Source organism: Crassostrea angulata, chromosome 9, assembly GCF_025612915.1.
Source record: "Crassostrea angulata isolate pt1a10 chromosome 9, ASM2561291v2, whole genome shotgun sequence".
Lineage (NCBI taxonomy): Eukaryota > Metazoa > Mollusca > Bivalvia > Ostreida > Ostreidae > Magallana > Magallana angulata.
The window spans coordinates 5725111-5863312 of record NC_069119.1 but is presented as its reverse complement, the minus strand read 5'-3'; the positions used below and the strand labels follow the sequence as shown (position 1 = coordinate 5863312).

The window sequence follows — 138202 nt, the reverse complement described above, 5'->3', positions numbered from 1 at the left end:
TACGCACTACTATGTATTCCTCATCCATATCCATACCGCCATATAAGTTTTCGATTTCTATTGGTACGCTCATCGCTACAAACCCCCTATATCACCGCGTTAAAGTATTTCATTCTTCTCAGCAGGTTACATTTAACGCAAAGAAACAACCAGTGCAACTGACGAAATACATTTTGTTTGGTTTTTTTTAATAATTTTTTTTTGGGGGGGGGGGATGGTGTGAAAATCTCTAGGAAAGACAACACTTTCTTGGTTTCTTAACGCTTTACTTACTACATGTAATGTTGGAGGTAGTGCTCGGATATACTATAACATGCACACATTATGTACACACGTGTTCGATGTGCACGCTAAGTGGGACAGTCGGACAAGCGGAAAGCAACGTTTCCCCGAGCTCTGCCGGAAAGATCAGAGAAGTTACGATAGGGATCAACCCTTATGTCAACAAGGGAAGGACGCCTTTTCTTTTCTTTTTGCTACTAAACATATGGGCGTCCCGAGATAAATCCTGTGGTTTTCGTCGTTTCTTGTTGTGGAAACCCTTCATGGACCATTCAAATAAAAGACAGAAACGGACCGACAAAGTTGCATGCCCTAAATCTATAAGGGCAACCGTGAAATCAATGTAATGGTTGTTCTCCAAAGATGCGATTACCAGACACAAACGTTGATTTCTTTTTGAATTGTTATTTTTGTTCGTTTTGCGGGCTTATCTTTGGAATTAAAACAAGAGGTTCCCAACACCGCACCAATTGTGGAATCATTAGGATTCGTGATGGCTCAATTTTTCGTGGTATTCGTGGGTATCCCTCGCCCACGAATTTACACCCTCAACGAAATAAATTTAGAAATATTTATCTTTGTTACTGAAACTGAACACGGATGCATCCACGGAATTACATCCCCACGAATGATCAAAAAACCCACAATCCACGAAATTTGGCCCCGCGAATTTAAATGATTCCACAGTATACGATCCATCCTCAGTACAAACGACTCGATTCTACATCAGATGTTTCAAATTTGTTTTCCAAACATACAAGATGACAAATCTAATTTTAAATTACTTTATTTCTATAGCTTTATTCCATAGATACTCTTGCATCAAATCAACTTCCCACACAGTTAAAAATAATCAGAAAATTGATAAGAGAAAAATATTACTCCACACAAGATTTTTTCTCCGATGCATATCTAACAATTTGATTTACATTTTTAAAAAAAACACGTTGCTTCCAATACTGTGAAATTATAATTCGTGGTGGCTCAATTTTCGTGGTATTCGTGGGTAGCCCTCCCCCTCGAATTTAAATTCTCAACGAAAACAAATTTATATAGAGTTATTTGTGTTACTGAAACAGTAACCGACGCATCCACGAAATTACATCCCCTCAAATGAGCAAAAAAGTCATGATCCACGAAAATTGGCCCCCACGAATTTAAATGATTCCACAGTAATCAGACAGAAATATCAATGCTAACCTACTGTCTGTATTCCGTTTACTTTTACTGGTACTTACTTTTCTGACGTTTTAGCAAGTAATATTTTTTTAATTTAAATCTCATTATAAAATGTAACTGTTTTTGCAATATCTTCAGAAAATAAAAATAAGAATTCTTAATTACAATATGTCAGATCTGCCTTAAAATTTCCAGCATGATTTTTATGGCAATTAACTGTAAGTTAGAAAAAGAAAGATCTGGATATTTTAGCTTTGAATATCTTTATTAAATCTATATACACAGCTCTTCTTTATAGGATATTAGCACAGTCTAAAATTGACAACCCATCCCTCTTAATTGTACAAACAGTAGGTTTGCTGAATGACCCCATCTCACTAACAATTGGAATGATAGATACAGAAATATACCCAGCTTGTTTGGCCCACGTTCTGAATTTTCTTTAAACAATGGTTGCGCCTGTGCATGGAATGTCAGGGGAGACAACCCTAGTGTGAAAAAAAAATCTGCATGCACAAATATATTAATTTCTATAGTTTATATGACATAACCTTTTCTGTGCTCCCTTGGTTATCCATACCTATGGCAAGATATTTTTAAATAAATAACATTTGTATAAATAATCAGTTTTACACTTTTGGTACATAAAAAAATGAAGTAAAGCATCGTCTTTTCATTTTATCCCTAACGCTCTCATTCTCAAAAGAGTTATTCCCCTTCATAATTAAAGAAATTAAAATCCGTCCAAAAGGAAAGGAAAAATTTGCAATGCTTAGCAACTTTCAATGACATATAGAATTCGACTGCACTGGAAACTGCGTGTTAATTAAATATATGCTCTCTATATTCACATTGCTATCTGAAAAAACACTGCAAAGTTTAATCACATAACAGCATTTTAAAACTAAACGCTTCTTCTTTCATACCAATCTAGAATAGTTTATACATTTTGAATATCATATTACAAGCACTACATAGATGTCGCATACTCATGTCCCATTTCACAAAAAATATCTTTAATTAAAGCCAACCATTTAGCACACAATTAATACATGTTAAGTCATTTCTACCGAAAACAGTCTCTTCGTCTCATACCTCACTATCTATAATTTGTTGTAAAATTAAATCTAATGGATCAACTCCTAAGTGAATAAAATATTTATACATGTTCAAATTTCTTTCATATAACAAAAGGTTCACAGTTTTCAATTCCCTAATATTTTGAATGCTGTAGCAATAATGGAATAGTTTTGAACAGATGTCTGAAAAATTAAGATTTGGACAGCTCTAGAACAACAGTGGTCAGAGATGAATTAAAAAACAATACATGAATGAAAAAAAATATAAAAATCTGTATACTATAAATTATAAAATGTTGATGTTTTAAACAGAACATTTTTGTAAAAAAAAAATAAGGGAACTGATTTGGACTAGAAAGTATATGTGAACATGAGGTTTGAGAACAAGTAAGAATACTCAATATTTGTCGAGTTACTGCAAGGTTTTGAATACATAAAACAAAAAAATTAGAAAAAATAGGATTGGAACACGAGTTCTGTGTGCCTGTCAAAAATTGAATAGGGTTGTCTATTCATATACATGTGTGTAAATCAAATGAATGGTAATAAAAGAACAATAACAAAATCTGCATCCTACTGATATTGGGATAAACATTACAAATTACTTGGCTGTTAAAAATCAACAAAATTCAATTTTAATCATCAGAAAATGCCCCCAAAACCTTGTTTCAGTTTTAGATTAAAAAGAAGTGTTAAGGTGTGCAAAGCACTTTAGGAGACCAATTTATCTCAACCAAACATCACCAAGCACTGTCTGATTAATTAGTCTTTCTGATGCTCGTTTATTTGTCAATTAAATGCTGCATGCTGCTGATATATCTAGTCTTATTTGGAGTTCACCCTATCTATTTATTCTTACAGGGTTTTTAAGAATCAAAAACTAAAATATTGACAATTTTTGCTGATACTTATCATTATATGATTCCAGTCAGCAACAAAAAAATCCCTTAAGATTTGTGAGCATTTTTTTTCTGATTAATTCATAAAATAATACACAGACATTTTGCATAGTATACATGCACATTAATTATCATACCTACGTACGTTCAAAAACAAATTTCAAAAATTGCACCTTTTGCATCTTTTTCCATTAAAATCAAATCAGAGTAAATAATTGAATAGTAAAGAGTTATCATATTTTAAACACTAAAATTGAAAATTTCATTTTTTAGATTGCTTCAACTATCAAAAGTTTTGTTTCATCAATCAAGTGTTTTATCTATCATCTAACTTAAGTTGGTTTTAAGGGTGGGAAAAAGATCTTTTTTTTTAAAGTAATGGATTAAAATTACACTGAAAAGCAGTTGTCAGTTTACACAGAAATTTTGAATCATATCCAAAAAGAATAACACAAGAGATTTTAATCTTTACCGACTGAAAATTCAACTAATGAAGAAAGATTGGCAACAATATGTTTGAGCAGATTGAATCCACAAAATTGAACAAATCCAATCTCAAATAGATACTTGATACACAGAATTAGATATATAACTGTTAAAGAAAAGATAAAATACTTTCACACCAACATCTAGATGGTTAAATTACAAAAACAAAACAGTCTATCACTTTTTCTCTAATCTCCCATTGCGATGCATCATCACCAGTGTTAAAGCTTTCAGACATCTTGACAAATAACATTGGAGTATCAATCATTCTTCATATAGCAAAACTTCTCCACAGATGCTTACCAATAACAAAAATTGTACACGAAAACAAGATACAACACACCCAAACAGGAAGCTTCTTTTTAAACCTTAGAAGCCATATTGCAGTATACTTAATGCATATACACACATACCATACACAGATATACTTATATTGAGATATAATTCAATAATCGGAACCTTTTAATTTCACTAATCGTAAAAACCCACTAGATTAAATGTGACCAATTAAAGATGAGAATTATTCTCTGTGTGAGACCAAATTTAAGGGGATACGTAAACAAAGATACATGATGTAAGATTAATACTATCAATATTACACTTCAAAAATACCATCAATTTGTACCACAGTCAACAGAGAATGTGGATTGCAATAAATTAAAAACGAATGACATTAAATCTGAATAATTTTCAATGCAAAAACACAACCAGAAGTTGCGTACTCCGTACATGACCATTACAATATACACTGTATATAAATAAATTACCAAACAAAAAACTGCTTGACATTAAAAATCTACATCTGAATGGCCTTGCAAACATCTACTAAACTCTACATCCATCTTTTAAACCATTTATGTATAAATTAGAGTCTGTTTTAAAATCTAGACAGTATTAGTAACAAAAAATATATTCAATATTCAACAATAAGTTCTAGTCCCTTCAAGACAAACACATTCAACTCTGAACTACCTCTCACTGCCTCTTCATCCAAGCACTCACTTCTATCTACTCTACTTCTCATTTCCAAATAGGTCAAGGACAGGTCAGTCAAATGACCTTGACCCACTTAAGATCCAATGACTAGAAATCCAAGCACCAATCTGGATATGCGTATACTTTCTGCGGATCACTCGGTTAAACGACTCAGAGTTTGAGTTCTTGACCTCTTGACCCCCGCTGAATAAGATTGGTTTCGAGCCATAGACTCACAATTATCACATGACACTAGAATTCATCATGACTACCATTTCATGTCAGTTAGAACCCACTTTTGCCGAACACTGCCATCACAAGGCCCTGAAAAGATGTACAGATTAAATCATGATATACATGTATCTCATTTCATTTCTTACAAATTTAAAGAGTTCATCAAATCCCATCCATATTCTCTTTTAACCAAAGCAGGATAAAAATTTGTAACTTATTAAGTAAATAAATATCAAACATTGACACATTTACTATAGACATCCAAAAATCTTAATGAAATGGATAAAATAGACATAAAATAGATTTCCATCTCCTTTTAAATAATGACTTAAAGAAAGAACAAATTTAAACTTGATAGTGGAAGTATAGCTGTCTGTCATTCTCCCCCGAATCACATACTCACACTCACAAACCAATTGACAGTGAGATTGCCTCCCTTCACACCCACCCACACACTTACCAATGGATGGTGCATCCTTGTCGTTAGGACCCGCCGCCCCCTTCACACCCACCCACACACTTACCAATGGATGGAGCATCCTTGTCGTCAGGACCCGCCGCCCCCTTCACACCCACCCACTTACCAATGGATGGTGCATCCTTGTCGTTAGGACCCGCCGCCCCCTTCACACCCACCCACACACTTACCAATGGATGGTGCATCCTTGTCGTTAGGACCCGCCCCCCCCTTCACACCCACCCACACACTTACCAATGGATGGTGCCTCCTTGTCGTTGGGACCCGCCGCCCCCTTCACACCCACCCACACACTTACCAATGGATGGTGCATCCTTGTCGTTAGGACCCGCCGCCCCTAGACACTGCTTACTGTTTACATGTTTCAACTCCAGCGTCTGAAAAAGGTAAGGTTCATTTGTAAATTGAAGAGTTTTCTTCCATTTTCAAAAAAAGCATCAAATAAAAAAAAATTAAATAATGCAAATCTGATAAAGCCTATAATTAGTCAAATGTCAAAGATAAAATATGATGACCAATGCACACAAACAAATAAAAAATTACATTGCTCACTACCCACCCCCCCCCCCCCCCCTAAAAAATTGGGTCCATCTTTGTAGTTTTTTTAAGCTTATAGAATAACTTCCTATTTTTGTACATGTACCATTTATTTCTACTTTAAGGAATGGGGAGGGGGGGGGAACAAATTTTGTGCAATTTTTTTTTTTTTAATTTTGGAGGGAAAATTTTTTGGACCTATCATTGCTTCTGACAATTTACAACAATAAATAATGTATATGTGAAACTGATATAAAAAGTGAGCTTGTCCAAGTTCTTGGGAGTCTGATTCTACTGCTAGGAATATGGATTCTATATGTAGCACACAGAGATGGGTCTAGACTTATGCATGATATTGTTATAATGGGAGACAGCATCACTAAAAGCTTTAGGTGTTTCAATGAAAGTTAAAAATCTGACCCCGAGTACCATAAAATAAAGATGAGCTCTTTTTTTGCTTTCATTCTGACTTTAACAAAGGAATAAAAAAAAAATAAGAAAAAGAAAACAAGGGATACATGTAGTTTGTTTTAAATCAACGGATTGCTAGGGAAACTTCTTTGAATCACTTTATGCCAAGTTTAATTTGTGTAAATTTTACCAAATAATTCTGAGGTAAAAAACGACAGAGGACTTGTAAATATTGATCAGAAAAGCTTGCTTGAGTCTTCTTCTTGGTTACAAATAAGCTATGTTGAATAAACAAAAATGATTTGCAAGATATGATAAAGCATTTTGTTTATTTTCTCCATCAAAGTAATTAAGAAAGTTGAGAATTTATTGTCAAAATCTCTATTTCCCTTCACCTCCAGAATATATACAGTACTTAATATTGTACACATTTTACAAAGATAGTGCTGTATAAAAAAAATACAGTCAAACTTCGTTATCTCGAACTAGATGGGACTGTATAAAAACTTTGAGATATTCGAGTATTTGAGATATCGCGGGTAAAATACTTAAAAAATAAGTAGTTGGGAGCTTCAAATCACTTTGAAATATCAATTGTATTCAAGATATCAGTTTTCGAGATATCAAAGTTTAACTGTTAGTGGCTTTTCCATATTACAGATACATCTTGTAATAAAATACAGTCCTGACAAGTAAAATCCCAAACCCATCAAGCACAAGCACACAAAATCAACCTCCTTTCATCAAAGAGTTGATGCCTAGACTAACAAACAGAAACTAAATAAATGTTCTTCATATCTTTAAATTATGGCAACCCCATATATTCTAAACATAATTCTCTTTTTTCTCTCAAAAATCTCATTCTGCAACCAGAGATATCAATTCTTTTCCTAGATTTAAAAATTGGAAATAGTAATTAATCAGTTGCAGATACTTATTAAAGAAATAAAATTTTGCTAAGAAAAATTCATGAAAATGGATTTTTTTCTAATCTTAAGAGCATTAGTAAAATTATTTTTTTTAGAATACGAATGACTGTTTGAGAAGAAATATTTCAAAACACTTTAGAGAAATGTTTTCTAATATTGTTGAGTTTATTTAATTTTCTTTTGTTCAATTACTTAAAATATCTTAGTTTCTTAGATGTTAGATAAGACCTATCCCACTATGACAAAATTAAAAAAAAGGTCACGAACAAAGCAAATGCAAGGTCTGGTTATCTAATTATAGACACTCAGGAGAGACAGACAAACACACAAACAAAGCAACAAAAAAGAGAAGTGATAACCTACTAATCAGAATAAATCAAGAGTATTGGAGAGGCATTCCTGGCTTCAAATATCATACTACAGGACAATTAATCTTAATCACTAGACAGGTGTACAACTTCCTTGAATACAATGCCAAAAAACCTATTTTTTCTCCAAAAATATCAATAATTTATCTAACTATTTCCTTAAATTTTTGCAACAAGAATTTGTATCAAAAATTATAATTTTAATTAATTCTCAGATTAGCATTTAATTACATGTATCACAAAATTAGATACTTTTTTGTAACAGATTATCTCTCTTTCAATATTTTTTTTCATATTTTCATAGAAATTCTATTCCATTGTGAGTAAACATGCAGTTACACTATTTATTCTAAGCCACAAGCCTCTTTTTCCCATCATGCAACGTAACTCCTTTCTTTCCGAGCCATCTACTAAACCATGTCCTATCCAATGCCAATCCTATTTCTTTCCAATTTTATAAAACATACGTAAAAGCAATGGCGGATAATGGCAATAATGTAAAAGCCGAGCGGCGTGGGGGAAAAGACAGATTAATGTTTAGTAAATTCTACCTCTTTAACATAATCCCATTGTCCCTTGCCCGAATCACAGCGTGTAAATACGGGAGAGTTGTAGGTCGCGTCAACACACAGATTGTCATCCGTGGCTAGTTGTTTGGATCCCGTGTATGCAAAAACCTACGTAAGTCATGCAGAGGGAGACATTAAAGAGAGGCTACCACTACTAACAGTAGTCTAAGACCCGTCGTACCGACGCTTAACTAACTAAACCAATGTCCCTCTCTCAACTGCAGGACAGCCTGATTCTCTTTGAAACTCTTTCCTATCTACCTGTATAATTATCTTACTTTTATCTTTAAGCCAGACATAATAGTCAAGAGGGGTTAGGGTTTCAATGTTATCAAACTGATTATCAATGTGCACTTAGGAGAATATCATAATTTCCTCAATAGTTTTCACTGGTATGTAGCATATAACCCAACATCCCAAGAAATATATATATGTTGAAGGGAAAGGTTGAATGGTCAAGCTTGTGCAGTGAGAGAGAAACAGGCCATGCTGGGGAAATTTGGTCCACTGGGCTGAAACACTAAAAATATCAGACTGAAACAAAAAATAAAGATTAGAAATAAAAACTGAATTCTCCAACTATTCTCATTCAAGGTAAATCTAATTCCTCAAATATCTTTCTTTCTCACTTCCCCAACCCCAACCCCCTCCCCAAGCCCCTTAAAAAAAGATACACAAACTACTACACAAACAAAAACAGCCATGCTACAAAATATTAATCAGAGAAACAAATTGGAAAGTTCAGCTTTTAAGAAATACACAGATAGTGTGGAGTTATCCCCCCTACAATGCACTCTTCAGCACCAGGAGATATGTTTACCTGACGATCATACTCCCATTTTTGATTTCCCCCTAAACCATGACACTGGAATAATTTAACTGGTCCGTGAAGCGAGGAAACATCTAAGCAGACATCGTCGGTTTGTAAAGCTTGCTTTTTTGTGTATGAGAAAATCTGCAACACAAGTCTCGGTTAATGCTCATAGAACTTCATTTTTATTTCTGCCATATGGTAAATTGCATATATGTATAAACTTTCATCACTTCCTTGGTAATAACTACTTTGTTTTTCACATTTGGACATAAATTCCATTTTAATGATATAAAATCTAATCTGTAACTTGCCATTTTGAATCTATAATGCATTGGTTAAGGATTAACATTGCATATCTGTTTAGAAAACTAAAATGATTCAATTTGTTTTATCATATTGATTCATAAATGATTACAATATTGTTTATGCAACGGTTTCATCATTATAAAGGTTTCCTGCCAAGTCAAAAAATGAAATATTCCAAGGTTAGAGAACCAGATTTTTATTCCTTTTGTATTTTGTTACCAAGAATGTGATAAAACTACCACATACCTTTCTACATATCGCAACTTTTAATGCACTTAAGACATCAATATAGACCTAGAAGGTCCATGACCTTACCGAGGGCTGGTATTGATGCGACAGCTTAATATCGGGTGTGATACAAAGAAAGGTAGGTACAGTCATCTAAATTACCACTGTGCACCCACATTCATAAATAAGAATCATCAATACACTTTTAGTTGTAACTTAGTCTTAACTAATACATGAAATATTCATAAAGTCAGTACTTCACTTCTTTGTAAAAATTTCAGAGAAAAACAAATCAAAGTGAATATGATTTAAAATTCAGTCAATTCCAAACTACTTCTTCTTGAAATGATTTTTGTACAGTGCATATCAAACAGAACTTTTTTTTATATATAAAATGATGCTTGATTCTTAGTATAATTTTTCAATAAATCAAAAAAAAATTAAAGGTGAAACCATAATTCTAATTTATTTCTTATACTTTTAAAATAATGATTTTGACGAGCCATCTTGTTCAAATATTGACAAGAAATCGATAAAATTATTGATGGAAATTTCTGAAAGTTAATGAAAATAATGGTATATTAAATCCAAGTAAATATATAAGAAATCTTTTAACAGATCAATTAGATGTATCGTGATTATTATTTCAAGCAATTAATTTCTCAATCCCTAATCCAGCACAAAGAAGGAACAATCTTTTCTTTTTCTTTCTTTCAATATCTATAAATTCATCAATGTGACAGATATAAACGCCCTCTCCTTTGATTTTACAGTCAATTAACATATACTACTGCTATGACTCTATATATGTTTTAATAGACTGGTTCTTGTACTGACCTGGTTGCCGCCCATTCCGTGACACTGCACCATGCCCACCTTCTCCCCACTCTTGCGGCCCATGCTGTCTATACACTGCCCTGTGGCCTTGTTCCTGATCTACAAACACATTCAACAATAAGGACATTGCTATCTGTACTGCAACAGTTTTTGATTTTATCATTATACAGGCAGAAAAACAAGATGAAAAGCTGCAATGCAATTTTTCTTATAATTGTTAGGGGAGATAATCAGAATGAAATTTACTAATGACAGGTAAAATGCAGGGAAAAATACGAACTAATCTGTTTATGATAAACAATATGTTTATAAACTCATGGGGAAAGAAAATCACTTCACTACAAGTGTCAATTTGTTATAAGCATTTTTGCTAGAAGCGTGTTTTACTGTAGTACTACACACATCAACACAAATCGGCCATTACCTCTCCGAGGGCGTGATACTCCACCGGCATCTGTGACTCTGGGTACACATTCTGTAGGTACCACTTAAAGCTTTTACAATGCAGCTTCTCTCTCAGGGCCTTCCTCTCCGACACATCACCATAGCTCGTACTCCTCACACCTACAGGGGAAACAAGAAAATATGCAAATTATTGTTATACTTAGCCACTTCTAACAGCATTTCAATAACTTTCGGAATCAGATACATTATCTTTAGGCCAGACACAATTCAAAAGATTTATAGTTTATAGTACAGTCGCAATTCTCTTACCTGGATTGATTTTATAGAAGAAGTCTTTGTATTCGTCCATCCAGACCTCCACGATTCGCTGCGTGTTGTGGTTGATGATGCGAGCCACGCCCCCCGGCCAAGAGTAGGGCGAGGTCTTCCTGAACACATGACCCACGCGGGAACAGGTCACTATGTAAACCTTGCCCCCGCACATCCAAACCTACAACAAAAAATTAGGTCAGTGAGGTTACTATCATCACCACACATCCAAATCTACAAGGATAAGTGAGGTCACTGTACACTTTACCCCCCTCCCCCACTCCCACCCACAGCTACAAAGATAAATATCAAAAGTCATTATTTACACTTTAACTCCAAACATACACACCTACAAAGCAAAATTAGATCAATTTTGACAATCGGCACAATTAGCAATCACCTTTTTGTACTTTCCACCTTAACCACCCCACCAACAAAAATAGATTTTAACAATAGCCTTCAGTATAAATTAAAATTCCCATTTGATGTTTCAGAATAACACTTTTGAAAGCTAATGTTTTATAATCTTAAATAGCAGCCTAGCAAAAACACACAAAATTGAATAAAGTATTTTGTGAAATATGAAACCTTTTTTTTACATTCAAGTTACTTTTTGTTAATTTCTAGTAATTAACTCATTAAAAAAGTACAGACCCTGAAGGACATTTCAAGGTTTTCTCCTCCCCAGATGTCCATTCCCTCGTCATAGGAACCGACCTCATAAAAGTAGTCCCTGTCTATAGAAAACAATCCCCCGGCCATGGTCGGTGTCCTATGAGAAAAAGAGAGAGATCATTCGTAACCTTACAAAACAATACAATACTGAGAAATTTAATGTAAACATTGTACATATTTAGAATGAAAACATGTATCCTTAAAACAGTGATTTTTACTTAATATACGAAAGTTGATGCCTACATACTCCCACAACCGTGATTTTCTACTTCTTCAGAGTTGTCTCTCATACACTTTATCTATAAGCTAACCCCCAGACACCCCCTTCTTTTTTTTCTTCTACTTCAATTTTATGAGACAACCCTCTAAATCCACCAAAATTGATGCCTACAATTATAAATGAGACCTCAGTCTACAGCCACTCACTTTGTGGGGTTGCTCCTGTCGCCTCCTCTCCTGTCTAGTTCCCTCTGGGGCACAGGGTACCAGCGGAAATTCAGCTTCCAGTTGAAGCCTCCCCAGGTCATGTCCGAGCCAGTGATGTATTCGAACGAGTCGTCCCCAATGACGTCAATGATTGGACACACCACAGCAGTTCTGTTTTAATCAGACAAAACATCATCAGTCAATTCAGTATCAAATTATGCTTACTGGCTGAAAATTCAATGTCCATAAAATGTTGTATACATTTATGGTAGTGCGTTTACAGAAGTTTCTCTGGCCAAAATTTCCTACTGTAAACAGGGTTATTTTCGCCCAGTGTAATTTTCGCCCTTCTACTATTGCAAACAGTTTCGCCCCGTCTTAAGAAGCAATTGATTTTAAAAAGAGATAGTTAGAAACATTTGAATTGGCCCAGTCTTAAATTCGCCCGCTGACAACAAGGGCGAATGGGGCAAAAATTAAATGGGAGCAAATATTTCCCCGTATACAGTAATCTAATGGGGTTTTTATATACATTTGATGAACTATCAATGTTTTGTACCTGTCTTTATGGATTTCATACAACAAGGGTTCCAGCCAGCCCTCAGTACACTCACAGTGAGCGTCCAGGAAAGTGATCACCTTCCCTCTAGCTTGTTTGGCACCTGAAAAACAAAATCAAAGATTGCAATGAAATCATTACAAGACACATTACTTAAGAGTTCATTAAAGGGTTTCTTTCTGTACATGAGGTACTGTAGTGTTATGACATGTCAACCCAAAGAGCCTAATTAAGCTACAGATCAGCAGCAAGTCAAATACAATGTATTGGATGCCTATCTCTCTGATTGTAGGATTATCCTTTCCAAGTATTACACATAGTTCTTTATTGGAGTCTGCACTGAATTCACTTTCTTTTCTTGGATTTTGTTGTTTCAATTTATAGAGTGGAGTGCAAAGTCATTGAAAATGATTATCACTTGACATTACATCACAAATATGTATGACATGTTTGTTCATCACTATATTAGGATGACTTGGTATTGAAAAATCACAAACATCACTGATCTGATCTATTTTGTCATGAATTAGATGAATGACCTTGAACTCTAGCAGTCATTCACATCTGATCTTTATATCAAGAAGGAAGTTATGTATTAAAGATTTGATAAAAGGAAATTGTGGTCGGAAAGAGATTGAGAAAGTTCAAATATGTTTCAAGGTTAATCTTTGATCTTAAACAGCTGTATGATTTTGATAAATAGGAACAAATATTATAAAATTCTTTTAAATCAAACTTTTTAGAGACCTAAAAAAATTTCTTTTGTGTTGAAACTACTACCTTTAAAATGGTTTGTTTACACAACCCTGATGTGTTAACCTAATTTTTCATATCTGGATTTCAATATATGACCTTGACATTTGCACATGACCCTGACCTTTTAACCTGGCTCTGATGAGCCCTGTCCTCTCCTCGGACCTGATGACACGAGTTGAGACAGGTAAGCGAGCAATGTAGTCCTCCAACTTCTTCCCTAGCTCCTCTGTAAAACAATCACAGAAAGAGTGTCACTGGTTAAGTACGTTATAACTTGACAAAAAAGATTTAAGACAACAAATAAAAAACAATTTATTGCTGCATACTGAGAAATGAAAAATTGTGTATACTACAATGAACTATTCTGAATTCTCAATATAGCTTTAGGATATCTCTTACATAAAAGCTGTTTTTCTTTTCTTTTTCAGTTCAAACATTAAAAACAAGATGAATGTGGATATGGATTATTTTAGGGGGAAAAATAAATACATATTTAGTGAATACAGATGTTATTCTAGCCCTGAAGAGACTCAATTTATAGTAGTATTGATTTAGATAAATGGGAAATCTGTATAAAGCAATAATGTGAAATTCAATCTCAGGCTCCCAAAACTCAATCTTTTAGTTGTAAAAGTGCGTTTCCACAAATAAAATACCAAGTATTATGACCACAAAGCCAATAGAGAGTACAAATAAATCCTAACACGTGAATCAGCTAATCCCTCTATAATACCTCTCTCACTGGCATCATCAACTAATAGGATTTCGTTAAGTAGCTCCCGTGGTGAGCGGTTTATAATACTATGAACGGTCCTGAGGAGAGTGGACCAGGCCTCGTTATGGAATACAATCACCACGCTGGTGTCAGGAAGCTCAGAGTTGGGGGGATAGGACTTCCTCTTGCACCTGAAAGAAAGCAGACAAAAGTGATTACCCTGTAACGTAAGGTACACAAGTTACAGCTGAAGTGATTACCTTGTAACTTAATGTACACTAGTTACAGCAGAAGTGATAATACTTTGTAACTTAAAGTACAAAAGTTACAGTGGAAGTGATGACCTTATAACTTAAAGTACACAAATTACAGTGGAGGATCTTGTGTGACAGTACGGGGAATTGTGATTATTCTGAATTCAATTATTGTGAAAAAATCAATAAACAAAGAGAACTGTCTTTAGTGACATTATGACAAGAATATTTTTGTTTATATCATTAAGACATTTTACACTGTACGTATAAATACAATGAAAAATATTCCAATTCTGCTACACCACTGTATTCAGCAAACCACACCCCCATCCCCTTCCAGATAAGATCTACAAGACTAAGAAGAAAGTGTCCTTACGCATCCATTCGGTAGTCAGGAAGTGAGCGGTTGAGCGATATCATGTCGCTGGCCACCAGATTAAACTGGTTAATTTTGAATTTCTCCTTGGACTCAGCCTGTCTGTCCAAGGGGATCACTACAGGTTTCCCCATTTCTCCTGGCCCTGTAGGGACCCTCTGTATAATACCTGAAAGTAAAATTGGCAACTACTAACAAATATATCATTCCTTAATTTCATGTATCAGCATTCCTACTTTACCTGTCTGATACTCTCTGCATTATACATGTACCAGCAAGTAATAATTGGCGATTATTTTCAACATATTGTCATTCCTTATTTTCAAGTATCAGCTAACTTGCTTTATTAGTTTGCTGTGAGATCATCTTAATTTGTGAAATAGTATCCACAAAATCAATACACAGTAATTAAGCAGGGTAATAGCAAACATGCTTATAATGAATCAACGCTTGGTGCGAAGTGATTTTCATTCCCCGTGACTTAATTACGGTATCATTTATGTGTTGTAAACTTGACAGATATCATTACTTATAACAAAGCAAAATCGTCCGTCCCTTGCACTTTGTTATAAGCAAGTTTTACTGTACACTATGCCACTAAAAATGAAGATGATTCCACTGTTATAGTAATTTTTTTGTCAGCTGTGACATTAAATTTTGTCAACAAAGAATTTGGTGCAAAATGACTCTGACTTCAATCTTTGGTAAAGGAATTTTCTTTAAAGTCAGACAGATTTTTGGAGTACAGGAATTCATACATTCAATTTAAACCGTAATGGACAGTGATACAGATTACAAGTTTTCATTTGGGCAGGTTTTTCTGTGCTGGTGTACGTAATTTTTCAGATATAATGAAGGCTGCAAAATATTTGTTCATATTGGTATAGAAACTTATAGAAGTTCAGCAACAACTATGGATAATTCTTATTTCATATTTAATGTACCGGTACAAGTAAACATGTAAATGACATCAGTGTAATTACAAATACATGTATTGTTAGAAATAGAATATTCTTCCTGTACCTGATCATCTCCACCCCACCCCACCCCACCCCCTACCCAAATATTTCTGAATATCTCATGCTGCAAGAAGCTATTCAGATTGCATCTTAATTTTCTTACATTCAAAACAGAACATATAGTATACTACACATTTTTCAGTGTAATTCAGAATTGAAAATAGTGAGACTTCATCTCCATTAAAAATTGCTTGATCGTGGAGTCTTGTAGTCTCAAAACAAACAGCAATAGTTTTAACTATGTTATAAATGGTTAATCTACCACACCTTGTTATTATTAACCAACTGGCACTGTATAACATTCCCTTCTGTGTTAAATTCATTCTACACATAACTACCTTCAGTATTGCTTCTTTTTGCGTGCGCACGCAAATGAGATACTGTAAAATAAAACAAGGGAAAAATAACCCTTAAAGCAACAGCCATTTTTATTAATTTGAAAATCTTGCCATTTTGCTGCCCTTTAAAGGTAAACAAAGGAAAATTGTAAAAGGAATCTAGCACCCATACACCACAATTTAAAAGAATAAAAATAAAGTGAAAGTGAAATTAAGGGTAAAGCCCATCCACCAAAGAAAATGGGGTCAAGGTCAACTCATTCAAGAATGTTCATCCACCATCGGGCAGGGTTTTCATCGGGCATTGCAAAAATAAATTCATATCCTCAAACCTTCATTTTTGACATCCACTTGCGGGGTCTTATGCTTTGGTTTGAGTTTGGGGACATACATAATGTCCAGGCCTGGTTTGACAATTTTGTCATGGTCCTTAGACTTGGCTTCGTCTGTAATTATTGACATTTTAGAATGAATTTATACATTATTAGTGAACACCTGGTTCTAAAGTTGATCAGACAATGTGGTGGGGTTTTTTTTTGGCCAACTGATGCTAAATGAATACAGACCACCTTGTCAAGTGCATATAATCCTGACAATTAGTATTCGTTTCAAAAACTGCATTATCAAATAGACGAGACCATAATTTAGGCCTACATACAGGTGTATGATACAATGAAGAAAAACTAAATTTTATCTTTGAAAATCAGTTATTTCAATATAAAATGCTATTTGTACATCCCAAGCTACATGTGTCTGTCAGAGAATGACAATGAGAATAAAAAGATGTCTTTTTTTAAAGAAAAAAGTTCTGAAGATAAAATACCAAACTCAGAATATATTATTGAACGTGCCGTTGTTTGACAAGGCTGATTAACAGTGATTGGATATTGTTTGATTGATTGACAGTTCATTATTACGTGGGTGGAGTGGCATACCTATAGATTTTCAACAGGTGTATACCCCTGTGGGAAATATTACCAGACATTGGCCTGTTAATGTATAAATCTGATCATCTGTCCTAACATATGCACCTCTCACAACACAAAACAAATATTGCCTCTTGGGGAAAGTGATGCAATGAAATCTACATTATCAATCAGTTGATGGATAAAGTAATGCATTACTACTAAGTAACTCTGTAATATTATATCAAATCATATTTTCATACCTCAATAGTATTTTGTTACTATAATATTATCACATCCTTATGAAACTTAATCAGAATGCATGATGCTATTATATTTTTATATCCATTGAAAAAAAAAATGATCAGACGTGTCATGTTTTTAGGATTGGTCTTTTTTTGTGTTGATGTTATAGTCCTTTTTAGAACATTCAACTCATTTGGTTGCAAAATGAAAGGCTTGAAAGCAGTAAATATACTCAAAATTGAGAAAAAAATAAAATACCATTGCAAAATAAAACTAGAGCAAAGCTCGTTGCAAAGCAACGAGTGGGTCTTCCGTTAATGGCGGAAGTAAAGCTGGAAGTTCCTGTAAGAAGCAGAGCTCTTGAACCAATAACAAGAGTAACTAAAATAAAAAGATGAAAAAATCGAATTATTCCTGGTACGACTTAACAAAATCCGTATGATTTTAAGAACGACTTAACAAAACCCTTCTTGATTTCAAGAGCGACTTAACAAAAAAAATCCGAATGTGTTCAAGTACGACTTAACAATTATTTTTGGTACGAGTTAACTTTACTTTGAACATTACACTATTTTTTAAACCAAGGACGCGGAAACAAAATTTCCGGAAAAATCAATTTTTAAACCCCGATATCTCTTTAATGCATTGTCCGATTTTAAAATGGATTTCAGTGTTAGATTCAGCTTGATAAGCTCTATAAAACACATATTCATTTTTGATTTGATCAGAAAATTCATTTTTTCGAAAAATTTGTTTCACTTCCGGTTTCGACCGGAAGTGACGGATTTTTATTTCCAGCCTTATTGCACATGTAAATTGCCAAATTTATAACCACAGAAAATTTCAAGACTCTATCTTAAAGCGTTTTTGAGAAATGTCGCGGACAAAATTACTTTTTTTAAAGTTTAAAAATGACGTAACGTCAAAACGGAAGTGACGTTGTTATGGAAACCTTAAGATCTTTGAGGCACTATAATTGCACATAATCCCTGAAAGTTTCCTTTAAATAAGTTGAAAACTTTTTGAGTTATGAAGCCGAAAAGGAGTCAGAAAAAAAAGAAAAAGAAAAAAAACTAGAGCAAAGCTCGTTGCAAAGCAACGAGTGGGTCTTCCGGTGGTGTCGAGAGTAAAGATAGAAGCTCCTGTAAGAAGCAGAGTTCTAAAACCAACTACAAAGAAAATTAAAAAAAAATTAAAAAAAAAAATCGAATAATTCTTAGTACGACTTTACAATGTCTGAATGATTTCAAGAACGAATTAACAAAAACCTTTACAATTTCTAGAACGACTTAATAAAAAAGTTCCGAATGTCTTCAAGTACGAATTAACAATTTCCTAATTATTTTTTGTATGAGTTAATTTAACTTTTAAAATAACACTATTTTCTTAACCAAGAACGTGGAAACAAAATTTCCGGAAAACTCAATTTTTAAATCCCAATATTTTTGTAATGCATCGTCCGATTTTAAAACGGATTTCAGTTTTAAATTAAACTTAATAAAAGCTCCTTTGTTGCTTTATGATTTTTATCAAATTGTTGGTCAGAAAAAAGTTATTATAAAAAGACTTAATAGCCCTTCTGGTTCCAAATTTGAGGGGTCAGCCCTTTTTTTTAATATCAAATAAAAGGTCTCGCTAATATAAACATATTTTGTTCTACAAATGTTAACGAATGGTTAACCGTTATCGAGATATCTAAACAACTGTATTTTAGGGGCCGACCCTTTAACTCTTTACCGGGGCCACTAATAACAACATTTATGGTATCATATTGTTCAGAACATTATTTTGTTCTACATTGCTTTAAAAAATATTTCTGCTTTTTCAGATATTTCAAAATGATCAAAGTTTTGAACTTCTGGCCCCTTGAAACCCCTAATTACGTAATATATGACTAAGGTATGATACTGTATAGATAAACAATTGTACAATGAAATTTTTGCTTCTATAATTAATAACAAATTATTGTTCAGTAAACAGTTCTTGTAAGAAGATTTAAGACCCCTCTTGACCCCTAATTGGAGGGGCCAGCCCCTTTTTCTTGATATCAAATGAAAGGTCTTGCAAATATAAACATATTTTGTTCAACAAGTGTTCACGAAATGTTAACCCTTCTTATAATATATCTTTACAAATGTGTTTTAGGGGCCGGCCCTTTATCTCCTAAATGGGGTCATGAACAAAAAAATTTAAGGAAGCATATTGTTCAGAACATTATTTTAAGCAACTTTTGTTCTACAATGCTTTTCAAAATATTTCTCCTTTTTCAGATATTAATGATCGAAATTTTGAAATTCTGGCCCCTTGGAACCCCTTATTACGTAACATATGACTTAGGTATGGTACTGTATAGATAAACAGCCGAACAATGAACATTTTTGCTTCTATAATTAATAACAAATTATTATTCAGTAAAGAGTTATTGTAAGAAGACTTTACAGCCCTCTTGGCCCCTAATTTGAGTGGCCAGTCCCTATTTCTTGATACCAAACGAAAGCCCGTGTAATTTGAAACAACTTTTGCATTACATCTTATAACAAAATATTTATACATCAAAAGATATCACAGAAAATGTGCAAAAATTTCGTGAAAAAATTTGGTGCCAATTTTCAGGTTCAGGCGAGCTTGGAGGCCTTTTGCAATTTTCATCATTGGAAGCATGGGGGTACATCTACATACATTCATCTACAATCCCTGAAAATTTCAAGCTTCTATCTTGATTAGTTTCGGAAAAGATGCGTGGACAAAATGACCCTAAAAAATTTACAAAATCGTCAATATCTGAAACCGGAAGTGAAGTCATCATTTAAAAATTTTATTAAATGTAGCGCCGATCATGCTTTATCCATCCTGAAAATTTTGTGCGAATCGGTTGGATAGTTTTTGAGAAATAGCGCTCCAAAAAAGTCAGAAAAAGAAAAAAAAGAATAATAAAGAAAAAGAAACCGTAGAATAACAAGAGGGTCTTCCGTTGGAAACGGAAGACCCTAATAATAATAAAAAGAAACCGAAGAATAACAAGAGGGTCTTCCGTTGGAAACGGAAGACCCTAATGATATGTGTAAAACTAAACTATAAAGCAAAAGAGCTCTGGTGTAACATATCACTTCCCATTGATCTTTATCCTGCAATTACATATGTACACTGTGACAAAATCTGCCATAAAGATCTCTCTCTCTCTCTTCTCTCTCTTGTTAAGGTCTTCCGTTTTCCAACGGAAGACCTTATTGTTTTCGTTCGGTTTCTTTTTCCCTATTATTACGGTCTTCCGTTTCCAACGGAAGACCCTCTTGTTATTCTACGGTTTCTTTTTCTTTATTAGGGTTTTCCGTTTTCAACGGAAAACCCTTTTGTTATTCTACGGTTTCTTTTTCTTTATTATTAGGGTCTTCCGTTTCCAACGGAAGACCCTCTTGTTATTCTACGGTTTCTTTTTCTTTATTAGGGTCTTCCGTTTCCAGCGGAAGACCCTTTTGTTTTTCTTCGGATTCTTTTTCATTATTATTATTCTTCCTCTGACTTTTCTTGTGGCTTATAACTCAAAAACTATACAACCGATTTCCACGAAATTTTTAGAACTTGTTTGGTATCGTAAATACTCAAAGTTATTAAAATTTGAACTTATGACGTCACTTCCGGTTTCAGAAATTGACGATTTTGTAAATTTTTAAGGGTCATTTTGTCCACGCATCTCCTCCGAAACCAATCAAGATAGAAGCTTGAAATTTTCAGGGATTGTAGATAAATGTATGTAGATGTACCCCATTACCTTCACTTATGAAAATTGTGCAAGCTTCGAAACTCGCATGAACCTGAAAATAAGCACCAAATTTTTCCACAATTTTTTTTAACATTTTCTGAAATATCTTTTGATGTATACATATTTTGTTAAATAATGTAAAGCAAAAGATGTTTATTTTTGCAAGGCCTTTAATTTGATATCAAGGAAAAGGGGCTGGCCCCTCAAATTAGGGGCCAAGAGGGCTCTAAAGTCTTCTTACAATAACCTTTTACTGAACAATAATTTATTATCAATCATAGAAGCAAAAATGTTTATTGTACAACTGTTTATCTATACAGTACCATAGCTAAGTCATATATTACGTAATTAGGGGCTTCAAGGGGCCAGAAGTTCAAAACTTTGATCATTTATATCGAAAAAAGGAGAAACATTTTGAAAATCAATGTAGAACAAAAGTTGCTCAAAATAATGTTCTGTACAATGTGCCACCTTCAAATTTTTTGTTGATGGCCCCATTAAGGTGTTTAAGGGTCAGCCCCTAAAACACATTTGTACAGATATCTCGAGAACGGTTAACACTTTGTGAACACTTGTTGAACAAAATCTGTTTATATTTGCAAGACCTTTAATTTGATATCAAGGAAAAGGGGCTGACCCCTCAAATTAGGGGCCAAGAGGGCTCTTAAATCTTCTTATAATAACTCTTTACTGAACAAAAATTTGTTATTAATTATAGAAGCGAAAATGTTCACTGTACAACTGTTTATCTTTACAGTACCATGCCTAAGTGATATATTACGTAATTAGGGGTTTCAAGGGGCCAGAAGTTCAAAACTTTGATCATGAATATCTGAAAAAGGAGAAATATTTTGAAAAGCAATGTAGAACAAAAAATGTTAAGAATAATGTTCTTAACAATATGGCAACTAAAAATTTTTTGCTGGTGGCCCCGATAAGGAGTTAAAGGGTCGGCCCCAAAAACACAGCTGTTCAGATAACTCGAAAACGTTTAACAATTCGTGAATACATGTGAACAAAATATGTTTACATTTGCGAGACCTTTTATTTGATATAAAGAAAAAAGGGCTGGTCCCTCAAATTAGGGGCTAAAAAGGCTAGTAAGTCTTTTTATGATAACTTTTTTCTAAGCGATAATTTGATATTTTTCATTTAAAAAAAAAAGAACTTTTTAAGCTTAACCTAAAGCTGAAATTCGTTTTAAAATCGGACCATGAACTACAGAGAAAATGGGGTTAAAAATTTGATTTTTCCGGAAATTTTGATTCCGCGTTCTTGGTTTAAAAAATAGCGTGAAGTTAAATGTAAAATTACTTCGTACCAAAAATAATCGTGTCAAGTCGTACATGAACACATTCGGGTTTATTTTGTTAAGACATTCTTGAAAGCGGAAAGGTTTTTGTTAAGTCGTACTTAAAATCATTCGGATTTTGTTAAATCGTACCAAGAATTATTCGATTTTTTTCTTATTGTTTTAGTTACTCTTGTTCTTGGCTTAAGAACTCTGCTTCTTTCAGGTACTTCTAGCATTTGTCTCGACATTAACGGAAGACCCACTCGTTGCTTTGCAACGAGCTTTGCTCTAGTTATTCTTTTTTTTCTTTTTCTGACTTTTTTGAAGCGCAATTTCTCAAAAACTATCCAACCGATTCGCACAAAATTTTCAGGACGCATAAAGCATGATCAGCGCTACATATAATAAAATTTTCAAATGATGACGTCACTTCCGGTTTCAGATATTGACGATTTTGTAAATATTTAAGGGTCATTTTGTCCACGCATCTCCTCGGAAACTAATCAAGATAGAAGCTTGAAATTTTCAGGGATTGTAGATGAATGTATGTAGATGTACCCCCATGCTTCCAATGATGAAAAATGCTTTAGGCATCAAAGCTCGCCTGAACCTGAAAATTGGCACCAAATTTTTTCACGAAATTTTTGCACATTTTCTGTGATATCTTTTGATGTATAAATATTTTGTTAAAACATGTAATGCAAAAGATGTTTCAAATGACACGGGCTTTCGTTTAATATCAAGAAAAAGGGGCTGGCCCCTCCAATTAGGGGCCAAGTGGGCTGTAAAGTCTTCTTACAATAACTCTTTACTGAATAATAATTTGTTATTAATTATAGAAGCAAAAATGTTCATTGTTGGGCTGTTTATCTATGCAGTACCATACTTAAGTCATATGTTACGTAATTAGGGGTTTCAAGGGGCCAGAAATTCAAAATTTCGATCATTAATATATGAAAAAGGAGAAATATTTTGAAAAGCATTGTAGAACAAAAGTTGCGTAAAATAATGTTCTGTACAATATGCCACCTTACATTTTGCTGTTCATGACCCCATTTAGGAGATAAAGGACCGGCCCCTAAAACACATTTGTAAAGATATCCTTAGAACGGTTAGCATTTCGTGAACACTTGTTGAACAAAATATGTTTATATTTGCAAGACCTTTCATTTGATATCAAGAAAAAGGGGCTGGCCCCTCCAATAAGGGGTCAAGAGGGGTCTTAAATCTTCTTACAAGAACTCTTTACTGAACAATAATTTGTTATTAATTATAGAAGCAAAAATGTTCATTGTACAACTGTTTATCTATACAGTATCATACTTAAGTCATATATTACGTAATTAGGGGTTTCAAGGGGCCAGAATTCAAAACTTTGATCATTAATATCTGAAAAAGGAGAACTTTTTTAAAAGCAATGTAGAACAAAAGTTGTACAAAATAATTTTCTGAACAATATGATACCATAAATTTTGTTGTTAGTGGCCCCGGTAAAGAGTTAAAGGGTCGGCCCCTAAAATACAGTTGTTTAGATATATCGATAACGGTTAACCATTCGTGAACATTTGTAGAACAAAATATGCTTATATTAGCGAGACCTTTTATTTGATATCAAGAAAAAGAGGCTAACCCCTCAAATTAAGGGCCAGAAGGGCTATAAGGTCTTTTTATAATAACTCTCTTCTGACCAATAATTTGAGTTAAATCATAAAGCAACAAAGGAGCTTTTATTAAGCTTAATTTAAAACTGAAATCCGTTTTAAATCGGACGATGCATTACAAAAATATTGGGATTTCAAAATTGAGTTTTCCGGAAATTGTGATTCCACATACTTGGTTAAGAAAATAGTGTTATGTTTGAAGTTGAATTAACTCGTACCTAAAATAATTCGGAAATTGTTAATTCGTACTTGAAGACATTCGGGAATTTTTTTTTAATTAAGTCGTTCTAGAAATTGTAAAGGTATTTGTTAATTCGTTCTTGAAATCATTCAAACATTGTTAAGTCGTACTAAGAACTATTCGATTTTTTAAAAATATCTTTTTTATTTTCTTTGTAGTTGGTTTGTACTCTGCTTCTTACAGGAACTTCTATCTTTACTTTCGACACCACCGGAAGACCCACTCGTTGCTTTGCAACGAGCTTTGCTCTAGTTATACTTTTTTTTCTTTTTCTGACTTTTTTGGAGCGTTATTTCTCAGAAACTATTCAACCGATTTACACCAAATTTTTAGGAGTTATAAAGCATCAATGTCGCTACTGATTATTAAAATTTCAAATGATTACGTCACTTCCGGTTTCAGATATTGACGATTTTGTAAATTTTTAAGGGTCATTTTGTCCACGCATCTCCTCCGAAACTAATCAAGATAGAAGCTTGAAATTTTCAGGGATTGTAGATGAATGTATGTAGATGTACCCCCATGCTTCCAATGATGAAAATTTGTAAAGGCCTCAAAGCTCGCCTGAACCTGAAAATTGGCACCAAATTTTTCCACGAAATTTTTGCACATTTTCTGTGATATCTTTTGATGTATAAATATTTTGTTAAAACATGTAATGCAAAAGTTGTTTCAAATTACACGGGCTTTTGTTTAATATCAAGAAAAAGGGGCTGGCCCTTCAAATTAGGGGCCAAGAGGGCTGTTAAATCTTCTTAAAATAACTCTTTACTGAATAATAATTTGTTATTAATTATAGAAGCAAAAATGTTCATTGTTGGGCTGTTTATCTATACAAAATCATACTTAAGTCATATGTTACGTAATTAGGGGTTTCAAGGGGCCAGAAATTCAAAATTTCGATCATTAATATCTGAAAAAGGAGAAATATTTTGAAAAGCATTGTAGAACAAAAGTTGCTTAAAATAATGTTCTGTACAATATGCCAACTTAAATTTTTTTGTTCATGACCCCATTTAGGAGATAAAAGGCCAGCCCCTAAAACAAATTTGTAAAGATATCCTAAGAACGGTTAACATTTTGTGAACACTTGTTGAACAAAATATGTTTATATTTGCAAGACCTTTCATTTGATATCAAGAAAAAGGGGCTGGCCCCTCCAATTAGGGGTCAAGAGGGGTCTTAAATCTTCTTACAATAACTTTTACTGAACAATAATTTGTTATTGATTATAGAAGCAAAAATGTTCATTGTACAGCTGTTTATCAATACAGTACCATAACTAAGTCATTTATTACGTAATTAGGGGTTTCAAGGGGCCAGAACTCAAAACTTTGATCATTAATAACTGAAAAAGGAGAAATATTTTTTAAAGCAATGTAGAACAAAAGTTCTTCAAAATAATGTTCCTAACCATATGATTCCAAAAATTTTGTTGTCAGTGGCCCCGGTAAGGGGTTAAAGGGTCGGCCCCTAAAACGCATTTGTACAGATATCTCGAGAACGGTTTACAATTCATGAACACTTGTAGAACAAAATATGTTTATATTAGCGAGACCTTTTATTTGATATCAAGAAAAAGGGACTGACCCCTTAGGGGCCAGAAGGGCTACTTAGTATTTTCATAATAACTCTTTTCTGACCAATAATTTGATATTAATCATAAAGCAGCAAAGAAGCTTTTATTAAGCTTAATTTAAAACCGAAACCCGTTTTAAAATCAGACGATGCATTACAGAGATATCGAGGTTTAAAAATTGATTTTTCCGGAAATTTTGATTCCGCGTCCTTGGTTAAAAAATAGCGTTATGTTTAAAGTAAAATTAACTCGTACCAAAAATAATTGTTAAGTCGTACTTGAACAAATTCGGATTTTTTTTCTTAAGTCGTTCTTGAAATCTGATAGGTGTTTGTTAAGTCGTACTTAAAATCATTCGTATTTTGTTAAGTCGTACCAGGAATATTTCGATTTTTTTCATCTTTTATATTTTAGTTACTCTTGTTATTGGTTTAAGAGCTCTGCTTCTTACAGGAACTTCCAGCTTTACTTCCGACATTAACGGAAGACCCACTCGTTGCTTTGCAACGAGCTTTGCTCTAGTTCTTATTATTCTTTTTTTTCTTTTTCTGACTTTTTTGGAGCGTTATTTCTCAACAACTACTCAACCGATTTGCACGAAATTTGTAGGAGTGATAGAACATCATCGTCGCTACATATTATTAAATTTTTGCATGATGACGTCACTTCCGGTTTCAGATATAGACGATTTGGTAAATTTTTAAGGGTTATTTTGTCCACGCATCTCCTCCGAAACTAATCAAGATAGAAGCTTAAAATTTTCATGGGTTGTAGATGAATGTCTGTAGATGTACCCCCATGCTTCCAATTATGAAAATTGCTCAAGGCCTCGAAGCTCGCCTGAACCTGAAAATTAGCACCAAAATTTTCCACGAAATTTTTGCACATTTTCTGTAATACCTTTCGATGTGCACATAATTTGTTAAAACATGTAATGCAAAAGTTGTTTCAATGTTCACGAGCTTTCCTTTGATATCAAGAAAAAGGGGCTGACCCCTCAAATTAGGGGCCAAGGGGGCTCTAAAGTCTTCTTACAATAACTCTTTACTGAACAATAATTTGTTATTAATTATATAAGCAAAAATGTTCATTGTACAGCTGTTAATCTATACTTTAATCATACTTAAGTCATATGTTACGTAATTAGGGGTTTCAAGGGGCCAGAAGTTCAAAACTTTGATCATTAATATCTGAAAAAGGAGAAATATTTTTAAAAGCAATCTAGAACAAAAGTTGCTTAAAATGGTGTTCTTTTCAATATGCTACCTTAAATGTTTTTGTTTATGACCCCATTAAGGAGTTAAAGGGTCGGCCCCTAAAACCCATTCGTACAGATATCTCAAGAACGGTTAACATTTCATGAACACTTGTTGAACAATATATGTTTAAATATGCAAGACCTTAAATTTAATATTAAGAAAAAGGGGCTGGCCTGTCAAATTAGGGGCCAAAAGGGCTCTAATGTCTTTTTACAATAACTCTTTACTGAACAATATTTTGTTATTAATTATAGAAGCAAAAATGTTCATTGTACAGCTGTTCAACTATACAGTACCATACCTAAGTCATATATTACGTAATTAGGGGTTTCAAGGGGCCAGAACTTAAAACTATGATCATTAATATCTGAAAAAGGAGAAATATTTTAAAAAGTAATGTAGAACAAAAATTCTTCAAAATAATGTTCTGAACAATATTAAACCACAAAATTTGTTGTTAGTGGCCCCGGTAAGGAGTTAAAGGGTCGGCCCCTAAAACACATTTGTACATATATCTCGAGAACGGTTTACAATTCATGAACACTTGTAGAACAAAATATGTTTATATTAGCGAGACCTTTAATTTGATATCAAGAAAAAGGGGCTGGCCCCACAAATTAGGGGGTACAAGGGCTACTAAGTCTTTTTATGATAACTCTTTTCTGACCAATAATTTGATATTTATTATAAAGCAACAAAGCAGCTTTTATTAAGCTTAATTTAAAACTGAAATCCGTTTTAAAATCAGACGATGCATAACAGAGATATCGGGTTTTAAATATTGATTTTTCCGGAAATTTTGTTTCCGCGTCCTTGGTTTAAAAAATAGCGTAATGTTCATAGTAGAATTAACTCGTACCAAAAATAATTGTTAAGTCATACTTAAACACATTCGGATTTTTTGTTAAGTCGTTCTTGAAATCAAAAAGGTTTTTGTTAAATTGTACTTAAAATCATTCGGGTTTGTTAAGTCGTAGCAGGAATGAATCGATTTTTTTCATCTTTTTATTTTAGTTACTCTTGTTATTGGTTAAAGAGCTCTGCTTCTTACAGGAACTTCCAGCTTTACTTCCAACATTAACGGAAGACCCACTCGTTGCTTTGCAACGAGCTTTGCTCTAGTTAGGGTCTTCCGTTTCCAACGGAAGACCCTCTTGTTATTCTATTGTTTCTTTTTATTATTATTATTATTAGGGTCTTCCGTTTCCAACGGAAGACCCTCTTGTTATTCTTCGGTTTCTTTTTATTATTATTATTATTATTCTTTTTCTTTTCTTCTGACTCCTTTTTTGCCTCATAACTCAAAAGGTTTTTAACCGATTTTAATGAAATTTTCAGAGATTTTTGCAAGTTGGCGTCCCTCAAAAATGTAAAAGTTTTAAAGAGAACGTCACCTCCGTTTTGACGTGACGTCATTTTTAAAAATTTCAAAAAGTCATTTTGTCCCGGACTTTTCTCAAAAACGCTTTAAGATAGAGGCTTGAAATTTTCAATGGTTATGATTAGGTCGATTTACATCTGTAATAAGGCTGGAAATTAAAATCTGTCACTTCTGGTCGAAACCGGAAGTAAAACAAATTTTTCGAAAAAATGAATTTTCTGATTTAATCAAAAATGTATATGTGTTTTATAAAGCTTATTAAGCTGAATCTAACCCTGAAAACCGTTTTAAAATCAGACGATGCATTACAGAGATATCGGGGTTTAAAAATTGATTTTTCCGGAAATTTTGATTCCGCGTCCTTGGTTTAAAAAATAGCGTAATATTTAAAGTCAAATTAACTCGTACCAAAAATAATTGCTAAGTCGTACTTAAACACATTCGGATTTTTTTTATTAAGTCGTTCTTAAAATCGGAAAGGATTTTGTTAAGTCGTACTCAAAATCATTCGTATTTTGTTAAGTCGTACCAGGAATATTCGATTTTTTTTTATCTTTTTATTTTAGTTACTCTTGTTATTGGTTTAAGAGCTCTGCTTCTAACAGGAACTTCCAGCTTTACTTCCGACATTAACGGAAGACCCACTCGTTGCTTTGCAACGAGCTTTGCTCTAGTTCTTTTTCTTTTCTTCTGACTCCTTTTTTGCTTCATAACTCAAAAAGATTTTAACCGATTTTGATGAAATTTTCAGAGATGTTTGCAAGTTGGCGTCCCTCAAAAATGTAAAAGTTTTAAAGAGAACGTCACCTCGGTTTTGACGTGACGTCATTTTTAAAAATTTCAAAAAGTCATTTTGTCCCGGACTTTTCTCAAAAACGCTTTAACATAGAGGCTTGAAATTTTCAATGGTTATGATTTGGGCGATTTACCTCTGTAATAAGGCTCGAAATGAAAATCGGTCATTTCCGGTCGAAACCGGAAGTGAAACAAATTTTTCGAAAAAATGAATTTTCTGATCAAATCAAAAATGAATATGTATTTTGTAGAGCTTATGAAGCTGAATCTAACACTGAAAGCCGTTTTAAAATCGGACGATGCATTACAGAGATATCAGGGTTTAAAAATTGATTTTTCCGGAAATTTTGATTCCGCGTCCTTGGTTTAAAAAATAGCATAATGTTAATCGTAAAGTTAACTCGTACCAAAAATAATTGTTAAGTCGTACTTAAACACATTCGGATTTTTTTTGTTAAGTCGTTCTTAAAATCAAAAAGGTTTTTGTTAATTCGTACTTAAAATCATTCGGATTTTGTTAAGTCGTACCAGGAATAATTCGATTTTTTTCATCTTTTTCTTTTTATTACTCTTGTTATTGGTTTAAGAGCTCTGCTTCTTACAGGAACTTCCAGCTTTACTTCTGACATTAACGGAAGACCCACTCGTTGCTTTGCAACGAGCTTTGCTCTAGTTTCTTATTCTTATTAGGGTCTTCCGTTTTCAACGGAAGACCCTCTTGTTATTTTTCGGTTTCTTTTTAGGGTCTTCCGTTTTCAACGGAAGACCCTCTTGTTATTCTATTGATTCTTTCTATTATTATTATTATTCTTTTTATTTTTTTTTCTGACTCCTTTTCGGCTTTATAACTCAAAAAGTTTACAACCGATTTTGATGAAATTTTCAGAGGTTGTGTGCAACTATAATACCTCAAAGTTTGTGAAGTTTCTTTATAAACGTCACTTCCGTTTTTACGTTACGTCATTTTTAAAATTTTCAAAAAGTCATTTTGTCCGCGGCGTTTCTCAAAAACGCTTTAAGATAGAGGCTTGAAATTTTCAATGGTTATGATTTAATCGATTTACCTCTGTAATAAGGCTGGAAATGAAAATCTGTCACTTCCGGTCGAAACCGGAAGGGAATCAAATTTTTCGAAAAAATGAATTTTCTGATCAAATCAAAAATGAATATGTGTTTTATAGAGCTTATTAAGCTTAATCTAACACTGAAAACCGTTTTAAAATCGGACGATGCATTACAGAGATGTACGAGTTCAAAAAATGATTTTTCCGGAAAATTTGATTCCGCGTTTTTGGTTAAGAAATTAGTATCAAGTTCTTGGTTAAATTAACTTGTACCTAAAAATTAATTGTTAAGTCGTACTGTAACACATTCGGATTTTTTTTGTTAAGTCGTTTTTGAAATCGGAAAGGTTTTTGTTAAGTCGTACGTAAAATTATTCGGTTTTTGTTAAGTCGTACCAGGAATAATTCGATTTTTTCATCTTTTTATTTAAGGTACTCTTGTTATTGGTTTAAGAGCTCTGCTTCTTACAGGAACTTCCAGCTTTACTTCCGACATTAACGGAAGACCCACTCGTTGCTTTGCAACGAGCTTTGCTCTAGTTATTATTATTTTTTTTCTTACAAAATTTGTGCAGGCGATTTCTCGGATATGGCTGAACCGATTTTTATGAAACTTTCATATCTAATAGATATTAATCCAAACTTAATATACATTTTTTTATTTTGATGACGTCATTTCCGTTCTTGAGAAAATGAAGTTTTAGCGATTTTCAGAGGGTCGGCTTGTCCAGGGATCTCCTCCTAAACGGTTAAAGATATTGAGTTCAAACTTTCAGGGATTGTAGACAAGAGATTGTAGATGTGCAATTTGGTATTCATATTTGTCATGCTCAAAAGGCGTTAAAGCTCGCCTGGTCCCGAAAATTGAGACTAAAAAAACGTCGTAATTTTTCATGGTTTTCTTAGTTTATCTCTTTTCTGAAAAATATTTTGTTAACACATGTAATGCAAAAAAAGTTTATATTTACAAGTCCTTTCATTTGATTTAAAAAAAAAGGGGGCTGGCCCCTAAAATTAGGGGACCAAAGGGCTCTAAAGTCTTTCATCTGTAGCCCTTTACTGAGGGATATTTTGTGAAAAGTTATAGAAGCAAATATGTTTATCTTACAGTTATGTATCCAAGCAATGTAATGATAATATCATGTATTATGTAATTAGGGGTTTTTAGGGGCCAAAAGTCCAGAATTTTGATCACCAATATCTCAAAAAGGAAAAATATTTTGAAATGCAGTATAGAAGAAAAGATGCTCAGAATGATGAATTAAATCAAATCCAATTCTCAAAATTTCGTTAAACGGCCCCTACAAGGATTTAAGGGATCGGCCCCTAAAATGTTTTTTATCATATATCTCAAGAACGGTAACGAATTTCTAAACAGTTGTTGAACAAAATGGGTTGAGATTTAAATGACCTTTTATTTGATATCAAGAAAAAGGGGCTGGCCTCTAAAATTAGGGGACCAAAGGGCTCTAAAGTCTTTTATCTGTAGTCCTTTACTGGGGGATATTTTGTGAACGGTTATAGAGGCAAATATGTTTATCTTACAGTTATGTATCCAAGCAATGTAATGATTTTATCATGTGTTACAAAATAACGATTTTTTAGGAGCCAAAATTCCAGAATTTTGATCACCAATATCTCAGAAAGGAAAAATATTTTGAAATGCATTATAGAAGAAAAGATACTCAGAATGATGTACTTAATAATATGCAATTTTCAAAATTTCGTTAAAAGGCCCCTATAAGGAGTTAAAGGTTAAAGGTTTGATATCAAGAAAAAGGGCTAGCCCTGCAAATTAGGGAACTAAAGGGCTCTAAAAATGTTCATCTGTAGATCTTTGCCGAGGGAAATTTTTGAAAGGCTATATAGAAGCAAATATGTTTATCTTTCAGTTATGTATCCAAGTAATATAATGATTTATTCATGTGTTATGTAATAAGGATTTTTTAGGGGTCAAGAGTCCATAAACTATGACCACCTATATCTCAAAAAGGAAAATATTTTTGAAATGCAGTATAGAAAATAAGGTGCTTAAAATGATGTACTTTACAAAATGCAACCTTCAAAATTTGGTTCAGCAGCTCCAATAAGGAGATAAGGGACTGGCCCCTAAAACGTTTTTTTTTTCTCAGATATCTCAAGAACGGTGACGAATTTCTAAACACTTGTTGAAGAAAGCTCTTATCCCTGAAACAAAATAGTATCTGGCCCTTAGAATGTAGAGCCTGTTTTTCTATTCTAGATCATGTTTAGCTGTTAAATAGCAAAATCAAGATCGAAGATATATCTCAATTATTAAAATCAGACGGAAGACCTCCTCGTTGCTCGCAACGAGATCGTGTCTAGTTTTTTCTTTTCTTTCTGTTCTTTCCTCACTTCCCTCTCTGTCTCTCTCTCTATCTCCTTCTCAGAGGTGGATCTGTATAACTTTGAGTTAAGAGTTTGACGTTAAGAATCCAACACTGTGACACACAATGCATTATTAAGACATCTGTCTTACTATATATCTCCCTACACCTACATACGAGTTCTACAGGACTCTTTCTCTCTTCCCCCTCTCTTTCTCTCTCTCTCTGTAAGTTTCTTTAGGGAGAGTACCAGAGGAATTTCTCTCTCTCTAATTTTATCTAATAGAACTTTCTTTTTTCTCCCTCTCTTTACCTTTAGGTAACAGTTTCTCCAGGAAGCCGCCGCTGTCCTGCTGCTTCTTTGACTCCTCATGGTGGTCCTGTTTACAGTTGGTGTTGACGCTGTTCGCCGCACAGTCCGTGAAGTACATCAGTATAAACACATCCAAAAGGAACCACACCAGCGAGGTGGCTAGGATTATTTTGCAGTAATGGAGTCGCACCCGGCTGACCATTTTGATTTTTGTTTGAAATGTCAAAACAAACTTCTCTTTACCATTCACATCCTGAAATGCAAAAAAATGGAGTAATTTTCATTCGAAAGAAAAATTTTACTGATAGTTATCATGTGGTATATTATATCCCTTGTGTGTTTTTACTATTATTCAGCTTACTTTTTTAGCAAGAGGAAAAAAGAGAAAGATCTCATATATACTTGATATGTATATAAATGTATATGAAACTTAGGGGCTATTTATTTGTATTAGACTGCCTATGCACTTATGCATGAATGTTTAAGTATTTCATCAAGTTAACAATAGAAAATTGATGCAATAATGTAACCCTGTAATGAATAGATTATTTCATTTTAGAAGAAATTTCTCAATGTTTCTCACATATGAGATAATGTAACATACATAAATGTGAGATAAGGAAACATGTTATCATAGTATTCAGCTGACAACCTAAGAAAACACATGTTGAGATTAAAACTGCACAATGGTACATATGAAAGTATTCATTTCTTTAAGTTTAACTACATCTTATCTCTTTGTTAATTCAACACTCAATCTCAATTAAGCTTGCACAATAATACAGCTCAGAATAGATGACTTAAATTCAGGAGTGTTTTTTTTCTTAGTTATTTGGTTATAATCTGACATAGGACATATTGGTTTCCTGGATTTAGCACCAGCTAACCTCATGTCCAGCTCTAGAAATAACATCTCTCATAAAAAAAATACCATAACAGTCAACAGGTCAAGATTTTATCTGCTTTAAACAGATAAAGATATTTCAATTCTATCAGGTTATTTTACAATCAACAGGCCAACTATATTCAACTGTTGAGTTTTCTTCTACTCAACAAAGCCAAATATTGAACTTGAATAGTGAATTTTCAACACCACAGGAAAAATTTCGTCGAATCGAATGCGATTCTATTTCCTTCCTGTTTCTTATTCTGAAAATACAAATACATTGCACACAGTAAAGAATTCCTATATGAATGGGGGATAAAACTCACATTTTATAAAGAATTTCCATTCACTCTTCCATGTCTGTTTTTTATCGCTTACGACCATTAATGACAACACGCGTGCATTCTTACGCGACACGCTTGTCACTTAAGACAATCAGCCGAAATTTATGTCAAATTGGCCCGGTCGGGGATGATCGATAAAAATGAGCAAACTTGCAGAATATATGTGTTAAGCTCGTATTCTAGAAACCTTTTACAGAACTTCACTTTCCGCGGGAAAATTTACACCTGTAATCAATATGCAACAGCTGTAATCCACACAGAAATTAAATAAAGTTATGGTACTGTTCATCCACGTCTCACAATTTGGTGACACCGGAAGTGACGACAAATGTCTAGATAATACGATCTTAGTTATTTCGTAAAGTTCATTATGCCCAATATTGCATAACTACACGAATTGAAGGAAACATGTAATTCTTATATAAGTAAAACTTTGTGTCTTCTTTTATACTGATCCAGGGGTCGATTTCCATCTAGCCCAACAATAAACCCAAATAATTCTGTTCTTGTAAACTTCCATTTCCTCTTTTCATACATAGGCCGAAATATTTAAAGAAGTGTAACATATTCATATTTCTTACCAATGTGCAATAAATAGATGTGTGAATTACTTCAATGTACCTTTTTATCTAGAAAAATATATAAAAAGTTTAAATTTATAAGAATTTTTATAATATCAAACATCCAATATTTGATATTCGATTAAAAACGAATACCCAACGATTATTTATATAGCTATCAGTAAAATTAATACGCTGCCTCTATCAATTCAACAGTAATGTTATGTATAGGTATAAGAGTAAAGAACTTGCATTCTAATAATACCAAGGTTTAAAAATATATATATGGGTTCAAATATTACAGTGCAGATTAAAATGTGCATATTGAATTCAGTGGTAGATCTACGCGAACCTTTATTCAAGTGTTCTTCTGTTGGTTAAGAAGAAAAAATAGCAATATGTGATTAATTAATGTACATCACATGTACATCACAGATAGACGTAATCTTAAGCGCATTAAAGTGATATTGAACATAAATAAATATTCAGAGATATGTATATGAATTCAATTTCAATTAGATTTGCTCAGATATTAATGAAACCCGAGCATGCATGGATCTAGATATAGGGGGTGCCGGGCGGGTCATGCAGGGAGATCCGGACCCACCTCCCTTGGAAAATTCAAATTTTTAAACTCACATTGTAAAACTATTGAAAATAGGCCTCGGGCGGTAACCCACCCCCCCCCCCACACACCCCAATGGCAAAAAAACAAATTTGCAGTGATCCGCTCACAGGGAGATATAAATAGGTTAAATTATATTTAAACATATGTAAATTTCTTGTTCTTTAATATTATTACTTGATAATATATCAGAGAGCAGTTACATTAAATTATTCACCGCATCTTTTTATACTTGTGTTAACGAAGCAAACAGTATACCTTGAGCGATCTTTAATTATATAATTGGTGTAAAATAACAAACCACGAAATGTCAGCTACTCCATCGCGTTTTGTTTAAATTTCCCCGTGTGGTCAGGTGCCCTTCATCTAATTCATAAAAAATACACACGGGACGTGATTAACACACACGATTGTCTAATTAATGAAGTGACTGAGAGATTTCATCAGTTTCCCAGTGTCATTGATTATTTTTTTCAGTGAAGAAGAAACTCATTAATTTGAATAAAGGTTTTCACTATGATTATCTTACAAAGCCGACGTACTTCATATTTTGAATATCCTCAATATTGATCAATTATTTCTGTTTATATATCATTGAACATGAAATATTGAGTAATATTATCATAAATCACTATAATATGTTATGCACACACGCGTGCTTTTTGTAATTAAATTATAAAAGATAAAGATCAAAAGATCCACGGGCAAAATCACTGACCTGAACAATAATTCAGTCTTGTGAGTTCAAAATTATACACTTCTCTCTTGAAAATTTCGTACATCAAATCCATCGTCTCGCTAGCTGTAGAGACGGCCACATGGTATAGTATCCCTCTAAATAAGAGACCAAGCTCGTTGCGTAACAAGAACTCGCCGGTGATGAGTTTCATTATACACGTACTAGTCGCGCGAGACCATGCAACTATTATTACTAAAACCGATTTGGTTTGACTTTTCCGATCGCGTCGCGTTCAACTTTTTCAGCTACGTCATACATAAACAATACCCGCACCTTAACCACAGTTTTTTTATTGGTGGATTCAGCTTACCGCTGATTGGCTGCTGGTTAACTAAGACTAATATTCGCTGCAACTTTATTTTAACAGAGATAAACTGGTTCGCGAAGACTATTTTTTGCCATCAAGCCTTGTTCAACATTGAATTGTCTTTATACCCAAACATCAAAAACTAGGTTGCGGCGAGAATAATTCGCGACTACGAGGCTCATCTTTCTCGCACGCAAAAAAAGTTTATTCATTGTATTTTATCATATTTGGCCTTAGAAGAAATGAGGAAAATGTCTAAACACAAAATAATGTAAAAGACCAAATATTTTAAAGTTCTCTGAACTCTTTTCAAATCATAATTCTAAATCTATGAGAAAATTGCGTGAATTTATGTCAAAGATTTTTGATGCTGTCTGTTCCTCTTTGATGTTTACCTGATCTGACCCGTTATACCAAAATCCTACATAAATACATGTATTGGTTCTGTTAGTAAAAGTCCATTCTTGATTTTATCTTTTTCTTTATCTATTATAAGTATACCTCTGACAATTTGTATTTATATTTACTACGTTTATATATAGAGCCGGTTTATTGCTTTATCTTTTGCTCTATTTCACTGATTCCAACTCCATGTAAACGATACAAATTTAAAATGAAAATGTCTTTGTGAATGATTCACTTATAACTTCATATTCCTAAATTTTCCAAACATGTGTAGGTATTGTTGATATAATATCTGTTGATTTTTTATCTTTGTTGTAAAATGGTATCTACTTAAACAAGTTTGGGTGAAATTATGATGATCCGGGAGAAATTTAAACAGTTTAAAACATGCGATTCTTTATTTATTAAACGTTCCAAAAATTACATATAGTTGTTGTGCGCCATGAATGTTTTCACAAAACTGGCTTAGAAGTTCTAGAGTAGAATTTAGGACAATTTGATGAAAGAACAGCCAAACAGGTGGAATAAGGTAACCACCATCGATTCCAAATATGCGAGGAGCGCGAAATAACGTCACATTAAGACTTCGAATCAATCCATGCTCGACCTACTTTGATATTTAAATTTTCCGTTACCACAAATAGAAAATGGCGTTCCGACCGCATGACAAGAGACACAGAGAGATGCAAGAAGATGTTAAGCCTCCAAACAGTCGATTATTTATCTTATGCGGCAAAGGAATAAGAGAGGATACATTTAGGGATGCCTTTGGAAAGTTTGGAACCGTGGAAGATATATGGATTGTCAAAGACCGCAGGACAATGGAAGAGAAGGGTTGGAAATTTCTATTTTCGTTTTCAATTACTGTACATTGATTATGTTTTTATTTCTTGATACCGCAAAAAGATAACTTAATGATGAAATTGTAAGTAAAAACTATTGCCTGAGAATCTCACAACAAAGTTACTTCACATTTTAGCTTCATATATTTATTTGTCAAATGTTTTGTATTCCATCATAAACAGGGGTCGTTTACATCAAATTCTCCAAGGCATCAGAGGCAGCTCTAGCTATGGAGGAAATGAATATGAAGACTTTGCCTGGTCACCCCAAACCACTCAAAGTAAGTGTTAAATATAAAGGGGCTAGAGGATGCCGTTGTTTAACAACTCTATAGGTTTTTAGGTGTCAGATTTCTTCTCTTCTTCCTTTGCCGCAGAAGATAAATGATCAACTGTTTAGCAACTCTACTGGCGTGCGACCAGCTCTCGCTGAGTACCATTTCTCGCCAGTACATGGTGACGTCATTTTATCAACACATAAAATTATAGACGAAATATGACGTCACAATGTACTGGCGAGAAATGGTACTCAGTGAGAACTGGTCGCACGCCAGTATAGGTTCTTAGATCAAGTAAGATGTCGGATTACTTCACAATTTACAGCACATAGTTATTGTTTGTAGGTACTGATTGCCAGTAGTAAGAGAGAGGGTGCAGTCAGGGACCCCAGGGAGGATGAGAAAAACCTCCGTCTGTTTGTCATCTGTCCCAAATCTTACAGCAAAGAGGACCTCAAAAAGGAGTTTGAGGTAAGAGCAGTAGCAGTGTTAATATAATTCATTTAAAGTGCAACTGCATTTAGGTGTACATGTACATTATTATGACTTACGAGTTATCAGATGATGATTAAGCCTTTAGCTGACTATAATGTCAAGATTTGCACATTTTAGAGTTAAGCCAAATGTACAGATTTCATCCTCATAATCGAAGCAACTACCTTTAAGTTCTTTATTTTTTACAGAAATTTGGGGACATTGATTCTGTAATGGTGGTATCAGACAAACACTCGGGAGAGAGGAAGGGGTTCGGCTACGTCCGTTTTCACCGACCCTATCATGCAGCTCTTGCATTTGAAAACTGCGACCCATGTAAGTTTTATCATTGTCTAAATTAGGACTTGTGGGAGGAGCTAAGAATTTGTAAAGAAAAATATATAAACTTTTTTGAGCTTCTAGCATCTCATTACATTAAAAGAAGATGTATGTACATGTATTTATGAATTATTATTGCTAATAACAAAGTCAGTATATATCATTTATTGGGGTAATGATGCTCAGACTCAATTCATTTTACATGTCAAACATACATTTGATTGTAAATGTGGTTCATTCTTATTTCAGCATTCAAGCCCAAATTTGCAGATCCTAAGAATTCTGAACGCGGGCGGGAACGAGATCGTGATTTTGACCTGGGAAGTGGGGGAGGATATGGTGGAGGGGGCTATGATCGGGAGACAAACCGATTCGGGGGTGGCTACAATGACTTCAACGACTATGACTCCCGAGACAGAGGTCAGTATTCAGTAAAGCACCCTTATAACAAAGTGCCAGGGACTTCGATATAAGTGTAATTCGTTATATCCCTCAAGTTTACAACTTGTAATAAAGTCTCAAGGAATCAAAATCACTTCGCTGTAAGGGTCAACTCATTATAAGCGTGTTTTCTATAACCTTGTTTTACTGTAATACTCATTTGCAACATAGTCAAACCTTGGATTCTTGAACTTGATTGGGCAAGTGTGAGATATCTCGAGATTTGAGATATAAGACACCAAAGTTAAATTGTACATGTACTTGCACTAGGGTGTGTTTTTCTTTACGCAACATTTGTTTGAGCATTATTTTGATATAATCCTGTTTAGATCAGCCCCCGATGGATCAGAGGTTAAAAAATTGAGTATTAATCTCCAACTGGATGACTTATACAGGCTTTAATGAGAATGATGTCCCAAAAAAAATTTTAGAACATAATTTTGTGTCTAATTTCCATTCATATTTGCATGTGACTGCATTGATTACATTTTATTCCACACATTTGTTTTGAAAATGAGAGTATTGTTAAATTGTCTGATAGAATTATAAAAAGATAAAGCCTGCTTTATTTGTAGTTCTTATTTTGTAGGTTCAAAGAGACAGTATGAGTCGATAAGAGGCCCTCCACGGGATATTTATGATGCCTACATGCATGAAGGTGCAAATTCTGGACCTCCTGGTGATTACACTCCAACCTGCAACACAAAACCCTTCAGCAAATCAAATATTCAAACCTCACATCTTACTGCAATTCTCAAGATACTAATTTATTTGTTTTTGTCCGTCAATTGTACTGGACCCCAATACGAAGTTTTTGTCAAGAGCACTTTAACATTGTGTACAAATATTTTGAAGTTATTGGCTCCTTTGTTGCTCCCCTATAATGTCTCTATTTTGACACTTGTTGCACACTTAGATTGTTTTCTGTGTTGTTCATGTTTTGATTCCTTTGTTAAACCCAAATATTGTTCATGTTTTTCATAAGTTGCCCCTGCAGTCCCAGTGAACCTTAGAGGCCTGAGCCCAGGATCACTGATCCGAGATTTAGGTGAAAATTTTAGTCATTCAGCAAATATTTATTAATCATAGATTGACACTTAAAATATTTAGATAGCAACGAGAAAGGAAACCAAAGAATTTGAATTTAGTTTGCATGTATAAACTGTACAAAATTATTGTCAAAAAAGCTTCATGATCCTGAGGCCAGGCTCATAGAGACATCCTATTGTCCTACAACTTGTTTTTGCTACTTTGCTGTGTTATCTAATTGCTCCTGTTGTGCTGGTGTATCATGTAGGTTAGGCTCATACAGACATCCTACATTCCTACAACTTGTTTTGCTCCTTTGTTTTTACCCCACTATTTTCTCTGTTTTTGTTTAGTTTCTCCTGCTGTGCCGGTGAACCGTGGAGGACAAACTCCTATGGATATCCTACAGTCTTACAACACCTCCACAATGAGTACGCGGCTACAGATCACCGCCCCCATCGGCCTGACCCAGGGCTACCTCACGCGTCTCTTCAGCCTCATTCCTGGCCTGGAGTACTGTGACCTGAATGAAACAACAGGTAAGCTCCTCTACGATTTGTATCCTTGGATATTCATACTAAATGAGAGACATTCTGTAGAGAGCCTTTCTCTTTACAGCTGATGTACTGTAATCATATACAGTAAAACACGGTTATAACGAAGCGCCAGGGATGGGCGATTTTGCTTCGTTATAAGCGTAATTCGTTATATCCGTCAAGTTTACAACATGTTATATAGTCACGGGGAATAAATATCACTTCGCTGGAAGCGTCAATTCATTATAAACGTGTTTGCTTTAACCGTGTTTTACTGTAACATTTAGGAGTAACCATATTACAGCACCTTTTGTGCTGCATCCTGTCCTCTTAATAGGGATACCTGTAGATGGTTTTGCCCATTTTTTGGCTATAATAACCTCCTTTAGATGGAGAGCGCTGTATAAATATATAGGAAAATATTTAAGTTTAAAATTAAAATGCTTGCAAATTGGTGTTTGCATTACTTAGTGTTAGTGTATGGCAAAAAGCACATATAAAAATCTAATGTAGATATGGATCTCTATAGGAAAATGTTCAAATTCTAAAGCAAAAATATTTAGATTTTTTTCTTAACTGAATAATACTGCATGGCCAGAAATATCATAATTTGAAGTTGAAGGCAGATCTGATGGTTAATTGGTTGTTGACCATCTAGCATCCTTAATCAAGTACATTCTCATTCAAGTGGAATTTAAACAAAGAAGCTTGGCTTTAAATGCTGTTTTTCATGATTATGCATATCATGTGAACGACAATATTGCACTTCACTTTGAGTGTGCAAAATCTTGTACATTTACATTAAAACACATGAATTTTCAGGTGTGGCGTATGCGCGTTACATAAGTCCCCAGTGTGCAAACTACGCCCGAGATAAGCTGAATGGTTTTGAGTACCCCATTGGTAGCCGCCTGTTGGTCAGGTTTGCTGATGAGCAGAGACCAATGGAGGGGCCCCCAATGGGGACTCCAAACATGATGGACACGTAAGTACCAAAGGGGGGCACCTGTTAAAATAAGCTTTTAAATTGACATGTAGATTCATGCATGCATAATGAGGTGTTCTTTGTGTTCCTAGGGTATAATATTTACATGTTAAAAAAATAGATACCGGAAAAAAATTGCATACTAAGTTATCACATTCATGATTTTGAAATACTTTGAGATGACATGTAACTAGAAAGAAAAAAAATTGAAAAAAAATGTGTTAACTATTATATATGTACTTTTATATACAGAAGTTATGGTGGGTACCCTGGTCCCAGAGGAGGGGGAGGAGGAGGAGGAGGGCCACCCCCAGACAACCAGAACGAGACTCTCAGACGGGTAAGTTCGGAGGCTGGAATCATAGAGAGAATATGGGGACCTTCTGTCATTAAGAAAGCCCCTTGTTTGCCAAACTGTGTTATTTACGTGTTTTGTTATATTTGGACAATCTAGAGCTCTTCTTTCCAAAGTTGTATTAGTTTCTTTGATACCAATTGCTAGTTCAGTTGTTGTGTTTTGTTTTGAAGAAGTGTAATATATTTTTGCATTATGATAATCATCGAATTTGTTTGAAAAGAAAGCTCTTTTCGTCAGCTTCAATTTTTCCATTTATCTTCTCTTTCTTGTGACTGAATTTGGTCTCAAAAATACAGCATGGAGAGAGAGAAAGAGAGATATTTTGGAACAAATATGAATGGCAAATGACAAGATGTTCACCTTTGGATCATTCACTAGTGCATCAAGTCATTATTTTTGTGCCTCCTTGTTTTACAGGCTGCGGCAGTGTTAGAGAAGGCGGGTCTGAATCCCGACACAATCCTTAACACATCCTACAACTTTGAGCGCGTGCCATACTGTTCCATTCCCCTCCCCCCACCCAAACAGATGATGCCTGAGGACACAGAGGTGGCTCAGAGGCTGTTCATTGTGTGCCAGCCCTCGGGGATCCCGGAGAAAGTTCTGAGGGACGCCTTCTGTAGGATGGGGAACCTCATTGATGTGTATTTACTGCCAGGTAAGGGTGGGGAGGGGAGAATAAGTGTTCCTTAATAATCTGAGGGGAAGGGTGTAATCTAGATATGTTGAGGATGATTCCAGGTACTCCCCTATACTGTAGATTCCTTATTTTACGCGAGTACTTAATTCTGTGATTCAATCGTTTTCCATCAAATTGTGAGAACATAAAATAGCAAATGCCAAATGTTTATTACAGTTTATTAAAGTTTCATGTAGTTTACATATGTCCAAAAAATAAAAGCAAGATTTTAAAATTCGCAAGATGTGCTTCTAACATATTTACACAAATATTAATTCCTTGCGTTTGATTAGGAATCTACAGTAATATGTAGAGAAGGGGCAGCTATAAGGTATCGACTAATTTCTATATTTCTTGTTTATCTGTCAACTGAAAAAATCGATGTTTTATGTAAGTGTGGGTTTTGTCCATCTTTGTCAAGAAAGCATGATAATATATCATTGATAAGGTAAAACCTTTATCACGAAATGTGTAACTATAACTAATCCTACACATTGTTATTCCATTCACAGCTCGTAACTATGGTTATGCCAAGTTTGCCACCAAGGAATGTGCAATGAAGGCAATCCAGACATTACACGGCCAAAACCTGGCAGGAAACAGGCTGAAAGTTCTGGAGGCCGAACCACCGCGGGGACCAGAGGAGGAGGAACCCTCTAAAAAACCAAGGATGTAACAGGTAAGAATGATATATTTAAAAGTTAACCATGCATATCCTTACTAGAAGACTTTAGAGTCATTTATAATTGAAACAGTTTGACTCTCTAAGTCTGAAGTTTATTCATTATAATTATAATTTCTGTATACACTTGTGTATTTATAAAAGAATTTTAAACTAATATCGTAAAGTTTATTATTTCACTTTGAACTCTATTAATTCACAGTTTTAGACATTAAGGAAGAAAAAAATAGTGACAAGAGAGACAACTTAGAACACTGCTCACACTATGTGTATGGTGTAATTCCCAGAAACCTTTGTCTCAAAGAATGCATTAAGTTTCATTTTTTTTCAAAGCGAAATGATCATACATGTATTTTAATATTTGACATACCAAGTTTTGAAAGCTCGTATGAAAATTTTTGGCAAGGTCTTAAAAATAATGTATTGGTTCTTAAACAAACAGTTTGAAAATATAATGTGACAGGCAGATATTTTATTTTATTGCATGATTTGCAAAGACAGATAATCAATTTTAAATTATTTTTGTTCTCTTTTCAATTTGGCAAAAAATAAATCAAAGCAGTAGCATTCAACTTTTTGCAGTGATGCCAGAAAACCGACACATTTATATATTGTTTTTGGCGCAAAATTTATTACCTTTAAGCGTTTTATATGATGCTTATGTTTACAGAAGATTTTCCATTGACCTGCAGAAAATTACGACTGACGACATTGAACAGAATAAAAGGAATACCAAAGAACGACAACTCTGGATGACTCGAGATGACAATGGGAAATAACTCTTGACAAAACTGGACGACAGAGAGGAAAGATTCTCTACTCTTGACAAAAAATTATTTTGACTTACAATTACTGTGAAAAAAAAAAAAAACCAGGGTTACAATACATGACAGAGAACGTTTTCAAAACATAAAATTGACTTGGATCAACATCATTCATCTAAATTAATTAAAAGCAGTTATATTTCATCATGATTTTTCTCTGTTTTCTGTATTTCTGAGCTGCATTTTACAAAAGAACTTACAACAAATTGGAAAATCCTTAATGTGGATATATTTTGAAATCCATTTCTTCGGAACTATTTTAATAGCCATAAAAATATTTCACTGGTGTTTACTTCAAACTTTTTGTAGCGAATGATAAATTTGGTCAGGGGTCTTCGGAGGCTGGGTAATCTTTAAAATTGTAGAGATGATTTATTTAACCTTAAAGTATTACTTAGTAAAGAAAAAATTCCATTTTAGCTTTAAAATATGAATAATTTTCTCTATCTTTATACAGAGTTCTTCTTTTAAAGGAGATAGATACAGTTTAAAAATGGCCATGACTATCAAGCCCTCTTAACCAAGTTCTTTTCTTAATGCAGCCCTGAACGTTATTGCTGTTGTTGCTTGATATGATTGTATCTGTTAGTTGATCACGTTTCATTTTATGGTAATAAATTTACTGCATATTGTGAATATTGAACTTTTCATTCTGCCATCCAAAACGTTATGTATGCCACAGTATGTAGAATATTGCCCATCACCTTTTTTTTCGAGAAACACCATAAATTACTTGATGAAGTAGAAGAAGAATGTAAGAAAGGGGATCAATTTCTTCATTTTCTTTTTGTAAAATGGTGTGGTACAAAATGGTGATGCTAGCAGAAAGTCCTGTTAAATTGATTCTGAAAAATTTATTCAGAGGAACAAAAAAAAATTTTTTATTTTTTTTTTTGGGGGGGGGGGGGTACTCTGTTTGGTACTTGTATCTTTTTCCACGTTATATATGATAGCCATAATCCAGCAAATACTTTTTTTTAAAAAGTTTTATAGATTTGCAATGTGCTGTGAAAAGTTGCTGAGTATGTCAAGGATTTGAGACCTTTACATGGAAGAGACAGTTAACCTCCATATTTAATTGCAGGCTACATGATTTAACACCAGTCAGTTATACTGTGTAGGATGAAAATGCTGCATGTAACATGCAGATTTGTTGGAGTTTTCAATACAAATTACAGTGTCTGCATTCCAACTGCCTCATTACTTTATTTGCCAGTTGCATTTATAATTCTATGAATGCAGTCACTCTCTGTAAGAATTAAAGTTTTAAAAATTTTATCAAACATAACACAATGAACTGCAGTTCCTTTGCTGGTATAATTTGTACCTTGATGTTGACACACACCTTTGAATATTTAGATTTGCAGAAGATAATAAATTAAAGAATACAACAATTGTGTTGGTCCTTACGTCACGTATCGAAAAAATTAGCTGATTTCAAATATTCTAAATGGTTACTAAATATTTTTTGGCACAATAATAGGAAAAGGCCAAACATATATCACATCCATTGTCTATGATTTTCTTATTCATCTGGATTAATATCGGTTGTCAGTATCTTCTTTTACGACTCTTTGACATTGTCAGAAGACCACCAGTTAAAGACTCATTGACAGACATGAGAGAACCAGTAAAGGTAACACTGACCAGGTAAAAAACTTAAGTTGGGGCAAAAATACTGATGACATTACAAATTATGAAAAAAATGACAGTTTTAAAAGAACACCCCATTTGACTGTGTTTGAAGCATCTGTAGGTAAATTGATATGATTAATTACTATGGTGTTTTGCTTAAATGAGCAAAAAGCAAATCAAATACTATTGTGAATTTGAATTTCAAACTGTTTATATAATCAATGTAAAGAATTATAAGTTAATACCTCATTTGAAAGATGTTTGAAACTGTAAAAGTGGAAAAAGTAGTTATGCTGGATTAAATTATTCTGCTAATTACCAAGTAAACAAATTAATGATGGTATATTGATATTGAGACCCATTGAATTGTTAAACCTTGGGTTTGCCTGTATTTCAATCTTTGTATGCATGTGGGTTTTTTTTAAAGAGTAAACACTTATTATACTACTATAAATATATTATTTTTACGTGCCGTCATGTGATTGCAGATGGAGAGAGTAACCCTGGAGTATTCTGTTGCTGATCTCTGCCAAGTGTTACTGTATGTGACATATTGACTGACCGCGACCATACTTGTTGTGTGGATAAAGGGTAAAGGAAAATTTCGTAATCTTTGACTAAAAACTAATTGATTTAATTCTTTAAACAATGTTGATGATATTTTAATAGAAATATGGTTTGAAGATGCTTTTTTCGGATTATAATTCATTTATAAATCTTGTCAGATTTGATTATAATTTTATTTTAACTTGTTTCAGACCTGAAGTTGAAGATGAGTCCTTGCATTTTAAAATCATTTCTATGGTATGTTGATTTGAGATTTTTTATGCTAAAAAAATTAGATTGATTAAAAGGAAGACTTTGGAACAAAAATATATGTACCAGCATGTAATTGTAAAAGAATCCAATTATGAAATGCATACCTGATGGATTAGCTCTGTACATACTTGCTGTTAACTGTAAATGTATTAAGGTGGAATAACACACCTGGAAAAAGTCATTCAAATTAACAGTAAATTATTTGATTATGAAAGATATTATGATAAATAAACTGTACATATGTCAAATAAGTGAAAAATTTGCAGTTTGGGGATAAAAAATGAATATCTAAAAAATTCAGTTCAGTAAGTAACAGCAAAAGCCCCCAATAGATTCAAACTCGGGATGTATGGATCACAAGTCCAACACTTTAACCACCTGGCTATGTCAGGCTGCGACTTAAATATTCTTTGTTTGAAAAATGAAAGTAATGAATTTAGTTTGGTTTTGATAAAGTATTAGAAATTAGTTCTGCTTTCTAGTTTAATAAACATAACAACTGGATTTTAAGTCATTTTCTTAAAAAAGACATACTAATAACGCAAACAAAAAAATCCACCTTGCGAACTTCAGTTTGGAAGGAGAGGGCAACCAGCAATTTTAAAAGGACATTGTCTCATTTATTACGCACTCCAAATGAGGGGGGTTTATAATATGTGTATATAGAGAATAAGGTTTTGATATTTCTATTGGCATATGACAAATTCTCCGCAAGGACCATTTCTTGCCAGTCCTTTATTGCATCATTTATCAGTTTATTGACATTTATATGCAAAAATGACATAATAATGCACTGGCAAGAAATGGATCCTTGGCAAGAAATGGTCACTTGCCAGTAGGCATGGGTATTGATGAAAGTAAAGGTAAACCATTACTGCTGTTTAGAACATTGGTTACAATTGTTTTGCTAATGTATTGCCTTTGGTGTTTTGTTTAAGACCAATCAGAAGAATGGACAAGTGGTAAAATGTCTCCGTAAAAAGAAATGAGCATATGATGCAGAAGGATCCAACTTTCTGAACAACAAAAAACTGTAAAGAAAAGTGACTATGAGGAACTGGAAAAAGGATTTGTGTTATATCTGGTCTAATTGTTTGATGTAATATTAGTTCATTTTTTATCAATATTCAGTTGATCTAATGAGAAGATGCTTGACATTTAAGTTTCCCATAAGAAAATGGATTTTATATAATAAAAAAAATGAAATGACAGCGTTACTTTGTTGTTTTTTCTAAAATAGAGTTTGCAACTATTTACATGGTATTTAAGGATATGTATTTAGTTGATCTTCCAGATTTGTGACATTGATATCAACACAAATTTCAACAAACACCTTGCTATCAGGCCTTCACCACATGGCCTAAATCTGAATCTGGCACTAATTCACAAAGAAAATCTAATGTAAGACCAGTAACAAAAGTAAATCGTGTCTAAAAGTTGAATTGTTAAGAGAATGAAAGGTTCTCAAGGAGGAAGGAGTGCTTGCGGTTTTTATCTCTGTCTTAAAAGATGAGTTTAGAAAAGTGTGTTTGCCACTAAACTGTGACAGCTGAAACTACAGCCTGGCCCAAGGAGTCATTATTTTGGTATGGATTGCTTGCAGTCTTTTTTGGTCAACTGAGTCTTTCAAGTGATGTCATTGGTCTTTATCCGTTTTCATGTCACTGACGGCATATAAAGAATGGAAATAAAGCCTAGATTTCATGTCTCCCTTTGTAGGGGTTTGGAACAAAACACTCATATAGTGTGTAGGGTAGAGGTTAAGGTTCTTAATGCAGGATGTGGCCAAAATGGTCTTTTAATGTTGTTGTACATGTATATAATGTTAAAAAAGTTTACTGACACGGAATAAAAACTTTATTATATTTATTGCATATTTAGATAGAAAAAATATTAAGCTGTCATCTTTCATTATATTTCATGTCACCTTCATGTAAGGCAAAGGTTATAACTGAGAGGTATAATTATATTTGTCTTGTTTTATTCTGTTTCATAGTCCTTGGTATAACATTTTTGAATAAGTTTTCTTGTTATGTCACAAATGGGATAATTTTATTACTATGCCCTGAAAATTGCTGAATCACACCGGAAATAGTTATATTGCCCTCCCAGAAACAGTTATATTTCACATGAAATGGTTATATTGCCCTCTCGAAACTGTTATATCACCCTCGCGTGCAGTTATTCTGCACATTATCATATTACGTCGGGTTTGAATATTTAACTAAGCAAACGTAAACAGTTTCTCGAAAATAAAAATTTCAGGATCGACAGCGTCTGCTATTCTGAGAAACTTACTTCAATCGGTTAATTTGAAAATTATCTACTTATTAAAGTTACATTTTACAAAACATTGATTCGTAAGATATGAAGATGCAATAATAATTAAAATACACTTGTTTATGATATGTTCTTAAACTGATTTTGATTTTTAAAAATGTTATACATAACGAATTGTTACATGCGCGTAAATTTTGCGCGTACGGTTCGTCTCAAAGTTCACGCCATTTCTATATAAAAACAGTAAAAATTTCTTTAAATTAAGACATTCAGTAGGATAAATTAAATAGAGCCTGTTTGGGAGGATAACAGTTGAAACTGATACCCCTCGAAAACCATTGTCAACCTCCGCTTCGCGTCGGGTTGACTCTTGGCCTTTGACCAAATGATATAAAATAGGTTAATGATCAACATATGCAATAGCTATAAATTTCACCTGTACTTTTGCTGTATAATTATCATAAGGGCCAAGCTTTGCGGGCGCCCTATAGTGATTAGTCTTTCCGTCCGTCTGTTCATCCGAGATAGCTTGTCCGGAGCATATCTTCTCTCCCCTTGGCCAAGTCTGGTTCACACTTCACCCACAGAGTGCCATTGGTTAAGAGTGTGCAGTGATCTTGAACCATGTTTCTAGGTCTAAAGTTAAGGTCATAGCTGAATTATCAGTAAAATCCTTGTCCTTCTCTCCCTTCGGCCCAATCTAGCTCATACTTCACTCACATATAGTGTCTATGGTCATAGGGTCTGCAGTGATCTTGAATAAAGTTTGTAGGTCAAGGTCATATCGGACAGTGCAAAAATTCTTTTTTCAGAGCTTATATACTTTCCACTTAGCCATATTTGGCTCATATTTCAAATAAACAGCCTATGAAGAACGGATTTGTAGTGACCTTGAACAAATTTTTAAGGTCAAAAGTGAAGGTCATAGCAAAATTATATGAAAAATCCTTGTCCGGAGGATATCTTCTTTCCCCTTTCTATAATCTGGCGCGTATTTTACTCACATAGTGCCTTTGATTAAAGTGTATGCAGTGACTTTGTATGATGTTTGTAGATTAAGTGTAAAGGTCATATCAGATCAAACAAAAATCCTTTTTAAATGCATATATTTACTCTATACTTAGTCCTTTTTGGCCAATATTTTACTTAAACAGAGGTTTTTGGTTAATGGCGTGCAGTGACCTTGAACCAAGTCAATGTGAAGGCCATAGCAGATCTCGTTTTAATCAATTTTAGACCATAGATTATTTCCCATATAGTTAATCTGTTCTGATTGAACAAATATGACTATAAATATATGTATATAAGTGGTAATGAGATTGGATTAGGCGTTCTATGCCAGGTGGAAAATTTCAAATTTATAGGTCAAGGTCAAAGCAAAATTTTCCGAAATTTGTTGTCTAGTTAAACAGTGTTATAAAAACTCAAAACAGTGTAATAACTCAATGTTGTCTAGTTATTCTTTCATTTCTTTTGAATAATAAAAAAAATACACACTGTATTCATTTTGTTAATTTTTTTCATCATTTATTATAACAGAAATCTTCCATGGAAAATAAGCGTCAGGGTATGAGCTATATAACATTAAATATGCATATATTTATTATTCGTCACACCCCCACTCCCTTTTCTTAATTACACATCATCATGTGCAATTTAATAGAAAGAAATTTATATTTTTACAACAATTTTAAAAGTTGATGTAATTTTTAGTCAAAACGTTATGCTTTTTGAAATGAATTGCAGATTGTTCGAGCTTATCTAAATAATACCGAAACATCTTAATGTCCTTGTGACACTCAATTTGACTGGTTTCTTTTAGACAGATTTCTCACATTTTACATTTTTTCCCATGCAGACTAAGCCTCGTGATCTCGATCGTCTTGAACCAGATCGTCTACTTCTAGATCCAGATCGTCTGCTTCTGCTTCTAGATCTATGTCGTCTACTTCTAGATCCAGACCGTCTACTTCTAGATCTAGATCGTCTGCTTCTAGATCCAGATCGTCTACTTCTAGATCCAAATCGTCTTCTCATGCCTCTGGTTCCAGATTGTCGACCCGCATTCCGTCTGAAGCCATTTCTAAGCCTGTGTCCAGACTTCCAAGGGGCGTTTGTTTTTGCCCGTCCTCTAGATCTTGAACCAGAGTGACGAACACGATTTATTCTTTGTCTGCCTTTAATAAGTCTTGATACAGATGGTTTTGGTTTTTTATAAGGAATAAGGAATCATTCTTTGAATATTATGAGGTGATAATTTCGGTCGGGGTGTGATCAAATCCAATAAAGCCCGAAGGGCTTTATGATAGATTTGATCACACCCCGACCGAAATTATCATCTCATAATATTCAAAGAATGATTCCTTATTACTTATATTTATATAATTTTAAGCCATCGTACAATTATATATTTAAATATTAATAAGAAAACTCCGCTGGCGCCTCGATTTGGCGTCATTTGTATTATGGGTTATATAGTACAAAATCGATATGTAGTGTTATCACAGGCAAAGACACTGGAAAATGTAAATATATACTGATAATGAGCTTTATTTGCTTGATAACTTCTGCTATTTTCATACTTAATTTTTCTGACTATTTTCCCATCAGTATTTGAACGAATTTCAAGAGTAGGACGACCATCTTTAATAATTTTCCCATTTACTATTTCTCTGGAGTAAGTACTTTTTTCCTGACTGTTATTTTGAATCTCGGGGTGTCAATTTCAACAGTTGCCCTCCCAAACAGGCTTTATTTATTTAATATGCCACGATAACAAAAAAAAAAGGCGACGCTTATAGATCTATCGTTGTAAAGTGGCTAACTACTACTTGAAATAGTTTCTCGAATCAGAGAAAATTACTGTAATATCGAGCTTGTGAACCGCAAATCATGAGTTCGAATCTAAACAAAAATAATAATTGTAAAAAAAAAATCGATAAATAAAGAATGGTGCTAACACGACCAAAACATGCAACAGACAAGTTGAGATATTTCTATTACATAGTGACTACTCGATATTAATGTGAATGCAGGAATTATATTCTAACTGGATATTTTTTTCTAAACACCATAAAACCAACAAGTTTGATTCAATCTATATTCATTTATTTATCAAATGAGTTAAATACAATGCAATATTACACGCAAAACAATTTTATTTATTCCGGATCCAAGATCTTCATCCAAACGATATTAAATTTTCAGATGGTGGATTGCCTCTGTGTGCATAGACACGTCATTATTGGTCATACCGAACTTTTCTGACCACTTTTCCACCAGTGTTTGATCGAATTTCTAGAGTAGGGCGTCCATTTTGAACCACGTTTCCGTTGTTGGTGACTTTGCCGTGAGTGCTCGTTTTCCTTGCTGTTATTTGGTACTTTCCGTCCAATATTTTCCCTGTATATCCTTGTTGGCCCTTTAAGCAGTAAAATTATTGACACTAGAAGCTTAGAATTATCAATTTAAACTTAACAATCTGATTATTGTAGCTTTTAATGTCATAAAAATACTTTTAAGGAGGGGTGATTGTACAAACAAAACCTAGTCCGGTCAAAATAACTGATTGTTATATACAATCATGTCTCTGATCAAAGTTGCCATTTATTACAAATGTAATGTTATGCAAATGCATCTATTTTATTATGTACAAGCATTTTATATCCTTTTTTTATTGAAGAAATTTGATAACTTAGTATATATGTATAGTCTACGCCTGTTTCCATGGAACCTTATTGAAACCTATAAAGTTAACTCCGTTTTTTGCCAGTGCTAAATAATACACTTGACAATGTGTTCACCTTAGTAAACTGATTTGGCTGCCGCTACATTAAACCTTTTCGGATTACTTACATTTTTCCCTGTAAATTGTTTAACGTTTGCTGGCTTGAATCTATGGAAATCCCTTTTTGCTGTCTCGAATCCCCCTTTCTTGAAGAACTGTTTGGTAAGCTTGCCACCACTTCTCGTGATGCGTGGTGTGCTTTTTGCAAGGGATCTAAACAGTGCTCTTCCGGCGGCCCATGCAACTCTTGCAACAATCGGAGCAACTCTCTTAACTCTGTGTCTGTCTTTCAAAGTCTGCTTACCAATCCATATATCTAAAATCAAAATTTTATCATGATAATTTATAAGTCAACAACATCGTTTTCCTCGTGTCGTTGATGCATTCTCTATTTTAATTCTGTTTTTTTTCTTACATGTATCGAAGCGGTATATACTGGTATTGTATGTACTGTGGAATCATCTAATTTCGTGGGGGCCAACTTTCGTAGATTGCTTAAATTTCACAGGTTCGCGGGGACGTAATTTTGTGTATTCTCTTAAACCTACAAAGGGGATATGACTTTATTACCCTAATTTATTAATTTGTGGAGGCTGTTAATTCGTGGATTAAAGGTACCCATGAATTCCACGAAAATTGAGCCACCACCACGAAATCTAATGATTCTACATTATTACGCGACGCAAAATAACTTTGGATAGTTTGTTTATAAACCGAGAAGCAGTTTAATATAGAAAAAACCCGTTGTCTATCATATATGACGTTGATAAAATAGAATTAAATATCTATGATTAAGATGGAATGAGACACCTCCAATTTATGACACGTTTTCTGACTTTTTAAACAATACTTGCGTTGGAGTTTGTATTTTTGTAATACATTGCTCTCTTATGACTACTTATTAAATAGTACACTAACCCAACTCTCCCGTAAACTTTACATCTTCAGCATTGAGAAGATCATAAACCTCTGCATCGCTCAATTTCTCCACATCTATCCCGTCCACAAGAACATGCTCCTGAGTTCTAAAACATAAAACCAAATACTCGTGTACCTTAAATATAAACTATTACATATCCTTATCTGTATGTTGCAAAGTTCTCCCTACTAGAACACAGTGTGTAGAATGTTGCAAATACCATATTAAAAGGCGCATCGATGCAAATTAAGTTTTTTCATATATGCAAATCGCGTGTCAGATAAAGAAAAAACCTGTTGTTCTCGCATTCAGCATTTTGCACCAAGAGATAAACAACTAGAAGTATAACCGAAACAGGTAGACCTCTCCTCATGTTTCCGAACCTGCCAAAAATGACATATTTGAATGTTATTTTTAAATCACAAAATTTTGAATACTGGTAATTGCTTTCGCCATTTCAAGACAATTTTTTAGCGTTTCATAAAAAATAAATTACATTCAATGCAATTATATTCAAAATCTTCAATTTCAGAATTATTTCAACATGTACAATTCCATGTTGAACAATATTATGTTTTCCAAAAAGCTGCACTTTAAGGAAAATCTCATGTATTTTTTTATGTAGAAAAACGTACTCCTAATTAGAACTAAAAGGAATTAATGAAAAACTTACATGGTGGTTCACTATTGCGAACTGTCTACTTTCTTTGAGAAAAATGGAAATGGGTGGACTTGACCACTTTATATTTATACGTGTAAGCTGACGCATTGTGTAACAGATGTTTTCTTTTACGTAATAATACAGGACAAAATTAATGAAGTAATACGAAACAAAATTAATGGTGTGTTTGTTAAGTTTTTGTTTTGTTGATTTATTGTGTATTATATCTGAGGGAGTGAATACTTTATTTGGTTAGAATGGTGTTCCGATGAGGCCACTTCGACCTTCGCACTCTCACCTTTAGGGCGAAGATGCCAGAATGCGAAGATGCGAGGTTAAGGGTGTGGTTTAGTGGGAACTTATCATGCATAAGTAATGAAAAACCTGGTTCTTGTTCACAATAATTTATATTTGCACTGTTTATAAGAAAAAAAAAAACACGTACGCGTTGTTTTAAGAAGGAAAATAAATCATAGCTTTCCCATAAATATGCTTTGTAAACTTTGATTCTCAAAATTTTAGAAAATACGGGAAAATTTATAAAGTAGCATGAGATTTGAAATATGAACTCGCATCAGAGATGACTAGAGGGCACTGCAAATGCACATTTGCACCGAATTGCATCAAATATTCATCTTGCAACCACCACAAGCATTTTTGACTGAATAAATTCAACCCAATATTCTGCCAATGTCAAACATAACTTCATGCAATTATTCCAACGTTCAAACGCATGATATTTACATCAGAGTATTACGTTCTATAACAGGCTTTAATGAAGGATATACGCATTTCTTAAACTTTCTAAAACTGTTTTTAAACACATTATTTAGATGTTCCTCTTTTTGACACTTTTGAGGTTGATTTATATTCTTCAATTATTTCATGATATAGAACTGTCATTTTGTAAATTTTGAATTTACCGGGTGGCAGTAAATAAAAAATTAAATTGTCGTGTTAAAAATTTTGCATTTACTGCCACGCGGTAAATTAAAATTTCATAACATGTCAGAAAAAAATCTATCATCGTACGCAACATTGAGAGCAGGTATATGGACTGAAAGGACTTATCAAGTTCTAGTACTTTTCCTTCTATGCAAAGTACTGATGGACTACTAGAATATTACGATAAATTACGGATATATTTTATTAACTTTTTATGGATTAATGAGAGAGAGAGAGAGAGAGAGAGAGAGAGAGAGAGAGAGAGAGAGAGAGAGAGAATCTACATGTATTATTATGGAACGCCTCAACTGCCTTATGTAGATAATCTCCATAATATGCTGATACTTCAATATTACATGCTGATACTTCAGCATTAATGATGGTACTTTAACATTACGTGCTGATACTTCAACATTACATGTTATTATACTTCCATGTTAAATACTAAAATCTGACTGGTTTAGACGCAGTTGATAATCCGTTCTATTGCCCTCGGCGTTAGCAACACACTTAGCAACGGGTAACATAACGAATTGTTACATGCGCGTAAATGCGCAGTAGACTTCAAGTCATTCCTATAGAAAAGCATTTAAGTTTTCTTTAAAATTGACATTCACTATAATAAAATAAATAGTGCCTGTTTGGGAGGATAACAGTTGAAATTTATGTAATGGTACTTTAACATTACGTGCTGATACTTCAACATTACATGATGGTACTGTAAATAACATTACGTGCTGAAACTTTAATATTATATGCTGATACTTCTTCATTACATGATGGTACTTCACTATGCGGTGGTTCTAAAAATAGGGAGGCGTCGCCTCGGGATCGAAATACGCTAAAACTCAGAACACGTAGATGCCTGTAGAGGTATAGAGTATGCTGTAAAGTTTTTAAGACTGGGCTGTTTCTCTGTTTCAGATAGGACTAAGGTCCACTGAGACTAATTTAGATCTAGATACTCAACAAATGCTACTATTTGATTAGTCTTTTTTAAAATTTTAAAAAACAGTTGCTTGGTGAGACCATCGGGGCTCAGTGCATAAAAATCAGGGGAAACAATGTTAAGGTATCAGCATGTAATGTTAAAGTATCAGTATGTAATGTTAAAGTATCATCATATTATGATGACTATCTACATAAGGCAGTTGAGGCGTTCCATAGTTTGTATTATGACTCCATTAAGCTGATCTTATCATACCTATCGTTCTTCGGGTGATCGATGTGGCCCATGGGCCTCTTGATGATATTGTTAAAGTAAATGAATCATCAAAATTGCACTGTAATATGATATGGCCTGATAATTTCATTGTTATACCGTTGCATTCAACTACCGTAGACTTGTAGCTCCATCCTACATTTGAAAGTCTTATTGTGTAACGTCATAAATGACAATAGCTTATAAAAATAAGTGTAAGAAAACTAGTGCTATCCGACATAATTTTTGCAAAAGCTTTATTACATAAAATGAAAGGTTGGTTTCTGACTGTTTAGGTGTTAGTCACTTTAAAAGTTTTAAAAAGAATCGGTAATTTAATGGTAATGTAGAATTTTACTCAATCTATGGAGATTTTTTGGGCTGACCATGTATCTTATTATTGATTATGAGACAGTTTGTTTGTGGAGAAAAACGTTTCTGACAAGCGACAGAGTCCATCAAAGATGCAGTAAAATCTGGCCGACCTGTGACTGTAATTAACGGGGAGCAAATGTCGCAAAAGTCAGGGAAATAATTGAAAGTGATAACACATTCACGATAAGTGATATTGTCAAACCTGTTGGCATATCGCTTCTGCGGAAGAATTTCATTTCAAGTGTATTTTAAAAGCACAACAGATTTCTGCCAGATGGATACCACATATATATTATCAAAAAAAGGACACTAGTACAAATCGCCGAGCAATTGCCTTCAAAATTCATTAAGGACAATTTGAATATATTGTTTCTGGTGACTATGCATAGGTTCACCATTTCGAACAGGTAAGAGAGATTAAAAAACAAAAAATTGCTAACTATATACAATTTAATTCTGATTGTAACGCTCCATTTCATTGGATAGAAAAATTTAGTTAAATTTCTATAATCTGGTTTGCATGTTACAAGACAAGTCACAATACACTAATGTCAATATACTAATCCGATTGACGTTACGTTTGAAATTTGAACAGATTAATATCATTTTTAAGAGTAACACGCACTCAATTTGTACAGTGAATTACAGGATATGAAATTATAAGAAATGAACTCAATATCTACCCAAGTTATACTCGTAAAACCTGGGTTGGAGCAATTTTCGCTTTTTTATAATCCACTTCGCGGAGTCATAATGAATTCGTTACATTGAAATAATTTGGATCGCATTTGGTCGCGCCTTAATAGTGTGCATGTTCACTATTTTGAGGAGACTTGATGCGACCTCTAAAATACAAGACACCGTGCAGAGTATGCGAGATCTCGAGCGAAGCTAACACAAGTGCCGTAAAGTGCTCGTGCAGCAATTGTGAAAAAAAACCTTTACAGGTAAAAATGTAAAAATGACGACTCTCAATCTGCATGTGAATTTAACATAAAATCATTTTCCAAGGTATGTTAAACTAGCCTGTTTATGAGAAAGTCTGAAGCAAGGTTCATTTTTCGTAGCAGTCGGAAGTCAATGACGATTGTTGTTTATTTTTAGCCTAATTAATAAAAAAAAATATACATGTATTAATAAATTAAAGTGTATCACGTTAATTTGTATCTTTGATAATTTCATCCATGCTGTATTTTTTTTCATAACAAATCTATACTTATAAATCAAGGCATTTTGCAAATAAACTACAAAACGCCTGTGGTATTTCACAACATGTAAGATGATGTGGGTAAGGTATAATTGAATTTTAACTGATAAGTTATAATTGTGAAATTAATCAAAAACCTATACTTTCTTTTTTGATAAACAAGCCCGAAAGAGCAAAAATGAGAGTAAGGTGGTGGACACGCTCTGGCGGATTTGATCAAAATATATACTTGCAATGAAATGATATTGAATAAATACGTACAGAGTGAATATATTTACTGTGAGCCTATTTAGAAAATACATATAGAAGTAAAAATTTGACAAATGTTGAATAAATAAAACCTTCAGTGGATGATTTTAGTTTTGATACTCATCGCTTGCGAAGCACGACCTCTGGTGAGAGAATGGGATAGAACGGGGTAACCAAGAACGAAGACTGATTAATTAACGAAAAATGTAAAACGAGTTCATTATGCATCGCGGGCAGATAACTTTGACCAGACTTCGATTAATACTAAAAGTTGATTAATTAAATGGAACAATAATTGCTATTTTAGTATTATTGGAAAGAACTTTTCAGAACGGGGTGTCAAGAAACGGGTTGACTAATTGACATCATGGTGGAAAGTGTAGGGCGAGTTAACCATCGGGCAGATACTTTGAATCTGACAACTGTGGTTTAAATTATGCAAATAAATATCCATAACTTAGCGTGTTTTAATTTCATCATTTTCATACCACGACAGATTGGTAGAAAACATTAGTTTGTAAACATTATTTAATGAACAGATTCTACATCTATATGGATAAACAAGTTGCTGTCCTTTAAAAAGGACTACAATACGCGGACCATTTGCTTTTAACCACTAAATTTGTATGTTGTATTACGTAAACATGTATGTATAGCCTTGACTTTTTATCTCAGAATTTAAAGGATTCATACTTCTAAAATAATTATGATCTATCTATGAATGAAGTTTGCATGTAAAGTATCAGGCATTCGATGAATTCTACTATTTGCGCACACATTACGATTCGCACTACTTTCTTACAGCTTTGTGTAAATTAAAAATTTCATATTTTGATGCATTTTTCTTGAGATAAACTTTTAAGGTGACATAATTATTCAATCATACTTAAATGCTTAAAAAAATTAAATCGGGAAGTTCTCTAGCCTCGCCTTCTATAAATGTAAGGTTAAGTTACATCACTTACATGTGTATTCGGAAAACAACAAAACATTGCAAATTATGCTATTTGATGCATAACATTAACTTATTTCATAATACTGATAGTTCATATCACATGCCAATCATTTCTTTAAAAGGAATACTTTGTTTCTGTACTGTTTACCGACCACTTTACAATTACAGCGCCTTTGAACTTATGTGTGCATATGGCACGGAATCCCGATCCCGATTCAGATAAACGTGTGCCAGCCTGGTTCCCTGAGCTACCCATTACGCACAGGAACCAGGCTAGCACATGCGCCGGCTGAATTTTCCTCATAGCATCCGGTTTAACCTCGCTTATATATTTTCTGAGTGGACCTCAGGGTCCACGCAATGATGTATGAATAAAACGGGGAAAATTAATGGGGGTACCCCGCCTCTTCATATTGTTTTTCAAAACAGTCCTTTATCTGAAAAACTTATTTGGGACAGTAATAGGAATTTTACTTATATATACTAAATACCAATTTATCGATTTGAAATGAACACAATAAATTTTCAGTCAGCAACAAACAGAATTAAAGCCACGTCAGTATATATTACTGATCCATTTCAGTTTAGATTTTTCATCCCTGCCCGCTCCTCTAAATATCCAACAATGCAGTTTTTTAAAATTTCAATTTAAAGAGTAAGTTAAGGAAAAAATCGGACAAAGTATATACAAACAAGAGGCCCAGGGGCCACAACGCTCACCCGAGCAACAATTGCCTTAATTCTGATCAAATTAGCATTACAGTATCAAAATATCTTGAAAACTAAGTATAGTAGATCTTGCTAAAGAAATTGAAAATCTGCCAATTTTTATCCATCTCTTTTTTTTTTGGTAAATACCAAGCCCCTTTTGTTGTTGTATCTGTAAGAAGATTTTTCTCTATTCCTATATTTCTATATTCCCATTTCGTGGCCCCAGTTTTTCTCTGGGGAATCATGGTTTCATCAAACTTAAATCTGCATAACCTGTGCTTTCACACTAAGTACTGAGTTTTGGACCGAAAACTTTCCCAGAATATTTTTGAAGATTTTCTCTATATATTCCTATGAAAAAATTCAAACCACCATTGCGGCCCCGCCCTACCCCTAGGGACTGTGATTTTGCAAACTTGAATTTACACTACCCGAAGATGCCTCTACACAAGTTTAAGCTTTTCTGGCCAAATAATCTTTAAAAAGAAGATTTTTAAAGATTTTTTCTTTATATTCCTATGTAAAAATTCATCCTCCATTGTGGCCCGACCCTACCCCTGGATTATTATTTAAACAAACTTGAATCTATACGATCTGGGGATGGTTTTGAGAAGAAGAATTTTAAAGATTTTCTCTATATCAAAAAAATTATCTCCCATTGTGGCCCCACCATACCTCCAGGGACCATGATTTGAACAAACTTGAATCTACATCATCTGAAGATGGTTACATGCCAATTTGAGCTTTCTTGGCTAAATAGTTTTTTAAAGAAATTTTTATAAACTTAAATTTTCTCTATATTGCTGTATAAAAATTTATCCCCGATTGTGGCCCCACCCTACCCCCGGGGACCATGATTGTAACAAACTTGAATCTACACTATCTGAGGATGCTTCCACTCAAACTTGAGCTTTCCTGGCCCAATAATTTTTGAGAAGAAGATTTTTAAAGATTTTCTCTATATATTCCTATGTAAAAATCCTTTCCCCCATTGTGGCCCCACCCTACCCCCGGGGACCATGATTTTAAGAAACTTTAATCTACTCTACCTGAGGATGCTTCCATTCTAATTTGAGCTTTCCTGGCCCAATAATTTTTGAGAAGAAGATTTTTAAAGATTTTCTCTATATATTCCTATGTAAAAATCCTTTCCCCCATTGTGGCCCCACCCTACCCCCGGGGACCATGATTTTAAGAAACTTTAATCTACTCTACCTGAGGATGCTTCCATTCTAATTTGAGCTTTCCTGGCCCAATAATTTTTGAGAAGAAGATTTTTAAAGATTTTCTCTATATATTCCTATGTAAAAATCTATTCCCCCATTGTGGCCCCACCCTACCCCCAGGGACTATGATTTGAACAAACTTGAATCTACACTATCTAAGGATGCTCCCATTCTAATTTTAGCTTTTCTGGCCTAATAGTTTTTGAGAAGAAGATTTTGAAAGATTTTCTCCGTATATTCCTATGTAAAACTTGATCCCCCAATTGTGGCCCCACCCTTACCCCGGGGACCATGATTTGAACAAACTTGAATCTACACTACCTGAGGATGCCTCCACACAAGTGTAAGCTTTTCTGGCCGAATAGTTTTTGAGAACAAGATTTTTGAAAAATACCAACAAATTTTCAATAATTCTCAATTATCTCTCCTTTAAAGAGGGCGTGGCCCTTCATTTGAACAAACTTGGGTCCCCTTCACCTAGTGATGCTTTGTGCTAGGTTTGTCGAAATCTGCCCAGTTCTGGAGAAGAAGAAGAAAATGTGAAAAGTTTACAACGACAACGCCGCCAACGACGACGACAGACAACGGACAAATTTTGATCAGGTGAGCTAAAAATGAACCAAAAAAATATGCTTCAACATATAGGGTGTTATATCATATTAATGTGTAAAATGTTAATTTCTGCGCTTGCGCGGGGTATCATCTAGTATTGTCAAAAAACAATAAGTCAATGCAAATGATAAAAACATAGAATTTATTCCCTTGATCTACGTCCAGATCTTAATCCAGATCGACGGCTAGCACTTGATTGCGACCAGATTCTAGTTCTTGATCTTGATCGACGGCTAGCACTTCTCCCGACCAGGTTCTAGATCTCGAACCAGATCGACGGCTCGTGCATCTTCGCGACCGGTTTCTAGATCTCGAACCAGATCGACGGCTAGCTCTTCCTTCCGACCAGTTTCTAGATCTCGAACCAGGTCGACGACTCGCACTTCTTCGCGACCGGTTTCTAGATCTCGAACCAGATCGACGGCTCCCGATTCTTCGCAACCAGATTATAGATCTTGATTCAGATCGCCGGCTAGCACTTCCTACCGACCAGTTTCTAGATCTCGAACCAGATCGACGACTCCCAATTCTTCGCAACCAGATTATAGATCTTGATTCAGATCGCCGGCTAGCACTTCCTCCCGACCAGGTTCTAGATCTCAATCCATATCGACGGCTAGCACTCCCTCTCGACCAGTTTCTAGATCTCGAATCAGATCGTTGGCTCGCACTTCTTCGCAACCAGATTCTAGATCTTGATCTAGATCGACGGCTAGCACTTCCTCTCGACCGGTTTCTAGATCTCGATCCAGATTGACGGCTAGCACCACCTCCCGACCAGTTTCTAGACCTTGGTCCTTGATTTTTTAGAATCTGCTTGCCAATCCATATATCTAAAGAAATTTAAAGGTGTGTGTACAATTAGAAAAATGCTTGTTTATGATAACAACGGGCATGATTTTTAAAGCGCTAAGCACAGCTCAGCGCTTTATTGTCGTTAGATTTCTACTTCCGGTACATCGAATAACCGCCTCTTATAATCAGAAATATACATAATTTAAACAGGTTAGGGAACCAGTTTAAGGGTTTACGAACATAACTGCATGGGCTATTGTGAATCTAATGTGCGGGGCTTATTTACATCATTGCAGTTTGTGCCACGCGGTAATGAAGAAATATAGTGCGTAATATACATATAGACGCTAAAATGTAGAAAAATCCAATCAAAGCTTGCACAAAGTGAATGTCCTTTAGTTAAAGCTAGGTTAACGCTTTTCAGTACTATCAGTATATTTCTCAAATAAAATGTAAATTATAATTAACGCACGAAGCCTTTGGGGTTTCAAAAGTCCAAACGTCCTGTTTGTTTCCTTTTTTGTTTGTTTGTTTTTTTAAGTTGTGTTTTTTGTTATTTGCGAACGCTGTTATTCTGTGTCAAAAAGCATTGAACTAGCTGCAATTCTATTTCATTTTAAGGCTTTTATATTTATCATGCACGCTATGTTTAATTCGGTACTTTACACATAGTTACTTTTGTTTTACGTAAATTGTCAATCTCTTCAGGTGTTAAAATAATAAACAAATGTTTCTTGCATAGGGAAAGTAATACACTAACCAAGCTGACCTATAAACTTTTCGTCTTCGGCATCAATAGGACTATAAAGCTCCAACTCGCTTAATTTGTCAACGTCTATGCCATCCACAAAAAGAGTCTCCTGGGTCCTAAATTTAAAATCAAAATGTCAAATTATTTATGAGGATTGTGCATAATGTTCTAGAAACGTATTGCATTTGGCTGCATCTATATATTTAGCATTTTTGGCAGAAAATAAAATACATCGTAAAATGCCTTGTCATGTGTACATTAGAATTTGTACTTTTTAAAATACACTTATTTGAATTCAGGATAACTTGTTGAAAAATCAATATCCGCCAAATATCGTACATGCCCAAATATAATATGCTTACAGTTTTAAAATTTGTGGTATAGATGCACATTTGTATTAGGAACAAACCTTTTGTTTTTGCATTCAGCATTTTGCACCATCAGGTATACAACAAGGAGTAGAATCGTAACAGATAGACAACTCTTCATTTTATCAGACCTAAAATAATTATATTTATTGCTTATCAGGGTTATTAGTTTCTACATGTATAATTTATTATTGTTCTAGCATTTAAGCAACAGCTCTAAAGGGACTTAGTCACGATTTGAGCACATAACTTTTAAAGAAAATTGGCGCACAAGAATGTATTCCATACCTCAAAATGCTATACCGGCTCAAACAAAAATTGATAACTCAAATATTTTCAGAGTTAAAGTACATGTATATTTCTACTAATAAAAAAACGTGGAGTCGTGAGAGGTTAATCTAAAAAAGTTATATTATAAAAGTCGATGCATATTTTTAATGCAGTTCTATTCATTTAGTTATATACAATAATAATACTAACAGTTTCACATTAGATAAATTGGGTTTATCGACTGGTAACTATAGTTTTAAAACCGCAAAATAAAGTTAACAATTCGTTAGTTTTTATCTGTAAAACTATATTTAACGGTTGTAAACTATAGTTTACGAATGATAATCTAAGTTTATCTGTCTGCAAACAACGTTAACGATAGATTTTGCTGATAAATAGAGATTCACATCTGTAAACTATAATTTACATTCGTTAACTATGATTTAGAGTTATTAATCATAGTTTCAGAATCGTGAAACTATATTTATCATATAAATAATTGTTTTGCAATCGCAAAATGGTTGTTTTCATTGTTAATTTTAGTTTTACACTTCTGAAACATAGATGATCGCGTTAACCATGGTTTACAGATGTAAAATATAGATTATCGTCTTTAACTATAGTTTTCTGTTCGTAAACTATAGTTTACAACCGTTAAACCTAGTTTATCGACTGTGAAACTGTGATAAACTCATTTTTGTGAATTTAGCGTGCATGAATATACTGATATACTAGTAATAAGATCAGAAAATTTGCTTACAAAGCAGAAATCATTAAGGACCAATTCAAACATATACTATACACGTGTAAATTGTTACCTGTATATCAACATAAATATTTAATCACAAAATAGTTTTTAAAAAAAGAAAAGACAGCAGGAATTGAACCCTTAACACTTCCGAGTCTTTATTCACTAATCCGGAACGAACCAGTGGGCAATGCGTGACTTTGTAGTGTTTGTTTAAAAGGAGTATTTAAAGGGGCATGGTCACGATTTTGGTCAAATTTCATTTTTCTGTTTTTATAATTTACAATGCTTTAGAAATGCATTTCTAAATATCAAATGAAATTTGGGTGCCAGTCGATTAGTTTTAAACAAGATATAGGGCTTACCATTTCTTCTTCATGTAAACAAGGCTCGTGCCCAGGTTTTGTTTACATAGGTTCAATATACCAGTAATAACTCTTTTCAAGCTGATTAGTCTATCTTTTTTTTTCATTTTAAGCACAAATATACAGTTCCTAACGATTAACACATTCATTGTAAGTCTAAAACTGGATTTTTCACTTCAACATTCAAAATGTAAACAAAAGCTTTGTTTACATAGCGAAGAATTGTAAGCTCTATATCTCGCTTATCACTAAACAAATGACACTCAAATTTTGGTTGTCTATTAAAAATGCTTTACTAAAGCATTGTAAACATTAAAATCGGAAAAATTATTTTTGACCAAAATCGTGACCATGCCCCTTTAAAACAACATTGTCATTGTCATTTCTCTAGAATTTATTTTCCTAAAATATTTTGAAAGAGTGCCAAATTCGTCATCTATGAGTCATTTCTCTATATCTCTCTTTTTTGTTTTAAAAGGAGCATACTTTATGTTGAAATATGTCGTTTCTACACGTTTGAAATTCGTGGAGATAAGAACCAGAGACAACAAAATCATGTGAAAACAGTTGTAAATAAGTACAGCATTTTTGCATTAATTGCGAAATATTGCTATATTCAGATTCAAAATAAAATCTCTTGAATTTTAAACATTTTTCTATACCTATTCCACGTCCTTAAAGAAAACAATTATTAAATGATTATAATTCAAAATAAGCGCAAAATTAATTGATGAAATACTGCGGAATCATTAGAACTCGTGGTGGCTCAATTTTCGTGGGTAGCCCTCCCCCACGAATTTACGTCGTCTACGAAAACAAGTTTTGGAAGAGTAACTTTTTTCTTACTAAAACTGAAAACCAACAAATCCACGAAATTACATTCCCGCGAATAAGCAAACAATGGCTCTTTCTTCTTTTGAGACTAAATGAATCAGTTTCTCTTGTTTGCCACGAGTTATTTTGTCAAAGAAATACAATATTATACTTTACATTATTTGTAAACATATGCAAGACTTGAGTTTTGTTTACTTAACAATTAATTCTTACCTCTGTATCTCTCTTATAATTTTACCCCTAACATTTATATGGTCAATCATTAAAGATACGCAAATAAACCCTTTTCTAAATGAAAAAAAAATTAGAAATTAAATTTCGATCTCAAATCGTGTCTAAGTCCCTTTGATGTCTTCGTTAAATTAACCATATCCATTTCTTTAAAAAATTGCATTTTTATAAACATCTTTTCCTTTTTTATTATGATTTAATTCAAAGAAAATTAAGAAATACATACCGGGTGTTTGATGATTACTCTCTGGCGAACAGCCTGCTGTCTGTTGAATGGTAAACTAGAGAATTGGGTTGAAACTTAAATACTCGTTGCATTTTGTAACATGTGTTTTCTTGTTGGGTTAAATTACAGAAAAATGTTAAACATGTATACTTGAAATAAATACAAATGTAATGGAGGAGGAGTTCACAGTTAAGCGGGTTTTTAGCTCACCTGAGCCAAAGACTCAAGTGAGCTTTTCTGATCACAATTTGTCCGTTGTCTGTCGTTGTCGTCGTTGTCGTCGTAGTCGTCGTAGTCGTCGTCGTCGTTGTAAACTTTTCACATTTTCATCTTCTTCTCAAGAACCACCGGGCAGATTTCAACCAAATTTGGCACAAAGCATCACTAGGTGAAGGGGATTCAAGTTTGTTCAAAAGAAGGGCCACGCCTTCTTTAAAGGGGAGATAATTGAGAATTATTGAAAATTTGTTGATATTTTTCAAAAATCTTCTTCTCAAAAAAATTCGGCCTGAAAAGCTCAAATTTGAGTAAAAGCATCCTCAGGTAATGTAAATTCAAATTTGTACAAATCATGGTCCCTGGGGGTAGGGAGGGGCCACAATATGGGGATTAAGTTTTAAATAGGAATATATTCAGAAAATCTTTAAAAATCGTCCTCTCAAAAACTATCAGGCCAGAAAAGCTCAAATTAAAATGAAAGCATCCTCAGATAGTGTAGATTCAAGTTTATTCAAATCATGGTCCCTGGGGGTAGGGTGGGGCCACAATGGGGGGATGGATTTTTACATAGGAATATACTGAGAAAATCTTTAAAAATCTTCTTCTCAAAAACTATTAGGCCTAAAAAGCTCAAATTGAAATGGAAGCATTCTCAGGTAGTGTAGATTCAAGATTGTTCAAATCATGGTCCCTGTGGGTAGGTTGGGGCCACAATAGAGGGATCAAGTTTTACAAAGGAATATATAGAGAAAATCTTTTAAAATCTTCTTCTCAAAAACTATCAGGCCAGAAAAGCTCAATTTGAAATGGAAGCATCCTCAGGTAGTGTAAATTCAAGTTTGTTCAAATCATGGTCCCCGGGGATAGGGTGGGGCCACAATTGGGGGATCAAGTTTTACATAGGAATATACAGAGAAAATCTTTCAAAATCTTCTTCTCAAAAACTATCAGGCCAGAAAAGCTCAAATTAAAATGGAAGCATCCTCAGGTAGTGTGAATTTAAGTTTGTTCAAATCATGGTCCCCGGGGATAGGGTGGGGCCACAATGGGGGGGGGGGGGGGTCAAGTTTTACATAGGAATATATAGAGAAAATCTTTAAAAATCTTCTTCTCAAAAACTATTAGGCCAGAAAAGCTCAAATTAAAATGGAAGCATCCTCAGGTAGTGTAGATTCAAGTTTATTCAAATCATGGTCACTGGGGATAGGGTGGGGCCACAATTGGGGGATCAAGTTTTACATAAGAATATATAAAGAAAATCTTTCAAAATCTTCTTCTCAAAAACTATCAGGCCAGAAAAGCTCAAATTAAAATGGAAGCATCCTCAGGTAGTGTAGATTCAAGTTTGTTCAAACCATGGTCCCCGGGGCTAGTGTGAGGCCACAATGGGGGGATCAAGTTTTACATAGGAGGTCAAGTTTGAGTGGAAGCATCCTCAGATAGTGTAGATTCAAGTTTGTTCAAATCATGGTCCCCGGGGGTAGGGTGGTGCCAGAATTAGGGGATAAATTTTTATACAGGAATTTATACATGTAGAGAAAATCTTTAAAAAATATTCTCTTAAAAACTATTTGGCCAAGAAAGCTCAAATTGGCGTGTAACCATCCTCAGATCATGTTAATTCAAGTTTGTTCAAATCATGATCCCTGGGGGTTGGGCGGGGCCACAATGGGGGGTAAATTTTTAAATATAGAGAAAATCTTTAAAAATCTTCTTCTCAAAACTATTAGGCCAGGAAAGCCCAAATTTGGAGTGGAAGCATCCCCAGATCATATAGATTTAAGTTTGTTTAAATAATAGTCCAGGGCTATGGTGAGGCCACAATGGGGGATGAATTTTTACAAAGGATTATGTAGAGAAAATCTTTAAAAATCTTCTTTTTAAAGACTATTTGGCCAGAAAAGCTTGTGTAGAGGCATCCTCGGGTAGTGTAAATTCAAGTTTGCAAAATCACAGTCCCTAGTGATAGGACGGGAACGTGATGGCGATTTGAATTTTGACATAGGAATATATAGAGGAAATCTTTAAAAATATTCTGGGAAAGTTTTCGGTCCAAAACTCAGTACTTAGTGTGAAAGCACAGGTTATGCAGATTTAAGTTTGATGAAACCATGATTCCCTAGAGAAAAGTGGAGCCACGAAATGGGGGGAGGGGTATATAGTAATAGAGAAAAATCTTCTTACAGGTACAACAACAAAAGGGGCTTGGTATTTACCAAAGAAAAGAGATAGATAAAAATTGGCAGATTTTCATTTTTTTAGTAAGATCTACTGTACTTAGTTGTCAAAATATTTGAATACTGTAATGCTAATTTGATCAGAATTAAGGCAATTGTTGCTCAGGTGAGCGATGTGGCCCCTGGGCCTCTTGTTTTTCTTGGAAAAGAACAAAGCGTCATGACAGGTAGTTTACTGCTCTCTACTATTAAATATTGAAACCAAACGGAAAAAATATACAAAGTTTGTGTAATTCAAGTAACCCTTCGTCATTTTTTTACGTACCCTCCCCCCAAAACCAAAAAAAAACAAAAAAACAACAAACAAACAAAAACAAAAACAAAACAAAACAAACCCCGAACAGCAACAGTTACACCGACCTACAAAATACCAATAAAAAATATTTTCACAATTAAATGTGATTCATTCTATAGAACTAATTAATTTAAATGGTTCTCAATGATGGCATCCTTAATCTTTCGAATATTTTCAAAATGTCGTTCTTTGTGTAATTTTGAAGAAAAAGAAGCATTTATTTCATTGAAATTGTCCAAGACTTCGGTTTTATTACTGAACTCAATTATAAATATTGATTGATATTTCATATCCATTCCATTAGATAAATTAAAATACTGAATATAGACCGCATCTATATATAACGCTATTTTTGCTATGTTGGAAATCAGACCCAAAGTATGTCAGTGTATGGTGAGCTTTACGCGGGTCTGACCGAATATTAAAAAATAAGAATAATTGGAAATTACATTCAATACATTTAAATGTGTTTGAATAAAAATGTATAGAATTGTATAAGTTGCAGAATGTTTATTATATACGAACATGTGGCTTGATGAAAAAACAGCTTTTTTTCTTTCAAATTATTCAGTCAATACGGACGTTCGTATACAGCGTTAAAATATATATAGACGCTGAAAATATGTATATTGTCGATCATGAGGGTCGGTGTACTTTTCAAATTAACGTGCAAACAAATTCTAATAATCATGTCTTTAGAAATAACAATTAAATGTTGATCTATCTATCTATAATACATGTACAAATCTTTTATATATAGACAGACATTCATGTCATTGTGTCATCAATAATAATTACATCGAATAAACCTTTTAACGATATCTTGTTATTGTTTAGAATAGAATTTTTTTTATTTATTTATTTTTTAAACTTTTAATGTAACACCTGTAGGAAAGTTTTGTGCATGAGTATTTTATTTCTCCAGAAATATTATGTCGTGTTTATTTTTTTTTCCAATGAAACGACATTTGTCGAAGATCGCTTTCCTCTATTAAAGGGGCATGGTCACGATTTTGATCAAAACTTATTTTTCCAATTTTGATATTTACAGTGCTTCAGGTGGGCAGTTTTAATAGGCAACCGAAATTTGAGTGTCCTTCGTTGAGTTATAAGCAAGTTACAGAGCTTGAGATTCTTTGCTACGTAAACAAGGCTTTTGTGTACTTTTTGAATGTTAAAGTGAAAATTCCAGTTTAAGGCCTATAATGAATGTGTTCAACGTTTGGAACGCTTTATTTATGCTTTAAATGAAAAACAATTGGCAAATCAACATGTAAAAGATTTTTACTGGTATGATGAACCTATTTAAACAAAACCAGGGCACGAACCTTTTACATGACAAGAATTGTAAGCCCCGTATCTTGCTTATAACTCTACGAATAACTCTCAAGTTTCAGTTGATCATTAGAAATACATTTCTAAAGCATTGTAAATAATAAAAACAGCAAAAAATGTTTGACCAAAACCGTGACCATGCCCCTTTAACGATAGATACAACCAAATTATTACACACACTCATAAAGTTTTACTTGTACGGAAGCTCATTGAGGACAGCTTAGCAGAAAGAATAATTTCTTTTGCGTTTAAACGGAATAATTATTGCATTTAATCGCAATCTTTTGCGTTAAATCGCAATAGCTATTGCGTTTAAACGCAAAGAACATTGCATTTTAACGAAAAGATTTGCGTTTAAAACATTATTGCGTTTAAACGCAAAGGTAATATTGCGTTTAAACGCAATAATTTTTTGTGAATAAACGCAAACGTTTTTGCGATTAAACGCAATGATTTTGCGATTAAACGCAATAATCGTTGCGTTTAATCGCAAAAGGTATTGGGTTTAAACGCAATAGTTAATTATTGCGTTTTTTGCAAAATTGTTCTTTAATTTGAACATGACTTTTTCTATTCAGACCAAAAAGGGGTTCATGACATACTTATGTTATGCCACAACCACCCGTCAATCTGTTTATTAAAAGTAAATTTTAAACATTTCTCGCTTTTCGTGCTCTCTCCTCTACTTCTAATTTGTTTTTCATATTGTTTTTCATAAATCGAATCTTAATTATTCAATAAAATCAAATAGTCCGCACATACACTGTATAACTGCCATCCATAATGCTTCATTATATCATTGTCAAATGAAAGTGAAAATGTTTATTCAATATGACGGACTGATTTGACATTTATTGTAATTGTTATATCACTGATTTGAATTAGTGATATCACCTATTCAAAAAGTGAAAGCATTTATTAGAATAGGTATTATCACTCATCAATCACCTATTTATCTTGTGATTTGAACAAGGGATATCACATATTTGAAAAAAAAGATACATGTATCACTCTTTGAGTTTTAATAGATGGAATCACCTATTCAGATAGATGTTTTTACTTTTTGAAAAGGTTTTATCACCTATGCAATTCGGTAATATCTTTGAGACAATAAATTTTCATAGTATAGCCATCAATGAAACTGTTTGTGCAAGTTCCATTTGTTTTAATTTGTCACACGAATCGACATGCCTCTATAAATAAGGCCCCTTGGCATTGTGAAGGAGTCTTTTCCGGTTTTTTTTTCAATTCAACTGTTTCTCACAGTCTAGAAATCAAGTATCCGGCAAGCAAACATCACTGGTGCATCCATCAATTGCCATTTTGCATGTCATCTCTAAGGAAGAATTTGGAAACAAATATAAGCAAAGACTTATTCTCTCTCTTGTATTTATTTATAGCGCGATCCTTTTTTTGAGGATCCGTTTGCTTAGAAGTGCCTGATGCTTTAACGTACTATTTCATTATAAGTTAATCCAAGTGAAAACCAGAAATTGAGTATTTGTGATGTGTCAAGTGTTGTCATCAAATTACGGACTTGGTACATATACTTGAGTGTATATATAAGCAAATGAATAAATTGCGATTTAACGCAAAAATCATTGCGTTTAATCGCAAAATCATTGCATTTAATCACAAATTTATTGCGTTTAATCGCAAAAATTATTGTGTTTAACCGCAAAAAACTTTTGCGTTTATTCACAAAATATATTGCGTTTAAACGAAATAATAGACTTGCGTTTAAACACAATAATTGTTTTGCATTTAAATGCAATACTTTTGTACATTGCGTTTAAACGCAAAACTTTGCGCTTAATCGCAAAACCTTTTGCGTTTTATCGCAATCTTTTGCGTTTAAACGCAAAATACATTGCGTATAAACGCAAAAGATTGCATTAAAACGCAATAACTATTGCGATTTAATGCAATATGAATTAATTTATTTACTGAACTGGCCTCAATAAGCTTCCGTAGTTTCTAAAAGAAAAATTTTAAAAATAATTAAAAGATTTGCTTTTCCCTTCAATTTTTAGTTATACTTACATGCGTTTTTAGCCTTTTTCAATCACTATATACTCGTAGTTCGTGCCCCCCCCCCCCCCAAAAAAAAAAAATGAAAAAAAAAATATAAAATATGTATCGTGATTTTTCGACCATGTTGCATGTTTCTGCAAGAATCAATACATTTGTCCATATGTGAATAACAACATGCAAGTTTGTTTTATTTTGTTTTGGTTTATTTCTAAGTTCACCTGAGACGCAGGATTAAGTGAGCTTTTCTGATCAAGATTCGTCCATTGTCTGTCATCGTCGTTGTTGTCATTGTAAACTTTTCACACTTTCATCCTCTTCTTCAGAACCTGAGCTGATTACAACCAAACTTGGCACAAAGCATCAATGGGTAAAGGGGATTCAAATGTTTAAATGAAGGGCCACGCCCTCTTTAAATGGGAGGTAATTTAGAATTATTGATTTTTTTTTTTTGTATATTTCAGATATCTTCTTCTGAAAATCAATTTGTCAAGAAAAGCTCAAATTTGTGTGGAAGCATTCTCAGGTAGTGTAAGTCCAAGTTTGTTCAAATCGTGATCCCTGGGGTAGGGTGGGGCAACAATAGGAGGGTGTGTTAAATTTTTACATGGGAAGATAGAGCGAAAAATCCTTAAAAATCTTCTGGAAAGGCATTCAGCGAAAAAAAAGCCGAAACCTGAAACCTGTTTGAAAGCACAGATTGTGCAGACTGATTCAGTTTGATCATGATTCCCTGCAGAAATGTGGCACCGCAAAAGGGGGGAGGGGGTTAAGTAAGAATAAAGAAAAAAACGAAAACAACAAAAGGGGTTTGGAATATAATATATGGAAAAAAATCGGCGGATTTTTTTTAACTCTTTTGTAATGTATTCTGTACTTAATTGTCAAGATATTTTGAATTTGATACTAATTTAACCAGATTGTTATTGTTCCTCAGGTGAGCGATGTAGCCCGATGGCCTCTTGTCTAATTGTTGTGTGTGTTTTTTGTTTTGTTTTGTTTTTTTGTTTTTTGTTTTTTTTTTTAGGGGGGGGGGTTCTAAAAGAGATTTTTGAAATTATAATAATGAAAGATAGAAACTAAATGCCTAAAACTATTTCTTTTTAATTTTCTAATTAAGTTCAGACAGTTAATTCAATTCAAGTCCGTTATCCAATTTCAAATGGTGCATGTGTATTAAATTTATACGAAAAGTTTGACAGTTTACATGTGGTTCCTTTTTCTATGGTGGCATATCTCTGCCCCTTGTGTGCAAGTTATTTTTCTATCAAATATGTTGACATGCAAGATAAATATGTTGACATGTAAGATAATTATGTCAACATGCAACATGTTGTCATGCAAGAAAAATAATCAGATAAGAATTATACAAAATTCAATAAAAAAGTTGCATGTTAACATAAATAAGTTGCATGTTGACATCAATAGGTAGCGTATCTTGCATCTTGGATGTCACATGTTAGCGATATTTGAGATTTTTTATTACTCTTATCTGATCGCAGTTTTCTTGCATGTTAACATAGTTATGTTGCATGTTGACATAACTATCTTGCATGTTAACATCTTTATCTTGCATGTCGACATAATCAATAGAAAAATAACTTGCACACAAGGGGCAGAGATATGCCACCATATTTTTCAGTCAGTTGAGTCAGTACAAATTAATATTTAAGCTATATAAATTAAGAGGGCTGGGTGTTTTTTTAGAGAGTTTATTGATCTCCATAAGATGAAAAGTGTTTTGTATAGAATCCAAAGGCTGTCTTTACAAAATACAAAATGATACATGTAGTTTATAGCATAAATAACAATAAGTGGATCTGGTGTTAGTTTGTTGACCATCCAGCCTCCTTAAAATTGATTTTCGGAGGAAAAGTTCAGTTGATTATCAAAACACAAGTTTTCTTCCAAGAATCTTGAAAGTTTCTTAAAATCAATTAATTTATGAAACCATAAACAGCAACCAAAATCAACTCTTTCCTTTAAAATAGTGAGTGTAAAATTTAACAATGAATAAATATAGAATTACAAACGCTTTGCTGGGATCAAACTTCTACATTTACACCCACCTCATGTCTTGATAGTGTTAAAAAAATGATAACTACATCTTTAAATTATTTTTCTGGTTTTTTTGTTTGTTTTGTTTGTTTGTTTGTTTGTTTGTTTGTTTAGTGTGTTTGTTTTTTTTTTAAATTTTATTTATTTATTTATTTATTTATTTTGTATTTCTTGTTTGTATTTTACAATAAACGATAAAAAATAGGAATTCATCGGAATAGCAGTCTACATTTCCTCGGGATCGGAGTACAAAATATGGCTGTCTAACAGGTGTCAGAGACAGCTAGTCTGTTAGAAGAAGAGAAAACATCTGTTTATTTGAACATAAAGTATTGTAAGAAAATTTTTACATTATATTTTGAGAATATAATAATTGAGGCTAACATCTTATTTCTTAAATTTTAGTTTTGAAAGTTAATTACACTATAAACCATAACTTTGTTTGCTGAAGCCTTCTTGTGGCTCGTGTTGACATTTGGTAGAGCATACGTTAAATTTACCACAGATGATACCAACTATACACATATGTTTTTATATGTATTACATAGACGTCGGAACCGGGGGGGGGGGGATGGTGCAAAGTTAGACCTAACCATTATGAATATAGCATAATGGCGGGTACCACCTCCCGCCCCCCCCCCATTTTTTTCGCAGCAGACAAAATTGTTCCTAAATTTACCTTAAAAAGATTGAAATATTAATAGTGATATTGAAAATTAGAGTCATAGGTATAGTTGCATTGCAATGTCATGATTCTCACCAGAGAGTCGATTGAAGATCGGAAGCACTTCAGATTTTCAGTCGACTTCAGACTTTGTAATCCACTTTCAACTTAGATGGTCACACGGTGCTATTTTAGTCGAAAGCGGATCGGATGAGAAAATCTGATGGAAAATCTGATGGAAAATCCTATCATGTGACCGCACATTAAGAATGTTGCACATGTAACGTGCGACATGGCCGAGCTGTATGTTCATCACTGGTGTATATCTTACACCCAAGCGTTGCACCAGGTCCGTTAACCTGTTAACTCAGATTTTTGTTGACCACAAGAATAATATCGATTTCATATTGATTGGATAACCACTAACTGTGGTCGACGGGTATCTCCCGCAAATATAAATCACTGATGTCCTACCTTCCAAGTAATAATCAAAATCCCTGCGTAAACCTTGCTCTTCCTTCGCTGCTGCCTGTGGTGTGCCTCTATGTCTGTGCTCTACAAACTCAGAAAGATCACAGTAGTCTATTCCAATATGCCTTATTCAGGTCTTATAAATGGCAATAGACCGCTGTTAGTCTCTACTATAGTTTTGAATAAACCGTAGCAATCAGATTAGATGCATGCAACGCAGTTCTACTATAATCTGGCAGTTCTGACAGTTAAATAAGAGTTATTAACATTTACCATGGTATTTAAGAAAACTTTTGTCTTAGTTTTTAAAAAACTAAAAATTTAACCAATTCCATCACACACAGTTACTTACAGACTGAGCTTTTGGTCTGTAGATCAGGAGTTGAGTTAGGGAATTTACAATTTTAATCTTATTAATGAGATCAATGGTCATAAATTATTCAATTTAAAGTTTTTAAATGGTGATTATTTAATAAATTTCTCACCCACATTGGGGGCAAAGGCATTCTGGCTTGAAAAAAAAATGGAAGATAGAGTTATAATTTAGGGCACTTAATTCCTTTATTTCTCCTCAATCGTTTGTCATCTTTGAGTTTGTTTTTTATGACATATTTTTGTGGTGTTTGATTGCAGGCATTTTACAACATGGCTGAGAGTTGCCCTGAAGAGTCCAATGGGGAAGATAACTCCGCTCTGCTTGATCAGTACATTGACTGTGCAAAGAAATTCATAGACCTCGTGAAGGATCTTGGCCACATCAAGGGAGCTAGCAAGCTGCAACGCATGTGTAAATCAGAACTGAAGTACTTACAAACAGTAGGTGTACCTTACTTGTTATCCAATTTTGACAGAGCTTAAAACAAGCACTTGCTGTCTTGCAAAATAAGCTGCACAGTATTCACACGTTGTTATGCTGAGAAATCTTGCTTGACAAGACCTAGAGTTACTGTTCCTCTTGCAAAATACAATATTTACTTATGACCCATTTACATGCTGAAATCAAAAATGGTCAACCTACCTTGAAATCTCTGCATGTTGTCATCAAGGTGGGCAAGCAGTAACAAAAGTAAAGACTTCCCAGCACCAGGACCAGGGTCGCATGTTCTTATATGGAATCCATTTTCTTTCTGTTCATTCAGTTAATTAGATACATTTGGTACAATGCATTTTAAGCAGTCCACTGATTTGATGGAATAAGAAAATAAAACGTGCAAGCAGCAACAATAAATGAATTTACAGTAACTATATGAAATGAATGTTTTTACTGATTGTGTCAATTAACCTGCAAGGATATATAATTACAACTGCAACAGGGCCTACTTCAAATTCTGTATTAAGAGTATTAATGAGCATATGTCAACATGTTTGGCTTTTAGGAAGCTCCTTGAGCAGTCACAATATCATTATCTCTGTCTCTCCTTTTGTGTTTAGAACCATATCAAATATACATCTGCTATTTTTAATTCAAATCAGAAGTTTGGAATACTGAGCCCGTAAAGAAAATCCGAGCCCAATCAATCAAGCTGGTATACCAGTATTGTAAAATATGTATCGCGATGTGATATTTTTTGTCCACATACCGCAATACATCGGAATACCAGTATTATTCAGCCCTAGTGTTTGTTGCACTGATGGTGCACTGATTTCATGCACAGACCAGAGGGATGTACAAATATTTGGCTGTTTCTGTTTGCCATACATTTATATTGCTGTGCAAGAGAATAGGAGAAATAGTGATGTACCAGACCGTGATTCGAACTCGTGGCCAGTAGTTGTCTGTAGTTTACCGGTAGTTGTCTACCAACTGAGCTCTCTGGTGCTGGTATTCGAATAGGTCTGATCTGAATACAGCTGTATGAATATAATATAGTTCTAAATGTATCTCACCAATTGGTGAAAAGGAAAAAAAAACCTGATAATGTGCAGACATCAGGACTAGGAGCTGCCCTCCCCATTTTCCCCCGGAGAATTTTGCAGTCTACTGCATACAGCTAGAAATGTTATATGGATGATGTATTCACTATACAATTTTTGTGACCAAATCCATTTGGCTTGCACTTTATGGTGAAAAAAAACCTTACATGCTACGTCAAATCCCAGAATTCCTGTGTAAAGATATTATTTATTGCGAATTCAGTGGCTCGCTGATTCTGATTTCCGTCATACAACGAAATAATCAAACAATGGTGTTTGTTGACAATGGTACATGGTTGCCTTAACTTCCCATGATTCCTCTGAGTAGCCCATTAAGCCCCAGGGTTTATATACCGTACAGAGTAAATTAAAGTAGATATAAGATTGATGTCTCAGGCTGATGATGAGCTTGATGTGTATCATCGTCGTGTGTTTTATGGATTTGGTTGATGGAATCGTAATTTTTTTGGTCCTAATGATGCTGAAAGTGTCGGAAACGACCAGAATGATATTATTATTTTTTTTCTCTTTTGCTCAATTACTAGTGTTGAAAGTTCTAGATAGCTCTAACTGCTACATAGTACTATAGATTCGATCCTCTTACATGTATTTAGTCTCGTCGTTGTATCCACAATTCCACCAGAATTTCATGGGAATATAAAATCAAACTTTTTCATAATTTCATATGCTTGCCTTAATTGTTAACTAGCAATCCTCAGAAAAATATTATCAAGTTTTTAAAGCTATGAGGGATGATTCTTGCAATGTTATGTGGCTATGTTAATTCTTGTGCTATCAAGAATCTACAGTACAGTATGTTTAAGCAATATGAGCTGCATTTTTCATGTTGAATTTTTTTTTTTTTCTAAAATGTTTTCTTCTACTAAAATGACAAAAATATCATGGTTTTTAAATTTCTGTTAGCCATATTTTTGTGGAAAAGGCCGTTAAGAAGCCTTATTTGGAGCAAAATTGAATTATTGTCGTCCTGTACAAAAATTGATTTGCTATATATTCCTTAGAATTTGAGAAATATTTCCTTTTACAAAATATGATGATTTTTTAAAATCTTATTTATCATAAAAGTTTTAGTTATATGCAGACTTATCACACTAGCAGGTTTTTGCAGCAAAATAAAATTCTAAAAAATACAGCTCATATTGCTTTAATAATACACAAGACACTCTCTCTATACATTTACAGAATTCAATAGTAATTTTATGTTTCTTTTTCTGGTTTATCAGTCCTGGTATAGAAATCAATTATAGATAATGTTAGTAGCCTTTTTTGGAGAATTCTTGTTTTTGCTGGTCTTTGTAATTGATCAAGTTATTGATAATCAATAGTTTACAACAATGCATTTTTTTGTTCCCAAAAGTTTCATTCCATATCTTTTCATCTCATTTTTTTGTACATTTTCAATATTATTCAAGTTAGTTTTGCGAGTTAGTTTTCACTAGCAAAACAGTAGTTGCAATTCTGTAAATTAGTCATGTGTATCAATGGAAAGTCTGACAATGTCTCAAAAATTCATTGTTTGAATTTAAATGTCTTCATGCGAAATTAGTTTTGTTATGGAGTAAAGCTCCAGAATTGCTATCTCCGTGGATTTTTATGTATTATTCATTTTCCTATTATTCCTTATTTCTCTTTTGGTAAAAAATCAATTTTATTAGAATGAGGATGAATTCATTTGGAGAGTTATAAAAGAGGAAAACAATATCATTACAGTGGTTAATTAATTGGTCTTGTTTTTGTAATTAGTTTGGCTAAACGACTTGGAATTGGAAAAGAACTCGATCTACAATGTATATGGCACACTTGGAGATTTATAGTATGTACACAAAATGAAGGTTAAAAAAACTGCAAAAAAATCGGAACAAGATTTCTTACACAAAGCATTAAAGGCATTGCTAATTACAGTTTCTCTGATCGCTAAAAGACGTTGAATGCTTCAGATCCATTAATTATAGTATATAACCCACAGTCATGTCTTTCAGTTGTCAGCGGTTACTAAATTAAGGGAAGTAATTCCTGTAAGTAAACAAAGTAGATGTATTCTTTTATCTGTCGTAGTTGACAAGGAAACGGGTTAACCAGTGGCCAAGTCAATTGTAGAGTTTTCTTTTCTTGAAAATCTCTACTTTTTCAAATCATATATATTTAAGGCCAGCATTTTTTTATTTTTAGGTTTACAAACAACAAAATGATAAAGTTCTGTAGGAGGAGGAAATAAAAATCTCTTTTGACCTACAATTTTTTTTATTTTTAGGTTTACGAACCACAAAATTGTAAAGTTCTGTATGAAAATTTTTCTTTTATGACATCATCTTTATTCTAATAATATAATGAATGACAACTTCATGATAGTGGTGTGTAACTGCATCAAGTGTAGCATGTAAAAAGTATGTCATCTGTGTAACATATCACTGAAATAGTACAATAGAATATTAAACATACAGCTTTGATATTACAGGTACATATAGCAATGTCAGGGGTGTGCAATTACAAAATTTGGCCACAAAGTTACTAGCCCAAAATTCAAAGTTACTTAAGTCAGACTATTGTCGGACATGTCAACATTTCATTTTAAAAAAAAAAACCTAAATTTTATGTACATAAAGTCATAATGTTTTCTCCTGTATGATACTAGTATATAATTATTAATATACAAAATATTTATTACTTTCATGTTTTCTGCAGTTAAGAAATATTCAACTTCATTGATCTCTCACATTTTATTTACAATATTGGTTTGGGTGTTTATATGTGAGAAAACTCAAACATAACATTGTGAATGTGAACAGACTCTATAAAATCACTGCAACTATATGTGTGTGTGTATTTTATCCTGTTGAATTTCCATGTACAAAGTACAACTATGCAATTAATTATGTAATAGTAAATTTTAATTGAAAATAACAGAAAATGTACATTATACATGTAGTATCTATTTTTAGCTTTTCAAGTTCAACTTGACTTAATCTTTTGACAAATAATCTTTGATTTGATTAATTTTCCGATAGGATATTATGATGGTTACAGCGAGAATGCCTACACAAATATTGAAATAATGGTTATCTATAAATAGTACAAACAGTTACACAAGATGTTGATCTATAATTGGATTGAATATTAATTAATGATTTGATGAATTTACAGATTTAAATTGTCATTGTAACTAAGTGGCAATATGAAATTATTGTCAAATTAAATTATATCGCAATATTTATACTTCTGATATTAAATAATGAAACGCATATATATCATTGCAGGTTCATGTTATTGTTCATTACATAGTTTATGTCAGACTCTGCTGTTACATATCCTTTGGTTTCATAAAAAAAATTTCTGATTGATGGAGATATATTAATACAACTATTTCTAAAAATTCTGTTTTTTTTCTTTTTTCAGATAACACACGATGTTGATTTAACAATCTGCTTGTGCCTTTATTTCAGTAATGAACATAAGAACAAAAGCTTTTGTTATGAGGGATGACATTTTCATTTAGAATCTGTCTCCATAGACCCAAAGAACCAATATTACCGTGTTTTAAAATGTATCAAGTTCCGGATGATGATCTCTGCAGGTGATATTTGATTTGTCCTGATCTGCCGCAAGTGCTAGCTGTATTGATGATTTTTTTAAACACATGTAGGGCATATTGTTCTGCATGCTTCCTTCAATAGTCAATACTGTACCATATTAGACAAAAAAAAAACTTCCTCTGCATCACACCTGGCACTTGGAGCATATTCTTTCAGGATGTATCAAGGTAATTAAAGTCAGGTTAGACAGAATTTGGCTCATTTCATGTTGGCAAATCTTGTCTGTGATACTGAATATTATCGGGACCTTATAAGAGAATGGTTGTATCTGGAGGGGTTTGATGACATGGAATCAGCTGGTTACCATCCCAAGAGTTTTCTCTCGTTTTTCCGTAATGAGTTTTGATCTGAAGGAATTTAGCTGTGTTTAGATTACAAAAGAATTTTTTTGTTTAATTTCTGTATAATTAATATGCAGACAGATTGTCAACCTACTGTCATAGCAACCACCCCCTCTTAAAAAACATGAATATAGCAGAGAGTGGTCACTGTCAAACCTTTGGGGTACTGTTTAGTCATGTAGCAATGCCTCCTTTAAAAATGCTACAAAAGAACATCCCCCCCCCTTTAAACAAATTGAACATGAATTGAAACCCCAAAACATAGTTAACACTACCTAAACCCATAATTTACAAATAATACTGTTACTGTATTATATTTCTACAATAGGACTATTCAAAAGCCCATATAGCTAACATTGGATATATTATTTTGTTGTATTGTACACTTTGCTCCCCTTTCACACACTTCGTACATTATAGTTTCAGCTTTACAGGGTAAATTTTTTTTACAAATATTTTGCGGAGTCAAATACCATTAAAAAATATTCATTGTAAATTGCAGACTGTTTTAGTCTGCCTTAATTTTACACTAAACTTTTTAAAAAAATCATGGCTCGATGGCTATTTTGAAAAAGGTTTAAAGGTCATGTTGGCATTTTCTATAGATTTTTTTCTTTCTTAAATACATTAAAGTTAGTTAATTAATAGCAAAGTTATATTTGAAAATTTAATTTGATATAAAGATTATTGGTAATTTTTTGACCTTCTAGCCTTGTTAAACAGATATAACCTTAATTTCCAGTAAGAGTTATCTTCTTTCTTGAGTGTCCATTGTACCTTAATGTATCTGAATGTTGATGAAGTCTTTCATAATCATAATGTGCATTTTTGCAGATCAATATCATCGGAATGATATTCACCCAAGATGTAGTTCATCGGAATCCATGCAACCTTGCATTTGTCTGCAAGATTTCTGATAATCATTATCAATATTATAATGCCTTATTACACTTTTATGGAAAAATCATATTGGATAGTCTCAGGATTTAAAAAAAAGAGAAAAACAAATGCTCCAAAATTGTTGACACGTTTTTTTTTCTTTCATCCACATGATCCATCAATATTCATATATCAAAGGCCCGATGCATTAAACATCAAATGTAGAGATGGCAATTTATTGACCATTGCAAGACTATAATCAGCTCCGTGTCCATTAAAAACAACATTCGTTCTTTTCAGAGATGTAAAATTTGATGGATCGGTTTTTCTACTCTCTAAGTCAAAATGTTATTACTTGGAAGGAAGAAAAAAGCAAGGATTAGCATGTTATTGCCTTAAGTCAATAAAAAAGAACAGCTCTGACTAGAAATCGATGGAAATTTACAACCTGACTTTGCTTGTATATTTGTATTTGGAATTGTTGATTCACAGATTAATACACCCCATGCAATGAAGTGGCAAATGGTGTAATGTTTTTGACTAGTCCGTCAGTTAGTTAGTTTGTCAGTCAGTCAGTTTGCCATTCCGACATAACCCTGTGCAGAATTTTGAAATGGGATCACTAAATCATTTCTACTAATCTTATAGTACTTTCAGTACTTTGATTTGTTTTAAATTTCTCGCCACCGGAAATTAATTTAAATGCCGGAGGTCAAATCTTTTTAAAGATGGTTGTGATGTATATACTATTAATGTATATATTGCATGAATTAATTTTGAAAGGCAGGAATGAAATTTGGAGTTAAAAATTGACACAAAACTGTTTAATCATCTATCAAATTCCCACATTTAGTATTGATTTCACTTCAATCTAAGTTTTTTTCTCTAACAATGAATGCACATACATTGCTATATAATCATATGTATACTAGCTAACACCTCATTCACTGTTGAATCTTTTTAGCTCACCTGAGCCAAATGCTCAAGTGAGCTTTTCTGATCACAATTTGTCCGTTGTCTGTCGTTGTCGTCGTCGTTGTCGTCGTTAACTTTTCACATTTTCATCTTCTTCTCAAGAACCACTGGGCAGATTTCAACCAAATTTGGCACAAAGCACCACTAGGTGAAGGGGATTCAAGTTTGTTCAAATAAAGGGCCACGCCCTCTTTAAAGGGGAGATAATTGAGAATTATTGAAAATTTGTTGGTATTTTTCAAAAATCTTCTTCTCAAAAACTATTCGGCCTGAAAAGCTAAAACTTGTGTGGAGGCATCCTCAGGTAGTGTAGATTTAAGTTTGTTCAAATCATGGTCCCCGGGGGTAAGAAGGGGCCACAAGAAGGGGATCAAGTTTTACATAGGAATATATAGAGAAAATCTTTAAAAATCTTCTTCTCAAAAACTATTTGGCCAGAAAAGCTCAAATTAAAATGGGAGCATCCACAGGTAGTGTAGATTTGAATTTGTTCAAAGCATGGTCCCCGGGGGTAGGGTGGGGCCACAATAGGGGGATCAAGTTTTACATAGAAATATATAGAGAAAATCTTTAAAAATCTTCTTCTCAAAAACTATTGGGCCAGAAAAGCTCAAATTAAAATGGGAGCATCCACAGGTAAAGTGTAGTTTCAAGTTTGTTCAAATCATGGTCCCTGGGGGTAGGGTGGGGCCACAATTGGCGGATCAAGTTTTACATAGGAATATATAGAGAAAATCTTTAAAAATCTTCTTCTCAAAAACTATTAGGCCAGGAAAGCTTAAATTTGAGTGGAAGCATTCTCAGATAGTGTAGATTCAAGTTTGTTCAAATCATGGTCCCTGGGGGTAGGGTGGGGCCACAATAGGGGAGAGAATTTTTACACAGGAATATATAGAAAAAATCTTTAAAAATCTTCTTCTCAAAAACTATTAGGCCAAAAAAGCTCAAATTAGAATGGAATCATCTTCAGGTAGTGTAGATTCAAGCTCGTTCAAATTATGGTCCCTGGGGGTAGGGTGGGGCCAAAATGGGGGGATCAAGTTTTACATAGGAATATATAGAGAAAATCTTCTTCTCAAAAACTGTTTGGCCAGGAAAGCTCAAATTTGAATGGAAGCATTCTCAGGTATTGTAGATTCAAGTTTGTTCAAATCATGGTCCCTGGGGGTAGGGTGGGGCCACAATTGGCGGATCAAGTTTTACATAGGAATATATAGAGAAAATCTTTAAAAATCTTCTTCTCAAAAACTATTTGACCAAGAAAGCTCAAATTGGCGGGTAACCATCCTCAGATAATGTAGATTCAAGTTTGTTCAAATCATGGTCCCTGGGGGTAGGGCGGGCCACAATGGGGGATACATTTTTATACATAGAGAAAATCTCTAAAAAATCTTCTTCTCAAAACTATTAGGCCAGGAAAGCCCAAATCTGAGTGGAAGCATTTCCAAATTGTATAGATTCAAGTTTTTTTAAAATAATAGTCCAGTGGTATGGTGAGGCCACAGTGGGGGATGCATTTTTACATAGGAATATATAGAGAAAATCTTTTAAAGACCATTTGGCCAGAAAAGCTTTAACTTGTGTAGAGGCATCCTTGGGTATTGTAAATTTAAAATCACAGTCCCTAGTGGTAGGGCGGGTCCGTGATGGCAGTTTGAATTTTTACATAGGAATATAAAGAAAATCTTTAAAAATATTCTGGGAAAGTTTTTCGGTCCAAAACTCAGTACTTAGTGTGAAAGCACAGGTTATGCAGATATAAGTTTGATGAAACCATGATACCCTAGAGAAAAGTGGGGTCACAAAATGGGGGGGGGGGGGGGTATATAGGAATAGAGAAAAATCGTCTTACAGGTACAACAACAAAAGGGGCTTGGTATTTACCAAAAGAAAGAGGTGGATAAAAATTGGCAGATTTTCAATTTTTTTAGCAAGATCTACTGTACTTAGTTGTCAAGATATTTTGAAACTGTAATGCTAATTTGATCAGAATTAAGGCAATTGTTGCTCAGGTGAGCGATGTGGCCCCTGGGCCTCTTGTTTATTTGTGGGGGTCTATGTTCGTAAGTAGCCGAAATTTACCTAGTTCATGGGGAACTATTTTCATTAGTCGCAAGTTCATGATGATTTTAATTTAATATCAAACAAATGGTTGTATATACATTCGTTGGGATGTAGATTCATGGGCAAGGGTAACCCATGAAAGCCATGAACATTAAGCCCCTAGGAACTGTTACGACTCAATGTAACAGCATATCTCTTTTAATCAGAACTAAATCAATTCAACTTTGGATTTTATTAGATTAAAAATCAATTGTAAAAATACCTTTGATCTTGATATAATTGTTATATAAATTAAGTGAAAAAAGAAAAAAAATCAAGAGATCTAAAAATTTAGGAAAAATGATGCAACTTTAAATGGAGCTGAACTTCTGTTCATGAGGACTGTCATCAACCAACATGACGAGATTTATAATTACCACGGTAACATGAAAATGGATTCATTTGCCAGAATTGAGTTGTTTGATCTCATGTCACTTCAGAAATTAGCTCTGATTGATCCATTCCTCTGGATGGAGAAATCTTAATGGATTTCATTTTATCTGATAGGTCTGTCATTTCGAATTCATCAGAAACCGCAGTGGTTTGCATATTGTCATCCATGTCCTGATCGGAGGCGAAACTTTTGGTGGCGGAGAACAAAGCATTGTCTTCATCTGACTCAGATTGAGCGCGGTGTAACGTATCTTTGTAACCAGAGTCACTGGATGAAACATCCACTTGATTCAGACTTGGGGCTTCGTGGAGAATGATCAGTCCCCCCGCTGCCTCAAAGCCCAGGTGTTCTGACTCGTTAAAATCGTTGTTTTGATTTCTAGCACAGCATTCTTGGGAATGAGGAAAATCTACATCTGACTGTAGATTATAGTTGTCATCACTAAAACACACATGAGCATGTTCACACAGCCGGCCCGAATAAGGCTTCGGCTCCAACCTCTCAACAGTCACATTCTCGCTTTCTGATTCTGTCGAGGAATGTGACACAATATGTTTCTTAGCAAGATACGAGGGTTGCGGGCTATGTTTAGCCATTTGAATTTTGGGTCGAGCCCCTGTACACCTTGTTGGGAGGTTGGGGTTAAAGGTCACTTGATGATGGTGGTGACCATTACAGACCTGGGTGGCGGTCAAGCGGTACTCTGGGTGTCTGTAGCTAGGACTCAGGTTACACCCTTCTTTATAAAGCCCATTTTCACTGTGATCTGACAAATAGTCCTCGTCCCTCTCATGTGTCACAGTATCACTGAAATCGTAATGGAAATGAGAAGATATGCTGTCATATTTTCTGGCGGTCATTTTCTGATTGTGATGCCAGCGGATGGCAAATGGACAACGAGCCACAGCAACCACCATGAGCATAATAAGGAAAAGGGCCAGCACAGCCCCAATACTGCTGCCAATGGAAATAGACACAGGGATCCGCCAGTTTGATGTAGACGCGTCAACACATTCACGATCAGGTGTCACAGTATTGTTTTGATAGATAACTAAGCAGATCTTGTAAAATGTGTCAGCAACTAGGTTCTGGATATTGTACTCGTTAGATGAAGCCGGCAGCCGTGGTCCATACTGTACGTATTTGCTGGCCTCTTTTTGATAGTGGACTTGGTAGGCCAAAATGGCAGAGAGTAGCGGTGTGGTGCCTGGGCCCCAGGATAGTTTGATGGAGGAGGTGGTGGAAGATTCCACTTGGAGATTGATTGGAATGGTCTGGGAAGGGGTGGAAGATAACATCATGCTGTCACGCGTGGACATTCGGCCCCTGGTTACCCCTCAAGCTGCTGGATGGGTGTCTGAAAAATAAATATGGAGTCTGTTTATGGTCATGACTTTCATTTATTATTTATTGCTGCAGAAATAATTTTTGGGCAGTTATTTCATTTCATATTGATTTAATACATATGTAACATTCATCAAAATAATTAAATCCTCTGAGTCAGCTCAATTTCATCCTCATTAAAAGCTCTGTATTTGTCAATATAATGTACAATCGGTAATTGTAGACAAATACTTAGCATTGTTAAGTGGTTTATTCAATAGGTGAACATACAGGTATTTACTACTCTCTCTCTATAAAAAGGATGGTTGAAGGACCAAATTAGGAGAAAGGTTGGAGGACCGGTGTAGTCAGTTATGGCTAAAAATTGATAGAAAAGGGTTGATCAGGATTGCTGTTATACAGTTTGTATACTGTGGTTTCATCAATATTCGTTGAATACCAATTTTCGTGGATTTCGTTGTTTAGTTGATCCACAAAATTAAATGTTCATTTAAGTTCAATTTCAACTAATATTTGTTAATGATAGGATCATTGGCCACGAAATTACGTATCCTTGAAACTGTGGTTTTCAGAAAATTCACGAAAATTGATACCCACGAAAATTAATGAAACCACAGTAATGGTTTGAAAATTGATTGGGATCAGGATTTAGATGCACTAGATTCTATAACAGGGAATAGGGGAAAGTAGATAGAGACAGGTTCAAAGAAGGAATTGGTTTGTGATCCACAAATGGTCTGAAACAGAATTTATCATGCTGTCCAAAGCATAATAAAGTGTTTGGTGAGCCTGAAGTGTAACCACCCATCATCATGCTATAATACAGATGTGCATTGCACTCAAGATGTTTACATCAAGGTTGTAAACAAAAACAGAGCTATTTCAATTTGCACTCTTTAAACTGTATCTGCACCAGTATCATTGCAGATAAATATGTAAAATATATATATTTATAGTCATTATCATTAGATCATCTGAGAACAATCTATTCATGTCTAGGGTAATGTGAATTACCAACAGCTGAACTCCGTCGATTCTTGTGTTGCTTTGTGCATTTATAGTGTCTGCACTCTAAGTTGCAAGAAAGAAATGTCAAAGTCTGGAATATATCAAAGTGCATAATACCGTATACCAGAAGTTGGAATTTATGTTTGAAAATTTTCAATTCATCAGCTATAGATTCTGAAATCAGGTCTGAGTTCAAGAAGCTTAAATTTCATGTTCTGTGAACAAAGACAGAAAACATGTTAAGGATCAGAACCAGCCTGTCCTAGACTAAAAAAAGGTCAAAAAGTTCAAGGCCACAATTAAAGGTCAAGAGTAGAACACATCCTTAATTCCAAAATACACAAACTACATGGTCAAAAAATCTGCATTGCCAAAAAGGGCTGAGAATGATTAGCACTGTGAAGATTTTAAGGAGGCTAGATGGTCAATCAATTAACCATAAGATCTGTCTTAAAAACATTTAAATGGTATTTTGGGCCATAAACTATTTTTTAATGAACAGAAAATCCAAATATTATAATTTTAAAATTCGAGCATTCTAATCTTTTTACAGAGCTCTTCGTGTAAAGAAGGTAAATATAGCCTAAATATGGCCATGATCATCCAGCCCCCTTTATAAAACTTCTTGTACTATGAGACCTTGGTTTATGAAATCTTCTTTGTTATTAATGCTAAAAACCCAATACCCTGCTGATGTTTTATGCAATATTCTAATTCATTCAGCCTTGTGATCGCCTTCATCCTCTTAGCTATGCCTAAGTCACACTGAAAATGAAAAAGATTGTCGAGTCACTGATAGTAATTGATCATCCAGGATACACCTTAAAGTACTGATTGCAGGTAGCTAGTATTAATACTGTTGTCCTAGATATCAAGGGTTAATAATTATAGTTTACGTAACCCAATCTACATTGATGCTCTTATAGAAAGCATCTATCATGATCGACCAATGAACTTTCCAGACTTTTTTTTTTTCAATAAAACACCCAAAAAAAATTAAGGTTGTGGAAATGAACAATTATCTTAAGACTTACTCTGAATCTCATAACTTCACACAGAGTTATGAAACTTTAAAGCTGAGAAATTACGCCCACCAAAATGAGATTCAGTTTAAGATATTCAGAGTGGCAATTAATGACACATCATCACTTTGTGGTGTACACAAGCTGTTAATTGCCCCCAACACCATCAGCAGTGCTAGTTGTGGCATCATCGTGGTGCATATTGTATATATGCAATTTATTTACTGTTACCATGGTTACAACTGTAGAGGTCTTGAAGGAACAGGAAAAGGAAATGGACCAGGGGTGATCTTTCATTAAGGCTGTATGTTTTCTGCAATTTTGTAGACATTGTCAATCAGGTGGTTGAGTTTGATTATTCCTATGATATTAATTTATGGTAATAAATTTAATAAAAGTTTCTTCTAAATTTTTTTTTTTAGTTTGGTATACGTAACAAAATTTAAATTAAAGATCAAACTTGGAAATAATGGAGACAAGAACTTAGTTCTTTTTATAGATGAGACAGTATGCCATAAATGAGTTTATTTAGGTCATGATTATAAAGGCAGCTATAACTGTCAAGCTTCATTAATTTTTAAGGAGACAAACTAGTGGCCCACTTAATGGGGGAAAAGAACAAAGGGACCTAACTAGATAGATCATTCAATCTATGGGACTTATGTAACATGTAGTGAGGAGATGGATTATTAATGGGGGTAATAACTCTTTCCATTCCCTGTAAGCACCTGTCAGTACTGATGAAGACGCTGCTCCCCAGAGCATAATATGCACATGTAATGATGTATAACAGAGATATAAGCAAGCTAAAACCTTTCATGTTTTGCAAGAATTCACAAGATTCTGTGTGTTTTGAGGAGGTTTCTTCCATGCTGTTTAATCATTATTTTCAGTATTTAAACAATATGTATTTTTAACTTTTTTTGTTAATATATTGATGTGGTATATGTGTAACATTTGAAATATTCCTTTAAAAAACCCCAACCAATTCCTTTTAATTAAATCCAAAATATTAATGTCTGTCATTTTTGATATTAAATGGTAAGAGAAACCCAGTGAGCTGTGTTTTACAATGATTTCAAAACCCACAAGATAATTATTATTGATTCCTTATGAAAATGAAGAATTAATATCCGCCTAGAATTGTACGAAGTACATGCATTGTGCAGATTTTGAATTCTCATTTTTATTTTTTGGAAAGATGTAAAGTAAATGAAACTATGACAAAAGTTGGAATTATTGATTTTATATTCTCACGATTTGACGCAAAACAGTTGAATCGCAGATTTAAGTACTCGCGTTAATAAAAGAATAATTAGTCACCTTGCGTCATGATATCCAGTATAACATATCATGCTGAGGGTAACTTTTTGTGGGATATTGGAATTTTTTTTCATTAATAAAATAAGATTGATATTTGCAGTTTGATGTTATTTGATTGTAAGAATGTTCACTTCATATTACATGTAATATGTCCGTACAATTGAGTAAGATTTAATTAGACTTAGATTGGCAATAAACTTCAAAGAAATGTATTGATTAAAACTATAGATAACGCATGCTATTGGATTATTAATTATAAGTTTATAACAAGATAAATTATTAAAATCAGATTACGTACAGCTGTATTAATCAGGATCAAGAGTAAATTGTTCATTTAATTTGTTCTCAATTTTACAATTTCCTAATATGGACAATTATATTCTAGTATATTTAATAATGTAAATTAATACCATGAAAAAAGAGTTATGTCATCACACACAATTATTTTGATGACAAGAATTCTGATGAATCTAATTAATTAAACTCATGATGTTTAAAGGGAAAAGAACAATTTTCAGTAATTTATAGTCTTTTAATTTACTGTATACATTAAGTTTTGTTTTATGAAAAAAAATTTTCGTTCTAGATCTGAACTTTGATATCTGAATTCCTTATGTGCCCGGAACAGATTTCACTATAACATGAATGATTTATAATTAGATTCAATTGAAACCAGGTTCCACTGTAACTTTTAAATAATTTGTTCTTATTAGATTCAACTTATAATACCAGCTGGTAAAATGACTGTATTTTAAAAATATATTTACATGGTTTCACAGTGAACTACATAAGAAATTCTTGCTTTTAGAAAATAGTTGAATCCTTATTATTAATAAGAAAAGAGATTTCATGCCATATATTAATTTATAAGAAAAAAGTACCATTAGTATACTTAATTACCACTCAATTTTTTGGTTGCAGGCAGCCTGAATCTTCAGTTTGAAAAAACACATACGGTACATTTTGAAATCCAATCGTAAGATCTAGATTGCCTACCATAAACTAATGCTTTCACCATGAGGATTTAAAAACCAACAATATCGTTGAGCATGGCCGTAATTTTGCAGAGTCATGAAATATGAATATTTTCCATCAATTTCCTTCTGTTTTCTGACACAATTATGAAACACATTAAGATATTTTTTTCTCCGTTTTCTTATCAGTCGAGAACTACTTTCAACATGGTATTCCTATCCTGACTGAAAATGTCTGAAAAATAAGGATTCTGAGCCGTATTAATTCCTCTAAGGTACATTTATGAATACATTAAGGCATTATTTCTTCATCTCGCTGGAGGATCCAGGGGGCCCATAAAAAAGATTTCTCAGGGAGATGTTCCAGATACTTAGCATGTGTAGGAATTAAGGCCCAGCTGTGACTCTGAGATTTATTCCAATAAATAATTCCCCCCAAACAGGTTTCCCCTTGTAGATAAATCACGCATCAACAATCAAATACATTGTATCCTGTTCAGAATTGAATCAACAACATTAATTCTCTCTCTCTCTCTCTCTCTCTCTCTCTCTCTCTCTCTCTCTCTCTTTACAAACCTTCAGAAGAGCATATGAGAAACAGTCCGTCACCCTCCATTCTGAGACATTTAATTAAGGCAGTAGATATGCCATTCCTTTTCTATAAATCCTCTTCCATAATTTGAAATAATTTAGATTTTTAGTTAGTCTTATTGTCACAAAAAAATCTCCTGACAGCCACAGGCATTGATATTTCAAGATTTTAAGGACCATCTAGTACTTTTCTGGGCCTTAAAAGTTGAATCCTGTTGGAACTAGTTTGGAACATTACAGTCCATGTGCAAAAAGCTGAAGCTGCATGCAGATAAATTAGACCTCTCTCTCAGTCCCTTTCATTTAGTTTGATTATTTACCTTTTAAATACCCCTCCAGATGCCAATGTACAAAGTTCCTGCACACATACAAAAAAAGCTGTAATTGATAGGACTCTTTTCTCCAGAACAATTCCTTTGAACTCATAATATTAATAGTCCTTGTGAAGTTTTTTAAAGTTTATCCATTATACAACTGCTAGGTTGATGGTCAGCATAGGTATATTGACTTGGATGTACATCTGTTTTTGCCGGCTATTGATCAAGCTCTCTCTCTGTACAGATGATGTGACGATACTCATCAGAGTACCGCCAGTTCTTTAATCATTGATTTTTCAGCAAATTCCTGTTATAAACACTTATTATCACATTGTCTCTAGGCTTTGATCAAGGTTTATGGAGAACTGCTACATTCTGGCCTTAATGTGTCGAATTTTCAGAGCCTCCATTAAATGCATTCTAGCTTTACTAAGTCTCAGGCTCTCTCATTATTAGAGCCATTAAACACACAAGGAGCTCTTACTAGCTCTTAGTTCCTATACAGGTATGTGTACAAGCCACTCCAGGTCCTTAAAGACTTGTATAAAGTTAGCTTAATACTGACCAAGCGCACGTTTTATATATTACATGAATTTTTACATGATTCAGGTTTTGTGTTAAAAGGATGCTGCATATCCGGTAATTTTTGCCATGATCTAATTTTCGCTTTTTTCATGACCTTTTAAATTGCAAATAACTGAATATGCAGAAATTATATTTAGTATCAGTTTCTATAAGAAACTTTTTAAATCGCATAAAATGACTGACGCAAATTAAAACTGTTACAGATTTCCCCCATTTTCGCAAATTTTGTGACATGGAAAACAACTGGAAATACTGTATTTTAAACATATATATATATATATATATATATATATATATATATATATATATATATATATATATATATATATATATATATATATATATATATATATATATATATATATATATATATACACCCTTTCTGGCAGTAACTAAAACTGAATTTGTACACTAGTCAATTGCTTCATGCAGTTTGCAGGTTTATATCAAACCTACTATGTATTATATTTAATTTGGGTGACTGTGATAAAAAGTGTGTTTCTGATTCCCCGACCGACACTACAAATGTATATTATATATCCTTTTGATATATAACCTGGTCCAAGAAACTTTAATGACATATTTTTCATGTAGTAATAATTTGGAATTTCTCATCTATAAGTATCTAAAATGTAAAAGTTTGAGAAATGATATCCGTTATCAACTTTTTTTGAAATCATAAGGGAACATTTTGATAAAAATTTCCTATAGCTTAAAAGTCAAAATTGTTCATGCTAAAACTGTTATAAAATTTTCTAAGAATTTTTAACCCATTAATATAAAAAAAGTAATGTACTTTAGTGTTTCCAGAGTAAAAGCAATTTGTAAAGTGTATTTGTCATCCAGAAAGATCTACTCACAAGCTTTAATCTCTCTTGCGTTTGAGGTTATAATCATTGGTTCCTACCTGTACCTAGTACCGGTAGTTGCTGACAATGACAGAATTTGCCGTTTAATTAAAGATGTAGTGGTAGAATCAGACAGAAGCAAAAATTAATTATCAGGGCTTATGGATTTTGTCAACGAGATTATTTTGATCCTGAATAATTTATCACGTGGAGGCTGTGTTATGGGATCAAATATCTTATTTTAATTATTGATTCCAAGTTTTCCTTGCCCTGTCACTTTAAGTGAAACAGATTTAACCGAATTCCAGGCATGTCGATTGTTTACTGTGACATGTAAACACATTTTTCATTCATCTGTTCAAAATTTCTGATACAGTGACTGAAAGATTTCTTTTTAGGTGGGGGTAGATTTTTTTTTTGACATTTTGGCATTTGAGAGTGATCTGCTCCTGAAAGATTTACGGACATTTTCCCAGAATTTGAAACAATGGTGGATTGTATTGATACATGTAAACATCGTGTTCCATTCTTCTTGATTATGTCTTGGCATATTGGCATGGGGAAAATGCTATCATTGCCAATTAGACTCTAATTTCATGCCAACTGCTCAACTTTTACAAATTTCCAAAAAATGTTGCATGTTGATACCAGAAGATACATTTATAAGAATTAAATGAATGTCTCTCTGGCTGCTTTTCGTTGTTTGATTATTATTTATTTCATTTATTTACTTTTTTTAGTGTTGAGTGTTATTAAGAGATTTTTGATTCATTTGAAACTTTAATGATTACTGTGCATAGGAAAATATTTGCCCCATTTTTTTTGCCCCCTTATTCCTTTGCTTTTAGCCAGCGAATTTAAGACTAAAATGGTGAGCTCCATTGTTGCAAATAATATATCGTTTGACACAACTGCATGACTGCAGGTGGAATTCAAGACGAGGCAAAGCCCTTTTAATTTGTAGAGGGGCGAAAATAACATTGGGAGAATATAAACCTGTATGCTGTATATTTTAATCCCTTTAAAATTCACAAATATGATTATAAACTGATAATGGATTCCATGGATATGGCACATATTTAGTTTGATGTTTTATCCACTGGGCTAAAAAAAAATTACCCACACAATTAACAAACCCTCTGACTTTGAAAACTTTTGTTAACATCAATTGCAAGCAAATTTTAAAATACTGAGTTCTCCCCATATGCTAAAACATAAATTTTTTTTATTCAAAATGCATGTTCACAATTGCAAACATATTTATTAAATAACAAGAAAACATTGGTTTTTGTGGATTTGAACTTCTCCCAAAATTGTCTTTAGACTCTTTAGAATTATAGAAATATGGTATAAATGACTATGTTGACATCATTTTGGTAATTAAACAAATTAACAGCTGGCACAAATTGATAAGAAAATTTTTAAGACATTGTAGTATTTAGTAATAGACAGTGACCAAGTGAACTGTTGACAATAATCAATCCACATCCACAAAATAGTTTATATTGTTTCTTTGATATTTTCTACAAGTATATGATATAAAAAACCATGAACATGACATTTTTTTATAGTGCATCACATATTTGCCTTTCAGGTCACTGTATATTTGCTGTCCTTGAGCCTATAACAACTCTTAATTTGGCTATTAAATAATATAAGGCAACCTCGAACAAAAATAGGATCATTTTATAAATGCCATGTAATAACCTATATATAAAATAGACAAAAGGTCCTTGCTTTGCAGTGACGTAAACATTCCTTATAAATTGACTTTGATCAACTTTGAAGCCAGCTGCAGTGTTTCCTTTAAACTCGGTATAAAAAAATATACCATGTATTTTATTAACAAGTCTATTGACCGATTATTCATATAATAATTTAGCACTAGGTCACGTCTGGTGATTGAAGATTTTTTGAGTGATTCAGTGCTGTTCATAGCTGATTATATTACATGTTTAAGGCCATATTACATAATGAGCGCCCTAAATGAAAGACATGCTTAGAATAAAAATCTCGATCTTTGATACGGCCTCTGATTAAACCGGTTATAGTTTTATGCAGAGACTTAAAATCTGTTGAACTATGATGAAATGGAAATTTTAATCGGTAAAGTTTTTTTTTGCTTTTGTTGCTGAAACCAACAAACAGCTCTGGAAATTAAATTTGTCTCCAAGAAATCTCACAGCAGGAAAATAAATGACAGAGAATTTTTATCATAGCTGATATATATAGCATATAGCATTATATAGCATAACAGAAATCTTGACGTGTACGTTTAATTTGACGTGATCGATGTACCGGTACATCATTTTAAAATTGATTGTCAAGCAACAACATTTAAGAGTGCAGTTTAAAAAAAAGAAAATTACTAGTGATTTATTTAGTTTGGCGTTAGATATTACAATTACATGCAATATATACCTGTGGTATGCAATTATGTTTTGCAAAAAAAAAAGTGACTTTGAGACTTAAACAGTGACAGCCTAAAGTTGTTGCCCACAGATATGAATTATTGCAACAGCCAACTTGTATGACTCAAGATCAAAATTATTATTGTATTGAGGCAAATTTAACCAACATTATGTACAAAATATATGTACTTGATTCATCTATGAAAAAAATGACATTGCATAAAATGGTTATATAACTTGTTTTTTGTTTTTCAATATTAAGCTCTCAGTTTTTTGAAAGCATTGAATTGTTTAACTTTTCTACTGCTTACCTTAAAGTTTCAGATCCCCCTCCCCCCACCCCTAGGATATCCTGCTTTAACCTATAGCAAATTGTAAAGAAGTCAGTGGCATGTTCAATTACATGTGTGTGTACCTCAGAATCTATGATATATTTATATATTTAAGGTATATTAACAATAAGAAATACCGGTACATTAACTTCAAATTAAAAAATATATCTTTAAGTCAGAATTGAAAGCAAGTGCCAGTTATAGTTTTAAAAGATTAAAACTGCAGTAGCTACTGTTGAACATTATAAGTATAATTTAAAGATATAGATGTTAATTTGTTATGTTTTTTTGTTGTTTTTGGTTTTGTTTTGGGGGTTGGGGTTGGGGAGGGGGTTGTTTGGGGTTTGTTTTGGGGGTTGGGGTGGGAAGGATATTGTTGTTTGGGGTTTGTTTTGGGGGGTGGGGTGGGGTGGGATTGTTTGGGGTTTGTTTTGGGGGGTGGGGTGGGGTGGGATTGTTTGGGGTTTGTTTTTGGGGGGTGGGGGTTGTTTTGGGTTTGTTGTGGGCGGGGGGGGGGGGGGGGGGGTCGGTCTTGGGGGAGGGGTTACAGGGAATGATTATGAAAGCTGAGCATCAGTAAATTTCCATGGCAGAGTTAACTTTACAGGTTTCAGCTTAGAATAAAATGTATCATATTTAAAAGTGAGTAAAACTACGAGTAAAGAAACTCTGAGAGAAGTCAACTTCTTGAAGTCAACTTGTGGGCAAGTTGTCAATGTAAATATCGATGTCATAGTAAGGATATTAAGATGTTCATAAGTCCCCTGCGCAGTAAGTAAATTGTCAATAACTGAAGTACAAAGGTACACTACCGTCATCACTGGCAAGATCATTACATTGTGGCCACCAATGACGTACTACAGTTTGTTATAACAGCGCTGGGGTCATGAAGAAAATACAGCATCGGCTGTGTTATTGCCAGAGACTTCAAAGCTCCATGCGTCTCATTGCCCTGTAACTATGTTAGAGATCCCCAGTGGAGCAAATATTTAACCATTTGTATTGACTTCTGTGATTTCTACTCTCAATATGAAAGGATTTTTATTGATGGGTTTTATTAGTGGGAATTAAGCTAGGGATTCTGAGAGAGAGAAAAAATATTGGTTTAGATTTTAAAAGCGCATGCAGTTATATTATCTGAGTCTGTGTATAATTTATGAATTTAAAAGCCTTACCCAGTGGAGCCTAAATGTGTATCTGTATGTAGTCTGGGAACTGTTGAGAATAATCGATTTATATTTCAGTTTTTTTCTCTCAAAGAGAACTGGGGATGTATGACATGATAATTAGTGTTTTTAATTAATGTTAAGTTAATTGACTTCATAAATTTATTGAAAGTTCTTAATACTGTCTGACCTTCCGATAGACTCCGCTATGTAATAAATTTTTAAGTTCCTTAATTTAAGATTTTGTCTGCTAATTACTTCATTAATTATAAATTTTACTTTAATAACAAGGAAAAAATTTCTGCATGAAATATCTCTTGCTTATTTAAAAAAAAAAATTTCTGAGAGTAGAACTATATAAATAAAATTGCGACAAAAGTTTGGTGCACTTATTTTCAAATTCTTGAGATTTGATGCAAAAGGATAGCATTCAGTACTTAATAATGCGTAATATAAGAATTTTTTGATAAAATAAAAATGTACTCTCATAATGTAAACCAGCCGGCACTGATTACTACAGTTACGAATATAGTAATGAACTCCGAGGCATGCATCTGTGTGAACGAGTGCAGTATATTTATATGCTTATCGATGTTCAATCATTAATTATACATTGCATATATGCATCCATAATGAAGATCATCACAGATTACTCCCTCGGATAATTCTTTAATCATTAATTATTCATTAATTTGCAACTAACATCATGATCTTCAACAAATATACGTGCTAAATCTTGGATGCTATGGAACCAAAGAGGATCAATTAAACGTGAGAAATGATCAATGATCGAATGTATTAAATTATTTTGGTAAAAATTGTTTTACTATCATATACAGGTTATGTAAAAAAACAGAAGATAAATTATATATCAATTTGAAGCAAACATTCGCACAAATAGCAAATTGTTTACAAGTACATGTAGCTTTGATTCAATAGCAATTTCAATGCAGTGGTATTGTTTTCAGTCTATGAATTTCAATTCACAGACGACTGCAGATTTCATCGAGTCAGTCGAGATAAATGCTTGGGAAATGTTGCATAATATTAAGTTGTTTTTTTTCTTCAGAAATACATCCGCTATAGTGAATTTTTAGAATCATGGAAGTAAAAAAAATTTCAACTTGGGAATCAAGAGCCTGTGTGATAAAACTTTCGATCTGTCTGCAGGCAATAAAGTTATCTATACGTGTCAATGGATGAGATTAATGCATGCATTTAGATCAAAATTTAACCAAACACTGAACACTAAGGTTCTAGTTTTGTTGAGGGGACTTTATAATGGCTCAGTTCTCATATGATAATAGATAGCTTTATAATCAGTTCTTTTATAATAATTACGAGCTTTATAATCTTTCTTAGTTTTCCTGATGTATACTTAGCGTATTGTTATTTTTATGTCTAATATGAATTACAATGTATTGACCAAGACTCTAATAAACAAAACAGATAATAATTTTAAAAATAAATTTTCTTAATTATATTTAGATACATTGAATTAAAACCCCATGTATTTTTCAACAACTTAATTTGGTTTAATATTGGATCAGTTTAGTCAAATGCTGAAAATCACAAGTTTTTTAATTACAATAAATCAGGAAGTATTTTGACCCAATGGCATGTACAATTTACTCTGAAAGGACAGTGATGTATATCAACAGCAAAATAAATTGTCAACAGCAATTCAAAAAATGAAGGATGAAAAATTAAATGAATATATACTTACCATAATTTTATTTCTAGATCCGTAGAAAAAATAAAGATATCCTTTAAAATCAGAAGCTTCTGAATCAGCTGATGGTATAGATATCATCTGTTGATATCCATCGCGTTCTCGACACTGTATTGTTGTCTGCTAGCTACGGTAAGCTCTCTCTCTCCTGCAGGATACTCAGCTGGTATTGTCTTGGTGTGATTGCAGCAGTAACTGGTCGGGAAATTATTAAAGGCTTCGTGAAATTTCAAGAGTTTATATGTTACATTAGACTTGACACTGCCTGGAGTAGTTAGATATATATGCTGCCGCATGCAGTGACGGAAATAAACTGTTTTGGTCTGTGAGTGACTGCCTGAAAGCAGATTATGTGATCTCTAGCTACATACTGCCACGACTTTATATTAAAAGATTGGTCATAAACCTCAGGGAGAGTCTGACTTTATATAAGAGACCTACGTACGTCTGCTTGCTTCTTGCTGCTAACCATTGTGTGGAGGAAATGTAATAAATATGTGTACGATTATATATATATATATATATAGATAATACTTATTTACTTGAAAACTGTTACTTAGTATAGTATAGTAAAGAAGGCCAGGTAAATAAGGAAATAAATCATAAAGCAAAGACTGAAGTATATGTTTGGGGGTATTATTGGCCATTTACGTGTCTCTTGGTATCAGAAATCTGCCTTTATTAATAAATGACAAAAAATGATATTGTTTCTCATCACTTTATCTGTGATTTCATCGCTTGCCATCCAATTACTGGTAAAGATTGGGTGGAAAAAATCCACTTATGAAACCAAGATGTGTGAAATACTCGCCAGAGACATAAATATATACACGCATATTACTCTAGCCGTTGTAATTAAGACTGTTTTTGTACATATATCTATCTGTGCAAGGAGACATAAATATGTACATGCGTATAAACTCTATCTGCAGTAATTAGACTGTGTTTACGTATAAAAATTGTGCAATAATTGTGGTACTCTGCATCATTTACTCTGCATGGCTGTTTTTTGTAATTAGTCAGCTTGAACACAAAAAGGATTCTCTGAGCACTCATGCTGATAGGACATAACAAAGCTGCAGCACTCAAAGCATTTGATATAGAGGGAGTTATCATTTCTTCAGCATGGCAAAGCATGCTTGTGTAAATTTATTATCACCAGTGCAAACATTTTTTCCAATTTATTTTTACTTCTTTTCATGAAAATTTTATTCGTACTTAATTTACCATAATGTACGTGAAATAATTCCAATTTATTGTTGTTTGTTTGGTACATATTTGTTTTCTCATTTTTCTGTTTTTTTCTGTTCACATGTATGTAGTTGGGGAAATGCTCCATCTTTTAGAGATCATTGATCAGGGGTAAATTAACCCATGCACGGATGTAGAGGGGGATCAGGGGGTCCAGATTCCCCCCCCCCCCCACAACGCAAAATACAAATTTCTTTAATTTACATTATAAAATTACCACCGAAAATATACCTCAGACCCCCTTGGCAAACTCAAATGTTACGTCAATTTTGTCCTGGAGAAATTTTCTGGATCTGTACAATTTGTAACCTGTGTTTCAGTTTCTGTACTAACTCTCTGTCTTCAGCTTTCCTCAAACCTTTTGAAGAGAGCAAAGTTTAAAAAAATGCTAACTGATATATAGCTAACAAACGGTAACATTGAAGGTTTATGATTTAATATGAAATGGCTGAAAATTGTGACAATGATGTCAATCATAAAGTTCAAAATTAAAATTTTATCATAACTTAACAGTTTTGTTTCATGGTTGATTTGATTCATGTCAGCAGTGTACAACTGCTTTATTGGACACTTAAAGATGTTAATTGGCATCTAATTGATGAACAAAGAGTTCCACAGTGGGACCCAGCCTACTGGTACAAGGCAGTGTTGTTGTGTTTCTTGGTTCTCAGCCTACCAAGAGTTATGTGTTATGAGCAGCATCTGCTAACAAAATACACTTACTGCTCTCCTAGCTAGTATATGCCAGGGTCAAGTTGTCACACATGATAAAACATAAGGGAGCATTTAATTGTGAATTTGTTAAAAAAAATCATGTTCAAAGAAATAACTTGTTTGTAAAAAGGGAGAAAACGTTATGTTTGAGATAACAATTACAATCATTAGGGCCCTGCTCTGCAGGCGCCCTATAGTGATCAGTCTGTCTGTCCGTCCATCCATCTGTCCATCCTTTTGTCAGTCTGTTTGTCAGAGAATGCTTGTCTGAAGCATATCTTCTCTCCCCTCAGCTCAATATAGCTGATACTTCACCAACAGAGAGCCTTTGGGAAAAGGGTGTGCAGTGACCTTGAACCATGTTTCTAGGTCCAAGGTTAAGGTTCATACTTCACATAAACAGAACTAATGAATAACGAGTGTGTAATGACCTTGAACCATTTTTCAAGATCAAATGTGAAGATCATTGCAGAATTATATAAAATATTCTTGTTTGAAGCATATCTTCTCCTACTTTACTCCAATCTGGCTCATACATCACCCAATCGATGCATTTGATCAAAGGGTATGCAGTGACCTTAGATGATGTTTGTAGATCAAGTGTCAAGGTCATATCAGATCAAACAAAAATCCTGTATTTAAGAGCATATATACTCTCCACTTAGCATTATTTTGCTGATACTTTACTGAAACAGAGCTTTTTGGTTAATGGTTTGAAGTGACCTTGAACAAAGTCAATGTGAAGGTCAAAGCAGATCTCTTTATCATCAGTTTTAGACCATAGAATATTTCCCATTTAGTTGATATGTTCAGATTGAAAAATAATGCCTTATTAATGTAAGAGGTAATGAGATTGAAATTATAGAAGTTCTATGCTAGCTGGAAAATTTCAAAGTTATTGGTCAAGGTCAAAGCAAAGTTCTCTAAAATTCTTTTTATCTACTACTGTGGAATCATTATATTTCGTGGTGGCTCAATTTTCGTGGAATTCATTGGTACCTCTCATCCAAGAATTAACATCCTCCACGAATTAATAATTTAATGTTTTAAAGTCATATTTCCATTTGTAGGTATATTGGAATACATGAAATTACATCCCCACAAGCCTGTTAATTTTTAGGAATCCACGAAAATTGGCCCCCACAAAATTTAATGATTTCATAGTATTTAGGCAGGGCCCTTTGAGATGGTCACCATCTCAATGTTGTCTAGATATTATATTTAACAGTTGCAGATTTTTTTTCACAGAAAGAGTTTATGGGCAAAGAGTGACTGAGATCCAAGTTTCTACTGGTCAGAGGTTAAAGTGCAATTGGTAATAACTTTTATGCCCTTTGTCCAAAACTAAAGCTGTCTATAGATTAAGGGTGTGCACTGGCTTTGAACCAAGTAACTATGTCAGAGGTCAAGGTCAAAGCAGATCTCTGTTAGTAATCTCTGTACAGATAATAGTTCCCAGGCCCAAATAGACCTAAAACGGATAATTATGTGTACGTGTAATTTTGCAAATTTAAAAGTCCATTGGACCATTTACCATAAAGAGTCATTATTGACCTTGTGTCCTGTATAGACTTAAGTAATGTTATTTTTGTAAAAAAAATATAGATCATGTATTATATTGCGCAGATATTATACATGTCCCTTTATATGACCTATTACACTGCTATTTGTTCGAAATCTGACTTAAGTATATCATTTTCTCCAAGTTTTATTAAATGCAACTGTACAGATCACCTGAAAAGTATAAATTGAATTGTTTATTCCGCTATCCAATCCTTGTGATCCTGATGTAACTAAAGGAGTTTATTATAATCATATTTATGGCAAACACCACTACACTTGACGTAGGTAAATAAATCAGATTTAACAAGGTTAGAGTTTACATCATCAGAATCTGTATTTTTCTACAGCCTCTTACAATTTGTTGTGAAGTTGGTTTCAGACCTAGCTTGATTATAAGAGATTATTAATTTAAGACTTAATCCGCGCAAGTTAATTGGATTTCCTGGAATTTACATGAGATGTGGTTGTCAGAGCAACATGAAGATGATTGCAAAATGGAATTGAAAATTTGAGCTCATCTCTGTGTTGGCTTAAGCTTACAGAGAGTAATTTAAAAGCATTCAATAACTTTATTCAGATTAATTTGAAGTTTATAAATGAATATAAATAACATGTTATTTATAGAAATCTTATCAATAGAGGTATTTCTTTTTTTTTTTATACTTAATTATTTTTTTTTTATAATTGTCTTCAGCTGTAAACAAATGCAAATTGCTCTCTTTTAAATTTCTGGGTGCATTGGTTTTAACAAATGATCTACACTTTCATCTGCTTCACTATATATATCACAATTGAAATATTAATAATGGCAGAGTAAAATTATCTAGCATTCTGTTTGTTTGATTGTTTTATACCATTTTTAAGCATGCACTAATAACTTTCATACAAAGGCTTAATACTTACAAAGTGTTACCAGTTTATTTTCATGCAATTTATTGCAAAGGTAAAGTTTTTATTCACTGACAGATAAAAAGAATTAAATAACATGCAAACACCCTTGAAATTGTCTACGAAATTTTGTTCTACATTCTAAAATGCCATCATGGAAATTTACAGAAACAGCTGATCAACAAAGGCCATTGACAGGTTAAGTTCATAAATAGCCTGTCAGATCAGATATACATGTCCAGTTTAGACTATATATTGGTATATAAATATGTAATATTAAGAGATATATATCATATATACTGGTATTTTTAGTGATGGGGTGAGATATACCATATATTGTTAGGGTTAGGAATTCAAATTGAATTGGGCTAATATACAACATAAAAAACTGTACATGGGCGGTACTAATTACTGATTTTGCAGCCTCACAGGTTTCCAATCTTACAACATAATCAACAGGTGAACAGGCTAAAAATTAAAAATACAGTCAATGTATATTTTTAAATTTTTTTAATATTAGTTGGGTACATAAATGTATAGAATAGAGCTAGGAAATACAGCTACAGGATTTGTCTGCAGAAGGCAAAAGAAAAATTACTGCCTTTCAATACTGTAAACGTATTATATTTGGTGTGTACAATATTTGGTGGAAATCAAATTTTTGAACAAGTTGGCGTGGATTTGAATTAGCGTATAACTATTCCTGAATGTGACTATTCTTATACATATATGCATGGCATTTAGCGATGTACTTGATTTAGCGGAAGCCACATTCCACCAAAAGGCGATAATAGAATAAACAACCAAATGTAGTATGTTTACAGTATATGACTGATGCTGATCATGCTGATTATATAATATGTGTTCCAACAACAATTTGTGAACTGGCCTGACTTCTTCTCCAACCCCCCAACCCCGCCTATCCAAGATGTCCTTAAGGCACATGTACAGTAAATTAAGGATGCTTTCTATTGGAAAATGCTATGAACCTTTTGGAAGGGACAGAAACTTGATTTTTACCAGACACTAACAGAGTAGTTTTTGATGTTCTTGTTTTGCATTATATCTTTTTTATTGTCTCCCTTGTCGGAGATAAATGGAGGAAGATTGACCTCCCCTGTCATAAAGAATAAATATTGGAGGAAGAATCTGCGTGTACTGTCTCTAATTGGCAGATGAGGTTTCAACAATTTCCATTCTGCTGCCTTTTCTTTTCTGTTGCATTAGCTTTTTGGAGATAGATAAATAGTAATGAGTATCGTTTATTAGTCAATATTTGTAGTCGTTTTTTTTTATTGCTCACAATATGAGAGCAAATGCTTTGAGAGAAGGATATTTGAGAAGTCCGAGGTCTATGAGATATATATGGTACTTATATACATGCAGACAAGAACTTTAAGTTGAAGAATTAAGCAAATGATAAAGGAAGACAGAAATATAGCCAATTTCTGTTAGTTATTATTAGAGAACAATATCACTCTGGTAATAATGCCTTCTGCCTGGATTAAATTGGTAATGATTTCCAGGATATCTAGAAAATTTGTAAATTAGCATAACTTATATAAGATATGCCTTTAATAAAACTGTTTGGTAAGTACAGAATTTTTTTGCTGTATCTACAATGTATTAGTAAATTTAGATTTTCTAACCCACAGCAAGAGTCTTTTTAAATGTTTTTGAAAAAAAAATATTCAGTTAATTAAGCAAACCTGAAAAAGCTGAAATTAGGAAATAGGAGCAATGATGTCGAAACTAGAACACCAACAATTTTTTTTCGGAACATAACTTTTGTTACAACATGCACTTAGAATACTCGATCTAGCTGTTATGTATATATTTTTTGCATTGCTTATAATTCCCTCAGACCCAGTAACTCTGTGTTGAGAGGATGGTATGGAGAGTCAATGATTTAATTGCTAATTTCCAATACTTTGATATCCTATCAAATGAGTTTTAAATAGGTTTAAAAGTTTAAAAATCAAGTAAATGTTGTTATAAAATTGGCACCATAGGGTTCTACACTAAAAAATTTGAATTGAGGTTAACCATTGGTAATATCCATGGTTATTGTGAAGATTATGTTTATTCCCCTCTGTGTGAAAAGGATTGCTAGGAAACTCATACCTTAATCTTATACCACAATTAGGAGGTCATTCTGTTGAGGGAACTTGGTGCATAAGATGCAAGCTAGCAAGTATATTTTTTAATTTTTTAACAAATAACACAAATCCTAAGCTTGAAATATTGCAATCCTGAAATTGAAGCAAAATAATGGAGATTATCATTAGCAAAATTAATGTGATTCTTGAAATTTTTAAGTGCAATTAACAAGAGTATTAAGTACAGTAGTACAGTTAATAATTTTAATTTTCTGATCCAATTTGCTTCTGACTTCTGACTTAGGTGGTCACACTCGATTTTATTCAAAAGCAAATCGGATCAGAAAATAGGATGAAAATCGCATTGTCTGAACGCACCTTTAAAGAAAGTCTACTAATTGCTGACTTAATTCAAAGCTCTTTCAATCACCTTTCCAGAGACCATTCAGTCATCATTTTGTCGACTGAAAGGTAAAGATTCATCCTGTGACTGTGAATGAATGCAATGGTCACTGCCAGACTCTCAGTTGTCTCCCCTGGAATTTTTTAAGTTAATGGCTTCATCAAAACCCTTATGGATCGTTAGAAATAGGTTTAAAATGTTTATACTACACATGTATATTCCTCATTTAGTAGCCCTATTAGTATTAAGTAATTATGGCTTCAGAGATGATAGGATAATATAATACCCTTTGCCAATATAAAGTCTCAGGAAAATTTCATTGTGGTCATTAGGCGCAATTGTACTGTTTTTCCCAGACTTTCCTGGCAAAAGAGTTATTTGTTTTGAATCAGCACCCCTCATTAACTGACAAACACCTTAGAAAACACATTTATTTTGTAGGCAGCTTTAAGGAGGATGGGGAATAAAAATTGTATGCGGTACAATATATGCTTGCACTGGGAGCTTGTTTATTTGCAAGCACTTAAACAATACTGTCTTATGTTTCCCTATAAGCTGGTATCTGAATTTAAACCAAGATAATAAAGGACATCAATTTGATAACCTTTGGTCAGACTTTGAGATGAATTTCAGCCTCATACAGATTGCTACTAAGGGAAGCCAACTTGTCTAGTTAGATCTTGCTCTTTGAGAAACCACCAACGTTCTGGCCATCTTACATATGAAGTTTGATGACTGTCAACCATTAATGGGGTCCGGACATATTGATAATAATTGGCAAATGCCCTTTTTAACCTTACCAGAGGAAGACTTTGCAGTGAGGGCCACCATGACAACACCTATGTTGACATTATGTTGTTCTACAGGCTCTCGAGATTTTGATCAGACAACATTTAGGTGTATCATCAAACATCTGTTGCTAACAGCATCTGTTACAATTACCTGGCCTTTTTTTTCAAAGAGTCATATATATTACATATGTTTCTAAAAGCATTGAAATGTATGATCAACAGCCAGAAACAGAAATGTAAACATTAACTATAACAGATACGTAAACATTAACAGATACGTAACATGAACTATAACAGATATGTAAACATACTACTGCGCTGGACTATGTTTTCCTGATCTTGATATTAACTCTCTCTTAGGATTGATGTGTATGGAATAGTATTTAATGTCTGCCCCCGAAATTCACAAAAATAATCATGGTAGGAATCTTAATGTTTACATTTTTCCTAAGAAATGGAATGAATGAAGATGCATTTCAACAGCGCAATCATCTTGCAAATATTATTGGTCTGGAAATCTGTCTCAAATCTTGAATTCCACAATGTCTGAGAATTGACTCCAACTTGTTAGATGTGTGCAAACATGACCGTTAATTTCAAAAACATCCTGCTATGTTTTCATTTAATATATATGTGTTGATGTTATGTTATGATAAGGATAATAATTTTATCAAGAATTGCAAATAAATGGAACACCGCTAATGGCTTTGATGAAATTAATGATATCTTCACAATTGTAGGGGTTTTTCACAACAGATATGTAAGAGATATTCAATTCTGATAAATCATTGACATTAACAAATAGACTTCATGCCCTGATGCGATACTTTTTTATACAAGGAAAGAAGCAGTTTGATGCTTTGCCTGCTTTTATTGAAACTTTGACTAGATCCTGACTGTTGTTTAAGTTGATCTGTTATTTTCAGGCATTTCCAGCGCCTCTTTTTTAGAGAAGTCAGCTCGAAAGAGATTTTTTACAGGCATATTGAACCTATGTAAACAAAAACAGGGCACGAGCCTTGTTTACATGACAAGGATTTGTGAGTCCTGTATCTCGCGTATAACTCTACGACTGACTCTCAAATTTCATTTGATCATTAGAAATGCATTTCTAAATCATTGTAAATAATAAAAACAGAAAAATGGAATTTGACCAGAATCGTGACCATGCCCCTTTAAGGAAAGTTTACTAGTGCCTGTTAACTGTGTTGGAGTATACATATAATCAACTTGACGATAAAATTTGAGTTGCACCAAATATCTTTGTAACTGTATAGTGTACTGTATTTTTGAAAGAAGTATTGTTTTATTTCAATCATTAGGGTTTGGAAAATTAAAATTTTTATGTTTTTACTGATAAAGTATAAATTTTTTCAGTTGCCATTGGTATAATACCATCCTAGAAAAGATAATGAAACTATTATGATGTTTGAGTGGTTTTATTTTGACAGCTGACATCAAGATTGATGGCTGGAATATTAACACATTGAATACAATCTAATCAATCAACATATCCAAGAATAATTGGTAGATGTGTTTCTAACTGTTGATTTTTTCTTTAAGAAGTAGAAATCAATCTGATTTATCCATCCCAACTTTGTGTTACTGTTTTTTCAAAGAATGATTTACGGATGACTTGCAAAACTTTGATTAAATATACTTCAAGAACTAGGAAGAAATTAGATTTGTCGATCCAAATTGATGTTTATTCTTTTTCTCCATTGTTTACTTTAGCTGAGAAATAGTCCTGCTACGGAGGTGTGTGGGAACCACTTTAAGAGCAGTAACCTCGGTCACTTCGCTGGCTGTGTCCACGCAGCTTACAATGCCCCGGGGGTGGTGCAGATCCTATCCCCCTTCTCCATGGAAGGCCGGACAGAGAATCTCGTGGTGGATGTGGTTGCCAATCAAGGTCATACTTGGGTCAAGGTCATTGCCAGAAAAGCACAGGCTTTACACCTTATTTGGGCAGGTATGTTAACCGATTGTCATTGAAACAATTTATGAGTAATGTGTCTATAGCTCAGTACATAAACAAATAATTGATCATGCATGCATTTAATCATTTTTAAGAGTGTCCAAGCTTAAAAAAGTTTCATCATTCTGGGAAGCAATGATTGAATAGGCAAAATGTACATCAAGTGTTGAGCCCCCTGATGTTTTTAAATGAGCTTGCCATGTAAAAAAGGGATAGCAGGTTGTGTTAATGTCTATGATATGCCTCAAATTTCACCATTTCACCCCTTCCCCACCCCTTCAAAAAAAAAATAATAAATTACACTTCTTAAAACTGATATCTCAGTTTTTGGTCATTATAATAATCAAAAAGTATTATTCAACTGTAATGAATGCAATAAACATACTATTACAGCAAAGTCACTATCATTCCCATATTTCAAATTAATCTAATATTTAAAACAATGTTTTTACTGAATTGGAATCCCTCATTACTGGCGATTTGCTTTTATCATGTTATCTATTTTAAAGATGGTTCAAGTGTTTTGAAAAACCTTATATAATTTTCAGGATGTTTGAATTTAAATTTCCAATATTCTTAAAAATTTAAAAGATCCACAAGTCTAAAACTCTTGAACAAATCTTTAGATATCAACTATTTGCAAAAAAAAAAAAAAACCCCAAAAATTCGAGAATGTTCTACTGGTATGCTACTAATCGGTTGTTATTGCTACTAAGCCCTGAAGACTATTGAACCTTCATGAAGATTCTCAAAAGTACTAGATTTTCTTCAACATAAAATGCTCCCTCTGGTTGCCATGATTACCATGACAGCCAATATTGTCCCTTTAGAGCAATTAAAGACAAATAATAATTTGAGAAAGGATTATTTTTAATAGCATTAGCCCCTTAGCAATCAGTTACATTGCACTTTGATTTTGTTTCAAGCCAAGAACATGCACATGCCTGTAAAGTTGCCTATTAAGTAAACTGGATGTGCAACATATCAACCGTCAATTCAGCCTCAAACAAAAAAAAAATTAAAAATTTAATAAGACATGTTTTAGCTATAAACTAATATTTAATAAAGAAAAAATCAAAATACTTTTATAATTAAGCTTTAAAATTTGAGCATTTTACTGTATATTTGTCTTTATTATAACAGAGCTCTTCATCTGAAGGAGGTAAATATGGCCTAAAATGGCCAAGAGCATCCAGCTTTCTTAATGGTCTTGAAAGGTAGAGAATAATGTTGAGAGATCTTTTGTGGCCTCTGGGTGCCCACGGGGCCGAATAGAAATGATTCCGAGATCTCACTCCAGTAATTTTTTCGTTATTGGTTTTTCGTCACTCAATCTAAACTGAGACCCAATCATGAGGTTCAGTTATTTAAATAGGGGATATATAAGGCTTTATATTGACTTTATTATTATACCAACTTATTGGATGGCTGTCTCGTCCTGCCAGTCTTTAGTTGAGAACTCGGAAGATGATTAGTCCATAACAAAACAATGGATTCACTGGAGTCATATAGAGAAAAATTTTTAAGGAAATGCAAATGTTTGCATGTTACGATAAAATTCGTACTTCTTGGTTGTTTGATTATGTATCTGAAAATGTTTCTGGGGAAGAAAATACAAGTGGACCAAACTTTGGGAAAGAATTCAGATATTATAATATAGAGCAATATTGGACTCCTATTTGTACAACCATTTTTCAAAAAAGATACTTCATCATTCCATCACATAATATATTGATGTGTCAAGGTCACCTTAAGTCACCCTGACTAACTAATCTGTCCAAGTTATGATGCTTGGTTTTAGAAATTCAAACAGCATCATCACAGAGTCAACATGATAAAGTGAGGAGAATTGCAAATGTGACATTCATATAAATACAGCAAATATGCTTAGAGAAGGGAGGCATTATGGAATTCATCAGCAAAGCAAATACAGTGTACGGTCTCCCTGTTATAAACAGCCTAGAGGTGCTAACAAAGGCTCTCCCAGGAATTAATAAGCACTCATTTGTATGTTAGTGCACAGAACCTTTAACACAATCATCGCTGTGGTCAGGAATTAGCCTTCACTGAATCATGGAATCGGGAACACAAGAGATGAGTTAATGGCGGGAGATGGAGATTCGTTTCCGTCATAGAGCATGTTTTTAATGTCCACATTTTATGAGAGAGAGAGAGAGGGGGCTAAATATTGGAAATTGTAAATTATTTTGTTCTGATTATTGAAAATGATGATGTTGATTTTCTTTTCATGTCCCTCCCACATATGCTGTAGATTCTTCAGGTTAGGACCTTGAAATGATGAAATAAGTGTTTGTGCTATATGATATGGGTGTATATTAATTGGTACATCAGTATGTTACTGTGCCTTAAAATTAGTATATTGGACTTGATCGGATCGACAACCACCATCGGATTTTCACTGGTTCTGGAGAGATTTCAGCTCCTCATAAATGGAACTCCAGGGTTGGTCTGGGATAGAGGAGTAAATCTAGTGCAGATTTAGCAAACAATACATTTTCTGCAATAGTATTGGATAAAAGGAATCATGATAAAAATTCTCTAAGTTATATATGTGAGTGTATGATAAAATAAATGAGTTGTAGTTTTATTATGATAAATATGTTTACTGCATGGGAGTAAATGGGGTTAAATGAATATAAATTCATCAAAAATAAAGCTGTCAATATGAAGTTTTTTTGTTTATTGTAGAAAATTTTAAAAAATCACAATGAAATCCATAAAAACCAAAAATTGAATTTCCATCTTTTAAATATTGCCAAATTTGAACAACCAACTCCCTCAAAAAACAGGAATGCATTTACATTATCATTATGGTGTTTGAGGTTGAATAGACCAAAAATGGGGCAACCCTTATATCTAAGGAATAAAATAATTCAACGAGATTGTATCACAGTTAGGACACAAGAATATTTGGTTGCATAAAGAAGGGGAAAGTTGGGTATTTCCCCTTTTGACCTTTCGGTTGGGTTAACCCTGCAAAGGGAAACAACTTTTGCAAAGTATTACCCCAAATCAAATGTTTATTGGACCAGCAAATTGGTAGATGGAAAAGCCGTGATTGAAACTGGCTGACATTTAAAACGATATTTATCTTTATACTGTATGTAGGGATTCTGTGCACTAACATCTATTGATTGCTATTTCTATCTTTCCTGTAGGTAGTGAGCAAATTGACAATTTGTTTCATTCTGCAAATGAACAAAGGAAAAGTCAATTTCAAGTTTTTGTTGTGAAGTAGCTTTTGGGAATTAAATTTGAGTCTCTTTTTATTTTTGTTTTGGGGAAACACAATTCAATTTAAACTTGTGGCAAGACAGTAGAGAATGGATTGTGCCCTGAAAGTAATTTAATCAATTAGATCTTTTTGTAATTTACTGACATTTACCAGTAACTGAATTAGATTTTAAAGTCATTATCCAAAGTTAAGCTTGAATTTTCTCAACAAAATAACACTTATCTTCAGTTTCTTGTATTATAATTACGATATCCATCTCTCTTATTGAATAGATGCACCATGTGCCTTTAATGGGTCTAGTGAAGTATTTCTCTCTCTCTCTCTCTCTCTCTCTCCCTCTCTCTCTCTCTCAACCCTAATTTATAAATTGATGATACACACACAGTTTTCTTCATAAGTTGTTGATGCAGACACATTCTTTTTATGCAGTACGTTATCTAACTTATTCTAAATCTATTAATTCAAAGATTATTTGTTATATTATAGTAGAATTATGATATCACTGACAGGTACATAAAATCATTTCCCCACCTTTTTTAATTCACTAGTTCTTTACAAATGTTTAAATTTCATTATTTTGATTGGTTTTAGGAAGAGGACAATTTGGATATGTTTTAATTTAGTTTTTTTGATTGGTTTGTAGGAAGAGGACAGTTTGGGGAGCGAGATCTAGTCAGACAGGCCAAGGATTATATCCGCTGTTCCAGTTACCACCCTGTTAACTTCCAGAAACCTCACGTCCATTTTGCCTTTTACAATCAGGTATTTTTTCCTCAACTTAACCCTAATTTTTTTTTTTTTGCATGAAATATAAGGAAATCTGTACATTATTTTGGATCTCAATATGAACAAGATGAGTATCTAATAAATGATGGAATTGATCAATGATTGTTTCAACATCCATGAATAATTTGAAATAAAAAATTCATAGCCTTTATTTACCATTTTTAAGTATGATCTTTATTTACCCAGCATGTACATTTTCAAAGGTAACACATCCAATGGCTTCCTGTCTGGAGGGCTTAGGAATCTCTGTGTCCGGTGAGAGAGTTGAGGTTGATGAGGCAACAGCCAACCAGATCAGTCTGGCGTGTATCTCCTCGGACGAAGACAGCCAAGGCTCCTCATCCTCATCAGAATCTGATGATGATAGCTTAGAGGAAGACTGTGAAAGTGTCCATTGTGAAGTTTTTCAACCTAAGAAACAGCCCTCAGTCAAACATTCTGGTGGTCTATCCAGTGATAAAGAACCTCCATCTACCTCTTTACAGTCAAAGAAGGACTTTATATTCAGGGACATGGATTTAGTAAAATCTTTGGTCTCCTCCATGCCTAGCTTTGATTGTTTGTCTGAGGACCTCTGTAAAGATGATTGCTCCTCATCCTCGTCTGTGATAGACAAAGTGAACCTGGACATCACCTCTCTAATCACCCTTGTGTCCTCGGTAACTAACGGGGGCTGCCATTTTGATTTCTCAGAAAAGGTTCTGGCAATGCAAGCATCAGAGGAAAGGCGAGAACCAGTTCTACCAAAGCTGAAAAAGTTTCTTCAAGGTGAAGTTATAAAAGTTAAGCCATAGAATACAACACAACACAACACATAGAATACAACAAAAATCAACTTTTAGGATATTTATTCATATAATACAGTGCAAAGTATATGCATGTGAAAAGTACTTAGTAAATCTACAATTACTTTATAGTTGAAACCCCTGGTTTTGCTTATTTGAAATATCATGTAGCTCTGATAACATTCAAATGACAAACGGAAGAAGAATTGGTATTAAATGGGATTTTTGTTGCTTGTTTGTATGAGCGCACCAAATGTGTATGAAATGGAAGCTCTCCAGACTGTCATTTAGTTATATTCAATGTGTATAGAGATTTCTAGAACATCAACCTGAATCAGAGTAGTATCCAGCTGTTACGACAGTATACTTCCTTTAGGTGCCATATGAGTGCAATGAAGGCAGTTTCAATAAAGCCACTCCATTAGTTAGTTGATTCAAAAAACAACCATAAAGGTCAAGTTATGAAAAAGATTAATTCTAGAATCAAACAAAGTAAGTTTGTGTAGTTCATAATTAGGTCGGTGAAGAAGCTGACTCATTGTAAACACTGCTTCATCCCTCCTCTTGTCTTGCCTTCTTTTACTGAAGAGTAGATTACCGTTAATTCGTAATTAAATTCGAGGAATTAATGTATGTGTAAAATCAGGAAAAATACGTCTTGCAGATTCTGAATTCAGCGTTTGCGATTTTTTAATCTTGCAATTTGATGCAAAACGACTGAGTCGCTGAATGAAGTACTCGCGTAAAATAAGAAATCTACAGTGTATACGATATGTGACCTTTTAACATTAATAAACTCAATGACATTTCCTTAACCTAAGAATATAGATTGATAAAATTTAATTATTTTCCAAATGAAAAACACAAAGGGCATACCCGGTATTTTCTTATCAAATTAAAGGTCCATGGCAACAGAAATGAAGTTCGTTGAATATAATCTGTTACCAAAGCCTAAAGGAACAGCTCTTAAACTTCCTTAACTTTGCCGGATAATTAACACCATAGAAGATTGAAGTTTTAAACGAAAAGAAGTTTATACGCCTATAATTGACCTTTCGCTGACTATGGTAGTACCATTATGGAGTCTTTACTTTACTTAATGATGCTGATTTCTTCTTCCCCTCCGTCAGATGGTGATCAATAATAAGGATGCGTGCTCTGTCTTACTCCACGCTGATCGAGTTCGATCTAGCGATGACATTTCTTATATTGCCGTGATGAAGCATATTTAACAATGGGGTCACAGGAAATTGAAGGGTTTTTTTCCTCTCCCCGCAATTATCCGATAGATGATGAACTTAGTACTGGGGAAAGTGGGATTTTATAGCCCTCACAAATCAAATTTTTATATAATCTTTTTCCTATTAGATATTTCAAAGAAACACTGTAGTGATTTATTCTAACACCCCCCCCTTTCCAGCAACAATGAAAAAAAAAAGTTGAATTTAAGTTTTTCAGTAGTAGTTAGGAATGAATTCATTTAGTTTGTGAAACAGTCTTAAAAAATTCCAAGAAGGATGTATTGCAATATCCAATACATTTACAAAAGTACCTTCAAGTCTGTAAACCAGACTGGACTGCAGTAATTCACACTGGATCAGTGAAACTCAGAAAAAATTATTTGCATAAACTGTAAATGCATTACATTTGGCTGTGTATTCTATTTTGCGTTTTTTGCGGAAAGTGGCTTAATCCCCTAAATCAACTACAATGCTAAATGCCATGCATTTATTGTAATTCAGATGCACGCTGACTTGTTGTAAAATTATTTTCCACAAATATTGTACACGCTAAATATGATATGTTTACAGTATTTCACTATGTTTTTCTATTGGTAGAGCATAGATGTTTGGATGGAGGTTTTTTCCTAAAATAGACCACAAATGTCTAAATTGAAGTTGAAGGTCCTTCTACAGTACTTGTGACCTTAACATCTGAGCTATCTTGTCAGATAAGTTGATCGTGGAAACAACATTTCCATCACTGCAGTTCAGTAAACCTTGTTGCTGAATATAGTCACTAATAAGTGAACTCTTTAGTTGTCAATTGCGACATGTTGAGATGAGAGAAACAATTTCTCTAATAACAAAGCAAAATATGATCATATCCAATTTTTTGGCTGAAATACAAAACTTTAATCAATAGATCTGTTATGGATATTTTGTGTTTAACAGAGAGTGAATTTAGCTTGGTATTGTTTAGTTGAAAACTTCCAACAAAAATGTCACAATAAATGGTATACAGTCAAGCCTGCGATGAATTAAATACTACACTCTGACTTTCCCATAATGTCAGTGTTCAATCCCATGGTAGGAGATTTATAGAATCAGTCACTAATAACAACATTCCATTAACAAAAATCAGAGCTTTGTCAATTAATTTACTGAAAATAATGTGAATCAAAGCTGTAAAAATTAATGAAAGAATAGCAAGTTGTTCAACCATTTTTCACTATTATATATTGACTTTCATATTCCATTTAGGATCAATTAATACACATTCTTGTTCGTTTTTTCTTAATCAATTGATTGAAGTTTTTTTAATGGTGGAAAATATTTCATACTTGGAATGATGTTATGAAATATAACACTGCTCTAAATGATGACACCCATAGAGGTTATAGATGGGATGTAATCACATTTGCTATTTTAACATTTTTGTGGTTGTTTAATGCAATTTTATTGAATAACGAAATTTGATTCCACTTGTCTTGATTAAACCACAAATGTGATGGTAGATTCTAACTACTCTTGCTGAGGCCTCTATTGGGATATAAAAATGGTGGTTGATTACTTAAGGTGCATTGCCTTATAAGAGACATAACTCTTGCAGGAATAAATTACTAATGTTTACAGGGAAATTTTCACCCCTGTTTTATTTTTGTTCTGTTTTTGCCCCATTATTAATTATTTTTAGAATGTCCAAGCTGGCTTTTATCCAAAATGATCAGTTTATCATAGTTGTGAGAATTTGAGAGGGCAAAATAAACTTGCTAGTAACTACTGTACTAATCTGTAAATTTACAACTATATACAGATAAGAGATTTCAGTTCGTGGAATTGAATTAAAGCCTCAACTAAAGAAGCCTATAAACTCCAACAGGACTGCTAATAATTTTGTGCATTTCAGTTAAACTGTAGACTTCTTATAGGCCACCGTTAAAAATTGTTCATTTGCCCTCTTTCCTCCCTATATTTAAACCTTAGCTTGTTTGGTAGGGAAATTAATTTTTTTGCTGTGTAACAAGTAAATAAATCAGCAAATACTTGATCAGATTGAGAACTAAAAAAAAGTCATATTATTTCTCATGGTGATGCTTAGAAGAGGGTTAGAAATCAACTTTTTTAAGGAGGTCTAAAAATTGATTTAACAAAGGAAAAATACTATAACAATGCACAGTCATCCTAACTTTTTACCTTTTTTGTACGCAGGAAAAAAGATGTATGTGTGTCAGACTGCTCTAGATGACTTTCGGTCCATTCTGGACACCTTAGGAGGCCCAGGGGAGAAGAAGCGGGCGGAAGATCTTCTGTCTAGGGTGACAATAGTGGAAGATGACCCCTCGGACAGGACCAAGGACATGCCATACTCTCTGAAGATAAGGGACAGGTCAAAGGTCAGTCAAACACATAAAATCATGGATTTTAAAGCTTAGCCATTAAAAATCAAAATAGTTCTAACTAGTACATGATTAAAACCTTATTTTCCCCTGTTTGTATAAATGTATGATATAGGATGGTTTTTGCATAACTATTTCCCTTTTTCTCCAATAGAGAACTTTAAAAATGAAAGGCTTCTATGAAAACTATATATATAATACATGTAAGGTTAAAAGAAACAGACTTATGATCATGGCAATTAAGATCAGTGATCTCGTAGGGTCTGGAGTTTTTTAACACCAGGCCTCAAGACCATGAACTGACAACAACTTAAAACAAAACCATTTTAACAAGAACTTGGACTTTGGGTACCGGTAGTCTGTATCAAACAGCAATTTGATGTAGGCCTATCTATTCCACTGTAGGCCACTCAGCCGTTGCTCTTTGAAATCAACCAGATTTGCTATGTCCTACTGAAAGCCCAAGGCCTTGTTAAAAGGTTCTAATAAGCAACACTTTAGATGTTGAATGTTTTAAAAGATGCATGTTTGTATAATTTTTGAAGTATTACAAATGTTATACCTATTTAAAATTGTGATGTAGGGAGGTATGGGACATCTCCATATTGTGACATCCTTTTTAAAAAAAAACAAAAAAAAACTCAATGGAATCAATTACCGGTACTATTATAATTTTTGTCATTCAAACCTTGATGTTTAACAGCCAGCGTAGAGCAATAAGTTCAATCTTTAGCATATGATATTGATCTTCAAGTCTCAAGTTTAAACCCGAAGCTTGGATTTTTACAAGCTTGAGCTTTACAAGAATATTAGACTGCATTTTTGTCAAATATTGTACCATTTGAAATTTTCAGAATATTGATAACATTTTGAAAGTAATGGAATTTTTAAAGTTATATTTACAGTTAATGGTGTTTGGGCCTAATTTACCATATCCCAACAATCCACCCCTTCAGGATGCTTGTAAATAAAATTAAAGCTTTTAAAGCAATATCATTAGTAATGAGAAACCTTAGAGCACCAATAATAGACCAGAAAAAAATGCTTTCATGTTTGATACCAATATCTCTCTCAGTGGAGGATCACAATGAGTGTTTTGTACAGTTTCAATATCGACACATTAAAAGCAAGCCAACCAGTGAAAAGACAAGGCATGATATTGCAATCAATAGCCGTCCAGGGATAACAGATGCGTGTATATGGAGTCATGCTTTATCAGAGTCTTTTCACTTCAGAGAATAACAGAGATGGGATATTACATGTATTATTTTGTGGCGTGATTGATGATTGGTATCAGTAATTGTTGCTCCTTGGTGACGAGAGATGCCATCCAATGTATGTGTCTAGTTGATGAGGTCGCTAGACGTATAGTTGTATATCTATAGTTGCATTACGTAATTAAGATTGTCTGTTAATTAGAACCTGCACTGGTCCTTTAGAAAATCATGCAGATTATTCTTTTATGTATTGTACAAGTGGGCAATTCAATGAGAAAACATGTATCCTACACCATTTTATTACAAATGATCAAAGCTTCATATATGCCAATGGAAACCACTCTTTTCTGAAATCTAAAGGACTGATTTAAAGATATCATGAATAACCTCTTTTATTTTACTGATTAGCAAAATGCCTTTGAAGCTCGAGATTAAAGTCCTGAAGAATTTATTCTTTCTGTCCTTCAGTCTAGAAGTCTACAACTTGATCATTCCCATAACTTGTATCTCTAAGGTCAAAGGACTAATTAAACAGTGGTTAATGTCATTGGATCCAAACTGTCACTGTAACATTAAATATAGAGCACATTGCTAAACAAAAACACATCTTATTAATAAGCTAAATTACATTTTCTGATGCACATCTTTTGGTATGTACACATTTGATATCACACATAAAAATTGTTATTTCAGTGAAATAAAGAATATTTACTTGTCCATTTAATTCCTTCATGAAAAATCTCATGAAAAAAAAATATTTCCAAATAGCTTGTTTAAAATGAAACAAGAGGCCCATGGGCCACATCGCTCACCTGAGGAACAATAGTTATGATAAAACCAGCTCAATGGAGTCATAATACAAACTATCTGGACAATGTACAATAATACATGTAGATCCTGTATAAATAAAATCCATTTTCCCCTGGATATTCTTATGTTTATAATCATTAGTCCCTTTTCTAACAGGATGATTTTATAGTCATATCATATGTTGAGTATTGCAGTTCTCAAAAAGATCCCTAACAATAGTTTATATATGGGATATAAACGTACATCAAACTCTGAACCTTCTCGTGAGGCCAAAGAATTGTCCTGGGGCCAAAGTCTTAACAATTATAAAGAATTATCTGGCTGATTAGTTTCTGAGAAGATTTTTGAAAGATTTACCCTATATATTCCTTTGTTAAACTTTGACCCCCCCCCCATTGTGGCCCCACCCTACCCCTAGGGATCATTATTTTCACAACTCTGAATCTACACTACCTGGGAATGCTTTCACACAAGTTTCAGCTTTCCTGGCTGATTAGTTTCTGAGAAGAAGATTTTTAAAGATTTACTCTGTTTATTCCTATGTAAAACATCAACCTCCCATTGTGGCCCAAACCTACCCCCAGGGGTCATGATTTTCACAAATTTGAATCTACACTACCTGAGGATGCTTCCACAAAAGTTTCAGTTTTCCTGGCTGGTTTCTGAGAAGAAGATTTTTAAAGATTTACTCTATATAATCATATGTTAAACTTCGACCCCCCATTGTGGCCCAAACCTACCCCCAGGGGTTATTATTTTCACAACTTTGAATCTACACTACCTGAGGATGCTTCCACACAAGTTCCAGCTTTGCCGGCGGATTAGTTTCTGAGAAGAAGATTTTTAAAGATTTACTGTATATATTCCTATGTAAAACGTCGATCCCCCATTGTGGCCCCACCCTACCCTCGGGGGTCATGATTTTCACAAATTTGAATCTACACTACCTGAGGATGCTTCCACACAAGTTTCAGCTTTCCTGGCCGATTAGTTTCTGAGAAGAAGATTTTTAAAGATTTACTTTTTATATTCATGTTAAACTTCGACCCCCCATTGTGGCCCCACCCTACCCCCGGGGGTCATGATTTTCACAACTTTGAATCTACACTACCTGAGGATGCTTCCACACAAGTTTCAGCTTTCCTGGACGATTAGTTTCTGAGAAGACGATTTTTAAAGATTTACTCTATATATTCATTTGTTAAACTTCGACCCCCCCCCCCCCCCCCATTGTGGCCCCACCCTCAGGTGAGCTAAAAAGGTTAAGTTTACACAAGAAACATGCACTACATGTATAACAAATAAAGAACACAATTTATTTTTTCTAAATGAATCATATATATACATGTATATACCTACATATTTCCGTCAGCGATATCAAACTCTATTTAAACTGAATAAACTCGAGAAAATGCCGAGCATCTCAACAAAACCTATTGCATTAATCTACCATTACGCAAAAGATAATGCCGAATTACCGATAGAATGAATTGTACTTCAGTACCCCTACATCAGATATTGCTTAATTTGCGCAGGTAAACTGTTAATTGTTTGATTTACCGAAGTCTCTGTTTTATTTGATACGTAAAAATCACGAAATACAGACGATAGTTCCCAGGTTACAAAGCATAAATAATGAAAACGAAACGAAAATCAGAACAAGCTAACACCAACGTCATGTGTGAAAACTGTCAACGCATTGAAATATTTAGCCTTAATTTACTTCACAAAATCGGCCCCAATATTTTTAGCATGTTTCAAAAATTTCCCTTCATACGCGAACGGTTGCATTGCAAGTAAATTCATCATAGTTAAACAAAGAACCTCGTTTTAGAAGTATGGAATACGAGTCTTGATAAAATGGGTATGCAAACCCGGGCCGTGGCAAAATAAAAGCCGGGGCAGATCGGCAATCGTCAATTCCAAATACGCATTATTTTGCAGCAATATTTACAGCGAATACAAATATACTGGTCCAACAAATATCCCGAAATTTTAATGAGATTGGCAGATTAATACCTGCCAATCTTTTGTTTTGCTCAGACCAAGTCTTGCCTACCAATTTTACCGTAGGTAATTCTTACCGTATGCCGAGCCCGAAGCTATTAAACTGATTGAAACACGCATTTCCTTTATTATTATTTTCGTAATAACTCAGATTTGAATCAGAATTAGCACTTAATTTTTGCAATTTATATTTTCCTTCCCATAAGGATAATTTATGCTAAACTACGTTGAATTGAACTAATTAGTTCTTGAGAAGAAGATTTTTAAAAATGCACCCCCCTTTTTCTACAGTTTCAAGGTTTTCTCCGCTTTGAATACAGATCAGACTTTTATTTCTGCAATTTATATTCGCCCTCACATAAGGATGCTTTGTGCCAAAATTGGTTGAAATTGGATAAGCGGTTTTAGAGAAGAAGTTCAAAATGTGAAAAGTTTACAGACGGACAGACAGACGGACGGACAGACGGACGACGGACAAAATGTGATCAGAATAGCTCACTTGAGCTTTCAGCTCAGGTGAGCTAAAAAGTTAAGTATAGATAACCGGCTGTCTTGTTTGTAGGTGATATTTGGGACAGGAGACAAACTGCAGGCAGTGACAGTGACGGCTAACTCCAGCTTTGTGAGGGCAGCACAGCATCAGGTATTCTTATTAAAGCACAGCATTGGGAACACTTAGCACATCTGGCCCTGGGGTCATAAAACTTAGACTAGCTTACTTTTTATCTAAGTCTCACTTTTACAAAAGGAGCATGTAGTGGAAAAGTGAGACTGAGATCAAAAGTGAGCTTGTCTAAGTTTTATGGCCCTGGGGACAGGTCATCATGTATAGTTATTACAATAGCATCAAGTATAGTAAGCATAGCATGAGGTATTCTTATAACACAGCATCAGTTATAACAACAGACACACTAATCATAGTATAGTATCAGGTATTGTTACCACAGCATCAAGTATCATAGGCATATCATGATGTATACTGTAAATTCTTTATTTTACGTGAGTACTTAATTCCGCGATTCCACTTTTTTAAATTTTTTAAAATAATTTCCTATAGTTAAAAACTGTCTGAAAAATAAAAGCAAGATTTTTAAATTTTTGAGGGTTGCTTCTCGCGATTTTACACGAATATTAATTTTTTGTGTTTAATTAGGAATCTACATTATTATTTACATCACAGCATCAGATAAACTTATCACAATACATCAGGTAAAGCAATCACAATACACAGCATCATTAGGTCAAGTTATTACATCAGAACATTAGGTAAACTTATTAAAGCATATGGTATACTTATCACAATACCACAAAAGATGAGGTGATGTTATTTCAGCATAACGTATGTCTATATTAAATTCAGCAAAACATTAGGTACAGTTATAACAACAATGCATCAGTTAAAGATATCTCAGTACTGCACTGGGTAAACATCATATTACGTGCACAGCAGTACAAAGTTTATAAGGTATACCTATCAATCATTATCAAAGTACAGCATCAGGTACACTTACCACAGTAGAGCACTACTTGAGGTTTACCTATCACCTTACAGCAGTACTTGAGGTATACCTATCAACTTACAGCAGTACTTGAGGTATACCTATCAACTTACAGCAGTACTTGAGGTATACCTATCAACTTACAGCAGTACTTGAGGTATACCAGTACTTGAGGTATACCTATCAACTTACAGTAGTACTTGAGGTTTACCTATCACCTTACAGCAGTACTTGAGGTTTACCTATCACCTTTCAGTAGTCATTACAATAGTACTGGAGGTAAACCTATCACCTTACAGTAGTCATTACAGTAGTACTTGAGGTTTACCTATCACCTTACAGTAGTACTTGAGGTTCACCTATATCACTTTACAGTAGTACTTGAGGTTTACCTATATCACCTTACAGTAGTACTTGAGGTTTACCTATATCACCTTACAGTAGTACTTGAGGTTTACCTATATCACCTTACAGTAGTACTTGAGGTTTACCTATCAACTTACAGTAGTCATTACATAGTACTTGAGGTTTACCTATAACTTTATAGTAGCAAGTATGTTATCAGATTACTGCATTAGATATCACAACTTAAAGTTTACTATATAACTTTATAACATACATCATTAAATATTACACCATATAAAGTTTACTATATAACTTTATAAAATACATCATTAGATATCACAACATAAAGTTTACTAAATATAATTTATAACATACATCATATATCACATTACAGCATCAGGTATTTACATATGTAAGACATCAAAGCATAATACTGTATACTGGGTAATTTTTACCGGGTAATTTTTACCCCGAGTAACTTTCGCCCTTTTACACTTTCAGTTTTGCCCCGTCTTGAATTCGCCCAGGCACATTTGTGTTTACTGTGATTTGATTTGAGACATTTGAATTCGCCCAGTCTTAAATTCGTCCGCTGACAACGAGGACAAAAGGGGCGAAAATGAAATGGGGGCGAAGATTTTCCTGTATACAGTATAACATCACACACATTTATAAGACAATAGGTAAAAACTAAGTTGAAGATGGGAGGGCATTTTGCTTTTCTGCTGTCTATCGGTCCTTAGGTCGGTCCACAGTTTTCGTTCATTTTCTTCACAAAGGATGCACATATTGAAATGAAATTTGGTAAACAGGTTTATCATAATAGTATCTAGGTCAAGTTCTATTTTGGGTACGATCGAGCAATTTTCGACAGAGTTATGCCCCTTGGACATAGAAAAATTCCAATTATTTTTAGTTTCCATTCATTTTCTTCTCAGATGTTTCTAAGGGAGGGGGCATAAGTGTTTTACAAACATCTCTTGTTAATCATGTTTTATTTACTCTTCTGTTACAGGGGGTTTCATTTGCTGTGCATCTGCATCCATCAAGGGCACTAACTGAGGAGAAAGAGAAGAATGCTATTCCCTTGACACATGATAACTAAATTGTTATTTTTTTCTTTGTAAATATAACAACTTGTTATAGAATGATTAAATACGAATAGAAGAATATCTTTTGTTATGTTTTATAACAGACATGAAAAATCAGAACTTGGAATTTTATGAGAGTTGCATATCAAAGATTAAGTATATGCAAAATGAAACAAATCCCGACATTTATTTTTTTATCTTTTTTTTTTCTTTCTTTTTTTTTTTTGGGGGGGGGGGGGGTCAATTTACTATGGCTGTATTATATCATCCTTTGTATGAGGATGTACATATGAATATATTTTGTGATTGTTGCTTTCTGGGTCCAAGGAAAATAACTCAATTCAAAGTTCTCTATTGATGTAAAAATTATCAAGAAAAAAAAATAATTATCTTCAGGAAATAATACATGTATAACATTGTCATATAAGCTCGTACAAATTAATTGATTTTAATTAATTAGCAAAAGTGGTCAACTTGCCTTGCCGTTAAGTTTCACATCCGTCAATATCTAGGAATATAATATTAAAACAAGTTCATGGACCATTTAATAAAAGTATGAAACATTCTTTGGAGTAAGGATAGCTAAACTACCTATACGCTGCCAAAACCCTTGCCAAGGCAGACTGTTGCCTTTTATGTAGAAATCGCCCCATTTCTAAGCCAAATACTTTGTACATGTACAAGATTTTTGCGAAAGAGCAATTTTTCATGTCGGTCAAACAGTTACAGAACATCAAATATATTAAACAAATATGTAACTGACAACGAATTACTAACATTAAGGCATTTTATATGCCATATTTCTATTTTTTTCTACAAATATATACATTGTGCTAACTGTGGCTTGACACTCCAATATGTCATTTAATGGAACTACATGTACAAAGTACCTTTTGTTTTGAAATAAGATACCTATATTATTTCTTGATTGTTTCCACATTAATCTCCCTTTTCTTTAAGGAAAAGAAAAGAATGTCTGCAAAGGCGATATTTAAGTGCTTAAAATAAGATATAAACAGAAACAGTTTGCTCGGAGAGTGTTGAATGAGTCTTATTCAGCTCATAGTTCATTACTAGTAGCTGATTCTGAAACGCTTTTAAAACACCCTTGTGCATGAAAGATAGTGGTAAAGTTGATCTTTTATTTGCTGATTTCTTTAACAGTACAGTTCTAGTGACAAAACGAGTGCATATCATGTAATAAAGAGTATATGGATTATGCAATTTTTCAAGCTTGTAATAGTAAATTGACAATGTAAAGAAAGATAAAAAGGTTTTCAAGACTTAAGGTTTTGATAAAGAAAATTTTAGATTGTTAGACATTCCAAAAAACAAAGTGTGAAAATTCATGGAGTAATATAATTAAAGTTATAAATTTGTCTTTGAATAATTTTTTAATATTTGATATATTGAGGTTTGTTGATTCAGTAGGTTGTAGTGTTCAAAATTAATATTTTTGATATTGTTTTGAAAAATGTCTATTGAGAAATCTTAATATGTTGTTAATTATATATCTGCAAAGTTAAAATCAAGGTCATCATATTTTTTTAATATTTACATGCGGAGACTTGTGAACTTAATAGCTTGGTTTAGGACGATGAAAAAATACAAGCAAAGAACAAACGTTCAAAAGTGTAGAATCAAACAGCAAACACTCAAACCAAACTGACATGTACTGTTTTGGTATGCAATCAAAATGGCGTAGCTTTACTTTCACCATTTTACTTTATCACATTCTTGCGTGAATTAATCTTCATTTTTAAACAAAATCGTCATAAAAAAATGACCATCCTCATTCAAAAAGGAAATAATACAGATTAAGAAAGATATACCAATCAGGTAACGAATTTAAAAATATAGAATCACATTGATAAAGAGCAAATTATTAGTCCTAAAAAATATTGGTCACCAGGAAGTAAATATTTATATTTCCCCATTTAGTTTTACTTCATTAAAACGGAAATCGGCCCTCAAATATGAAAAACGAACTTCCTAACACGAAAACAATGATGTGCAGAAATCAAGTTTTGCTTAAACTGTTTTGCTAGTAACCTATTTTATTACCCAAACAAAATAGTTTCAAAACAATTTTCTAATGTTTTGAAAAACATTTAGCTCTATAATTTCCGCCTAATGTATATTATGTAAAGTTATTGTTGATATTGTGATACATCGATTATTTCCACATTATTGTTTCAGTTGATACAGAAATGTGAATTGTCAAGACAGGAATATGAATGCTCGTCTAAATATGAATATCCCTTTTAAATTGATCTGCATTGTTGGTAATGTGAATTTTCGATATTTATTATTTCATGAATGTATTTTTTTTTAAATTGGGTTCTATGAGATATTGTGTTTCCTAATCAGGTCATAAAATATCTTGGAGAATGTAATCTTCATTAGCAGCAAACAAAATATACATATATATAATCAGACTGAACCTTATAGCAAATGAAAAAAAATGCGCATAAATTAAAAATCATATGACTTTGAAAAGTCTTTGATATACTACTGGTTCTAGTCACAGTAATAGTTATTCAATTACTTTTTGAAATGATATAATTGATACAGGCATTACTGGTTATTCTTGGCTTTAGAGTATTGATGTGGTACTAAATCGGACATAATCCGGTAGAGATGATATTTTTGAAATAAATACACTTGAAATGCTTCAGCTTAGAGAAATCTATGCAGTCTGAATACTTGTTGTTAATTCACTGACATATATTCATCTCATTGCCAAGAATGCATTTTTGAGCGCCTTTAAAATAAACATTATACCGCAACCACACCCAGTCGTCTACCCATATAATAGTCCATAGAGTTTTAACCTTTTTTTATTGCCGTTATATGTATATATTTTTTTTATATCAAATTCGATTAAGATCATGTCAACCTAAAATTATTCTTTCAGTTTTAGTCCAGAGCGAGTGTTCGCCAGTTTCAAGCAAGAATACGTCAGGTGATGCTGATTGCAGCCATCCAAGTAAAAAGGATTTCGGTCTTATAATGAATGGTACTGTTAGGTATGGGGATAAGGCATAGATGCATAAAGAATTTAAATATAATTGTATTATTTCCATTATTGCCTTTATATAAAATTAAATTTATCGGTATAACACAAGGCATTGTTGTGACCGCAAAAATATTTTCCGAGAATTAAATGTGTAAAGATATTTCTGATTTTTTAAAGAGGGTCTTTAAAGACTTTACCAAAAATTATAGCTGGGTTTCTTTCGATCAACAACTCAGGTAAGTACATTTACATGTATTTCTAAAATTTTAAATATTCTTATCAACACCATTTGAATTTAACGTATATATAAATACAAAAAAAAACAATGTCACTTAAATACTATAATCAAATTGAAGGTCAAGAAGACATTACATTTACTCTTAAAGACTGCATCAAGAGTCAAGACTGTAGAATTTACACTATGCTGGACAAGAAGAAAGAAAACACAATGACTCTTTGTGTAGTCGTAAACGAGACAAAGAATTGCTTTGTGTCCACCTGTACGTGCCCAAACAGTCGTACACGTCGAGGTATCAATTCCCATTTACTTACTCCAAATCCTTCATCAGGACCTCAAGATGCCACGTGTAAATTGGAGCTCATTTTAAGTGAAAATATTTCGAACAACCTTCATGGAAAAATGACAAATCTAAGAGATGAAAGATCTGAAAATCCAATGGACTGTACTACTCTTAAATTCAAAACCAAGATAAATGAAGGTGAGAAAAATAAGCTACCAACTATCGGTAAAATTTTATTTGTTAAATTTTTTATATTTGAAAATGATGAATACAATTTTGAAAAAAAAAATGGGGGGGGGATGATAAAGGAGATAAACATTAATTTAACTGATCTTTATCAATGCATTTGAACGAATTTATTATCTTTACGTTTCAATTTAATGGGTACACTGTACTTGCTGTGATAATACACTGCTTTAAGATAAAATTAACTTTTTTTATTGCTGTCACATAAAAGCCACACATTACTTGTTTTGATTTTATGACAATTGTAATTATCCTGTGGTGAGCCCCTCTTTCGGAATGTTACCTGTACAATTCACCTGTAACGAGCCTCAGCTCACTGGACCTTTAAAATTATAATCAGTCCGTGCACGGTTTGGACACGACAGTCCAAGGGGAAGGACGCAACCAAGACTTATCCTGTTTTTGGGAGTTGATTTTCATCAACTCTCCTATGCACTTACTCGGCCAAACCGAAAGTGAAACAGTGTTTGGACCTAAGCACAAATCAATACCGCTGACAACACATAGTTCTTAAAAATAATCGATAAATTCGATGCAATGTAGTCTGAAGCATTGTTTTTCACGAAAACTTATTTATCAATGCCATGAAAATAGTAAGATTTTAAATGGTACAAACACTTTAGATATGTTTTGAAGTCGTATGTATTCATACGCTAGACTTCAATGTACTAGTCTCGTTCAACCAGACGCTCGACTGTCTCTGTTAAAATCAGACGCAGAGAGTCTCTCTTGCTTGTCGGAGATAAACAGAGACAGTCGAGCGTTTGGTTGAACAAAACTAGAGTTCAATCTTGCCTGGATCCATACAATTTCTCAGATATATTTCGATTACTTGCCATGCAAAAACTTACATCGCTGATTTTATAATAAATGATAATCGATAAAATCAACTCCCGTCAGTACTTCAGTACTTTGTTTTTGTACTAGTCCCGGCACATTTTTACTTTGCGCTAAGCATTCTTATTTATAATGCCTATGATCCAGCTTCTCTGAGGTAAGCCTTATTTTTGTCATAATAATTATGCTTTTAATGTTCTTGTTTCATGAATGCAGTAAATGTCTTAAAACATCCAGTTTCGAAGTTTCTCGGTAATTTCAACTTTTATAATTAAATATCTTTACCAGCTGTTTACATATATTTAGCATTCTTATTATGGTTGTCCGTTTATGTCTCTATGTATATGAATGACATATGTTCCGTTGGTCTCATTATAGTAAGTGTAAAGTGTGAGTAAGTGTAAGTGTATCCAGGTGTAAAGTAATGCATGTATGTCATGTATGTAATGCGTAACAGAAGTTACGAGTAAGTAAAATGTCTATCATTGAGACATGAAGTATTTGTGTATATGCCAAGTGTTTGTATGGTGTCCACCTTGTGACATAAGTATGTATTTATATTTAAACAATTAACAGGTCTAAGTCTTCCTGGTACGTGTAGTTTACTGGTGTTGTTTCCACTTATCTACATCGTAGACGTCTTCGTCACTGAATGGAGCATCGGCCTCCTACAGGACCAGCACCAGCAGAACCATATCTGAAGGAAAGTCTCGCCACAACCGCTATATGATCAACTTAATAAGCAGTGCTCCCCTCCAATTCCGGATTCATGGACAAATCATTGTTTCAATTTTTTTTTATTACTCAATGTAGAAAGAAAATAGAAATCATTTATGTAAAATCGGTATTTTTTATCATTTGAGGGTCGGGATCTTCAATTATCCCTAGGTCATTTGGTCATTTTGTGACAATGGCATTCAAATTTACTTTATGGTCAGGCACGTAACATCATTTTGAAAGTAGGTTAAATCGCTACACCAAAATAGTCTAAACGTAAACAAAAGAAAAAAATAAAACAAGAAAAAAAAGAAAAAAATGAGAGAGAGAGAGAGAGAAGGATATTATATAGAGTGTTCGATTCTTTTAAGGTTATTAATCACTCAAATATAAATGTCAGTTGTTTATTTTAATTTGACAAATGAGTGAAGCAGTTGGGTAAAATATTGACTTCTTTAGTTTTTATTCATATAAAAAGGAAAAGTAATGTTTGCCAAAAAAGTTTCCTCTTCTTTTATGTGCAGTATATTTTGTTTTTAAGCTACAATGTTAACATGGAAGGAATCACAACCTACATGTGCCTAATTTCTTTGAAATGATTTATTATAGAACCTCATAAATGTCAAACATCTAGGTAGATGTCACTTTTGGTTCCAAGAGAGTCCTACCTACATGTACATTAACGCAAATCAAAGGATAGTAAACGGTTTTTTTTTAAGTTTTGAAAAAAGGAAAAAGTCACCTGAAGCTTAATCTGGAGAGTATGGTAAGTTTAGCAAGACGGCAACCTCCGACTTCAAACTGCTTCACAAGTTCAGCTGTACGTGATGGAGTATTATCACGAAGTACACGAACACGCTGACACAAGGCGTTATTTATGAAGATATATTTTGAGCTTCTTTAGGAAAACATCTCCGTAATACCGACGTGTACCACTTTTGCATCTCGTCACCGGAATTTGTTCTGCTATACCATCCCGTGAGAAGAATGTGCAAGAAAGAAACGTTTTTGTGCTTATTAAGTTTTTTTGGCAACTTCAAGGCTTCTACCGTGTTTAATTAGCTGATTCTGTTTCAAATATTCTTATTGGTTTGAAATGTAGTGAACCAATGTTTCGTCACCAGCAACAATATTTGCAAATTGCTTTGGATTGATTGTTTGATTGTTTGTAATCGTACCCGTTTTTAAGCATTTGTCAAAATATGTGGTATCTATCTGGTAGAAATCTTTCGCACTTTCAAAATGCGCTTTTAAATGAAATACACCCGTAATAGCGATATGCCAAAAGCTTTTGCAAAATCACGAATCGTGTATTTGTGACAGTCAGAAAATTCTCTCTTCACCAACGAACTGTCTTATAAAATACCTTATCAGACCAATAAACTACTCCAAATTCAGTACACATATGCATTACCGAATGACTGCAAACTTAAAATTTTATAGGCTCTAATTTCATTAATATTCTACACCCGTTTTCCAACTATTTTTACATCAGTGGTCAACGACTGTCTCTATTCAATGACAATAAATTTAACCTTTGTTGAACTGAAAGCTTGTGTTTATACCATTTGAAAGGCATTAAGGAGATATATAATTCTAGAGTACATGTATCGCCACCTTTGAAATCGTGCAAAGCGTTATCGCTCTATGTTAAAATACACATTACATATTGAACAGCTGTTCGTTTGCATAGTAAAATTAATTGATGCAATGATAAGGCAACCTTTTTCAAATAACAACATTTCACATTATAAGTTTGCACTAAAATTTTATAAAATCATTAAAATTTTAGAAAAGTTTGAATAGTTATACACCTGTAAAAAAGTTACTTTATAACTTTATACAAAAACAATCAGCATTTTGACTGTTAAAAAGACTGTTGACCGGTGACGTCATATTTGCGAAAACGAGTTATTGATTAGTAGGGGTATAACAAAACAGTTGTTGACTGTGTCTCGGGCAACAGTTTTTCTATCTGACCGGGTCGCAACTGTTGCCCGCGGCCTTCAGCCTTGGGCAAAAGTTTGCGAACCGGTCCGACAGATCGCGTAGCATTATACCTTCATCACCTGCATATGGAGTTTTTTTCTCTCGGTTTATTCGATACGCAAGGACATGCGCTAAGTATAAATGCGAGGCAAGCTACTTACAAACAAGTTGATAAAACAGGACTTTCAACAGTCTCTATTGAAGTCATTCTTTCGTATGTTTATGGTCGATACAACGACCTTGTCAGCAAAAACAATCTTACACTGGGTCGTTTCTTACTTATTGTTAGACCATAAATATTTACCGAATTGTCTACGGATTTTTCCGTTTTCCCGATTAGACAAAGAGGACACGGCGGATGTGACTGGTCAGCAGAGAATGTTCACTCCTCAATGGCACCTGATCCTACCTCTAATATTTTTAAAGGTTCGTGTTTGTTCGAATTCTGCTCCTCTTTTGTATTTTTCCTTTGGAGTTTTGATTTTGAATACTATTCGTTATCACTAGATGTCATATTTAACACCTAAGGTTCTCGGGCGGTTTTTTAACCAGTTTTTTCAGAAACAATTCCCCTCCCTCCAAACCCTGTTTTTACATATACATTTATATATACATATACATAATTTGTTATTCAAACAAATTGGAGACGCTTGTGTTTAAATGTTTAACGTGTGAATGATATAATATATAGATATTATTTAATATATGTTTAATATCTCGTACTGTTTTTTCTTCGCTCCGGCTGCTTTCATTTCAGGAACCCTGGCTTTCTGACAAATCGTCATGGCTGCTATTCCAAGGATGTGAAGCATTCTTCAAGCTGTTTGCTGATTGCAGGTTTTGACTCACCCCATCTATGCTTATTTCAGAACATTTATATTGTCAGTTTAGTTTTAGTAAGACTAAGTTCAAAGATATGCCACCACGAGGTGAACGTCTGTTCTCAGGTTACACCTCGTGGCAATTACATTCATATCTACATGTATTTGTTTAAACTTTGTTAAACTTGTTTAAACGATGATTGATAAGGATCGGAGGTTCCGTGGCGTATTTTTAGTAATTTTATGATACATATAAATTTAAGCAGTTTTAATTCCCTCCCTTGGCCCCCTGAACATCCGTACATGCGAAATATTTGATGTTTGTGTAGAAAAGAAAAACATCGATAAAGGGTATATCGATGTTTACAACACAGTTACAACACAACAAGTCAAAACCCCTATACGTTTCATTACTAGGCGTAAAACTACTACATGTAATAATTATATATATTTGTACATGTTATTGATTGCACTTTTATATTGAATCGCTATGATTTTTAATTGATTGAAATTTATGTCATATGAAATCTGCCTTAAGTTTACAAGATGAAATTGAAAAAAAATTAAAGGTCATAACCAGTAGAATGTGTAATCAATGTTAAAAAAATATATTATTTTTAATGCAACGGTAAATAACCTTTATTTTAAACTAATGAATATATAGGGCCATATATGTCAATACAATGTCATGTATTCCAATTTTCCTGAATTATACAGAGAAAATTCAGGTAAAGTGGGAGATACTTTCTCTTCCCAATAAATAATATAAGGTGATATCGTTGATTAAGTTCTTACAAAGCATTTAGCTTCTATTTATACCAAAAAAAACCCAAGTCTAGACAAATATTTTTCATTTTGGTTTCAAATAAATTTATCGTTGTTACAGAATAAAAACAAAATATATGACTGTGTCATTTCTTTCTTCCTGACCTTGGCAAAACAAAACACTCCTAGTGTTAAATCCGTCTCTCCCCATCACCCAATTTTAGTTCATGAACCTGTTCATATCATTTATTGTTAAAATGTTTTAAAGTTATTATTTCAGCAAAAATAGGCATAAAAGAATGAATCTTAACTAAACGAGTAACCCACGGGCTACATCGCTCACCTGAACAGTAGTTCTTTTATCCCTTTCTATATGCTTTAAATGAAACTCTTCTGAAATATTTTCAACTCTAAATATATTTTCACATTATTCCAAGATTTGAACATAAAAAAGAGAAAACATAAAATGAAGATCACGGAAACTTCCTTTTGAAATATCAAATCATAAGTTCTAAGACGCGTCAACTGACCAATGTTATTAAACTAGGCCTCAACGCATTGAAAATTATGACAATAGAAACTTAAGCTAAATATGCTTATACTGAGACCTAAATTTTAATATAGATATATTAAGGTTGTTAGATATATCAGATAACAAAGTTTGATAATTTAAAAAGTAATATTATTAAAGTTATAAATATTTCTATGAATAACTTTTAGATACCAAATTTAAGTTGCTGTGACATTGATGCCTAAAGATACATAAACTATTGAAGTTTTTTGACTCAGCAGATTGTAGTGTTCAAATTAATATTTTTTAGTTTATATTACGAAATGATTGTCGTTAAGGTGGCTCGATACAACAGTTTTATTTGATGGATCGATAAAGAATCATTTTTGAAAAATACTTTATAATATTTTTTAATTCAAAAAAATTAATAAAAATGAAAATCAAGAATTTTAGATGTTTTTTAAGTAGATAAAATCACAAATAACTATTACTCGCATTGAACAATTGCTATACAATCATATTTCAACAAGAAAGAGAAATTTAAGAACAACTGTAAAATCTTAAATTCAAACCGATCCCGGTTATAATTAAACTGATCCCAAAATAAATCATGTAAAGTTAGAATAAATCACAATTTTGCAAAAAATTCAGATTGTTTGGCTGTAAAAATTTTTTTCCCATTTACTGATCTTATAATGCATATTATTTACTTAGAATAAACTGCAGTATTTTGGTAAAATTTCAATTTTTAAGATAATGCTGATTGGGATCTTTTTTTTTTTAAATTGGGATCGGTTCAAATAAAATCAATTGGAATTTTTCAAAAATTTAGCATTTTCATTCTTATTTCTTTGTAAATTATTATTGTTTGATAATGGCTTTATGTGACTATTTGTTATTCTTCAGATTTCATCCGTGGATTGAAAAGATATAAAAGAATAACAATTTCAATTTTTAGAAGAAAATTTTTATTTAAAAAATGAACAATTTGACCAGACCATTTTTAGCATGTATTTATTTTTAATATTTTACACACTACCTGACACCAAGTTTCAAGCTCTAAAACACCCTGTTTGCAGTCAAAACATTTTTCCCGATTATTATTTAAAAATACCAAAAAATCATATAAAAAAAATTGAAGGCCGATATTAATCTCTGTTTTGTGAAATTATATTACAAAAAAGATCCTTTGTTAGATAAAATTTTGTTGTGTGGAGGAACCTTAAATGAATAACGAAAGTTTTATAAATCAATGTCTTTATCAAGAAAATATTGTAATGTTTTTACGGTGATGAATACAATGCTAACATATTGCACTCATTTAAATTAGTTAATTAAAACTTTAGTTAGTAAACCAACCAAATTAATACAAGCATCCAAACGCCCAAGAGTTGCGAATAAAACAACAAACACTCAAACCACATAGACATATGCTGTTTTAAGATGCAATCAAAAGGGCGTAGCTTTCGTTTTACACCGCTTTCACACATTCTCACGTGAATTAACCTTTCATTTGCAGACAAAATTGTCATATAATATTAACCATCCTCATTGAAAAAGGAAACAATACAGATTTAGAAAGATATACCAGTATTTCGTTAAAGTTGTATTCGTTTGTAACAGCCACTCCGAATTGATGTTAATTGAATCTAAAGATTGCAATCACAACCCCATTAGATGTATAACAAGCTAAATGCTCATACATTGTTTTCTTTTAGGGACCTTGCCTATTGTTACATTTTCAATCAAACCCCACCAAACCTTCACCATCTCCTAGAATTATAAAAAATCAGTTTGTAACTTAAATAGGTGCATCTGCTATTATATGCGATATTTAGTCATTAATTAATATGTTGATAGTATGCTAACAGTATGCTATCAGTTACCTGTCATTGGCAATCTTTTCAATCTGTCAGATATATTTTGCTAACCCTTTCTCCAAACAATTATTAAAAGTTTGCAAGTTTATCTTCAAATAATGCATGTTACTTTTAAAAAATTATAAAAATCACATTAACTTTGATAAAGAACAAATTATACGTCCTAAAAAATCTTGGTCATCAGGAAGTAGATATTTATATTTTTCCCATTTTGTTTTACTTCATTTAAAACGGAAATCAGCCCTCAACTATGAAAACCAACTTCCTATTACGGAGACATAAATCAAGTGATTAACCTATTTTATTACACATACAAAAAAACTTTAAAGCCATTTTGTAATGTTTCTGTGTATATTATGTACCGTTATTGTTGATATTGTGGTACATCGCCTATATTTATAGGATTGTTTTAGTAAAAATAGAATTGTGAAACTCTCAAGACTGGAGTGGTCGTCTCAAGATGTTTACCCCTTGTAAATTGATCTGCATTTTAGGTAATGTAAATTTTCGATAATTATTATTTCATGTAATATTTCATTCGGTCCTATGAGATATTGTGTTTTGTAATAAGGTCATAAAATATCTTAAAGAATGTAATCTTCATTAGCAGCAAACAAAATATATATACATGTAATCAGTCCGAACCTAATAGCAAATTGAAATAAATGCGCAAAAATTAAACATCTAATGACTTTGGAAAGTCTTTAATACACTACCTGTTTTAGTAATATATATAATTATTCAATCAATTCTGTTAAAATGACATAATTGATACAGGCATTACTGGTTATTCTTGCCTTAAGAGTATTGATGTGGTACAAAAATAGACTGGATCCGGTAGAGTTGATATTTTTAAAACATATACTCTTGAAAAGCTTCAGCTTAGAGAAATCTCTGCACGATCATTTTGAAATTATTTGTAATGCAGTCTGAATACTTGTTGTTAATTCACTGCATGACATATATTTATGTCGTTGCCAATAATGCATTTTTGAGCGCTTTTAAAACTGACACCGAAACCTTATCCACTCGACCTCCCATATACTAGTCCATATAGTTTTAACCAATTTTTTATTGCCGTATTTTTTTTTTAATATCAAAATCGATTAAGAGCATGTCAACCTAAAATATTATTTCAGTTTTAGTCCAGAGCGAGTGCTCTCCTGTTTCAAGTAAGAATACACCAGCTGATACTCCCTGCAACCATCCAAGTTAAACGGATTTCGGTCTTGTAATGAATGGCTCTGTTAGGTATGGGATCAAGGCAAAGATGCACAAAGAATTAGATAGAATTGTACATGTATTATTTCCATTTTGCATTTATATACAAGTAGAAATTAAATTATCGATATAACGTTGTCGTGACAGCAAATATAGCTTTCAAGAATGAAATGTGTAATGACATTTCTAATTTATTAAAGAGAGTCTTTAAAGACTTTACCAAAAATCATGGCTGGGTTTCTTTCGATCAGCAACTCAGGTAAGTACGCTTACAAGTATTTTATTAATTCGATATATTATTATGAAGGACAACTGAATGTAATTTATACAATGTTAAAATTACAATGAAATCTATATAAGTTAAATACTGAGATCCAATTAAAGGTGACGAAAACATCACATTAAGCATAAACGACTGCATCAGGAGTCAAGACTGTAGAGTTTACACTTTGCTGGACAAGAAAAAAGAAAACTCAATGATTCTTTGTTTACACGTAAACGAGACAATGAATTGCTTTGTGTCCACCTGTGCGTGCCCAAACAGTCGTACACGTCGAAGTGTCAATTCCCATTTACTTACTCCAAATCCTTCATCAGGACC

At 33.5% G+C, this 138202-nt stretch overlaps 5 protein-coding genes, 1 long non-coding RNA gene and 1 pseudogene across 18 annotated transcripts; 4 read left to right on the top strand and 3 right to left on the bottom strand.

Moving 5' to 3' along the window:
* Positions 1-1051: 1051 nt before the first annotated feature.
* Positions 1052-34831, bottom strand: LOC128162456 (polypeptide N-acetylgalactosaminyltransferase 13-like). 2 transcript variants are annotated; one of them, XM_052825666.1, is made up of 14 exons: positions 34502-34831; positions 33290-33542; positions 15087-15255; positions 14475-14647; positions 13863-13967; positions 12986-13088; positions 12427-12597; positions 11980-12097; positions 11326-11506; positions 11036-11175; positions 10612-10710; positions 9247-9381; positions 5911-5989; positions 1052-5224 (listed from the first exon to the last, which is right to left on the bottom strand). In XM_052825666.1, the coding sequence occupies exons 2-14, from the start codon at positions 33489-33491 to the stop codon at positions 5169-5171; spliced, it is 1731 nt and encodes a 576-aa protein (XP_052681626.1). In that variant the 5' UTR covers positions 33492-33542; positions 34502-34831; the 3' UTR covers positions 1052-5168. The 2 variants fall into 2 exon arrangements, with proteins under 2 accessions (XP_052681626.1, XP_052681627.1); XM_052825667.1 differs by lacking the exon at positions 9247-9381 and adding an exon at positions 8409-8534.
* Positions 34832-37785: 2954 nt separating this feature from the next.
* On the top strand, positions 37786-48287 carry LOC128163602 (RNA-binding protein 45-like). 6 transcript variants are annotated; one of them, XR_008240825.1, is made up of 15 exons: positions 37786-37989; positions 38181-38278; positions 38621-38746; positions 38959-39085; positions 39338-39508; positions 40119-40187; positions 40515-40577; positions 40912-41097; positions 41917-42079; positions 42332-42419; positions 42855-43095; positions 43629-43795; positions 46746-46848; positions 47016-47061; positions 48015-48287. XR_008240825.1 is itself a non-coding variant. In XM_052827231.1 (13 exons), exons 1-12 carry the CDS (start codon positions 37803-37805, stop codon positions 43790-43792), a joined length of 1704 nt encoding a protein of 567 aa, XP_052683191.1. In that variant the 5' UTR covers positions 37786-37802; the 3' UTR covers positions 43793-43795; positions 44472-45258. The 6 variants fall into 6 exon arrangements, 2 of the variants coding, with proteins under 2 accessions (XP_052683191.1, XP_052683190.1); XR_008240824.1 differs by having other exon boundaries at positions 40119-40208; XR_008240827.1 differs by lacking the exon at positions 40515-40577.
* Positions 48288-52328: 4041 nt separating this feature from the next.
* LOC128163911 (uncharacterized) lies at positions 52329-54887 on the bottom strand. 2 transcript variants are annotated; one of them, XM_052827595.1, is made up of 5 exons: positions 54736-54887; positions 54356-54445; positions 54062-54168; positions 53212-53459; positions 52329-52777 (listed from the first exon to the last, which is right to left on the bottom strand). In XM_052827595.1, coding segments are annotated over exons 1-5 (627 nt in total). In that variant the 5' UTR covers positions 54738-54887; the 3' UTR covers positions 52329-52597. The 2 variants fall into 2 exon arrangements, with proteins under 2 accessions (XP_052683555.1, XP_052683556.1); XM_052827596.1 differs by having other exon boundaries at positions 54356-54887.
* Positions 54888-75209: 20322 nt separating this feature from the next.
* LOC128163082 (UPF0415 protein C7orf25 homolog) lies at positions 75210-125155 on the top strand. Its single transcript, XM_052826559.1, has 8 exons — positions 75210-75301; positions 76736-76918; positions 109416-109653; positions 113559-113677; positions 113905-114469; positions 117918-118102; positions 122702-122782; positions 124999-125155. The coding sequence occupies exons 2-8, from the start codon at positions 76748-76750 to the stop codon at positions 125086-125088; spliced, it is 1449 nt and encodes a 482-aa protein (XP_052682519.1). The 5' UTR covers positions 75210-75301; positions 76736-76747; the 3' UTR covers positions 125089-125155.
* Positions 85876-100609, bottom strand: LOC128163083 (uncharacterized). Of its 6 annotated transcripts, none has more exons than XM_052826561.1 (3): positions 99967-100609; positions 89358-89436; positions 85876-87676 (listed from the first exon to the last, which is right to left on the bottom strand). In XM_052826561.1, exon 3 carries the CDS (start codon positions 87636-87638, stop codon positions 86352-86354), a length of 1287 nt encoding a protein of 428 aa, XP_052682521.1. In that variant the 5' UTR covers positions 87639-87676; positions 89358-89436; positions 99967-100609; the 3' UTR covers positions 85876-86351. The 6 variants fall into 6 exon arrangements, with proteins under 6 accessions (XP_052682521.1, XP_052682523.1, XP_052682520.1 ...); XM_052826563.1 differs by lacking the exon at positions 99967-100609 and adding an exon at positions 92567-92886; XM_052826560.1 differs by lacking the exon at positions 89358-89436 and having other exon boundaries at positions 99967-100608.
* A 2137-nt stretch (positions 125156-127292) lies between the features above and the next one.
* Positions 127293-128331, top strand: LOC128162810 (uncharacterized). The gene is made up of 3 exons (XR_008240710.1): positions 127293-127359; positions 127992-128103; positions 128271-128331. It is a non-coding gene; the product is annotated as an uncharacterized LOC128162810 (long non-coding RNA).
* An 8156-nt stretch (positions 128332-136487) lies between these two features.
* The window catches only part of LOC128162808 (uncharacterized), a 5054-nt pseudogene continuing 3339 nt past the window's right edge, over positions 136488-138202 (top strand).

Coding starts and splice junctions, on each gene's coding strand:
- LOC128162456 (XM_052825666.1), bottom strand. CDS start 33,491: ATGGTCAGCCGGGTGCGACTCCATTACTGCAAAATAATCCTAGCCACC. Junction 11,176..11,325: donor CTTCTATAAAATCAATCCAG/GTAAGAGAATTG, acceptor TTTCCCCTGTAG/GTGTGAGGAGTACGAGCTAT. Junction 9,382..10,611: donor ACGGAATGGGCGGCAACCAG/GTCAGTACAAGA, acceptor CTTGTGTTGCAG/ATTTTCTCATACACAAAAAA.
- LOC128163602 (XM_052827231.1), top strand. CDS start 37,803: ATGGCGTTCCGACCGCATGACAAGAGACACAGAGAGATGCAAGAAGAT. Junction 38,279..38,620: donor GTCACCCCAAACCACTCAAA/GTAAGTGTTAAA, acceptor TATTGTTTGTAG/GTACTGATTGCCAGTAGTAA. Junction 42,080..42,331: donor ACTCCAAACATGATGGACAC/GTAAGTACCAAA, acceptor TTTTATATACAG/AAGTTATGGTGGGTACCCTG.
- LOC128163911 (XM_052827595.1), bottom strand. Junction 54,169..54,355: donor GCTGAATGCGAGAACAACAG/GTTTTTTCTTTA, acceptor TTTATGTTTTAG/AACTCAGGAGCATGTTCTTG. Junction 53,460..54,061: donor AAAGTTTACGGGAGAGTTGG/GTTAGTGTACTA, acceptor TTTTGATTTTAG/ATATATGGATTGGTAAGCAG.
- LOC128163082 (XM_052826559.1), top strand. CDS start 76,748: ATGGCTGAGAGTTGCCCTGAAGAGTCCAATGGGGAAGATAACTCCGCT. Junction 76,919..109,415: donor AACTGAAGTACTTACAAACA/GTAGGTGTACCT, acceptor TGTTTACTTTAG/CTGAGAAATAGTCCTGCTAC. Junction 122,783..124,998: donor TGAGGGCAGCACAGCATCAG/GTATTCTTATTA, acceptor CTTCTGTTACAG/GGGGTTTCATTTGCTGTGCA.
- LOC128163083 (XM_052826561.1), bottom strand. CDS start 87,638: ATGTCCACGCGTGACAGCATGATGTTATCTTCCACCCCTTCCCAGACC.